General features: G+C 52.7%; 5 protein-coding genes across 9 annotated transcripts; 2 read left to right on the top strand and 3 right to left on the bottom strand.

Annotated features, from left to right (window-relative positions):
* Nucleotides 1-7,613: 7,613 nt before the first annotated feature.
* SNUPN (snurportin 1) lies at nt 7,614-26,922 on the bottom strand. 4 transcript variants are annotated; one of them, XM_082617740.1, is made up of 9 exons: nt 26,774-26,922; nt 23,657-23,819; nt 21,560-21,707; nt 16,648-16,752; nt 16,313-16,409; nt 15,101-15,198; nt 11,955-12,032; nt 10,119-10,199; nt 7,614-8,645 (listed from the first exon to the last, which is right to left on the bottom strand). In XM_082617740.1, exons 2-9 carry the CDS (start codon nt 23,812-23,814, stop codon nt 8,322-8,324), a joined length of 1,089 nt encoding a protein of 362 aa, XP_082473866.1. In that variant the 5' UTR covers nt 23,815-23,819; nt 26,774-26,922; the 3' UTR covers nt 7,614-8,321. The 4 variants fall into 4 exon arrangements, with proteins under 4 accessions (XP_082473866.1, XP_082473867.1, XP_082473865.1 ...); XM_082617741.1 differs by lacking the exon at nt 26,774-26,922 and adding an exon at nt 26,192-26,285; XM_082617739.1 differs by lacking the exon at nt 26,774-26,922 and adding an exon at nt 26,057-26,145.
* Nucleotides 26,923-46,545: 19,623 nt separating this feature from the next.
* IMP3 (IMP U3 small nucleolar ribonucleoprotein 3) lies at nt 46,546-47,830 on the bottom strand. The gene has a single exon (XM_082619649.1). The coding sequence runs from the start codon at nt 47,633-47,635 to the stop codon at nt 47,081-47,083; it is 555 nt and encodes a 184-aa protein (XP_082475775.1). The 5' UTR covers nt 47,636-47,830; the 3' UTR covers nt 46,546-47,080.
* A 7,404-nt stretch (nt 47,831-55,234) lies between these two features.
* Nucleotides 55,235-69,034, top strand: SNX33 (sorting nexin 33). Of its 2 annotated transcripts, XM_082619648.1 has the most exons (3): nt 55,235-55,421; nt 56,011-57,859; nt 63,980-69,034. In XM_082619648.1, the coding sequence occupies exons 2-3, from the start codon at nt 56,389-56,391 to the stop codon at nt 64,231-64,233; spliced, it is 1,725 nt and encodes a 574-aa protein (XP_082475774.1). In that variant the 5' UTR covers nt 55,235-55,421; nt 56,011-56,388; the 3' UTR covers nt 64,234-69,034. The 2 variants fall into 2 exon arrangements, with proteins under 2 accessions (XP_082475774.1, XP_082475773.1); XM_082619647.1 differs by having other exon boundaries at nt 55,235-57,859.
* Nucleotides 69,035-79,743: 10,709 nt separating this feature from the next.
* Nucleotides 79,744-116,136, bottom strand: CSPG4 (chondroitin sulfate proteoglycan 4). Its single transcript, XM_082618092.1, has 10 exons — nt 115,694-116,136; nt 96,369-96,532; nt 91,341-94,868; nt 89,476-89,958; nt 88,967-89,143; nt 87,124-87,322; nt 86,910-87,044; nt 86,644-86,810; nt 82,812-82,995; nt 79,744-82,486 (listed from the first exon to the last, which is right to left on the bottom strand). Exons 1-10 carry the CDS (start codon nt 115,779-115,781, stop codon nt 80,658-80,660), a joined length of 6,954 nt encoding a protein of 2,317 aa, XP_082474218.1. The 5' UTR covers nt 115,782-116,136; the 3' UTR covers nt 79,744-80,657.
* Nucleotides 116,137-126,659: 10,523 nt separating this feature from the next.
* CIMAP1C (ciliary microtubule associated protein 1C) lies at nt 126,660-129,802 on the top strand (the record flags this gene model as incomplete). Its single annotated transcript, XM_082618289.1, has 4 exons — nt 126,660-126,780; nt 127,590-127,700; nt 128,596-128,709; nt 129,321-129,802. The coding sequence occupies 4 exons, from the start codon at nt 126,660-126,662 to the stop codon at nt 129,800-129,802; spliced, it is 828 nt and encodes a 275-aa protein (XP_082474415.1).
* Between the last annotated feature and the right edge of the window lie 10,170 nt (nt 129,803-139,972).

Genomic DNA, 139,972 nt, shown 5'->3' on the forward strand with positions numbered 1-139,972 from the left:
TGGCACGTGGGCTTAGTTGCTCCGGGGCATGTGGGACCTTCCTGGACCAGGGCTCGAACCTGTGTCCCCTGCATTGGCAGGGGTATTCTTAACCACTGCGCCACTAGGAAAGTCCCTTTAAGGTTTTTTTTAAACTTTTTATTGACATTGTCAACTACAAACTGGCACTTGCCATTGGCACTTGCCATCGACCTCCACAAGGATTAAATCATGTGCTGCTGCAGCTGCTGACTGTCAACACCCCCGAAAGGAGTTCAGGTGGAGAGCAGAAATGAGGCGCTCTGTGCTCTGGGAAAAACTGGGAGAACAGGTCTTCAGATAGTTAGATATTTTCAGGAGCCGATTTTATGAGCCCAATTCTTGTATCTCCTCATATCTAGAAAAGCACTAAAATCCTTCATGGTGACGTCTGCTCCTTGTGACTAGCAGTAACCTGTACGAGACTAGCAGAAATCTTCTGTAAAAAATATGTGCTTGATTGCATGTACTCCCCCTTCACCAAAATCACATATATACTGACCTTCCCCCCTGCCTCTCTGAAGCAGTTTCTCAGAGCTATCTGGGATGCTGTCTAGCTAGGAGAGAGAACTCAGCGGAGTTTTCAGAGGCACAGCTGTGTGTGTGGGCGTGTGGGTGTGTAAGGGAACAGTTTTCTGGAACTGTTGCCTATCACAGTCCAAACAGGACAATGTTTGGAAGTTTTTGAGCAGAGGCGTGGGGAACAAAACCAAGTCCAAGGCGGCTGCCTGGATTTGCTCTGAGTGGCAAAACTTAGGAGAATCAGAGTACAAAGTCTTGCCTTTAACTGCAGGGTTGAACTAACAAAATCAAGAATGATACTGTCATCCTGCTCAATCAGACCTTAGAGGCTGTAAAACAATCTGTAATACAAAAGATTGGAAACAGTATAATGGCCCATCATTAAGAAACTCAGTAAATAAATCATGGTACACACATACACTGAACTAATAAGTTCCACTTATTGTATCCTTACCAGGTGCCAGACACCATTCTAAATGAGTTTCACTCATCTAATCTCTCCATCACAGTATGAGCTAGCTGAAGTTTTGATCTTCAAAACATATATATAAGGTAGATCCATATGTATTGACATAGCCCTGGACTTTTGAGTGCTTGGCTCCAGGACCTCAGAAGGAAGGCTAGGGTAGGGTTGGGGGAGTATAGGTGACAGACAATCACATTTTTATTAAATTAACATGAACTGAAATCTGAAAGTGGAAAATAAGTTACAAAGAGGGACCCTTTGGGGGAGGGGTGTTATGGGTTGTACTTTTGTTTTTTGCTTTTAAAGCATAGGTTTCAGGTCTCTGTCTAGAAAGCTTATCCTCCCCTTCCTCCCACCTCCTTCAACAGACAAATCTGACTCATCCTTAAGGTCTCAGCTCAAAAGTCACTTCCTCAGCAAGATCTTCTTTGACTACTCCCTGAACTGCTCCTTGTTACTCTCTCTCCTAGCACCATCTTGTTTTTTTAAAAGAGAGTTGATCACAATTTGTAATTGTGTATGTGTTTCCATGTCATTGGCCTAGTGTCTGCCTGCTTAGCCAGGAAGGCGGGAACCACATCTGTAGGCCCCTGTACCCTCAGTGCCTAGAGCCTAGAACCTAGTACACAGGTCCTTCATAAATATGTATTGAATGACTGAATTAAGAAGATAACCAGACTTTCCTGGCGGCGCAGAGGTTAAGAATCCGCCTGCCAATGCAGGGGACATGGGTTCGAGCCCTGGTCAAGGAAGATCCCACATGCCACAGAGCAACGAAGCCTGCATGCCACAACTACTGAAGCCTGCGCGCCTAGAGCCCGCGCTCCACAACAAGAGAAGCTACCGCAATGAGAAGCTGGCACACTACAACGAAGAGTAGCCCCCGCTCGCCGCAACTAGAGAAAGCCCACGGGCAGCAACAAAGACTCAACACAGCCAAAAATAAAATAAATAAAAATAAATTAATTTTAAAAAAATTCTCTTAAAAAAAAAAGACAACCACCTTGGGACTTCCCTGGTGGTCCAGTGGTTAAGACTCCCCGCTCCCAACGCAGGGGGCCTGGGTTTCATCCCCAACCCGGTGCAGCCAAATAAATAAATAAATATTACAAAAAAAAGACAGCCACCTTAACTCTGAGTCCTCTGTCTTACCATTGTCGTCTGCCTTTTTTTTTTCTTTTTGGCTGCATTGGGTCTTCGTTCCTGGGAGCGGGCTTTCTCTAGTTGCAGCAAGCAGGGGCTACTCTTCATTGAGGCGCGAGGGCTTCTCATCGCGTTGGCTTCTCGTTGCAGAGCACGGACTCTAGGCGCGCAGGCTTCAGTAGTTGTGGCTCGTGGGCTCTAGAGCGCAGGCTCAGTAGTTGTGGCACACAGCCTGGCACACGGGCTTAGTTGCTCTGGGGCATGTGGGATCTTCCTGGACCAGGGATCAAACCCATTTCCCCTGCATTGGCAGGCGGATTCTCAACCACTGCGCTAGCAGGGCAGTCCCTCTCCTGCCTTTTTTTATATTTGTTTGGATCTAGGAATAGAGATACTTCCAAAGCTGTGATTAGAATTTTGTAAACTTTCCCCCAGAACACCTTTACTTCTGAAATCTAAAGCTTCTCTCAGAAATTGCTCCAAAATACCTACTGCCTATGAAAGAGACATGTCTAAAAGACAGATACAGAATAAGTAAGGTCATGGTACTAACCGATGTCTAGGGTGAAAATTTTTTCTTGTTTACTCATAGGCCAAAGCTATAATCACTAGGATAGCTGAAGTAAGCTATGTAAGGAAGGTGAAAAATCTTGTCCCTTGTAGATAACATTTCCCCCATTACCCAATACTTTAGGGCCTGGTATTTACCTACTGCTATTCTCTGCTTTTTCTATTCTTTTCTTTTTCTCTAAACTAAAATATGATCTGGCTTCTTCCTCACACAAACAATTTTCTCATCTGACACCCCTACTTACTACTCCCAGATCACAGGTTAATCAGTCACTATTCTGTGTTACTTCAATACTTGATTCCTGTTGTCTAGAGTTTACCTAACACTCTGAATTGTAATTATTTGCTTATTTGTCTGTCTCTCCCACTAGACCATGAGTTCCTTGAGGGCAGAGGCCATGTCTTATTCATCGCTCTGTCTTCAGAACCTAGCACAATATATAGTTCAGAGTAGCTGGTGCTCAATCAATGTTTGCTGAAAGAATGCACCCATCCTTTTCCAGCAAACAAGGTACAATTCTTGCCAAAGAGTACCAAACAGGTTTGGTTACCTTGGATACTTAATTGCTCATGGGAAAACATTCAATACAGGAGAAAGGTACCAACTGAGTTACTTTACTCTCACTCTCCTTGACTTACCTGTGTTAATGGGGAGGCCAGAGCAGAATGGATAAATTAAGTCCACAGATTAATCTGGTTCTTCTTTGATGTAAATATTGGGTATAATAATAGAATCCTAACATAACATGGGACTCAAAAATCAGCTCATTTTACCAAAGCAACCAGTCATACTCTGGCTAAAACCTCAAGGCTTTTGTCAACTTTTCCTGCCCTACATATCTGAAGGCGTAAAACAAAAGACCGCATTTGCTTAAAAAATACATACTATGTGTTTTTTACTCATTTCTTTATTAGAAAGGAAGTCTATAGCTAGGAAGATCATTTCTTTCCCTCTTCCAGTATATGTAGTGAGAAGGTTTTTGGCTATCCTTTTAATCACATTCACAGAATTAAATATAGTTCTTGTTCTTAGAAGTCTGAAACGTATCCAAACAACTTTTAGCAGCATGCCACACACCTCCACTCAGTCTTCTCTCCAGGGTCATTAACCTGGGCAGCAGAGAGTGGAGGGGCTCCCCTCCAGACTGCATTCTCATTCCAGTTCATTATTTCATTCACTCAGCAAACATTTATTGGTACAACAAGTAGCAGGCATGATGCCAGGCACCAGCGACCTAAAGATAAATAAGACAAGGTCCCTGACCTCAAAGTGCTTACAATCTAATAGAGGAAGTGTACAATAAAGAATTTAACCTTGGGGCTTCCCTGGTGGCACAGTGGTTGAGAGTCCGCCTGCCGATGCAGGGGACACGGGTTCGTGCCGGGGTCCGGGAAGATCCCACATTCCGCGGAGCGGCAAGGCCCATGAGCCATGACCGCTGAGCTTGCGCGTCCAGAGCCTGTGCTCCGCAACAGGAGAGGCCACAACAGTCAGAGGCCTGCGTACCGCAAAAAAAAAAAAAAAAAAAAGAATTTAACCTTGCCCAAAGAGAGGCTGACCTTTGCCCTTGGTTCCTGGTAAGGAACCTCTAAGCCCTTGGAATGTCCTGCCTAGTAAAGGTGTCTTTGTTTGCATGGGGGTCTTTTGCCACACTAGATAATCCAGTAATGTGACTAGGAGGGAGGGGGACTTTGGACCACATGTTATCAGCTAGACCCCAGGAAGGGCTGGAGATTGAGGTTGGCCAACCAGGTCTGTGTGACCAAGTCCAATAAAAAACTTTGGACACCAAGGCTCAGGTGAGATTCTCTGGTTGGCAATACTCCATGAGTTTTGTCACACAGTAGGAAGTTTAAAGCTGTCCATGACTCCACTGGGAGAAGACAACTGGAAGATCCATGTTTGAAACTTTCCTGGACTCTGCTCCATGCTTTTCTTCCCTTGGCCGACTTAAATCTGTTTCATTTCACTGTGATAAACTGTAACTGTGAGTAAAACAGCTTTCAGTGAATGTGTGAGTCCTTCTGGTGAATTATCAAACCAAAGAGCAGTCTTGGGGACTCTACATAACTTTGGGAAACAGATGTGTAGTGGGATGGGGAGGGCACAAAGATGAGAATGGCTAATTCTACCTGCAGAGGTAAAGTTTCAAACAGGTATCTGTTTATTCAACAGATGGGTAGGTATATTAACCAGGTGGATGAAATCAGAGTGAGAAGGGATGGTTTTGGGGGGAAAAAATATGAAACACGTGTGTTTGTACTGCGAACTATAAAGCAGCATCACTAGAAAGGAGGCAGAAAAGGAAGCAAGGTATTTTATGAGACTAGACAGATACACTAAGGCCAGGTCATGTAGAAACTTGCATAGCAGGCCAAGAAGCTTCACATGTACCCTGTAGGCGAAGGGAAGTCCTTGAAGTAACATGATCAGATGTGCATTTTTAGAAAGGATCACTCTGCCAATTGTGACAGGGATGGATTTGAGCTGTGGGGGAGGGGGGAAGACTGGTGGCAGGGAAACTGGTGGCAGAGTAAGAGACTCTGGCAGTGCCGCAGAAAAGAAATGATGAAGACTTGAATTAAGGCCTAACTACTTACCAGTCAGCCTCCCAGTCACTTCAAACTCAACATGTCCCAAACTGAACTCATCTTTTCCCCCAGTCCCCCTCAATTATGTTCTTCCTGGGATTCTTGTCCTTGTTAATAGCATTTAGTCACCCAAGTTAGGAACCTAGGAATCATTCTGATGATTCCTGTCCATTTCTTACCTTTCACAGCTAGTGAGTCACCATGTCCTTACATCCCACCTCTTTCTTCTCCATTTCCTCTACAATCTAAGTTATGAGTTAACATTAAAATAACCAATATCCGGGCTTCCCTGGTGGCGCAGTGGTTGAGAGTCCACCTGCCGATGCAGGGGACATGGGTTCGTGCCCCAGTCCGGGAAGATCCCACATGCCGTGGAGCGGCTGGGCCCATGAGCCATGGCCACTGAGCCTGCGTGTCTGGAGCCTGTGCTCCGCGATGGGAGAGGCCACAACGGTGAGAGGCCCACGTGCCGCAAAAAACAAAACAAAAAAACAATATCCAATCCCAGAAACCTATAACGCAACCATCTTTGAAACAGGTGGCAGGAGGTGATTTTATAATTTGCAGAGAAATATGACCAAGAGACATATTCTATTCAGTGATGATAAATAATACTGGCTCCTCAGTTAAAAATATAAGGGCACTCCCCTGAGATACATCCTTCAAGCTACCACTCAGCAGTATCAAGTTGTGCGTGGTGATAAGTTTGGCTAATATGTTCTTTGGTTCATGCATCTGTCCCCAGAGAGCATTCTTTGGGTAAGTAGTCCTTCCAGACCGATTATTTCTGGGCAGAGCCCAGACAAGTTTCTACTGATACTAGCATGCACAGCTCCTGAAATGGTACAGTTGGCTGCTGAGAGAAGACTAGAGCATTCAGAAGAGACTAAACCTCTAAGCAGCCTACAACAAGCTTTTTGGCAAGAGGAACACAATGTTCCTATTGCAGAGTTGACCTAAATTCAGGAAAGAGCTTATTGGTATAGGCACGCTTAAATCTGCAGCCAGCTGGGTCATCATTGGGTAGGGGAGGAAGGGGTTTCTTCCTTCACCAATTTTACGGAGTCAGCCCGAGCAGCTTTTTAAGAGCCCAACACTGAGGCTAGTTCCAGTGGTGTTCTGATTTGTGTAATGAGGCTCTGCTTAACCACAACTTCTGCCCGGATCTGTTCCCAGAACTAATCAACACAAAGAAACAACTGCGTGTCAGACAAGATCTGACCTGGATCCCTCTGAAATTCTGTCCACAGGATACTAGTACTGCTGGAGTGGAACAGCGAAGTCCTTTTGTCTTGTAAGAGAAGTCCTAGAAAAGTGGAAAGTAGTATGGGGAGCAGATTGAGGCCACGGGAAATGGGACATTTCCTGAACACAGAGCAGAAACTGGCTGGTGTTAGACGCCATCTTCCACTCCCACAGCTGCCAAAGAGCTCTAGTTCACACATCTGAATGGATCCTGCCTGCTCAAAGCACTTCATCAGCTCCCTTTCATCCACACGTAAAACCCCAAACCTCTGCATAACACACAGGCCATTTATGATCAGCCCCATCTCTTTCCAGCCTCCTTTCCCATAGCTTTCCAGCCCTACTTGACAACTGAGCCATGCTGAACCGACTTCAGGTCCCAGAGCAAGTCCTGCCCAGCTCTGGAGGGGTGCATCTGCATACCCTCCTGCCTCGTTGAGAAACTCCTGCCCTCCTTGTCTGCAGAGCACATTTCTGTCCCTCCTCTGAGCCTCAGCCCAGCTCTGACCTCCTCTGTGAAACCTCCCTCTGCTCTTCCCGGCATCCCCCCACACCCCATGCTCTATGCACCTTTCTGCACTAAAGCAATCATCCCACCATCTGGACCCACTCTAGATGCTGGTGGGTTTATTTTCTCACTGGATCGTGAGCTCAAGGGCAGCTCCTCAAGGGCAGGGATGAAGTATGGTCCCTCACCATAACCCACTCTACATAAGCACAAGGCTTATCTTCTGGAAGGTGCTCAAATGTTGGCAGAAGTAGTGAATGAACTCCATTTGAATTTTATCTCTGGCTGTGTCTAAACCAAAGAAGATCACACTTGTCTTCTCAGAAGAGGGAACATATTCAAATACCAAGAACTGCAGTTCCTGGTAAGACCTTTGAGAAAATGACGTTATCCACAGCAGCAACTGGAAACTCAGCAGAATGCTTAAGTGCTAAAAACAAGAGTGAAATGGGCCAAGACTTGAACAGTCATGGTTTAGGGGGCCTGAAGGGGTAGAGGTGGGTGAGGTTCCTGACTGTCTGAAGTTTAAGAATCACACACGCACAAAAATAAAATAAATAAAGTTTAAGAATCACAAACAACTTCTTTCGTAAGAATTACATACATTTGTAAGGTCGGATCTTAACAAACGGCATCGCGAAACAGAGGAAAGCTTCAAGTGAGCTTTATTAGGGGGCGCTCCCCGGCGAGGTTCACTGGTCCAAGAGAAAGCGGCCAGAGAAGTCACACCCGGGCGAGGGGTGGGCAAGATTTTATAGGGGAAGAAGGGAAAGGGGTGTGGTGAATCTGGGAGGGCGCAGGGTACTCCTTATTTGGTGGTCTCTTCAGGTGGCAATATACATCAGTCTTGGGACTGCTAGTCCCACCCCTCGAAAGGCGGGAAGGCTGGGCCGGGTGGAAGGTCCCCAGGTCAGTTCCTGGAACTGGGTGGTCCGGAAAGTTTCGGTCTGATGCAACCTGTGAATCTGACTGCGTTCCCCTGCCTTGGGCCAGTTGGCCTTACAATATTTACATTGTGGATCTGAAATACATTTTCACAGGAGTTGCTGCTCAAATCCAAAGACTACCCAATCTGGAAACCTCCCCCAACTGTTAGAGCCAGCACACTTCAGATAGGAGATAAGCTGTTTCCAGCTGGAGTGGCTTTGGAAAGTCTGCTGTAAAATGAAGTCATCTTGTTCTCGTCACTGTCCTCCTCCCCAGCCTTCCTTCTGGGACCAACCCCCATCCTGTGACTCCCAAAGGAGGCTGCCCTCTCTAGTTATCCATGAGGCTCTCTGGGTGCTTGGGGCTATGGGAAGGGTTCTTCAGCTTGGGGGTAGACAGGTGCTCCAACTCATAGTATCCACTCTCAGAGGGCTTGTGTGTGAGCATCTTCTTTATTACCTCCTCCTGGCTCCTCTTGTACTCAATAATCTGCTGGAGCTGGTACCCAGCATATTCTGGCTTGGCAGTCAGCGGGCCAGCTGGCACAGCTATGCCAAGAACATCTGACACCATGTAGGGGCGCAGCCAGCCCACCAGAGGAGTGCTTCCAGGGCTATAGTGTGTCTGCTTGTGGTAGAAGAGAAGCCCATCTACCTACAAGAAAGAAAACCAGGGATCAGAATGACTTCTGGGGCCACACGTTTGTAGGAGACCTATATGCACTGGGGTAGCTCTTGTGGTCCAGCTCTTTTTTTCTGGGTCATTGCCAGAAGAAAAAGAGTCTTTGTTTCTCACACATGAATTTCTCTAAATGAAGAAATGGCCTAGAAAACTAAATTTTAGAAAATAAAAACATAAAAAGTACTTTCCCATTTACAGGATGCTTTCCTACCTACTATTTCACCCTCTTACCCACCATGGAAGTGTCTGGGAGATGGGGCTGCTCAGACTCAGGGAGTTCTGGAGCCTCCCTCAAACACACAGTGAGTACGAAGCAGAAATTCAGCTTGAACCCAGGTCTTCTCTCCTCATATCCCATGCACTTTCTACCACCCGGAGGTCTCTGTAGTGGGGGATGTGCTCCACACAGGGAACAAAGCAGGGGGACTGGACAAGCCCCTCCAAGATGCTGGACTGCTGAGTGCAGGGGAAACAGCCTGTCAAGAAGCTCTGCTCCCCAGCCATCGCTGGCTGCCGAAACCGCCCCCTAAATTGTCTGTGAGCTATGTTCTGGGAAACTCAGTTTTTCTCAACGGGAAGACCTCCCACAGTCCCATATGTTCTTTTCTGTGATTCAGTGACTCATCTCTAAAAAGCATTTATTGTCACTGGGGCATAAGGGTTATAAACAAAGATGGTGTTCTTACCACCTTCTGAACTGACTCCCAGAAATGAAGGCAACTCAGCCTTTGCCATTTCATCATTTGGGAAGCTGTGATCCTTTTAGCAAAATTATATCCAGTTCAAGCAAATACTTGCAGGTGACCAGGCAGAATTTTAAAGGGTATCATGGGCAAAGGAAGTCTGCTTGTAGGGTAACTGCAGGTTCTGAGGATGACAAAAGACTGCCCAGGACTGAGGAGATTCTGGGGACATGAGACTTTCAGCACTAAAACCAGGGAAGTCCTGGGCAACCTTGGACAAGTTGGTCGCCCCACTGCCATGCCACTGCTCAGCAAGCACTGCCATCCCTGGGGACCATTTGCTCTTCAGAGGAAGGAAGGATTAGGAATTCACAGTCCTGCAGTCTGTCAGTCACAGAAGCCCCAGCTGTGGCAGTCAAACAAGGGGCCTCGTTCTCTGGCTTGTAGCAGAAAGAGGCACACAAGAAGGATCTAGGAATGGAAGCCTCACCCCTCTCTGGGCCTCAGTTTCTCCATCTGTAAAATGAGGGAGTTAGATGAGCTGTCCTTTCAAGGGCTCTTCCAGCTGTGGCATTCTGACTTATCTGGCAGGGTGGCACGGAGGCTATGAAGGGCCACGAGCACATCCTTTCCCAAGAGTCACCTTTTAGCCCTTTTCTGATGCTTTGACACAGCAAAGTCAGAGGCTCTCTTAAGACTGTATAACCAAGTTTCCTTGTGTCTTACAATCAGATTAGAGCGATAAAGACAATGGTTTTGTTACCTCAAAAGGGAAATCCATAGACAGCACCTTACACAGGCTCTCAGCAGTACAAGGGAAATTCTTTAGCCCCACAAATTTAAACTAAAACATAAATTAGAACAAAGAATTAGTACATGTTACAAACAATATTGGTTCCAGCAACTGAAGAGCTATATCAAAGAAGTTTTTTTTTTTTTTTGCAGTATGCGAGCCTCTCGCGGGTGTGGCCTCTCCCGTTGCGGAGCCTGTGCTCCGGACACGCAGGCTCAGTGGCCATGGCTCATGGGCCCAGCCGCTCCGTGGCATGTGGGATCCCCCTGGACCGGGGCACGGACCCGTGTCCCCCACATCGGCAGGTGGACTCTCAACCACTGCGCCACCAGGGAAGCCCAGAAGAAAAGTTTTCAGTCTCATCTTCCCCTACCCACTCCCCTCTACTTATCCTCTGAATTACTAGGTCAGGAGTTCTCAACCTTGCTTTATACAGGAGAACCATCTGGGAAACTCTTAAAAATTACTCATGCCCAAGCACCACCCCGAGATTCTGACTGAACTGCTCTGGGGTGGGATCCAGTCTTTTTTTTTTTAAGCTCTCCAGTTGATTCATGTAGTCAGGACTGAGAACCACTGCCCTGTGCTAGGTTTAGGGATTCTATGTTATTCTCCCAGCTCTATGACAGTTGCCCCTAATGAAGGACTTGTGAAGCCCGTTTCACACCAGCAAAAGTTTTTACACTGAAGCAGTATACCAAAGTGATTAGGACTATGACAACCTCTGAGTCAGATTGCCTAGGTTTGAATCCCAGCTCTGTCAATCATTTAATCTCCATATGCCTCCATTTTCCCATCTGTAAAAAGGGATAATAAAATATCTACTTCATAGGATTGTTATGCAGACACAATGAGATAGTACATGTAGCGTACAGAGAACAGCATCTCAGAGGAAGTAGCACCCATGTTCCCTCTCCTCAGTGCATGTTCTTCTAGGACCTTATTGATAACATCACTGGAAGTACTGGTCCCATTTACTGTCCTGTAACTGGTTATCCAGTTGCTTTTAAAAATGCTGTAAGCAACCCAAGCAAATGCCAGTCTACAGGGCTTAACTAATAAAATGCAATGAAAATAACTGTCCCATATTTAATCATTGAGCAAATAGCGAAGACATTTGGGCTATCATCCTGGACTGTGGGAGCTTGGGGAAGGCAGTCCCTTCTCTGAGCCTATATACTCATCTATAAAAAGAGGGGACTGACTAGATGAGGTCACTCTTAGCTCAGATACAAAGGCAGAGGTTCTCAAAGTGTGGTCCATGGACCAGCAGTATCAGTTTCACTGGAGAACTTGTTAGAAATGCAAATTCTCAGGCTTTACCCCAGACCTACTGAATCAGAAATTCTGGGGGTGAGGCCCAGGAGCCTACATTTTACCAAGCCTCCAGAGGCTGCTGATGCATGCTACAGTTGGATAATTCTAAATAGTGTTATTAATAAAAGCAGTTATTAGCATTTTATATCAACCACTGTTTACTGAGTGCTCACCGTAAGTATTATGCTAGAAAGACTTGTATATTTATATAATTTGGTTCTTAGAACAACCCTGTAAAGTAGGTATTATTAACCCTATTAAACAGATGAAGAAATTAAGGCCAAGTAAAGATATTAACTTAAGCTGGTAATTGTTAAAGCGAAAACTGGAATCTGGATAACTGTTAAGTCCATACTTTTCCCACTACGCCATGCTGCCTCAAAAAGAAAAAAAAAAAGATAATTTCATTCATAATGATTATATTTAGATAACAGACGAATCCAAACCAATCCCCATAAAGAACTCTGCAATCCTAACACCAGGCCTTACAGGATTGAGCTTGGTTTTCTCTCCCAGTCCTTCTTCTTCTGGTAACTTTGAATGCATCCAGTAGAATCGGAAATCAGTCTGCCAGAGAAGAGAAAGAGAAAGATTAAAAACTGCTCACCTCAAACTCTAATACGAACAAAAACACCCCATTCTAAAAAGCTACCTGATGGTCAAAAGGTACAAACTTCCAGTTATAAGATAAATAAGTACTAGGGGTGGAAAGTACAACACAATGACAATAGTTAACTCTGTTGTCTGGTCTATACATGACAGCTGTTGAGAGTAGATCCTAAGAATTCTCATGGCAAGGGAAAAAAAATATTTATTTTTTTCTTTTCTTTTATTTTTGGTATCTATATGAGATGATGGGTGTTAACTAAACTTACTCAAGTAACTATTGCAAAATATATGTAAGTCAAATCATTGTGCTATACACCTTAAACTTACACAGTGTTGCATGTCAGTTAAATTTCAATGAAACTGGGAAAAAAATAGCCACCTGATTTATGAAGACCTAAGCCCTTCTCTCACCCTCATTTCCCTTAAAACACTGCCGTAAGGTCAGGAAGATGTTCACAAAATCTTTAAATATTTTTTCCTTAAAATCCAATAGAATTATTAATAGTAGTAATGCCAACATTTATCACTGAAGGCCTACTATGTCTCAGGCTCCATGCTAAGGACCTTACATACATAATCGTATTAATCCTCAACCATCCTCTGAGAATTGTATTATTATTATCTCCATTTTACTGGTGAGGACTCTGAGGCTCAGAGAAATTACATCACTCACCCAGGTGCACACAGAAATACTATGGGACCAGGACTCACCAACTCCAAAGCACATTATGTTAACCTGTTTTATTTTACCTGAGGATTAGAAACTACTTTATAGCTGTAACTTCATATAAACTACTTTATTCCAAATTACTATTGATCTAAATTACTGATACATATGCTTCTGTTGTTATTTAGGGACTTTTCTTTCTTTAATTTCCAAAACCAAAAATAAAAAACCCACAATCTTTTCTTTATATTGTCAAAATATAGGTAGCTTTAGCTATCAAATTTGTAGGTTGTAAATGCATGTTATGAAACATCCTTCAACAGAATTAAAGGAAAATATGTTCCTGATTGAATTTTTATTTAAAAAATTTTTTTAATTAATTAATTAATTTTTGGCCACATTGGGTCTTCATTGCTGCGCAGTCTTTCTCTTTTTTTTTAAAGATAAATTTATTTATTTATTTATTTATGGTTGCGCTGGGTCTTCGTTGCTGCCCGTGGGTTTTTGCTAGTTACAGCGAGCGGGGGCTACTCTTTGCTGTGGTGCATGGGCTTCTCATTGCAGTGGCTTCTCTTGTTGCAGAGCACAGGCTCTAGGCGTGTGGGCTTCAGTAGTTTTGGCTCCCAGGCTCAGTAGTTGTGGCTCGTGGGCTCTAGAGCACAGGCTCAGTAGTTGTGGTGCACGGGCTTAGTTGCTCCGCGGCATGTGGGATCTTCCCGGACCAGGGCTTGAAGCTGTGTCCCCTGCACTGGCGGGCAGATTCTTAACACTGCGCCACCAGGGAAGTCCCTCGATTGGATTTTTGAGTTCTGAGTTTTAGGCTTGGCTCTGCATTTGGGCAAGACACTTAACATCTGTGGCTCTCAGCTTTCATATCTAAATGATGAGGAGTAATAACGATAGTACATACTTACTTTTTAGAGTTGTTGTAAGGGATTCAATGAGATCATGCTCACAAAGTGCTTAGCAATGCAGGTCTTGGCTATTTTTTGGTTGTTGTTTTTGTTTTTTTATCTTTTGGCCACGCCGTGCGGCATGTGTGAACTTAGTTCCCTGACTGGGGATTGAACCCATGCCCCCTGCATTGGAAGTGCAGAGTCTTAAATTGGACCGCCAGGGAAGTCCCTTGGCTATTATTTTTTGAATGAGATGCATGCTAGAATTCTGAAGTACCAGCACCCAGCATAATTTGGAAACCTAGCTTGGGGTAATGGCTACAGAAAGAAGCAGCCTGTGGTGATAACCTGTGATTCGGACACTTGGGCCTGCATGAGGATCGCCTGGAGGTTTATTAAAACAAAAGTCCCATCCCCAGAGTTTCTGATTCAGTAGGTCTAAGAATATGCATTACTAACAACTTTCTGAGGCCACACATTCAACATTCTGAGAACCACTATGATAAACTAATTGACAGGGAGTATAAAAAACCCACCACTTTAAAACTGGGACAACGATGGGGAGCATAGGAGCAGAGATGGATCCTGTGGGGTGACCTAGCCTCTCTCTGATGACTGCGTCTGTCACTCGAAAGAATCACCAATCTGAGAAAAATGTTGTGGGAAGGTGAAACCTAAGGGGAGAATATTGGGTGGTGGGGCCTCTCCTCATTTGGAAAGTCTCCTTCCAGAGCCAGCCCCTCAGAGATTCGAGGCCTTACGGTCATACCAAGGAGGCCCTGACATTTTCAGGGTCAAGATGTGGCTGGTGAAGGAGTGGAGGTGACAGAAGTCTATTTGATGGTGCTTAACATTCCACCTTGTCTTCCTTGTGCCCCCTGCACAAGGCAGCATCCCCTTCACCTGCAAACTTCCCTGCCAGCAAGCCTCCCACACTCTGGAGAGAGGGGAGGGGGCGGTTACAGCTTCTACAAAGTCCCAGCCTACCCTACACTCTGTTTCTCCTTCCTCCCCTCAAGAATTGCTATGCGGGCTTCCCTGGTGGCGCAGTGGTTGGGAGTCCGCCTGCCGATGCAGAGAACGCGGGTTCATGCCCCGGTCCGGGAGGATCCCACATGCCGCGGAGCGGCTGGGCCCGTGAGCCATGGCCGCTGAGCCTGCGCGTCCGGAGCCTGTGCTCCTCAACGGGAGAGGCCACGACAGTGAGAGGCCCGCGTATCACAAAAAAAAAAAAAAAAAAAAAAAAGAATTGCTATGCTTCCCTTAGTTCCTCCTACCTCTTTTTATAAATGAAGCTAATTTAAACACACCCAAAGATGCAAGGAACATTAGACAATGTTCTTGATATACCACATCCTGTACACACCAAGAAGTTGGTCACGTACTAAACACACATGCTGAGCCACTTTCCTGGGTGGAGAGGAGAAAATAGGAGAAGACATCAGGGGAGTATCAGTCCTTACCTGGCAGTCATAAAAAGGGTGTCCCCGCCAGCACATCACGTCCAGAACGTAGTAGGTCTGGTTCACCTCACTGTAAATGCAGTCTAGAATGGTGTAGTCTGGAGACACAAAGTAGAAAGTTAGTACAGGGTACCCCTTCCCATCAGGGTTCCCTCCACCACAATCTGGGGAGCCCCATCTTAGGGGCTTGGGAACTGAATCCAACAATCCTCAGTGCTCACAGCAAGCACCAGCACTACAGGACAAAGTTCTTCACAGCCTTTTCTGGCTACCTGGCACAGTCTAGGGGTGACCTGAGGTATGACAGCACAAGAAGGATCAAGGCAATGCCAAGGGTGAACTCTGAACCTTAAGAAAAACTGGGACATTTACTCACCTTAGAGAAGCTCAAGTTTGAAGGGAAGTAATCTTCCATTTTAGTTTACAATTACTTTTTGAGTTCCTAACACAGGCACTGTGTTCTGTGGGGAATATTAACTATAAGTAATCCCTGCCTTTAAGGAAGTTACAATCCAGTTAAGGAGATAAGATGATTACAGAGGAAAGAACCAAGACCTGAATTATACAGCACAAACTAAGAAAAACGAGAGTTCCAGGAAATGCTTCATGGAAGAGATGGGATATGAACGATCTTTTGGGATCAGAGGACTATAAAATAACAGGGTAGAGGGGAGGTGGAAGCGCATATCAGGCTCGAGTAAAAAAAGCCAATAGAGGGCTTAGAACAGAGGACAGGAATAACCACCAGCAGAGCCTGGGCAGGCAGAGGTGAAAGAACAGTTGTGCCAGCTCTGCCAACTCCTCACTGAATGACCCCGGGCAAACCTTCGTGACCTCAGTCTCCTTGGCTGGGCCCAGGTGGGAGGAATAAGCTAAGATTAGGACACTGAGAAAGGAGAAAAGGGAATTCGGCAGGAAGCCCCAGCAATAGCTTACTGTACATTACACTTGGCCTTCTGGGGGTCCTTTCCCCAGAAAACTGCACCTGTCATCTTGTGATGGAAGTCCATGGGAAAGGTGCATTGACTTTAATTTAGGGGGTTATTGCCCAGCAGTCCTCACAAGTTGCAACTATTCTGCTACTGAGGAGCCCTGACCTTGAGGGAGAGCCCAGTGGGCAGGATATTTATTACCTGTGTGCAGTTTCAAAGGTAAGCAACTAACCAAGCACTGATTATAAAAGTTAATAAACAGACAATTGTATGTAGGTACCTTTTGTTGTTGCTGAGTTTCGCTTGTTGCCTCCTGGCAGAAGGGAAGAAAACCTGTTGACGCAGTAGCCACTCTTGGTGTAGGCACTGGTAGAACCCTGCGTGGACAATTACCATTCTTGTCAGGCATCAAGGTCTCCTCACCCTCTTGCTTCCACATTCTGCAGGGGTGCCATCAGCCCAAAGATGGCCCTCATCAAAACCCTCCTGCAGGAAAGCGTTTCAATCCCATGGCAGGGACAGCTGCTGTGGCAGATAAGGAACACAGAGTGTGCAGAGAACCCCTCCCGCTACAGGCCAGGCATGCTGGCGCCGGGGGCAGGAGCAGCTACTCACCCTGGAGGCCACAATAAGGGCTCTTTTTCCAACAGGGCACACGACCACAATCCATTCCTGACCCAAATCTGAAGGGACGTCAATTAACCACTCTGAGAGCATTAACTGGGAACACAAAAAATGGTGTTAAAAGTCAACAGGGCTGTGCTGCTCCCATGTTTACAATGACAAAGAATTCACGTCCTGTATATATAATAAAAATACATGTAAAAGCATGAGAACAGAAAAGGGTGACAGTGGGACCTCGACCCCACTAGCTCCTAGTAGTCAGCTCGTCTCCTGCTCACTGTGAACTTCAGCTTCTCACCTTCATTATCTGCATCCATACTCATTCTTACTACTTCACCTCCTGTATGGGGGGATAGGACCCTCTATCTTTCCTTACTTTGTCCACCCACCTACCATTATCACAACCACTATGTTCCAGGGGCTATACCTCAGAGATGAATCAAGTCCCTGACCTTGAGATGCTCTAAACTAGATCATTTCCCAAACTAGTGACCCAAATACTATACTAAAGGATGTTAGGAAATCTATCTTAAATTAAAAAAAAAAAAGGGCTGTGGTGAAATGAATTTGAAAAAATTTACTCTTCCATTCATCACTAGTCCCTCCCATCTATACAAGACTTTGGCCTATCAATTAATACTTCCCACTGAATCTCTCATCTCTCCCATCTCTCCTTCCCCTTAGGCCACAAAATACTCAACCCCTAATCCTCAAAACCAAGGCAAAAATGAAAACCTTTTATCACTCTACATTTCTATTAAGATATTCCACGTTCTCTCTTTTTTTAACTACTTTGTATTTCTTGCTGCTGCCTTCCCACCCACTCTGACACCCACAGTCCAGATTTGCTACCTCACAGCCCCACTTGACCTCCTTGCAGCCAAGTACCTCTATTCCCTCACCTCCCCCTCCTTCCTCTACTCCTGGTGTAATGCTGCCAGTCACATCCTCCTCCTTGACACATGCTTCCTTGGTCCCATGACAGTACTTTTCTGTTTTTCATCCAAACATTCCTCCACATACTCCCCCAAAACATGTAGATAACCTTTAGGGGGCTGTTTTAGGTCCCCCTTTTCTTTTCTCTTAGATGCTGTCCCCCCGTGGGGGTGGAACTCATCTACTTCACTTGTCATTTCTAAGATGATGCCTCGTAATTCTCTCTGTTTTTTTTTTTTTTTGGTTGCGTTGGGTCCTTGTTGCTTTGTGCGGGCTTTCTCTAGTTGTGGCGAGTGGGGGCTGCTCTTCATTGCGGTGCACGGGCTTCTCATTGCAGTGGCTTCTCTTGTTGCGGAGCACAGGCTCTAGGCGCACGGGCTTCAGTAGTTGTGGCACACGGGCTCAGTAGTTGTGGCTCGCGGGCTCTAGAACGCAAGCTCAGTAGTTGTGGCGCATGGGCTTAGTTGCTCCACGGCATGTGGGATCTTCCTTGACCAGGGCTCGAACCCGTGTCCCCTGCATTGGCAGGCAGGTTCTTAGCCACTGCGCCACCAGGGAAGTCCCCTAATTCTCTTCTTTTTCATCTCCAGACTTCTTTCCTTTCCTCCAAACCTATATTTCCAGCTGTCCATTTGCTATCTATTTCTCTGTACCTTAAACTTAGCATAGCCGAAACAGAATTCACTGGCTTCTGTTGCCCAAGTACTTCCCATTCCTGAAACACCCACCCTTCCCCTTCCGCATTCTGTGCCCTGTTAATATCATCACCTTCCTCTCTGTTATTCAATCTTAAATCCAAGGCATGATCAACACTCCCTTAAAGGATAATAGTAATACAACACCAAAAGCACAAATGACGAAACAAAAGATGGATAAATTAGACTACAGCAAAACGCAAGACTTCGGTGCTGCCAAAAACATCATCGAGAAAGTGAAACGACAACCCACAGAATGAGAAATATCTCATAAGGAACGTGTATCTAGAATATATAAAGAACTCTTATAACTCAATAATAAAAGACAAAGAGCCCAATGTTTAAACGGGCAAAGGATTTGAATAGACATTTCTCCAAAGATATACGAATGGTTAATAAACACATGAAAAGAAGCTCAATATCATTAGTTACTAGGGAAACGCAAATCAAAACCATGAAACACCACTTCACACCCACTAGGATGGTTATATTCAAAAGGACGGACAATAGCGAGTATTGGCAAAGATGTGGAGAAATGAACCCTCAAACATTGCTGGCGGGAGTGTAAAACGGTGTAGTCACTCTGAAAAATAGTCTGATAGTTCCAGAGTTATCATATGGCCTGGTACTCCACTCCCAGGTATACCCAAGAGAAATGAAAACATATGTCCATGCAAAAACATGTAAATAAATGTTCATGGCAGCAATATTCATAATAGCCCCAAAGTGGAAACTACTCAAAAGGCCATCAACTGATGAATGGATAAACAAAATGTGGTGTATCTATACAACAGAATATTATTTGAGAAGAAATGAAAAGGAATGAAGTTCTAACACATGCTACAACATAAATGAATCTTGAAAACCTTCTGCTAAGTGAAAGAAGCCAGAAGCAAAAGGATGTATCTCATATGATTCCATTTATACGAAGTGTCCAAAATAGGCAAATCCATAGAGACAGAAAGTCGATCAGTGATTACTAGGGCCTGGAGGGAACAGGAAATGGGGAGTGACTGCTAATGGGTGTGAAAATATTCTAGAATTAGATAGTGGTGATGGTTGCACAGCTCTGTGAATTACTAAAAAAATACTGAATTGTACACTGTAAATGGGTGAATTGTATGTTATGTGAATTATATCTCAATATGGCTGTTTAAAAAAATAACAGTAGCAGCTAATACTGTGGGGCATTCATTATGGGCTCTGGGCTAGGTATTTAAGGTATACTATTTCATTTAATCCTTCTAACAATCCTATGAGATAGGTACTATTACGATGTCCCGTTTTACGGATAAGAAACTAGAGACTTAGACTGGTTAAGTAACTTGCCCATGGTCAACACAGAGCCTGACTTTGAGGTCAGTCTATGCGACCTGAGCTTAAACCCTTATCCACTTCTCATACTGCCTCTCCTAGCCATAAATTCTGTTCATTCCACCTGGCAACATCTCTCATACTCATGACCTCCTTTCCTTCCCACTTCTACTGCCCTTAGCACTCATCAGATCTTTTAGCAAACCTAAGCCCCCTACCACAGTCTCTCTCTTCCAGGCCTTTCTACACTGATGTGGTAGTCATCACATGAAGTCCCACCTCTGCCCCTGGCTCAAAAAGTCTCAGTGGTTCCTCACAATCTAGACCCAGAGTCTAAAACCTTGTACGTATTTCCGCTATACTCCTCCCCCTACCCTATGCTGCTCCATCCTCACGCACCCTCTGCACACCCCTCCTGAACACATCATATATTCTTCTCAAACCTCTGGGCTCTTGCTCAGCCTGATCCTGCTGCCTGGAATGCCCTGAAATGCTCTGTACCTCCGCCTGTCCTACCCATGTTTCCAAACTGCCTCCTCTTTGATTAACCTTTTCCTGATTTCACAACCCTGCTTCCTTCTCTGTTGGAAGTTAATTTCACTTTCTTATTGCAAAAACCATAATCTACACTTATTAGAGGAGTGCATGGGCTATTTCTGGCCCATGTCTATCTTCCCCTGAAAATAGCCTAGCTTAACATAGAACAGGGCCTTCAACAATGCTTGCTCGGGGGGCGGGGACTTTTCTGGTGATCCAGTGGCTAAGACTCCGCACTCCCAATGCAGGGGGTCCAGGGTTCGATCCCTGGTCAGGGAACTAAAGATCCCACACGCAGCAACAAAGATCCTGTGTACCGCAACTGAGACCCGGCGCAAAGAGATAGTTAGATAAATAAATAAATAATTTTTAAAAAACCAACATTCTGTTTTAAACAAAAACAAAACAAAACAATGCTTGCTCAGGACTTCCCTAGTGGTGCAGTAGTTAAGACTCTGTGCTTCCACTGCAGAGGGCATTGGTTCGATCCCTGGTCAGGGAACTAAGATACCGCATGCTGCACAGCATGGCCAAAAAATTAAAAAAAAAAACAACGTTTGCTCAACAGAACTAAATTGTACTTTGTCATAGAAGATGTCTGTGTTATATTTGAGGCAGAGAAAGAGGATGGGAGTGTGTGCACCCAGGAACCATATTCTTAAGGTGGGAGAGGATTCTGAAGTGACAAGACACTTGGGTTATAGAGAGAAGTATACAATAGCAGGGTAGACCCCTAGCCCCACTCAGATACATGCCCTGCCTTCTGGAGAATAACTGGATTGCCTAGAGCACTGGAGAGTCTCCATGCCTGCTTCACCTATGGCGCCACAAGCCACACTGGTTTCCTCTCTGGAATCAACAGGGCACTTAGTCAAGTTTGTTATAGTGATCTGTTGTTTCATGGCCTCAACCTCACCTAGGCCAACTGGCTGGCCTGGGGTGGCTGGGCAGGCTCCCGGTATTCAAGGACCTCCAAGCTCCTACCACCTGAGTGTGAAGACCCAAGGCTGGCACGTTAGTCCACCACTTGGGAAAGACTACCAGCTTGGGAGGTGGGGTGGGGGACAGTGCTGGGCTGGGCAGGCCTGATCCAAAACAGCTGTATAATGACTAGTAAAGAATGGCGTCCACTAGCAAAGCAGTAGCTCAGGGGCTTTTTGCAGCAGGCCGGAAGCCTTTGCTAACAGCATGGGGTAATGATTGCCAAACCCACTACCCAGACTCTACCAGTGACCCCTGTCAGCACACAAAACTGTAAGTCATCTCTTTTCATCTCATAACTTTTATGTACATCAGCACTTTCGTTGCAGATCCTATTCCTTCTTCCTGCCTCATCCTCCTCTTTAGGGCAAGTAAAGAGCTTTGACTGCACAGTAAAGGGAGCAGGACCAGCTGCGCCTAATCTTCTCTGGAGCACTCACTTGATTAGCATAGCGTTTTGGTAACTTCTTGCCAGTGTCAACGTCCATTTCCTCATCATCTTTCTTTTCTTCTTCTTCCTCACTCTCCATCCCTGTCCAGTCATCTTCAGCCAGTCTTCTGGCATGGTTCACATAATCCAGCCGCTTTCTGAGGAAAGAAAAGGCATAAGGACAGGTCTTTACGTCTTATAGGAAGACACCCTGCAATGTGACAGATGTAATTCAAAGTCTCCAAATTCAAGAGCAACTTGGGAATTGTGGTGGGGTAAGAGATGACAAAATTTCCTTTGTAAGCCTTAACTAGTGACCACCTCCTCACAGATCCTAAATAGGAAACCCCCTCTGAACACACTCGGCTTTCCTCAGTTTCCTAAGAATAGGCAAGGTACAGTATTTAAAGGAATTCTCAGGGTTCACTAGTGGCTGATCCTACTCCCAAGCACCCCACCCTAGACTCCCATCTCCACCCCAGGTGAGAGCTGACACTTCCCTGCCTGGCAGATATACCGTCTAAAGGCTCCCAGGGATTGCAGAGAGGAAACACCGAGATGCAGTGAGAAGTTTGAGAAAGGACAGCTTCTGGGACTTTCTGAGGAACAGCCAGACCTTTCTGCAGTTCCTAACTTTCAAAAAAGGCCACTTAGAAAAAACTAAGGAAATCTGAGTAAAGAAGTATGCATTTTAGTTAATAATATTGTATCAATATTTGTTCATTAGTTGTAACAAGTGTACTATAATATAAGATGTTGGGAATTCCCTAGTGGTCCAGTGGTTAGGACTCGGCACTTTCACTGCCGTGGGCCCAGGTTCAATCCCTGGTTGGGGAACTAAGATCCTGCAAGCTGCTCAGTGTGGCAAAAAAAAAAAAAAAAAAAAAGAGAGAGAGAGGAACTTGACATTTGAGAGGGAGATTTTTCACCACATACTCTTTTTTAAAAACATACATACATACATACGTTTGTTTGTTTGTTTGTTTTTGTTTGTTTATGGCTGCATTGGGTCTTCGTTGCTGCATGCGGGCTTTCTCTGGTTGTGGCAAGCGGGGGCTACTCTTCGTTGTGGTGCGTGGGCTTCTCATCGTGGTGGCTTTTCTTGTTGCGGAACACAGGCTCTAGGCACAAGGGCTTCAGTAGCTGTGGCGCACAGGCTTAGCTGCTCCGCGGCATGTGGGATCTTCCCGGATCAGGGCTCAAACCCATGTCCCCTGCATTGGCAGGCGTATTCTTAACCACTGCACCACCAGGGAAGTCCCTTCTCCATATACTCTTTTATGTATTGTGAATTTTGAACCATATGAACATATTACCTATTCCAAATTAATCACAATTTTTAAAAACTGGGGGTTGGGGGAATGGGTGACCTGAGAATGTAATCTGCAAGCAACCCAGAGGCCACAGGGAACCATCTCTGCTAAACACATCTAGTGATGAAGCAGTGGGCAAAATGCAGCTGTCGATACTTCCTCCTAATCCTTAATTCCTTAACCAGAAGAGGCCTGTGTTGCACTGAGAATAAAAGGATAGGCCCTGCCTTCAGAGCAGCCCATCCTCAAACACTCCTATCCTGCAATCAATCTCTCTTTCCCTGTTTGCTCATCTTGGTATTGAGACCGAAGTGTATGGAAGACATTTCCTCAGATTCCCTGTGGAATTATTTGTCTTGAATTCCCAAGGGCTCCACAGAAACATCTGGGCTGAAGGAAGACAGGAAGCCCACACCAAAGCCAGGAGTCAGACTGCAGGAGAAGCCACACAGGGAATGTGGGAGGAGTGGAAGTATGGGAGTGGCTTTCCCAAGTCCCTAAACTACAAAGCTCAGTACTGCTGCCAGGAAAAAAGAAAAGAAAATTTTAACCAGAGAGTTGAGCTTTTGCTTTCAAACTTCAGTCTCTCCCTCCTCCCTCATTTTTCCGAAGCTCTGGGTGTAAAGGATGTCTACCTCTGCCAGGATTTACCCCTTCCAACCTTGTGGGCAAGAAGAACAACCTACAAAGGGTCCACTTTGAAAGTGGCTCTGTAGAGACAAGCCTGGAGCCTCCTAAATGGTTCACAGCTCCCAGCCTACAGAGAGAAGCCAAGGAGTTAAAGTGTTCCTTACGATTTCTGCAGTTCCAGTAACCGGCGGCGCCGCTCACTCTGCTCCAAGGAACTGTACTTGGACTTGTACTGGGACAGGCGGGGGTGTGGGGCAGCTGTGCTGTTCAGATCTTGAGACACAGAAAAGCTACTAGCCAGGGCCTGACTCAGCTCTTCCATCTTCCCTACAAAGGAAAACATCAGAAAATTGTTCAATCGTTTCGTATCACCCTTCGGGTACAGGCAGTTATGGTGTAACATGATGGCTACATTCCTAAAAAACCTCACTTAATCCAAAATCACAATTATTTCTATGGGAAAAAAAAGAAGTTAAAGGGTAAGTGAGTTACATATGAGCAGTAATGTTTTTCTCAAATATTTTAATAATGAGCATTTTGATAGCTCTGAGTGTATAAACTTCAACATCAATCAAATTCACCTTGTGATTAAATTTAACTTTTGCTCTTTGTCATCATTCACCAGGGACCCTGTCATTAATTCCTTCTTACGATCATTGACATGCAGTGATGTGATCAAGTATCTAATTTTTTCCTGAATAGTTCTAAAAAGCTGTTTGTTACTCAATAACTAATGTAATTTTCTTTTTTAACATTTTTTTTTTTAATGTAGGGCTTCCCTGGTGGCACAGTGGTTAAGAATCCATCTGCCAATGCAGGGGACACGGGTTTGAGCCCTGGTCCGGGAAGATCCCATGTGCCACGGAGCAACTAAGCCCGTGCACCACAACTACTGAGCCTGCGCTCTAGAGCCCACGAGCCACAACTACTGAAGCCCGTGCGCCTGGAGCCTGTGCTCCGCAACAAGAGAAGCCACTGCAATGAGGAGCCCATGCACCACAAGGAAAAGTAGCCCCCCCTCACCCCAACTAGAGAAAGCCCGCACACAGCAACGAAGACCCAAGGCAGCCAAAAATAAACAAATAAATAAATTTAAATAAATAAATAAATATGTAATTTTCTGATGCAAGTTTTATCTGATTGGCTGTTTAGTTCTCCAATAAATGCCAACTCATATCAAGAAAATTTAGTTCCAGGAGAAGTACTGGTTCTGGAGCCCAGGGAGGAAGACAAGAGGAGCCAAAAACCCAAACCTGGCAGTTACTTTCTTGTTTTGTAGTTTGTTTTGTTTATTTGCTTGTTTGGGGTGGGCAGAAGGAAGGTTTCAGGGCTACCTATGCAGGACTCATTTCGAAAAGAGCTAAAATATGGAAGGCTGCCTCCCAGTTAACACCAGCTGCTCTAGAAGATGTGAAGGACAGACATGTAGTACATTTGGGAGACGGAGAGTAAATCATATTGGAGACAGACTACCAAGGGCCACCCTAAAGAATGGGAGTGGAGAGAAAGATGTGAATTCACACTTCACTCACCCTTCCATGAATGAAGGTATGAGGTAGCACAGGAGCTTACCCAAAGATTAAATGTGCACCTCAAGGAATTCCCTGGCAGTCCACTGATTAGGACTCTGTACTTTCACTGCCAAGGGCCCAGGTTCAATCCCTGGTGGGGGAACTAAGATCCCACAAACCGCCTCGGCCGGAAGAAAAAAAAAAAAAAAAAAAAAAGTGTGCCTCAGACTGCAAGAAAAGAGGAACATTTGGGAGAAATTTTACTCACACACCTGGGCTGGCCCAACCCTTCAAGTTCTAGTATAAAACAGAGGGCACCACCAGTGCTTAAACTCCACCCCAGTCCCGGTCCCAATGTTCTGAGCCTCAAAACCAACAGGTTCATTGCAGAGCCTCCGCAGTTAAAAATACAACTCTATGGGCCTCCACTTGGTAAAGAGTTATTTTCCATTGCACATTTGAATTCAGATTTTCTTTCTTAATTTACAGCATTAGATTTTTTTTTTTTTTTTAATGCCCGCACCATGCGGCTTTCGGGATATTAGTTCCCAGACCAGGGATCAAGCCCCCAAGTGAAAGCGCCGAGTCCTAACCACTGGACCCCCAGGGAATTCCCTAGATTTCTTTCTTCTAACTTGAAAGGAACTTTTTTGTGTGTATGATTAAAAACGCATGACATAAAATTTACCACTTAACCATTTTTAAATGTACAGTCCAGTTGTTAATTACATTCACATTGTTGTGCAAGCAATTTCCAGAACTCTATTATTCTTGCAAAATGGAACCTTTATACCCATTAAACACGAGAAAAACAGAAACAAAAACAAAAAACCCACCTTTTTAAAACTTAAGATTAACATATTATGTGTGGATTTGAGGCGTGTCTTAACATGTATGTTATGCAACCGGGGTGGCCACTCATAGTTGAGGCTGGGTGATGAGTACTTAGGATCCTAAATGGTATGCTATTTTCTGTATTTTTCTATACTTCTGTGTAAGTCTGAACACTTCCATAATAAAATTTTTTAAAAATTCATTATGTCTTCGGCTTACCAAAGTAATGACCCAATCTAAAATACATTTATTAGGCCTCATCGTGCTTTATCTCGGTGTGGGCTCATGCTCTGCCAAGAAGCATAAAATCCTTCTTAAAATTGATGCCTTGGATACTGGGGCGGCTGACTGTACCTCCCTTTATGGCTGTCCTTGGCTGGCTCCTGCTCTTTCAACCCATTCTTCGGAGGATGATGACTCCAAGGGTTCTGACCTGGCGGTCTCAAACTCCACCAGTATCCAATTTCCGACCCACCCAGGCCCCTCCCCCGAGCTCCAGACCCCAATTGTTCCCCGCTACTGCCTCTTCCTCCTCTCCCTCCTCCTCCCACTCCGGGTGCGCCCCGCCTCGAATCCTCCAGCCAGGATCTAGGCCTCCTCGGCGTCTCCGACCGGGCTTCAGTTCGGCCGGGGGAACTGAACTCCACTCGGCCGCCCTCTCCGCCACAGGCGCGCACAGCTTTTCTCTATGGATGGGGTCATCCAGGCCTTGCATGATTCGCCCCTCCCCCACAAAGAAAATCCCTGAGGGTCCTGGCCCGACAGCCTGGAACTGAAGAGTGGAAGCGCGCCCAAAGAGAGGCCCCGGCCTCGCTGTGCCCCTCTAGGTCATGTCTCGGGAAACCGGGAGTGTGCAGCCGGCCACAAAGAGTTACAGCCGGGCGCCCAGCGGCAGTTCGGGAGCCGGCTGGGCCCAGAATAGAACTGAGGACTCACCAGGCCGAGGTGACAATTCCACGCGCAGCCGCCAACGCCGCCGCCGGGGGCCGACCAGTCAGCTGCCTTTAGAGAGCCGGCCCCACCCACTTGGCCGCAGCAGTGCTGACGGGCTCACCCACCTAGCGCGGGGAGTTTCCGGCTCCTCCGGAAGTGGGGAACGCCGGGAGTTCTTCCGCGGATTTGTCACGGGCCTGTGGTTACTTCCGCCCTCAACTACCGGGGTTTTTCCAGTCAGCCCGGGCGGGGGTCCTCATTCTGCTTTTGTGTTGCTACCCTCCTTCAAGGTGACTTGGCTGGGCCGAAGCCTCACTCCTGGGCAGAAGCTTCTCCGGGTTACTTTCGCCAATAGCTGGAACCCCGGTCTCGTGGCCGGGCGTTCAAGGCCGTCCAGGCCCTGGATCCTGCCGCCTCCCCCAGATACGCACAGTCCTTAGGAGTGCACCAACAGTCGGCTCCCTCTCCCGTGCCCATGCTTTATACGGGAAAGCGTTGCCTGAATGACTCCCTCCCCCGCCTCCCCACACACACCCCTAAGTCTCAAGACAATTAGTTGTCCCCTACCCATTCGCCCCTTAGAACACTGGAAAGAAACCTTGATTACAGCCATTTGCTCGCTTTAGGAGTTTCTCTTTCCTTCTCGGCTGTGGGCTTGGCAATGATAGGGACCTGGTTTGATTCCTGCATCCGGCACAAGGCACGGCTCTGGTGAAGGAATGACTGAATTGGTGCAAAGGGTGGAGGGAAGCAGCTGAGATTTAGGAACTTAATAAAACTGGAGAGCAGCCTTTGTGGGCTAAGATTGAAGAGATGCAAAATAAAAATGTGAATAGCCATTTATTGAATACTTACATGGAGGCAGACCCCATGCTTTGCATGAATTATCTTATTTAATCTTAAAATAACACAAGGAAGTAGAGACTAAATCTCAGAGAGGTTAAGCAACTTGGCCAAAGTTACACGGCTTTTGAGCCAAATATTTAAGTTTGCTGCATGTTTGACTTACAGAGAAGTTGGATATAACTATACCACACTACAGAAACAACGTACACAAAGTTGGCACATTTTAAGTCCAATGTGTGGACTTGTTGCATATTTTATGTACATGACTCCGTCCATTTGGAGGTCAGATTGACAGGGAGGGTAGAGGGTGCTTGGGGCTCCGGAAGACCAATTTTTCTTTTCTTTTTTTTTACTTCAGAATTTACATAGGTGAGCTCTAACTTTCAATGGTCAGGCTGTGCACTAGGTTATTTGGTGCATCGACAAATAAAAGCTGATTTATGAGACTGACAAAGAAGACCAGGGCCTGACTTCACTAGGAAACTTTGCCACCAGGATATTAAGTATTTTGTGTCTCAGAACCACCATTCTCTACCCACGACCACAGAAGTCACAGAAAAGAACAAAGGCCCTAAGTTGGAGGAAAGTAGACTGAGATGGACAAATTCATGCACTGAGGTCCAGGAGAAAGGCTCCAGTCCCTCATTCACACCAGCTGAATAACTTCCCATATCACTAAAAAACCAACTAAATGGCACTCAGCCCAGGGGCTCATTTGGGGCCAGTTAGTGTTCCATAAAGGGCTGCTCTACCTGGAACAGTGATTCTCCAACTGTAGCCATTGGCACTCCACCTTCACAACCTTGGCCACATACACATACACCTATATTTGATGTCTTTAAACCAATATACTTTTTTAAAAAGCCTAATACATTTATTTGAAAGAGGAACACCATAACATTACCTTAAATCACTTCCCACTTTAATAGAAAACATCTATGAACTCTATAGTGAAAGTAGTGTAATGTTATAATCTAGCTAGATACTGATGTCTGTAGAAAACTGTAAGCCTGTGGACTTTGTAAAAATCAGAAATTGGCAAGTGTTGGAAAAGTGATAAGGAGTAACACTAACAGAATTTTTCTTTTATGTAATCAGAAAAATTCACAGAGAACAGAAGATCCACTTTCTCATGCTATGATTTAATGTTATTTAAGGTGGAATTTGGGGACTTCCCTGGCGGTCCACTGGTTAAGACTCTGGTTTAATCCCTGCTTGGGGAACAAAGATCTTGCATGCTGTGCTGCACGGCCAAAAAAAAAAAATTAATAAGTAAGGTGGAATTTGTGTACCCCCCAAAATCTTGTAAGAACCTACAGGCAGGGGAATCTCTATCTAGGAAACAGGACATTGAGGGCAGGAAGGTGTCCACCCTTCTCTCAAGAGGAGGCTGTTGCCAGAAGCCCTGAGTGTCACTCTCAGTCAATTAACAAATGTGTGTTTAGGGCCTCCCTGGTGGCGCAGTGGTTGAGAGTCCGCCTGCCGATGCAGGGGATACGGGTTTGTGCCCCGGTCCGGGAGGATCCCATATGCCGCGGAGCGGCTGGGCCCTTGGGCCATGGCCGCTGGGCCTGCGCGTCCAGAGCCTGTGCTCCTCAACGGGAGAGGCCACAGCAGTGAGAGGCCCGCATACCACACACACAAAAAAAAAAAACAAATGTGTGTTTAATGCCTGCCGTTGGTCAGGTACTGTGCCAGGCCCAGGAGATAACAAAATGACCAAGACTGAGTTGGTCCCTGCCCTTCAGGAGCTTTCAGCCCAACTGTGGTAGGAAAGACAAAAGATAGATGCCGTAGCTGAGTGCAGACCAGTACCAGGGAGCTCAGGTGGCTGGGCAGAGAATGAGTCAGCTGGAGCTGCTGAAGTTACAGTGTTGGGGAACTCCTCTCCCAGGAGGTGACATTTGAATCTAGACCTAAATGATGAGAAGGAGCCAGTTACAAGGACGGGGGGACCAACCATTTCTAGTGGGTGCAAAGAGAGGCTTTGTGTGAGTGGTAGACAGAAGGCCAGGAGGAGGGGGAACAGAGAGAGATGGGGTCACTGAGGCAGGTGGGATACAGAGGCCTGTAGGCCAAAATGAGTAGTTTGTATTTTACCTCCATTGCAGATGAAGGTGTTTTTTTTGTTTGTTTTTTGTTTGTTTGTTTGTTTTTGCGGTACGTGGGCCTCTCACTGTTGTGGCCTCTCCCGTTGCGGAGCACAGGCTCCGGACGCACAGGCTCAGTGGCCATGGCTCACGGGCCCAGCCGCTCTGCGGCATGTGGGATCTTCCTGGACCGGGGCACGAACCCGTGTCCCCCGCATCGGCAGGTGGACTCGCAACCACTGCGCCACCAGGGAAGCCCCCAGATGAAGGTTTTTAAACAGTTGTGACATAACTGAATTTGAGCTGTAGTGAGAGCACACTGGCTACTGGGTAGAGAACTGAATTTAGCCAAGCAAGCATGGAGGTCAGGAGGCCAGTAAGCAGCACTTGCACTCAAGTTGTGGCAGTGGACGTGGTAGGAAGGGCTGGATTTGGGATACAGTCTGGAAAGAAAACCAAGAGGACTTATTGTTCTTAAAAGGCGGAAGTCAGCAAGAATTATACACATGTGCAAGTCTAACCCCCAGCGAAGACTTTCCCCTTGAGGTTATTGGAACTGAAAAGGGAATAACTTTCTCCCATGTAATTTGATATTATTTAAGGCCTAGAGGGGGAAACTGAGATTATGGTGGTGAAATAACTCACCCAGGCCACCATCTAAGTCATCTTGAGGACCAGTGCTTCTCACTCCCCACTTGGAGACACCTGTAGGAGAGGGCTTCTTCAGCCATTTGTGGCAGGAAGGAGAAGCTGACCTGAGAGGGTGACAAAGTCGTGTATCAGTGGGACTCACATGTGCCAGGAGGCAGAAACTGCAGTCAAAGGAGACTCTAAAGCTCTGGGAGGTGGCAAACCTCTTCTCCATCACTACAAGGTCCCTGGGGCTCAGCTCTGGGTTGCAGGAAGCACATCAGAGTGATTAGGGTTTTAGGCTCTGGAGCTAGGTGGCTTGGGTCTAAATCCTGACTCAGCTACATGCTGGCTCTGTGGCCTGGGTGGAGTTATTTCACCTCCATATGCCTCAGTTTCCCCCTCTGTAAAATGTGGCTAATAATAGTATCTACCTCATAAGATTGTTATAGTTAGTTAAGGGAATCAATCCACGTCGGATGATTAGAATAATACCTGGCACAGACCAAGTCCTCAAAAATGTTGTTTTGTGGGCTTCCCTGGTGGCGCAGTGGTTGAGAGTCCGCCTGCCGATGCAGGCGACACGGGTTCATGCCCCGGTCCGGGAAGATCCCACATGCCGCAGAGCGGCTGGGCCCGTGAGCCATGGCCACTGAGCCTGTGCGTCCGGAGCCTGTGCTCCGCAACGGGAGAGGCCACAACAGTGAGAGGCCTGCATACCGCAAAAAAAAAAAAAAAAAAAAAATGTTGTTTTGTTAGTATTTAATCTCTTATTACAAGACAACTTTTCCTGGACTTCCCTGGTGGTCCGGTGGTTAAGACTCCGCGCTTCCACTGTGGAGGGCACAAGTTCCATCCCTGATCAGGGAAGTTCCACATGCCACGTGGTGCAGCCAAAAAACAAACAAACATAAAACCAAGATAACCTTTCCCTTACTGATTTACTTACATCATAAATAAATCAATAAATCAACCTCTAGGTGAGCCCAAGAGAATCTCTTCCCTGCAGATAAAACTGCTTGCCCAGATTAAAGGGCCTGAAGCAGCTCATCCAGGTTGTGTACATCCAGAAGGTGATGGGGCCAGGATTTTAATCCAGGCCCTACTGATTCCAAAGTCCTAATCTTTATCCTGTTGGACATTGCCTGTTCTATATTTTAAGAGGTCTAGTTTCACTTCTGATTTTCAGCTGGTGAGCTGAATCGGTGACCTGGCTTATCTCTACCTTGCCCCTTTGTGCTGGGAAGAGGCACCGCCCCAGATGGGGGTGGGAGGAGGGCTATCCTCTGGAAACTTCCCGGGGGCCAGGTAGTTGGAGCTCATTCTCATAAGTCAAGACAAAACTTGCACAGCTTCCATCCTGAGTCAGGGGTGGGGATGCTGGGCCAGGCAAATCACCTCTAATTTCTTCTCTGTCTCTTTGTAAGTGCAGACTGCACTTTTTTATTTCCTGTCCTCCAAATCAGAAACTTTCAGGGCAGAAATTAGAGGCCATCTGATTCAGCCTCCTCTTATTACAGAGAGGAGATGGAGTGAGGCCCAGAGCAGGAGAGGGATGTGCCCCAAGTCACAGGGCCAGTCATGTGCAGAGCTAAGACTCCACTTCACTTTCTTTTCGCCCACCCTTCCCTGCAGCTGGTCCAACCGCTGCCCCTCAGCTGTTGGCAGATGATCTAGCATTTCAGTGGTGGTTGCTCTGTGCCAAGGCCTGGGCTATAGGCACAAGGCTCATGCTTCTCATAGTGTGACACCCCGACCAGCAGCAACAACATCACCTGGGACCTTGTTCGAAATGCAAATTCTGGGTTCGAAATGCAAATTCTGGAATTCCCTTGCAGTCCAGTGGTTAAGACTCCAAGCTTTCACTGCCGATGATCCCACAAGGTGCGCAGCGTGGCCAAAAAAAAAGCAAATTCTCAGGCCCACTCCAGACCTCTTGAATCAGAAACTCAGAGGGGATGGGCAGCATCTGTTTTCACAACCTCTCCTGGTGATTCTGATGTCTGCTCAAGTTTGAGAATCACTGCTCTAAGCCATAGGTGTGTGGAACTTGGAGACAGAGGGACCTAGGTTCAAACTGCCTCCATCACTTACTAACTCTGTGACTTGGGCAAGTTATTGTCCCTGAACTTCAGTTTCCTCATCTATAAAATGGCCATAATAATAGTACCCACAGAGGTTATTATGAGGACTCCATGAGATAGCACGAAGCATGGTGTGTAGAAGCACCCAGTCAGGGACAACCTATCTCGGGTTTAGTGCTTTCAGCCAGCAACTGTAGCCAGCTAATAATGAATAACACTATTGTTTCCTTTGTGTTTATTTTTACCTGTTTGCTCCAAATGCAACTGCTTTTCCATTTACGGTAGTGATACAAAAAGTTTTGTGGAAAGAGAAAATGAAAAAATCCACATTCTTCAATTCAGCCCTAGCTACAGATTAAAGCAGAGCCAGAGCTGTGAGCTTCAGCTAGCAGCTCCAATGAAAAACCTTCAGCGGGACTTCCCTGGTGGTCCAGTGGTTAAGACACTGTGCTTCCACTGCAGGGGGCATGGGTTCGATCCCTGGTCGGGGAACTAAGATCCCACGTGCCACACAGTGTGGCCAAAAAATAGAAAAAGAAAAAAAGAAAGGGAAAGAAAAGAAAAACCTTGAGAGAACAAGCAGTATAAACACAGATACACCCAGGAGGCAGGGCCCTGACCTCAGATAAGGATGAAAACCCACAAAATGCCCAAGTCCAATTGAAGCACAATGTTCAAAATGCCTGAAACTATCAACTCCTCAAAACTATCAACTTCATCAAAATCAAGGCAAGTTTGGACTTCCTTGGTGGCACAGTGGTTAAGAATCTGCCTGCCAATGCTGGGGACATGGGTTCAAGCCCTGGTCCGGGAAGATCCCCCATGCTGTGGAGCAACTAAGCCCGTGTGCCACAGCTACTGAGACTGTGCTCTAAAGCCCGCAGGTCACAACTACTGAGCCCGTGTGCCACAACTACTGAAGCCCACGCACCTAGAGCCCATGCTCTGCAACAAGAGAAGCCACTGCAATGAGAAACCTGCTCACCACAACGAAGAGTAACCCTCGCTTGCTGCAACTAGAGAAAGCCTGCATGCAGCAACGAAGACCCAACGCAGACAAAAATAAATAAATTAAATAAATAAATTTATTTTAAAAATAAAATAAAGGCAAGTTTGAGAAACTGCTAAAGCTAAGAAAAGCCTAAGGAGACATGGCAGCTAAATATAATGTATCCTGGATAGGATCCCAGAACAGAAAAAAGGTATTGGGTAAAAAATGAGGAAATCTGAATAAATAAAGTATGGACTTTAGTTTATAATAGTGTATCACTACTGGTTCATTAACTGTGACAAATGTACCATACTGACCCAAGATGATAATAATAAAGGAAACTGGATGTGGGATACATGGGAACACTGTACTATCATCCCAGTTTTTCTGTAAATCTAAAACTATTCTCAAATAAAAGTTATATTAAGAAATAACTAGCACTTCCCTGGTGGTGCAGTGGTTAAGAATCCACCTGCCAATGCAGGGGACACGGGTTCGAGCCCTGGTCCGGGAAGATCCCACATACCACGGAGCAACTAAGCCCGTGCGCCACACCTACTGAGCCTGTGCTCTAGAGCCCATAGGCCACAGCTACTGAAGCCCGCGAGCCACAACTACTGAAGCCTGCACACCTAGAGCCTGTGCTCTGAAACAAGAGAAGCCACTGCAGTGAGAAGCCCGTGCACTGTAATGAGGTGTAGCTTCCGCTAGCTGCAACTAGAGAAAGCCTGCATGCAGCAACAAAGACTCAATGCAGCCAAAAATAAATAAATAAATAAATAAATAAAAATTTATAAAAAATTAAAAAAAATAAAAGGACTTGGATAGACTTTTAAATTTTTTTATTTTAATTTTTTATTTAGATAGACATTTAAAACTTTATTTATTTATTTATTTGGCTGCGTCAGGTCCTTGTTGTGGCAGGCAGGATGTTTAGTTTCGGCATGTGGGATCCTGACCAGGGCTGAACCCCAGCTCTCTGCACTGGGAGCACAGAGTCTTAGCCATTGGACCACCAGGGAAGTCCCTTGAATAGACATTTCTCCAAAGAAGATATACAAATGGCCAATAGCTCATAAAAAGATGCTCATCACTAATCATTAGGGAAAAACAAATCAAAACTACAGTAAGATACCACTTCACACCCATCAGGATGGCTATTACTAAAAAACAAACAAACAAAACAAAACTCAGTATTGGTGAGGATGTGGAGAAACTGGAACCCATATGCATTGCTGGTGGGAATATAAAATGGTGTAGCCACTATGGAAAACAGTATAGTGGTTCCTCAAAAAATTAAGCATAAAATTACCATGTGATCCAAAAATTCCACTTCTGGGCATATACCCCAAGTAATTCAAAGCAGAGACTCAAAAAGATATTTGTACACACAGGTTCATAGCAACATTATTCACAATAGGTGAAAGATAAAAGCAATTCAAGTGTCCATAGAGAGATAAATGGATAAACAAAATGTGGTGTATGCATACTACATACTATGGAATAGTATTCAGCCTTAAAAAGGAAGAAAATTCTGAGACATCCTACAATATGGATTGAGAACGTTTGGCTAAATAAGCCAGTCACAAAAGACAAATACTGTATGATTCCACTTATATGAGGTAATTTGTTATACTGTGATTTCTAATAAGAAATATGCATTTGGTTTTATTCCTGTTTCTGGCACAGAGCTCCTAAAACCCTCGGGATTTCCTATATGAGTAGAGTGATAAAGATGTCTTTTGCTATTTGTAGCAAGCTGCCTTTCAGCCACACCTGAATTTAAGTTAGTGAGGTAATTTTTAGAAAGCCCCTAAGGATGGGCTGGTTGCCAGGGGAACCAATGTGAGATTGGAGGGTTTTATTTTTTATTTTTTATTTTTTTGGCAGCACGTGAGATCTTAGTCTCTGACCAGGGATCAAACCCACGCCCCCTGCATTTGAAGGGGAGTCAACCACTGGACCGCCAGGGAAGTCCCAGAGGGTTTTAACTTTTAGTCTCATGCTCTCCCCTCACCTCCAGGGAGGGGAGAGGAGCTGGAGTTTGACTCAGTCATAATCCTCAATTATGCCTATGTAATGAAGCCTCCATAAAAATCTTAAAACTACCAACCAGGTTTGGAAAGCACCTGAGCTACTGAAAATGTGGAGGTGCTAAGAGGGTGGCATACCTAAAGAGGGCATGGAAGCTCAGTGCCCCTGCCCCCATACCTTGCCCTATGCTTCTCTTCTGTTTGGCTGTTCCTGAGTTATATCCTTATATTTATTTATTTTAAAAATTCTATTTATTGATTGATTGATTTTTGGCTGCATTTGGTCTTCGTTGCTGTACGCGGGCTTTCTCTAGTTGCGGCAGGGGCTACTCATCCTTGTGGCCCGTGGGCTTCTTATTGTTGTAGCTTCTCTTGTTGCGGAGCACGGGATCTAGGTGCGCAGGCTTCAGTAGTTGCAGCATGCCGGCTCAGTAGTTGTGGCTCACGGGCTCTAGAGCGCAGGCTCAGTATTTGTGGCACACGGGCTTAGTTGCTCCGCGGCATGTGGGATCTTCCCAGGCCAGGGATTGAACCTGTGTCCCCTGCATTGGCAGGCGGATTCTTAACCACTGTGCCACCAGGGAAGTCCCATATCCTTTTATAATAAACTTGCAATCTAATAAGTAGTCCGTTTTCCTGAGTTCTGTGAGTGGCTCTAGCAAATTAGCCAGGAAGGGGGGGTCATGGGAACCTCTGATTTATAGCCAGCCCATCCAAAAGCATGCATAATAACCTAGATTTTTAATTGGCATCTGAAATTATGATGGGGCGGAGTAAAGGGACAAAGTAGATAATTAAATAGTTAACTCCACTAGGGATTTTAAGTAAAGAAAAAAGCTTGGGAGACCCCTGGAAGTTAATGATCATTCAAAAAAGCAGGTTTGCTTAACCACAAAACCAAGTAGGCTTGCTTAGCAACAAACCATGCAACAGAAGCATGAGACATGCCCCCAAACAATAAAACAGTGGTGGCATGAGACCCATATCCTGCCAAGTGAGTTCAGTAAGTTAATGACCCCTAAGACATGCTCTCTGCACACATATAAAACAATAATTTATGGAAAGGTGACATTTCAAAGTGAAAGACCCTCATAGTACTGAGACTTGAAATAATTTTTCCATAGTGCCATGACAGTCCTAGCCTGACCATGTAGGGTCAAGAAAACTCCCCTGCCCAACCTGGAGGAGGAGCTGATGATGGAAGTTTGATGTCTACTCACAAATGAGGAAGAAAATGGTCTTTTCCCCCTCCCCACTTTTCCTTTGATTATAAAACTGTAGCTCACTACGTTCTCAGGGCATGGCACCCACCCACCCGCTTGTAAGCTTCACAAGCATCCTATTCTAATAAATCACTTCTTATCCATCACTTTGTCTCTTGCTGAATTCTTTCTGCGCTGAGACATAAAGGACCGGAGCTCTTCGGAGCCCCCCAAAACAACATTTAGCGGTTTCAGTTGGGGAGGGGAGATGCAGTCCTGTGGGACTGAACCCTAAACCTGTGGGATCTGACGTTATCTCTAGATAGATAGTGTCAGAACTGAATTGAATTGTAGACACCCAGTTGTGTTGCAGAACCGCTTGATGTGTGAAAACCGCCACACACATTTGGTGACCGGAAGTGTCAGAAGTGAAGTAAGTATTCTGTGAGTAGCGTTGTAGTAGAGTAGAGAAGAGACACAGAAGAGTTTTTCTTTACATACCTAGAGTAGTAATGTTCATAGTAGATGTTCACCCTTCAAGCAGAAGGGTGATTGCCAGGGGCTGCGGGGAGGGGAAATGGAGAGTTATTGTGTAATGGGTACAGAGTTTCAGTTGGGGATAATGAAAAAGTTCCGGAGATGGATGGTGGTGACGGTTACACAACAGTGTGAGTGTCCTTAATGCCACTGAACTGTACACTTAAACGGTTAAAATGGTAAAATTTTATGTATGTGTTACCTCAGTAAAAAAAGAAATGGAAAATGCTTGAAATGTATTTTTCTTTGATTATAATAAAAAAAAATCAATGTTACCTTGAAGTTGCTTTCTTATTCGATATATGCTCATTCATTTTCCTATTTTCATGAAAATGGCCTGGCTAGTTTGTCAGGAAGTTCTCTGGAGACATTTTAACATTAAAAGCTTATTGAAATTAACACAACATTGTAAATCAACTATATTTGAATTTAGAAAAAAGCTTATAGTTATCTCCTGTGGAACGTATCCTTCATTTAGAGCAGGTATTAGTAGGTGTTTGTTAATGGGGAAATATTGATATGTTAACCCACGTTGACTGAAATAAAAATGTACAACGTGAGAGCTGAGTTTGTTTTATTTGGGGATTTAGGACTGTAGCCAAGCAGACAGCCTCTCAGATAACTCCAAGGAATTGCTCCTAAAAGGTAGTGGCAGGGGTGGGCAGCACATATGTGATTTTGGAGAAGGGGTACATGCAATTAAGCACACATCTTGGTAGAAGGCTACTGCTACTCACAAGGAACAAATACCTTAGTTAATGCTTTTAGTGTTTTTCTAAATGAGGGAAGGTGCAAGAAATTAGTTTCATAAAATTTTCTCCTGAAAATATCTAACTATCTGAAGGCCTGTTCTGCCAGTTTTCCCAGAGCACGGAGTGCCTCATGCCTCATCTTCACTCTGAACTCCTTTTAGGGTGTGTTGAAGGTCAGCGACTGCAGTGACTAATGACTCAATCCTTGTAGAGCCAGATGGTGAGCGACATTCTTTAGTTGACATCCACCTGCTACGACTTCACTGCTTTTATTCTGTAATTTCACTGGTGTAGAATATATCTTCGATTCACTTTTAAGTCCAAAGGCATCAAGGTGATTTGTCTTGCCTTCTCTCTTAGACCTGAATGTGTGATTCTAGAAGATTAACATCCTTAAAGCTTTTCCCTGGGCAGTTTCCTTTTAAAATAAACTTAAGTTGAAAGAAAAGAAAGATAACATAAAGAAAATAATTGAGAAAATAATAGTTGTGAGAGTTAGCCAAATGCAAAGTTGGGGGGGGGGTTCAGTCCACATAAGATTGTCCTCATTTCTGACAGCACTTGCAAAGTCACAGGGTTCCCCAAACCACCCTCAGCTTTGATAACTCACTAGAAAGACTCACTGAAAGTTGTTATTCTCAGTTATGGGAAAGGGAAAAGATATGATTAAAGTCACCCAAGGGAAGAAGCCCAGACTGAAGAGCTTCCATTGTCCTCTCCCTGTGGGGTCAGGACAGCATTCCTCTGCCAGCGTCCATGGATGACAATATGCATGGAGTGCTGCCACCGAGAGAAGATCACTGGGCCAGAGTCTTTATTGGGGCTCCATTACACAGAAATGGTTAAGTGTCCACCTGGGGGCAGTTTTCAGCCCCCTCAAGAAGCCCAGCTGCTGCCCCAAAGTTCCCACCCTGCATCACAATGTGATTGTGGCTCAGATCCCTACCCTTAGTCACATTGTCGTTATCTGACTGCTCCAAGGACCTCAGGCAAACAAAGACACTCCTAACAGACATGACATTCCAAAGGTTTAGGGATTACCTCCCAGAAGAAAGGGCGATGACCTTTTGGGGCAAAGTTAAATTCTTTACTATACTGTAATACTAGTGGGAAGTGGCTATGGCAAATGGTGTGATAATGGTTCAGAATGACCAGACCTTGGGAAACACAGCATGAGGCCTGGCTGGGCTGGCCGAGCCCAGAGCTGAACCCAGAGATGTAAGTAGCCAGCTTACTGTAGCCTCTGTCCTCTCAGGATAGGGACCATGCCTCCTTTGTGCTCATTTCTCCCTTGCTTTGAGAGCACCATGCCTATCACCAGGGCTGGAGCTAAGGAGAGGCAAATGGAGTGAAACAGGAGGGAAGGGGGCAGGGCACAACCTTTGAAAGAATGACATAGCCCGAGGACATGACATAAACTGATTAGAACCAAATGGGTCCAAGATGGCAGACAAGTCGACCTGCACTAGACCTTGAGCCTCAGTATATGCTCACTGTAACACATCAGCAAGCTAAATGGCACCCCACAGGTGCTGTGACATTTCCAAGACCCACCATAAGGATCAAAAAGTGGCAGTGGCCCAATTCCTGGAAATCCCCGCCCCTTCCTGAGATAGTTGGAATACTCCTCCCACTCATTAGCCTATGAAATTACCCACGCCTATGAAAGTGGCGGGGGAGTGGGGTGGTGGTGGTGGTGGGATGAATTGGGAGATTGGGATTGACATGTACACACTAATATGTATAAAATGGATAACTAATAAGAACCTGCTGTATAAAAAAATAAAATTAAATTAAAAAAAAAAAAAGAAATTACCCACCCCTATAAAAACTGACAACCCATACCTTGGTGCCTTTTCTCACCTTCTGAGATGGCCCACACTCTGTCTGTGGAGTGTGTTTCTCTCTAAATAAATCCACTTCTTACCTACCACTTTGTCTCTCACTGAATTCTTTCTGCGATGAGACATCAAGAGCCTGAGCTTCATTAAGTCCTGAAACCAGGTGTGTGATCTCAGTTGGAAGACTGTGGGTTTTGGCCGGCTTCTAGTCCCGGTCCCTTGGGTTCAAGTTCCAATCAGAATTTTGTCTGGGATTGAGTCCCAGCACATGGGTTCAAGTCCCAATCTGAAGTGTACAGTTTTAGGACCTAGGGTGCAAAATTTAAGGAGGTGCTCATTCTTGGGGTCTGACAAGTGCCCTAGGTGCCTCCCTTGCCTCACCTTGATCCCAGCCTAGCTGGTCACAACAAAGAGGCTGAATTTGAAGCAGTTATTAATTACCTACTGTATGCAGGGCTTCATTCTGAGGGCCATGGTGGTGACATAGCTAGTTTTCCATTGTGCCTGAGCCACTCTCTTGGGTAGTCATACCCACCACAGGCAACTTGAGAGTAATATTAAAATGTCATGCAGGTTAATTGCTGCTGCTGAAGGATGAGACAAATGCATCCCAGCCAAGTTGCCACAGTTACCCCAGCCAAGGCATCCTAGACCAGCTGACAGCCAGCCAGCCTACACCCAGACTTAAGGGCAAGCACAGTCAAGGTCAGCAGAGTCATTAATCCAGCACACATTCAATCACAAACTCTAAGTGAGCCCAGCAAAGATCTGAAGTGCCCAGCTGACCTGCAAATTCATGAGCTAAATAAACGCTTATTGTTTTAGCTCTTGAGTTTTGGGTTGGGTTTGTTACACACCATTATTTATTTATTTATTTATTTATTTATTTTTTGTGGTACGCAGGCCTCTCACTATTGTGGCCTCTCCCGTTGCGGAGCACAGGCACTGGACGTGCAGGCTCAGCGGCCATGGCTCACGGGCCCAGCCGCTCTGCGGCATGTGGGATCTTCTCGGACTGGGGCACGAACCCGTGTCCCCTGCATCGGCAGGCGAACCCTCAACCACTGCGCCACCAGGGAAGCCCGTGTTACACACCATTATTGAGGCAATAGATAACTGATACAGAAATTGGTAAGACCAGAGGTGCGTGTGATTAAGTTGGCACGGAATTGGGCACTGCCAAAAGCTCTGACCTAATTCCTTATAGACTGAGGCCTGAGCTCTCCTCTTCCCTTCTGTTGGCTACTCCTCTGGGTTGCTCAGCCCCAAACCCTCAGCTGCTGGTGACTACTGTGGTCAGAGACATTTTTACCTTGACATAGTTCACATGCAAAATCCCGTGGAGGTCAGGGAGGGAGGCAGCAGGCCTCAGGGGGTGGCAGCCTGGGACCTGCTTTCACCCACAGTGCTCCCAGATCTGCTTGGTCCTATAATTGTGATTCTCCAGATACAGCCGGAGTCTCTTGGACACCACTTGACAATGAGGCCTGCCCAGGAGTCCATCTGGGCATACAAGCTCATTAGAGGGCTTTGTGATATCTTCACATTATCTCCATTTCACAGATAAGGAAACAGGCTCTGAGGTGAGAGGTAGCTTATTTGTAATCAAATAGTTAATAAGGGACTTCCTTGGTGGTCCAGTGGCTAAGACTCTGCACTCCCAATGTAGGGGGCCTGGGTTTGATACCTGGTCAGGGAACTAGATCCCACATGCCGCAACTAGAGATCTTTCATGCTGCAACTAAAGACACCGTATGCCACAATTAAAAGATCCCATATGCTGCAACTAAAACCTGGCACAGCCAAATAAATAAATAAATATTAAAAAAAATAATCAAAGATGGAGCCAATGTTCTGACTCAATAGCTGGAAACAGCAATTTCTTTTTTTTTTTTAAATTTAACTTAATTTACTTTTGGCTGCATTGGGTCTTCATTGCTGCACTCGGGGTTTCTCTAGTTGTGGCAAGTGGGGGCTACTCTTTGTTGTGGCGCACAGGCTTCTCATTGTGGTGGCTTCTCTTGTTGTGGAGCTCGGGCTCTGGGTGCACGGGCTTCAGTAGTTGCAGCACGTGGGCTCAGTAGTTGTGGGGTATGGGCTTAGTTGCTTCGCAGCATGTGGGATCTTCCTGGACCAGGGCTTGAACCTGTGTCCCCTGCATTGGCAGGCAGATTCTTAACCATTGTGCCACCAGGGAAGTCCAGCAATTTCTTAAATATTCCAAGTTAAAGTATCACTGTAATTTGGAAAATGTTGAGGTGTCATCAAACTTCAATAAAAGGCTTTGGCTCATCAGTGGCTCATCAGTGGATTGTGAAATAATTTAGTAGGTTGGGACCCGCAATAAAAAATTAATTAATAATAATAATAAAAGGAATAGGAAAGATCAGAGGGCATCACAGAGTTTCATAAAACGTTTGTTTCTGTTATCTATATACTTAATCCCTCTAGGAAGCTGGCCTAAGTTGTGATGGCACACCAGGCTCCCAGAGGCTGAGGAAAGCTGACCTTTCTTTTTTTCTTCCTCATGATGAGAAACTTTGAGGATCTACTTTTTTTTTTTTTTTAAGGATCTACTTTTAAAATTACTTATTTATTTATTTATTTTATTTGGCTGTACCACATGGCTTGTGGGATCTTAGCTCCCCAACCAGGGATGGAAGCTGTGTCCTGGCAGTGAAAGCGCTGAGTCCTAACCACTGGACTGCCAGGGAATTCCCAAGTTGACCTTTCTTTGACTTGGATTTGGGGGAGAAATGATTCTCAGCTCAGTAGGCTCTTTGTCCAAGCCTCTTTCTGAGGGCAGCCAGGTTAGTGTCACTCCTCTCTTTTAATGAGACCATTTCAGTTGCTCTTTGATTAAGGACACTGCTTTCTGTGTGTGTGTGTGTGTGTGTGTGTGTGTGTGTGTGTGTGTGTGTGTGTGTGTGATACGCGGGCCTCTCACTGTTGTGGCCTCTCCCGTTGCGGAGCACAGGCTCCAGACGTGCAGGCCCAGTGGCCATGGCTCATGGGCCCAGCCGCTCCGCGGCATGTGGGATCTTCCCAGACCGGGGCACGAACCCGTGTCCCCTGCATCAGCAGGCGGACTCTCAACCACTGCGCCACCAGGGAGTCCCCAAGGACACTGCTTTTTAAAGCTAAATGTTTCTTTTCCCAGAACCTGCCACAGCTATATAAACTTCAGACTGAGATCACACAAAACGGTAATATTTATCTTAGTGTAATACACAGTCTTCATAGAAGAGTTGGAAAATACTGAAAAGCACAAAGAAAAAGATTAAAATCACCAGTAATACTACTACCCAGAGAGACAATATTATATCCATTATTTTGTCTATGCTTATATTTGTCTTCAGAACAATGGGGATTCTATTGGTACTGTTTTATGTTTTATTTAACTGTTAACTTTTTGAGTCCTTAACTATCTTGCTACAATAATTTTTAATAGTTGAGCTTCATCATAAGGCAATCTAGTAATTTAATCAGTCCCTTGTGGATACATTTTCAATTATTCTCTGTTATATTCTATTATAAACACAGTGATGAAGATCCTTGTAGTTAATTTTTTGCAAATATCCATAATTTATTTAAGCTGAATTCTTGCAAGTGGCAGTTCTAGGTCAAAGGGTATATAATGTATGTTTCTAAGGTTCTTGATACATGTTGTAAAACTGCTCTCCTGAAAGGTACCAATTTGCCCTGCTGCCCACCGTGTTTACATTTTTTTAGTCCATTAGGCTTTTTTGTTGTAAAATGTTTAGCTCCCTGTACTTCTTCTGGGGCCTGGGGAGAGATAGCAGGTGGGGAGCTCAGCTTTGGGGTTTTACCACGTGCAAGGAGCTTCTCTAAGGGCTTTGTAGGAATTATGCCATTTACTTCTCTCTATAATTTTTAATTGATTAATTAATTTATTTTTGGCTGCGTTGGGTCTTTTGTTGCTGTGTGCACGCTTTCTCTAGTTGCAGCAAGCGGGGGCTACTCTTCGTTGCAGTGCACGGGCTTCTCATTGCGGTGGCTTCTCTTGCTGCAGAGCACAGCCTCTAGGCGCGCAGGCTTCAGTAGTTGTGGCATGTGGGCTCAGTAGTTGTGGCACACGGGCTTGGTGGCTCCACGGCATGTGGGATCTTCCTGGACCAGGTACTGAACGGATTTTTAACCACTGTACCACAAGGGAGTCCCTCTCTATAATTTTTAATGTCAGTACTATTATTACCCACCCCTCTTTTTTTCACTTTTTAAAAACTGTGGTAAATATATATATATATAAAACATAAAATTTGTCACTTTAGCCATTTTAAGTGTACAATTCAGTGGTATTAATTATATTCACAATGTTGTGCAATCACCACCACTATTTCCAAATTTTTTTCATTGCCCCAAATAGAAACTCTGGACCCATTAAACAATAATCTTGCATTCTTTCCTCCCACCCTGTATTACCATATATTTGTGACAAGGAAAATGGAGGCACAGAGAGGCTAAGTAAAATAATCAATGTTACACAGCTAGTTAGGCACAGAAGCCCCAATCCAGACCTGGCAGTCTGGCTTTAGCCTCCTTCTGAATCGCTTGTCTTGCAGTTTTATTTTTTATTCTTTTTGGTTGCCCTGTGCGGCATGCGGGATCTTAGTTCCCCAACCAGGGATTGAACCTGTGCCCCCTGCATTGGGAGCATAGAGTCTTAACCACTGGACCACCAGGGAAGTCCTTTTTTTTTTTTTTGCGGTATGTGGGCCTCTCACTGTTGTGGCCTCTCCCGTTGCAGAGCACAGGCTCCAGACGCGCAGGCCCAGCAGCCATGGCTCATGGGCCCAGCCGCTTTGCGGCATGTGGGATCCTCCCGGACCGGGGCACGAACCCGTGTCCCCTGCATCGGCAGGCGGACTCTCAACCACTGTGCCACCAGGGAAGCCCCCCCATTTTTTTTTTTTAATAAAAAAAGAATTTTTTTTGGCCACGCCACGCGGCATGTGGGATCTTAGTTCCCTGACCAGGGATCAAACCCACACCCCCTGCATTGGAAGTGCAGAGTCTTAACCACTGGACCGTCAGGAATGTCCCCAATTTTTTTTTTTTAAAGCCCAAAGTTTCTGGTTATAGGTTCTGGTAAGTCATTTCTTTATCATTTTCCCCCAAAGGAGAAAAGGAATAGCTTTTCTGAAGAATCTTGAATTTTAATCCTAAATTCCTAAACCCAGTTTCCTTCAAGGGAACTTTGAAGTTGTATCTGCTTGGGTAAGGGCAGGATTCAACTACACCAAAGGGACCAGTTTACCTGTCTTGCCCTGTGGGGCCTGGTGAGAGCTGGAGGGCCGCAGGGGGTTCCTGCTTTCTAGAGCCACCAAACTCTCCCCTGATGAGATCCCTAATCCTAGGATCCCTGAGGACACTCCTCAAATGGGAAAAGATTATGCCCAGCCACCAGAGCTGATGAATGGGATTCTCTCTCCTTCCTTTCCTAAAGGAATTGGCACTGAAAAAAAACATGGCCTTTGGAGTTGCATGAGCCTGGACTTGAACCACAGTCTTGGACAAGTTCTTGCCCCAAATCTGTTTGCCAAACTGAAAAGGTCAGGGTTGTTGGGAAGAGCAAATGGCAGCCTAGCACAGGCAGGGCCTCGATGAATGTTAGCCAAGGCTTAGCAGCTCAGTGCCTGCTCCTTGTTCAAACCTTTACACAGCACCCTGTTGGGGACCAACAACGTTGGCTAGTGCTGCTGCTCCTCTGCTGGCTTGGAAACTCAGATTCAGGGACTCTCTCTAAATCCTGATGTATCCCTTGGGCTGGCTGTGCCAATGTTCACACGACTCTTAAAGGAGCATTCCAGCTCCACCACTTCTTGGCTATACATCTGGGGCAGTTTGACCCATCTCTGCCTCTGTTCCCTCATCTGAAAAGTAGAGAATTAGGTTCCCCACGTCATTGGATTGTTGGATTAAATGGATTAAGATATGTAATGCATTTAGTGCCTGACATACAGTAGAAGCATTTGCTATTACTGTCATCCCCAGTGTCACCTTCCCTTGTTTCTTCACCAAATGCTGCCTTACACCTGGGGAAATGGAGAAGGCACACATAAAAGCAATCCATTGGTCTTGGCATTCTATTATTCTCCTTGTAGAAGTCTTGGATAAATGAGGTAGTCTCCCTACTCTCCCTTCCAGTGAGGGGGGTGGATGAGAGCAGATCTTCTTGCTTCACATTCCTCTACTGTCATCAGGCTAGGCTCCCTGACTCCCAACCCATCCTTTGCTTCTTTCAGTAAAACCCATTCCAATTGGGGAATTAGAATTAATCTCTGTCTAAATTAAAGGCTGGGCAGGGAGCCACGGCAGGCTGTGATGGGCAGAGGCTGTGCAGGTGCTGCTCCGGGAAGGCAGCCCTGGGGCCTCCTGAGGGCTCCACTCATAAGTTTCCAGGAACCTCCTGGGCCACTTCTAACCGCTAGATGGCCAAGCTACAGGGTGATTATTTCCTTAGGCAAGCAAACACTTCAGCTCTCTAATATGGTATTTCCTGGGGCTGGAATATCAACAGGAAGTCCTGTGGGAAAGAGCTCTGCCAAAACACTCATTCCGAGGAAGGGATTGGTAAACTGACAAAATTGCCCAGCCCTGTACAACATTCTGCAACCTCCACACGCAGGCTCTGCTGCAGGCTTCACCCACAGGCAGATCGCTGCTGTCTCTAGTCTTCTCTGGATTCCTGAGCCAGGGAGACTTATAGATGTGACCCTATGTGAGAAACCCAGACAGAAATTTGCACTTAAAGAGCAGTTAGGCCATTTATTGGCATTAGGAGAGCATTCCTTTAAACAAGAGAAAGGACTCTGAACACTAAAATCTCATCCATTTTATGAAAACTTGAGACCAAAGTCTCCAACATCTGTACACAGCTTAATCACGAACAAGCGCAAGAATTCGGGTTAAATATAAATTAAACTAAACTGTCCTGCTACAAAGAAATGAAAGGAAAGCTGGGGACGGGGGTAGCCCCCCCCCCCCGCCAAAAGTCATTACTTTCACACTACAATGTTTCAGGTACAAGAATGTAACAATTCCCCAGGGCAGCGCAAAACTGCTTCCCATTGTCTCTTAAGGCAGTCATTTAATTACCAATTGTCCAAAGGCTAAGAAAATTTTGTGGAAAAAGGGCGTACCCTTTGGCTCTGTGAGGGCCTGTAGCTGAGAGGCCAAGTTCTTGGCTGACACACTCTTGGGGAGGGCGCCTTCATAGAATCTCAGGCATCAGGTCTCAGCTTCCCCATCAATAAAATGCAGTCCTGGTGAGGGAAGACCCGCTAGGCTTCCAGATCGAAGTCATCACGCTCCTCATTGTATTCCAGCACGTGCCGCTTGATCTTGGACGAGTCAACCCAGGTGACGAAGTCCTCCATGCTGCGTGTGACAAGGAAGGCGGGGTCGGTGACCACGTCGGGGCCCACGCGCACGTGACCCTGCTCCACAAATGCCACGGCGGCCTGGAGGTGCTGCGCCATGCGCAGCTTAAGGAGCACGGTGGGCAGGCGGCGGCGGCAGAAGGACGAGGCCGTGACGAAATCGCAGAGCTCCAGAGACCCGCGCGTGGGGATTAGGCCGAGAGCATACAGTTTGTCCAGCAGCGCGGCCGAGGAGCGCACGCGAAACGGGTCGCGCTCCGGCAGGTCCCGCAGGCGCCGCGCCAGCTCGCGCACAGCACGGCTCAGCTGGTTGTAGCGCGTGTAGTCCTCGCGCCGTTGCAGCCGATAACGCCGCAACACGCGCAGCTCGTGCAAGTTGTGATCGGTGACCTCCCAGTTCAGGAAGTCCACCTGCTTCAGCAGCTTCTGCTCGTGAAACTTAAGCTTCCGCACCATGACCGCGGCTTGGATACGGCAGGACCCGAGGCTCAGCGCGCGTTCCGGCGCCCGCGCGACTTCCGCCTCAGCACTGTTAGAGCGGGCCTGGGGACCCTGGGCCAATAAAAGAAAGGCTCAGTGCCACGCCCTCTGTTTCCACTGGTCAGGGTGGGGCCCCGCCCCGCGCCGGTATCTCGCGATTCTTCTCTTCTTCGCGTTCTCTGAGGGAGGCGGGGAAAAAGCGCTGGGAGACACCGGGGACTAGAGCCCAAAGACGAGTCTGCGCAGTTTTAAGTTGCCTAGACTTAATCACCTAGTGCCGTAATTATTGCCTCTCATTTAGATTTCTGCCATTCAGGGCCTCTCTGAAACTGGCTTAAGAGGCCAGTTCCGGGAAAGGGGGGTGACTGTCGCGCTAGTTTGGTTGAATTTACTGTGCTGACCGTGGGGGGTGGGGGGTCCTCCCACCTCGTGGTGGGCTTCCCCGAGCCGGCCGGGGCTGATCGGGTATGCCCACCGCCCACTAGCGCCAGGTCCATTAGCAGACGGGCGGAACGGGTTCTCCTTGTCAAGTGGGGCTAGGCGCCACCGAACCTATGAAATACCGATTCCCAGGCTGCTTCCTACACCCACAGAATCAGGATGTACACCGGAGTCACCTGGAAATCTGTATTGTTAACAAGAATGCCAGGTGATTCATAAAACCCAGTAAGTTTGAAACGCTTGGATAGTACAAGTGCTGACCCTTTAATCCGGGCTCAAACGAATTAGCTTGACAGGGTGCATTTCTGGTGCCGAGTATTTAGTTAACAAACAACACTTTTTCTGCTAGTTATATCTGTTTTAGCTTAGTGTAGGGCTACAGGACTAACTTCTTTATTTGCTCAAGACTTTGACGCCACCTAGCTTCTTCGCCTATCATTTTATTTTATTTTTGTACGCTTCTCATTGTTTTTTTAAAAAATATAATATTTGATATATGGAAAATACTATATGTAAGATACAAAGTATAATGAATACTTGTGGACCCAAGAGCCAGTTTAAGAAAGCATCACCAGGACCATTTCATCTACATATTCCAGCCACTCCCCCAGTGAGAGGTAAAGGTATCTACTCTCCTGAATTTAGTGTTTATTTTTACCTTTCGTTTAAAAAGAAAAAAATTTTTTAATTTAAAAAAATTTAAAAAGGAAAAGTTTTATCATTGTAAATGCATCCCTAAATACTGAGAACCTTGTTACTCAAAGTGTAGTCCATGGATCAGCAGAGAGCTGTTGGAAATGCAGAATTTCAGGCCCCATTTCTGACCTACAGAATCAGAATCTGCATTTAACCAGACCCCCAGGTAATTTGTATGCACACTGACATTTGAGAAGTGTTGCTTAGAAGACATCACATCATGTGGAGTTTTTAATCTGTAGCTGCAGTTTTTTTTTAAACTGTTGCATTATATTCTATTGTTTGGTTCTATCTAATTTATTAATCCATCTCCTGTTGGATTTTTTGGAGGGAATATTTTTAGCAGTGCTACTATTTAAATTCTTATAGGTTTCCTGTTGCACATATGTAGTAGCTTCTGTTGAATAGTATACATCTTGAAGTTGAATTGCTCAGTTGTAAAGTATGCATGTAAAGTATGCATGAACATGTAAAGTGCATGTTGAGCTTTACTAGATATTGCCAAATTGTTTTCCAAAGGGGCTGTACCAATTTATATTCCTTTGACAGTGCATGGGAGTTCCCTTTGCTCCTCATTCTTGACAACACTTGGTTGTTAGATTTTTTAAATATTTGCCAATCTGATGAGTGTGTGATGGTATTTAACTGTGATTTTAATTTGCATTTCCTGATGAATAACGGTTTCATATGTGTTTCCTCCTCTACGGAATGTCTCTTTGTGTCTTTTGTGTATTTTTCTATTGGATTATGGGGTAAGTAGAATAATGGTCCCCCAAAGATGTTCACCCAGAACCTGTAAATGTTACATGAAAAAAGGGATTTTGCAGATGTGATTAAATTAAGTATCTTGAGACCATGACATTGTCCTGGATTAACTGAGTGAGTCTCATGTAATCACAAGTGTCCTTATAAGTGAAAAAGGGAGGCAGAAGAGTCAGAGAGATGTGATGATACATACAGAAGTCTGAGGTGTGATTGCTGGCTTTGAAGTTGAATGGGGGCCATGAGCAAAAGAGTGTGGGCAACCTCTAGAAGCTGGAAAAGGCAAGGAAATGGAATTTTACTTAGAGCCTCCAGAAGGAACACAGCCCTTGCTGACACCTTGATTTGAGCCCAGTGAGATCCAGTTTGGATTTCTGGTCTCCAGTACTGTAAGATAATAAATTTGTGTTGTTTTAAGCCACTAAGTTTGTGGTAATTTGTTACAGCTGCAGTAGGAAACTAATACAGATTGTTTGCTTTTTTCTAATTGATTTGAATGTGTACTTTGTATGTTCTGGATATTAATCCTTAATCAGCTATCTATGGTGCAAATACCTTTTCCTAGTTTGCACTTTATCCCCACCCTTCATATTCCCCCAGCCTCACTCCCTTCTATCTTCAGCCCTTGCTCAATGTGTCTGCAGGAGGACTCTTGGTTAACTTCCTTCTCCCCAGACAATAAACATAATAAATAAGTAAACTATATATGTTAGCAGGTGATAAGTGTCATGAGACAAAACTGAGCAGGATATAGGAGAGCTTGGAATGAGGATGGGCTGTAATTTTAAGTAGGGCATGTCAGGGTAGGTTTTACTGAGAAGGTGATATTTCATAGGGGGTTAGCCATGTGGATATCTAGGGGAAGAACATTTCAGGAAGAGGAAACAGTGAGTGCAAATGCCTTAAGACAGGAATGTGCCTGGCATATCAGAAGAAGAATAACGAAGCCATCTTGGTTGGAGCAGAGTGTTCTAGGGGGTGAGGAAAGGGGGCTCAGATAACAGAGGCTCCATAGGCTCTTTTAAGGACTTTGGTTTTTAGGTTAAGTGAGATGAGGACACTGAAGGGTCTTGAGCCAAGAATTGACATCTAACATGTTTTTTTTTTGTTTTGGTTTGGTTTTTTTTTTGCGGTACGCGGGCCTCTCACTGTTGTGGCCTCTCCCATTGCGGAGCACAGGCTCCGGACGCGCAGGCTCAGTGGCCATGGCTCACGGGCCCAGCTGCTCCGCGGCATGTGGGATCTTCCCGGACTGGGGCACGAACCCGTGTCCCCTGCATTGGCAGGCGGACTCTCAACCACTGCGCCACCAGGGAAGCCCTAACATGTTTTAAAAGGATCACTCCGACTGCTGTGTTGAGAGTAGACATATTCTCAGGAGGCAGGGCTGGAAACATAGAGGCCATTAGGAAGCTGCTGTGGTGGTGCACTCAAGAAAGGTGGTAGCTGGGACCAGGAAAGCAGTTGTGAGATGCCAGTGAGATAGGAGTCTCAGAATAAGGAGAGGGTCAAAGGATGGCTCCACTTTTGGACCTAAGCAAGTGGAAGAAAGTACTCATTACCTGAGATGGGGAAGGCTGCTAAATAGGACAGATTTGGGGGGCAAGATTAGAAATTCAATCTTGGACATGTTGGGTTGAAGATGTCTATTAGACATTCAAAGGGGGATGTCAAGGAGAAAGATATGTGAGTCTGGTATTTTATTTTTTATTCTTTATTTTTGGCCAAACCTTGTGGCATGCAGGATCTTAGTTCCCCGACCAGGGACTGAACCCGTGCCCCCTGCAATGTAAGTGCGGAGTCCTAACCACTGGACCACCAGGGAATTCCCTGAGTCTGGTATTTTAGAGAAAGGCCTGGGCTGGTGATTTAAAATTTTGGGTATTATTGGTAGAGAGATGGTGTTGGATGCCATGAGCCTGGGTGAGATCGTCAAAGAAGTGAATATAGAGAGAAAAAGACAAGAGGACCACTCAATTAGTAGTCACTCTAGTGTTAAGAATTATTGGAGAGGGGCTGCCCTGGTAGTGCAGTGGTTAAGAAGCCACCTGCCAATGCAGGGGACAGGGGTTCGAGGCCTGGTCTGGGATGATCCCACATGCCGCGGAGCAACTAAGCGCATGCGCCGCAACTACTGAGCCTGCGCTCTAGAGCCCGTGAGCCACAATTACTGAAGTCTGCGTGCCTAGAGCCCGTGCTCCGCAACAAGAGAAGCCACCGCAATGAGAAGTCCGTGCACTGCAACGAAGAGTAGCCCCCCGCTCGCCACAATTAGAGAAAGCCTGCGTGCAGCAACGAAGACCCAAAAAGCATCCAATAAATAAATCTTAAAAAAAGAAAACAATTATTGGCGAGAAGTGAATGAACCAGTGTAGTAGAAGGGAAACCGGGAGAGTATGGTCTCCCCAGTGCAAGTGAAGACAGTGTATCCAGGGGGAAGTAGTGATCAACCTGGTCAAATGCTACTGAGAGGCTAAGAGGGCTGAGAATAGCCATTAGGTCACTGATGACTTTGATAAGCATCGTTTCAGTGGAGTGTGAGGGTGAAAGAATGGCTAGAGGGGTTTAAGAAGAGAAAGGGAGGAAAGACGTTGCAGGCAGCTAGTAGAGATGTCTATTTTGAGGAATTTGCTGCAAAGATGAGCACAGAAATGGGGAAATAGCTGGTGGGGAAAGTGGAGTTGAGAATCTATGTTCTAAAGATGTGGGTTGACTTTTCCCTCAATACCTACATCTTGTTGGTTGTCATTCCAGTCTGTTCTACCCCCATAGAATCTCAAATTTACTTCTCCCCGGCCCATTACCCCTGCCCTACCTCAGGCCCTCATCATCTCTTGTCTGCATCACTATAGTAATAGTCCAGTGTGTCCACCACGCTGCCACCAGTGGAGTCAGCCTGGAAACCACTGGCCACAGTTCTCCCTTGCTGATTCCTTTCCTAAAGGAGGAAAGTTAGCTATCTGGATGGGGGATGGATGCTGTTTCCTGTGCCCAAATCAGCGTCCCATCAGGAAAGAGAGAACACACTCCAATTAGAGTAATGTGAGGAGAATTTAATAAAGGGACTTTTTCCAAAGGCATGGGCAGGGTATAGGGAACCACAAAGGTTAGTGCAGGTGCCTAAGATTAGTAACTGTGGGCCCTGTTACCCAGAGGTTTGAAGAGGGTTGGAAATAGAAGATATAGGTTCTGGAAATCTCTTTGAAGCTGCAGAATGAGTTTCCCCCAAGAACCTGGAAATAAGGTGGCCACTGTGAGATAGAAACCACCCTCCCTCCGCCCCTGAACAGATATGAGAGTAAATCCAAGGTGTAAATGTGCATAAATATGTGACTGAAGCATTTGGGAACCAACTAAAGACCATCAGGGTGGTGGCTGGGGGCCCCTCAGTGTGGTGGGGCTACACTAGGCCCCTAGCTGGGTGAGCAGAGATCCCATCAATTGTATTAAGTGAGCTAATAAAGGTAAAGTGTTTACAGGAGTCTAGCACTCAGCAAGCACTAAGGAAGTAGCTGCTACTCTTAAATCCAGCTTGGAGAGAGGCTCTGCGAACAGAAGATCAAAGAAAAGGGCCCCCCCCCAAAGCAGCTGGGGAAACATATTCAGGCTCTGGTCCTGAAGATACTAGGCTGAACTGAGTCCTTAGAATCAAGACTGCCCCTATGGCGGGGGACAAGATCTCAAGGCTTCTTGGCTGAGAGACTTAAACCATCCTTTCTTCCCCTCCTGGGGTTTCCAGGTTCACTGCGCTAAACTTCTGGTAACTGGGCTTCCTAAGAAGCAGCCCAAACTGCCTTGATCTATTTTTTTTTTTTTTTTCTTTTTTGCGGTATGCGGGCCTCTCACTGTTGTGGCCTCTCCCGTTGCGGAGCACAGGCTCCGGACGCGCAGGCTCAGCGGCCATGGCTCACGGGCCCAGCCGCTCCGCGGCATGCGGGATCCTCCCAGACCGGGGCACGAACCCGTATCCCCTGCATCGGCAGGCGGACGGACTCTCAACGACTGCGCCACCAGGGAGGCCCTGCCTTGATCTATTGATACAAATATTTGGGTCTGCCTGACAGTCGAATTTCTCTTTGTAAGTTAATACCTGGGCTTCTGGGGTTTGGACATAAGCCTGTATCCCGGCCAAATGCCAGCTCTCCATAGGGAATTGGATCTACTCACCACACCAGTGAAATTGGTTTTTGGAGCCAGAGGCCTGCAAATTACACCCCTCAAAACAGCCTACCTTGTGCCAGTTAATCTGCAACAAGTGGGAGGAATGAGAATGAGGGGGAAGGAAGTTCTAGTTAGAGTGGTAGACAAGGCTCCAGGGCTTAGCCAGGAAGGGGAGTAGGGCCCAAAGCCTTTGCTTCACCTTAGGTACCTCCTCCTCCAGAAAGCCTTCCTTGATCCTTGCTCAACCCAGGCTGGAATAGGTGCCCTCCCATTCACATTTCATGGCACTGGTCTCACTGGGCAGGGAACATCTCTTTACTTGTCCTGACACATCTGAGCTTCTGGTAGGTAAGGACAATGCCTTATTCGTCTTTGTAAACCAAGGGGCCTGGTACAGAATACTCAGTTAATGTTTCCTTGAGTGCAAGATTGAATGAATGAGAGACAGAATGAATGAATGAAGGACAAGAGGGTGGACTTGTCATTTGACAAGAGGGTGTCAAACTCTCTGACTGCCTTGTTGTACTGTAATCTCCAGTGCCCAGCACAGTGCCTGGCAGAATCAATGCCCAGGGTCAAGTCCCCTTTACCTCTTTCCAGAACCCTACCCCGACCACTCCTCTCTCCTGGGTGCTGCTGGCAAAGACAGGACATCCAGTCTCCGCCGGCCGCCGCACGAAGCAACACGGAACCCGATCCTGCCTGGTCTTGTTACCGTCGCTACAGATGTAGAGTCTTGTCTTCCCCCGCCCCGAAGGAAGCCGCCCAGGACAGGGGTGCTCTTGGCCTTGTCTGGCTAGGGTACTAGGACCCACAGCAGCCCGTATCCAAACTATCCAGACCTTCTCAGGCTTCTTCCATGAGGGCGCCGCTGGCTCTGGGGCCCCCTCCAGAGAGCAATCCCCGGGCGGCGCCACGGCCCCGTCCCCCCCGCCCCGAGCTGGGGTGGGGGGCAGGGGAACGAGAGGGGGGCGTCTGCGGGTCTCCACGCACTTCCTCAACCCTCTCTCCGAGGTCCCGGCTCTGACCCCCTCCTTGTAGCACCGCACTTCACAAACTTTAGGAGTTTGCCTCACTTGCGTCGCGGAAAAGGCAGGAGGGTGACGGAGCCCAGGAGGCGAGGCGGCGGCCGCAAAGCTCCGTCGCGCGGCGCTTAAGCCCCTCGGGGTGAGAGGTGTCTCCCAGCCAGGGCGGACGGGTTGGCCCTATTCCCCGACCGTCTCCTTTCTCTCTCGCATCCAGATCTCGGCGCAAGTGAGTGAGAGCGACTGCCAGAAGGAAAAGCGAGGAGTAGGCGGGAGCCCGGCTCCTGCGCCCCAGGCCAGTGGGAGGGCGGAGCCGGGCAGTCCGCGGCCAGCCAGGACGCACGGAAGTGCTGTGGAGTTCGCCCAATTCTCCAGCCTGCTTTTCCTTTTCCCTCCCTCTCCCCACCCCTCACCTCCCCCCCGCCCCACTCACCTCCCCCCCGTCGGCTATTCCCTCCTTCCTCGGGACGCCACCTCCCGGAATCGCCTTTTTTGTTGTTGTTTTGGAGCTGGCTTCTCACTGGCGGCGCAGAGGGGCTGCGAACGCTGGAGAGGAAGGCGGGCTGGGGGCGCAGCCCGCCGCCCACCGGCGGGACCCCGCGGGGCAGAGCGGAGGACGGACAGTCGGCCGGGCCATCTGCTCTCCAGAGCTCACTCTCCAAACTCCTGTTGAGTGTGTGCGTGCACGCGAAGGGTGGGGGTCCACGTCCCGCGTGCGGGGACCGTTTACCGCGGGGTTACCTTTGGCCGGGGGTCCTTGGACTCAGATCTGGGTCAGCTTCAGGCTCAGAAACTGCTGAGGAATTAGGCAAACAAAAGAGGTCACTCAGCTAGTGGCCAGAAGTCGCCCGAGCGCCTCGTCGCGTCCCCTCCTTTCCCCGGGGCGGGGGCCGGTCACTTGGGGGCGGGGAGAGGGCGCCCCAGCCGGCTGGGGGCTGGGGGCCGGGCCGGGCCGCCGGGGTCGAAGCGTTGGCGGCCTGTTGTGTAAGCCTCAGTCCTTGTTTTCCCGGCCTGGCTCGTTGTGAAGCCGGACACATCCACCCTTGGATTCGATTCAGGAGGCTGCTGCTTTTCTCCTTGCCCCTCTTGGATTTTCTGGATTTTTGAAAACCCAGTGGCCCAGGAAGAGGAGGAGGAAGGAGGAAGGAGCAGATCTACAGAGGAATGTGAGAGCCTCCCAAGGCCTGTGGAGCCAGAAGGAGCTGGGAGCCAGAGCTGCCGGGGTTTCTGGGATGGTGGTTTCTGAGTGATTCTCTTCTATTTTAGAACATCGTTCCAGTGGAGAGTGTCGAATTCTTGCCCTCTCAGAGCTGACTTCTCCGAGTCACTTGACTCTTCTTCTGGAAGTGGGAGGAGGAGAGACTCTCCCTTTTAGGGGCTGAGGAAGGAAGGGAGGAAGACCATGGACATGAGCTCTCCCTGCTCACAGGCGTGTGCAGGGAGACCTGTTTCTGGGCCGTGGACATTGCTTTGAAGAGAGGGAGGCTGGACACCATCTGTGGGTGCTGAGACCCCGCCGTAGGGGCTGAGAGACTGAGGGCTGTGGCAGACCTTGAGCTGCTAGTGCATTCTTGGACAACCTAGCAAGTGTCCCCAGTTCTGGGCAGGACTCTGTCCTCATCTTTCTCTACCACTGGCCCAGACATGGCACTAAAAGGCCGAGCCCTCTATGACTTCCGCAGCGAGAACAAGGAGGAAATCAGCATCCAGCAGGATGAGGACCTGGTTGTTTTCAGCGAGACCTCGCTGGATGGATGGCTGCAGGGCCAGAACAGCCGTGGTGAGACAGGGCTCTTCCCTGCCTCTTACGTGGAGATCATCCGCTCTGGCACCAGCTCCAACCATGCCGACTACTCCAGCAGTCCTGCAGGCTCTCTGGGGACTCGGGTGAGCTTATACGACAGCTCCAGCGTGGCAGACCCTTCCTGGAGTGGTGGGGGCAGTGGCTTCCTCTCAAACCAGGGTAGTTTCGAGGAGGACGATGATGATGACTGGGATGACTGGGATGATGGATGCACAGTGGTGGAGGAGCCACGGGCTGGTGGGCTGGGCACCAACGGGCACCCCCCACTCAATTTCTCCTACCCTGGTGCCTACCCCAGCCAACACATGGCCTTCCGGCCTAAGCCACCCCTGGAGCGGCAGGACAGCCTGGCATCTGCCAAGCGAGGCAGCGTGGTGGGACGCAACCTCAACCGCTTCTCGTGCTTTGTGCGCTCTGGCGTGGAGGCCTTCATCCTGGGTGATGTGCCCATGATGGCCAAGATCGCTGAGACATACTCCATTGAAATGGGCCCTCGCGGCCCCCAGTGGAAGGCCAACCCCCACCCATTTGCCTGCTCCGTGGAGGACCCCACCAAACAGACCAAATTCAAGGGCATCAAAAGCTACATCTCCTACAAGCTCACACCCACACACGCTGGCTCACCTGTCTACAGGCGCTACAAACACTTCGACTGGCTCTACAACCGCCTGCTGCACAAGTTCACTGTCATCTCGGTGCCCCACCTGCCAGAGAAGCAGGCCACAGGCCGCTTCGAGGAGGACTTCATTGAGAAGCGGAAGCGGCGGCTCATCCTCTGGATGGACCACATGACTAGCCACCCCGTGCTGTCCCAGTACGAGGGCTTCCAACATTTCCTTAGCTGCCTGGATGACAAGCAGTGGAAGATGGGCAAACGCCGGGCCGAGAAGGACGAGATGGTGGGCGCCAGCTTCCTGCTCACCTTCCAGATCCCCACGGAGCACCAGGACCTGCAGGATGTGGAGGACCGTGTGGACACCTTCAAAGCCTTCAGCAAGAAGATGGACGACAGTGTCCTGCAGCTCAGCACCATAGCATCGGAGCTGGTGCGCAAGCATGTGGGGGGCTTCCGCAAGGAATTCCAGAAGCTGGGCAATGCCTTCCAGGCCATCAGTCATGCCTTCCAGATGGACCCCCCCTTCAGCTCCGAAGCCCTCAACAGCGCCATTTCTCACACGGGCCGTACCTATGAAGCCGTGGGTGAGATGTTTGCCGAGCAGCCCAAGAACGATCTCTTCCAGATGCTCGACACGCTATCTCTCTACCAGGGCCTGCTCTCCAACTTCCCCGACATCATCCACCTGCAGAAAGGTAAGAGCCAGTGTGGGCTGGAGACCCTTACAGCATCTGCACTCTGCTGGGCACTGGGGGTATGAGGATGGCCTAGACTGAGCAGAACAGGGCAGCTAGTCTTTCTGTCTCTGTCTCATTCATATGTTCAACAAGTGTGTCCAGCACCTACCAGGTGGCAGGTGCTATTCTAGGTGCAGGGATATTATTATGGGCAGGTCTGATCCCTGTCCTCATGGAGTTCACTGCTTACCTTCTTGTTGTCTGTTCGTTCGTTCATTCATTCATTCATTTTCTCTGTTTCTGTTTCATTTACCCATCATGCTTTGAGCCCTTCAAGATATCAGGCTGGGGTCTGGGAACACGGAGCTGACTGAGGCCCAGGACTTTCCCTTGAGGAGCCCACAGGCTCATGGGGGACACGGACACAGACCCAGATAACAAGAGCACAGAGTGTAGCCTGTCTTCCCACTTGTCACAAGCTTGCCTCCCTGCCTTTGCAGCTGCAGAGCCCGTTCTCACCGCTGCATATCCTATCAGTGAGCTCCCTCACTATCTGTGTTCGGGAGGGTGGCTGTCCCTATTTTGCAGATGAAAAAGCTGCGTCCACAGAATGGTGGCTGCACAAGGAGTCCATGGCCCAGCTGGGACTGTCCCTTCCTCCTGCACCTCCCCAAGGACACATCCATATTGGCCACCTCCCAAGCCCAGCCATGTGTTCAGTTCTCACGGCCCCCTCCCTACGGGAGGGACAGGATGGGTCCTTGTTACTGTGGGGCTGTCAAGGAACTTCCAGGGAAGTGACTCATAGCCGGGTCGCCTAGGGGGACCCGGGCTGGGCTGGGGGAGGAAGTGGGGGTCCAGGGCACTACCCCCATGGTCCGTCCAATTCCCCCTTCCCTGCCTGGCTTCTCTTCTTGCCTGAGCAGTGAGTCAGGAGCTGACCCGGCAGGTGGCTGAGTCTTGGGGACTACAGGCAGGTCAGGAGAGAGGTGTGGTCCTCCCCAGGGCTGCTTGGTAACTAAGGAAGAACGTCTGCAGGGCGTGGGGCTGGCTCCCAGGCCCCTAGGCCCTGAGGTCAGGCCTGGCTTGGTGGGGAGTTTTCCTCTGGGTGAGGCCAGAGGCAGGCATCTGGACTGAGCCTGGGGGACAGCAAACACCACCACACTACCTGGTCCCCAGGAGAGTCTGGAGTAAACCCGCCTTGTTCTCCTTTACCAGGAGGTTAACTTCTAGAACTTCTCCAGCTCCCAGCCTCCTTTCTCCCCTCACTTTCTCTTCCTCCTTCTCCTCTCTGCTCTTTTTTTCTCTTCTCCACATTCCTCTCTTCCTCCTTCCCTTCTTTCATCTTCAGGAGACATGAGGCCTGAGTTCTGGTCTTGACTCTGCCCCCAGTTTGCTATGTGTCCCTGGGAAGCGCTTTCCCCTCTCTGGGAGTTAGTTTCCCGATCTGTAAGACAAGGGAGGGTGGACACAGTGAGCTCTTAGGCCTTCAAAGGGGTGGGTAGGGGAGAGACTCCTGGGGAGGGTCTGGTCGAGGACAGAGTGATGCCTTAGATCTGGCTCTGAGCTCTGGGCAGGGATTGGGCAGGGCTGGTGGCTGGGGCCCACTGGGGCAGGTGTCACCCTGTGCGGAAGTGGAGCCACGCTCACTGCAGTGCTACGGCCTGGGAAAGCTGGTTCAACCAGCTCCTTGGATGGCATGTTCCCGTGTGGGCAGCAGGATGGGGGGAAGCAGGGACATAGTGATTAAACAGCTGCCCCCATGCAGTGTCCGGGGACCCTCACCCAGGGCAGAGCAGGGGGCAGGAAGGCAACCCCATACACATACTCCCAGGCTCCCACTGAAGCAGGAGGGAGTAAAGCCAGACTGGCCTTTCTCACCCTGGGGCAGGGAAGACAGAGCTGAGAGAGGCCGCTTCTGAGTTTCCACTGGAGGTGTTTCTAAGGTGAGGGGCCTGGGGTGATGTGTTCAACCTCAGGCAGAGACTGCCCCACCTTCCCGGACCTGGAGGACCCCTCCCCATTCAGCCAAGTTCTTTTGGGCTTACTCTTCCCCCTTCTGGGCTCTGCACTGCCACTCCTAGGCCCGTGGTGGGGCAAGTTAGGGAGGGGGCCTTGGAATCTGGCTGAGACAGAATTGGGGGAACCACAGCCTGATGGGGTGAGGGGGGATCCCATGTTGGCCCTGTGGATGGAGCCCTTTCACAGAGGAAGGAGCAGGAAAATTGGGCCCTGGGTCCCCAGGATTCTGTCCAGCCTGTTCATACATCTGAAAGATGGCAAGCATGTGGGAGAGGCCTTGGAAGGAAGGAGATGGGAGGCCTAGGAGGGGTCAGGAGACCAGGATTTGGACAAATGTTGCCTCTGAGGTGACCCTGAAAGAGTTTCCTCGCCTAAGAAAACTTAGGAAAATGGGCCATGGAACCTGGTTGGCACTGAGGTGCCAGCCTGTCTGCCCACTGGCCCAGCCCCTGGAGCTCAGTTTAGGGGTCTCCTAAGAGAAGGGCAACCATGTAATTTACCATCCAAACCAGGGCAATCTTGGGGGTGAAAGAGAGCCTTAGTAATAGTTACCCTGGGACAACAAGGGGCAACAGTGACTGTCCAGGGCCATTGCCTGGGAGCCAGCCAGGGCAGGGCTCGGTCCTAAGACTCATCACAAGCCACGGAGACTGGTGTGGTTCCCTCCATTTTCAGATGAGGGGCAGTGAGGAGGAATGATAATCAGAGCAGGAATTGGAGCCCAGGTGTCTCTGACTCTACAGGCAGGCTGTTTCTACTGTGCCAGACAGATAGGGGAGGGAGCTCCCTAAGGGATGGGTGCCTGGGGTAGACAAGCCAGAAGGGGAGGGAGCAGGGAGGGGGTTGGGTGTTCTAGAACCAACTGAGCTGGCATCCTTGGCAGGCTGGAGGCAGGCCCTGGACCACAGAGCATGCGTGGAGGGGCCATGGAGCTCTCGGGTTGGCCAAGGCAAAGTGGCCCTTTTGCAGGACCAAGTTCTTGCCTGGGGGAATAGGTGGGTCCAGCCTCTATGCTCTGGGCCATCATCTAGCTCTCCCTCTCCCTCCCCTCCTAGGCTCGGATGAACAAAGAATTGTATCACCAGGAGCCACCACCAGCTGGGTTTCGGCTGGGACTGAAAAGCAGTTTGCACATAGTTGCGAGGGGAGCTTTTACTCAGTCAGGTGCCATCCTAAGTACTTTAAACATATTAGTTCAATTAAACTCAGCTATAACTATAGGGGTGGGTACTATTATCATCCCATTTTACTGATGTGGAAACTCTAAAGCGCTATTCCGCTGTGAGCAATTGTCAGCAGCATCACATCTAGTCCAGTCTGTTCAATTTGACAGTGGGGAGACCTGTAGCCCTTGTTGGAGGTGACCCAGTGGGACTAGGACTCAGACCTCCTGCCCTCAACCTAGGGTGGGTGATAACTACCTCCAAGAGGTAGGGACAAGATAGATTAAGGTGGCAGTTTAGGGGATATGCCTGGGACCCTGGGGCCCTGAAGCTCCAACCTTCCTTTCCTTGTTCCTGGGACCCAGCCTACAGGACAACTGCTGGGTTAGGAGGTGCCCCTGAGTCCTCAGCTCTCAGGTTGAGTCCTAGGTGGAATGTGTGGGGTGACGGGGACAGGCCTGAGCCCTGAGTCCCAGTCTGTCTCTGGGATGCATTAGTGTTAGCTGGTCCCAGTCCCACATCGGAGTCACAGGGTGGAGGGGTGACAGAGAGCAGGGTAGGACCTCCCCCTTCCCGCACAGCCTTTGCCTCGCATCTCTGGCTCCCTGCCTGTCTGCAGATACCTAGCAATTGCAATAGATTCATTCCTATTATCTGGGCCTCAGTTTCCTTCCTCTAAGGCCATGGGCAAGAAAAGCTTTCTTAAATGCAAGTCCACCCCCAACGCACCCAGACTTTCTCAGGAAGGTGGAATCCAGGCTAGTAGGTGCCCTTTGCTGAAGCCTGGCTCTAGCTTCTTTGTCCTGCTCTTTTCTACTTTGCTTCTTATGGTTCTTTTTACCCCTTGGGACCTTCTCAAATTCCTGAGTCCATTGTCTGGATGCCCCACACATATGCCTGGGGGACCTGGCCTGGGCTCCTTGTAGTAGAAGTGGTATCTACCCCTAGCTGTGCAGGGATACCGCTGGGCCAGGCATCCCCCACTTTTGGAGCAGGAAAGAGGCTGCGAGCCCCTCGGCAAGTACCCTCCTGCCAGGCCCTGAGTTTCCTCTGCACAGTGTGGGGGTGGAGAGTGAGGGGTGGATGTGGGTGTTGGACAGCTAGTCTCTAGGGCCACTCCAGCTCCGAAGCCTCTCATGGGGTCCTCATCTTGGGCCTTCGGGTGATCCCTCTCCTGCTGCCCAGACCTGGGCAGTCAGTATGGAACAGGAGGCGAGAAGTGGTTCAAGGAAGGTGGCAAAAGGACTGAGTGGGCTGGGAGCTGGGGACTGCAGAGTTCTTTTCGGTGCTGTGTGAGCAGCCCTGGAAATGCTCCAAATTTGAGTTTGTCCACCTGAAATGCCACTCTTTGCCAATTAGCCACACACTTGCCATCTAATATAGGTACTACTCCTTCTAAAGGCATTCAGAGTTATTTCCAGCATGTAGTAGATGCTCCATAAATGCATCCTGAATGCATTTGAACAACTTGGAGTAAAAGGAATACGTTTCAAAGGTCCACGGGAGACCTCCTTAAGGGAGAGGTGGGAAACATGAAAAACGAGTGTCTTACTTGTGTGCAGTGGATGCTTTCGAAGCGCTCGGGGAGTGTGCTGTCCTCCGTGCCAACCCCTCCCACCTCCTTAATCTTCTTCACACAGTGGATTCCCTACAGCCCTGCAAGGAGTACCTGCCAGGCGCAGGCAGACTGCCTCACCACCTCAGCACCTGTCCCCACCGGCTTCAGCACAGAATCAGTCAAGTGCTGTTAATTCTGAACTGAAATTCTTTCACCAAGTGCTTGTTGATTCATTCACGTTTTTCCAAATTGGGTCCCTTCCCCAGGTTCATCCCCTGACCCCCCATCTGTCACCTGGTTATTATAATGGCTTCCTCTAGTCCCCTGGGGGCTGGGGTGAAGCGGGAGCAGGGCTTATATGTGGGGAGACACACAAAAAGGAAAACTCCAGGTGGCTTTTGAGGCTCTGTTTTAGAATCAGCTGGGTGATGGGGGTGGGGAGAGCCCTGGTGAGCTGAGATGGGGAGGTGGTCTGCCTGGGGGATGCTCCGTGTAGAAGCAGCACCCCATCAGAGCCTTGAATTATGCATAGGGATCCAGGGGGCAGAGATAGGAAGGTAGGAAAGAAAGCTGAATTTGATGAACGTGGGGTCAGCGTGGAATGGGTGCAGGGGTCAACTCCCAGAGGGCCTCACAGGCCAGGAGAATGGGGGACCTAGCTCTGCAGGCAGAAGGAAGCCAGGGGAGGCTTGGAGCTATGGGTGCCCAGCTTGGCTGCTCTTCAGGTGCTATGGAGAACCTCTCAGAGGCTGAGACTGAGATGGGGAGACCCATGAGGGGCCTATGGTAGCAGTCCAGTGAGGTTGAATCAGCTTAGCAGACACATATCAGGATCTGCTGTGGGCTAGGCTTTGTTCTGGATACTAGAGACATTGAGCTCACAGCCCAGAAGGAAGCGGTCAGAGAAACCACAGGGTGGTAAGAGCTGTGGCAGAGGGAAGCCCAGGGCACCTGAGAGCATTGAGAGGCACCTCATGTACTGGGGCTGCAAGGAAGGCTTCCTGGAGGAGGTGATGTTGGAGGTGAATGGGGCGCCAGCGTGAGGGGTGACGAGGCCTGTGGTGGGTGGGGATGGCCTGGTCCTAGAAATCAATCAGCAGGCAGGGCAGGGCTGTGACTGGTCAGGTGTGGGCTGCTGGCATCGCCACAGGTTTTCAGGGAAGATGGTGCATCTGGTTTAGGATGTGCTGAAGGTGAGGGTTTGGGGGACATCCTGGTTGAGACACCCAGGTGGCTGGACCATGGGTCTGGACTCCGTGGAGTCCAGGAGCGAGGCCTGAGTTGAGCCGATGAGGGTGTTGTCTGCCTGGACCCAGGTCTCACCGTGGGGTTAGGGAGCGAACTGGGGAGACCGGAGCCCTAACTTGTCCTTGTCCTCTGCTCTGCCCGTGCCAGGTGCCTTCGCCAAGGTGAAGGAGAGCCAGCGCATGAGTGACGAGGGCCGCATGGCGCAGGATGAGGCAGATGGCATTCGCAGGCGCTGCCGCGTGGTGGGCTTCGCCCTGCAGGCTGAGATGAACCACTTCCACCAGCGCCGCGAGCTCGACTTCAAGCACATGATGCAGAACTACCTGCGCCAGCAGATCCTCTTCTACCAGCGGGTAGGCCAGCAGCTGGAGAAGACGCTGCACATGTATGACAGCCTCTGACCACGTGTCCCTGGTCCTCTTCCTGCCCCTGGGGCCTGTTGGCTGCGGTGCATGCTGCCCTCCGGACCTTCCCACACCAGCAGTGCCTGGCTGGTCAGGGGTGGGCTTTGGAGGAGTCATGGATATCCCTGGGGAAGTCCCCCACCCCTTAGAGATAGGGGCACAGCAGGGGTGAGGATGGGGCCAGGAGCCCTCCAGGCCAAGGCCTGGGCTGCTGGTCAGTCACTTGAGGTCAGGCCAGGGTCTTAGCCTCCCCTAGAGCCTATAGCGCTCGCTCACCTGGCCACCATCCCCTCGTTCATTCAGCAGATGCGCAGGCCTGCTGCGGCTCCGGGTCAGACACTGGGCATCCAGGGCTGTGACACGCCTGCTCTTGGGGAGTCCCCAGCTGAGGTGGGGGTCAGACCCAGAAACAGGCAGGGGCAATACAGAAGGATTGATGGTAAATAGCTCGCAGAAGGGACCACTCGTTCTGCGAGTCAGGGATGACTCCATGGAGTAGTGTCTTGAAGAATGACAAGGACCTGCCAGACAGTAAGTGGGGACAGTAGATGGGGAGGGCATTCAGAGGAGAAGAACAGCATGGGCAAGGCTGTGGAGGCATGGAAAGACCCCGTCTTCTCTCCTTTACCTTTCCCAAGCAAGTTTGGTGCACCCCTCGGTGGTGTCCCTTGTGTGACGGTGGGGGGGGGATTGCCTTGCTCCCATGCCCCTGTCCCCGCCCCCCCCCCCGCAGGAGGGGCTGCAGGCCAGCTCCCTCCTGACTCCCCTTCACCAGCTGAGCCCCTTCACCCCTTGGATAGGGGACCATGCAGCATCTTTGCCCTGGGCTCAGGGTGCTAAGATAAGTCTCGGATCCCAGGACCCTGGTGGCACCTTCCTGGAGGGGACACCCAAAAGTTACTGGGTATTTGAGTTCACCAGCAATAGCTCCCACACTCCAAGCAGGCTTGGGCCTCAGGCTCCCAGGGGCCAGCTTACCCACCACCCCAGGGATCCTCGGCCCACCTGCCCACAGCCAGCCTCACTGTGATGCCAGTTCAGGTCCTGGTGGGATTGTGCTGTCTTCCATCTATGTTTACATCCTCGAGGGGGCTCCCCCCATACCCCCAGGCCAGCGCGTGGTCCAGCAGTGGGTTGGGGGAACTGACAGGTGCCGCTGCTGCACCCCCTCCAGGAGGTCATGGCTGTTCCTGGCTGCTGCTGCTTCAGTCTTCTTTCTTTCTTGTTTTCTTGATAAACCTTTTACAGTTAAGATAACAAAAATATGACTCCTTATTTGGATCCCAGGGTGTGTAAGGGTGGGGGAAAGGATACAGCCCTAATCGTCCCTGGGAGCGATTGGATTAGATTCTGAGGTCGTGATGGGCACAACATTTACCCCAGAACCTCAGAAGTTGGGGGGAGGACGGTGCTGGAGGCAGGGGCTAGTTGAGGACCTCTGGGTGACCCTGGACCCCAGCTGGATGCATACCCTTCCCAGACCTCACTCTCCTCATCTCTCAAATGGGTGGAGTCTTGCCAGGGGTTTGGCTTTGCTGCTCTGTGATCTAGGACTGAAGGTCACGTGAGGAAGGGACAGTCTAATCGATGGGGGGGGTTCCTCTCCCCAGGAGGGCATATCCCAGCCTTGCCCCCAGGAAAGCCCCAGTCCAGGGGAGGGGGTGGGTCTCAGAACCTGTGTCCTTCCCCAAGCCATCCAGTCCAGGCTGCCCAGCCCTGCAGTGGCTGCCCAGTTGGAAACTGAGGTGGACCCCCCAGCTATGCCCTTGGGGGTGTCCCAGGCAGGATGAACAGGAATCTGTTTGCACACGGGAAGGAGGAGGGCTGGGGGGCCGCGATTCTCTTGGGGCAATGGGGACTTGGTGGAGGGAGGGCTGCTGGGGTCTGGACATCAGGGGAGGCTTTGTCTGGGCTGGGGGCGGGGGAGCTCATGGCAGTGAGATAGAGTAAGGGGTGGCAGGTGCAGTGGGGAAGGGGCAGCAGAGGCTCCCTGTTCAGGGCAGAGCGTCCTCAGAGGAACTTTTGGAATGGGCCCCTGGCCTTGGGTCAAAATTAGGTCAGATTTGGGACTTTCTGTGGAATTTTCCCTTCTCTCCTTCCTGCCCTCCTTCCTTCATTTTCCAACCCATCCGAGGACCTTCCCACCCTTAAACTCTTCCCTGTTCCAGCCTCCAGGCGGCCTTCTGCAGTGAGCGCTCTGACCATGGGCAGGGCGGTGGGGGTCTCCTTCCCAGGCCCAGTCAGCGCTGGGGCGGTGGGAATGCTCTTCTCAACACACAGTGCCTGGAAAGTCCCCTGTTCACGCTTCTTGCCCTGGGAATAGTATTGCCCTCTTGTGTCTCTTTCTTGAGCGGAGGGCCACCTCCCATGCCTTCCATCCTCCAGGTGAGGGGTTGTTCTGACGCTTTTCTCAGGAGGGGCTTGCACCTAGGAAAAGCATCAGAACGTGAAGTCTTGGGATGGGCCAGGCCTCCTCCAGGCATCCTGAGGGCTCTAGGCAGGGACAGACTTCCATGTGATGGGAAGTGAGGATGTCCCAGCCCTCCTCTCTGGTTTCTTTCTATCTCTGTGTGGGTTTCAGTGTTGGGGGAATTTGAGATTTGTCTGGGCTGGCCGGAGCCTCTTTCGGCAGGGGACTGGGGACCGGTGTGTGTTGGGGGGTATCTTGGTGGTGGCTGGGCCTGTGGGCTGGCCTCAGTCTCATGCCAGGCAGATGTTCCAGACTGAGCTGAGCCCAGCTGCCTCCAGTTTCCTCCCTGAGGCGGGTGGAAAACAAGGCTTCTCTTTCTGCCCTGGGCAACTACCAGGACCTGTAGCTGGGGGGTGGGGGACCTCTGATCCCCAGTCTTGGCCCAGCCCAGGAAGGGAGTCTGCTTTGTGGCCACATATGGGGGTTGGGGATGGAGGCGGCCCTCAGATTCTGCATCCTATTGCTTCCTGGACACAGGAGTGCCATGAACCACCATGCCACAGCTGTGCCACGGCTGTAGCAGAGCCAGGCCTGGTCACAGACGCAGTTGTCCAACCCAAAGCAGACAGAGCCATACAACCTGCGTGCGGCACACGGGTCACACCTGGCTCCACACTCACACACACATATGGTCATGTGCTTGCACAACTGCACTCCCAGCCACAGTGCCACAGACTGTCACACATTGACAGCCACGTCCACACTCGTCCACGCCCACATGCATGTTGTCAGTCTCAGCCATGTCGTCACTCACAGCCATACCATAGTACTGTGCACGGTCATACACTCACATAGTGACACACACACTCAGACACACACGGCCATGAAGTCACACATGCACATAGCAGATGTGTCACAAATGTAGATGCTCTTGGACTCCACCTGCACCGCCTCCTGGGGGAGCCAGCCCTGATCATCCATCATCTGACACCACCAAGTTCAATTCCTCATTGCACAGACAGGAAACTTGAGGTCTAGTGAGTGGTGGCATTTGGCTGCATCACCCAGTGGGGCAGGGGTATCCTCTGGGTTCAGAGCCCAGTTCGCATCAGGCTCTGGCCTGGCCTTGCCCACCCCTGGGTCAGTTCCCAGGGCCAGGCTGCCTCTGAAGGCCCCTGGCTGAACGTACTCAACAAAGCTCCAGGCATCTCCCATCTTCGGAGCCAGAGCTGAGGCTGCAGCATCAGAGAGCAGGAGCCAGAATGTGGTGGGCAGGGCCCAGGCCTGGGCGGGAGGAACATTCCTGCACCATCTCCTCCCCAAGCCTCCGAAAGGCTGGGCCCGCCCTGCCTGCCTGCCCGCCCGCTGACTCAGGCCTCCAGGAGCCAGGCCAGCTTGGCTCCCTCACCCACCCCCAGCCCACCCCAACCTGCTTCCCCACCACTGCGGCTCTGGTACCTCCTTCCGCTGTTTGGGGCAAGAGGAGATGGTGAGCCCTGGCAAAAAGACCATGAGGAAACATAAAAATTCACCTCCCCCAGACATAGCTCAGAAGGGTTGATTGTGAAACCCCTGGGTTTCCACAAAGCTTTTTTCCTTTGGTTTTGTTTTGTTAGTAAAACCCGGATGCAGTCCAGTCTGTTTAAAAAGCAGTGTCTCACACAGCTGTGGCCTCCTTGGTCCTCATGGCAGCCCTGGTAGGCATCATTATTCCATTTCACAGACAGAGAGACTGAGGCTTGGCCAGAGGGAGGATGGGAACTGCCTAGGAACACACAGTGGGGCCGAGGTGGGGCTGGACTTGAACCCAGCTCTCTGGCTTCATTCCCTAAAGTCACCTTGATTAACTCACGTAGGTCTGGAGGAAGAAGGGGTAGCAGATCTTCGCTCCAGAGTTGTGAAAGAATGGGAGGCTGGCAAACCAACTGCTGAAATGTGCAGGGGCTTTGAGGGCCCGGTGAGTCCCGCCAGCTGCCCAGGGATGAAGAGGCTGAGGGCAGCATTGCACAGTGGCGTCTGCAGTGACTCAGGGTCTCCGATTATAAATGAACATGTGAGAGGAACGTCACTTCACTTTTCTGTAACTGACCTGAATTTCTCTTTTGCTTTCTCATTAACCCACCTGATAGAAAAGTAATCTGAAATCAATTTGGGGACCGCTCCTTTCCCCAGGGAGGCATGCAGGTTTTGGGGATGGCACATTTGAAGACCCTACGCAGGCCCCTGGCACTTTGAATGTTAGAAGCTGAATTCCCTCATCCTATCACTCATGTGAAGATTTGCCTGCATTCCACATTAAAGGTCATTCACATATACCTACTTGAGCTGGGTTCTGTTAATTACTTGACAGTGTCTTGTAGATATTTAATTAAATTTTCTTCATTTTGATTTTGTCTTTTCTTTCTTTTGCCTTTTGGTGTTCTGCTACTTTTTTACCCCTTGGCTGCAAACATTGTTGTGGGTCCTCGCAGGGCTCCTGGACCCTGGCACTGGGCCTGTGGTGCCCACCATGGTCCTAGGTTAGCATTGGACCCTTTGGTCATTTTCCCCTACCTCCTGCCTTCCCACCACCTGCTCCTTTGATCCCCACCCTTAAGCCTCCGTGGGTCTGGCCCTTTCTCAGTTTGGGGCACTCCAGATTCCCTCAGTTGCCCCTGTACCCTGTGTAACCCTGTGTCTCCTGAGGTCTGGTTCTACCTGGGAAGGGGTTCAAGTCTCCACTCCCCCTGGATCTCCAGCCTCTGGGGCTTCTACCTCCCCCAGTGCAAGTGGCACTGCGGTGGACACTGGATGGCCAGTATTGCACAACCACCCTGTATGCAAGAGATTATCAACATCATTTTACAGGCCAGGAAATGGGGCCCAGTGAGGGACGTGTAGAGTAGCCGAGCCGTTGTGAGTGGTACCCAGGCCTGGGCCACCCGTGTTGGGAGGCAAATGGCTGATGCCTGAGGTAGGAGCTGGAGGCTGGCTGGAGCCTGGAGGCACTTGGAGCCCCTTCCAGGCTGACCTTATTCCCTTTGCTGCCATTTTGGAAGCAGTGCTCTGGGTGAGGGTAGAATGAGGCTCCAGCAGACAGCCCTTGCTGCCCCCCAGACAGCAAAGCCCCTTTCCCTCCACTCCTCAGAGGCAGGACCCGAGTGGCTGAGCCTGAGTGCAAATCCTCTCTACACCTACTCGTTTTAGGGATGTTTCTTTTCTTTTTTTTTTTTTTTTTAGCGGTACGCGGGCCTCTCACTGTTGTGGCCTCTCCCGTTGCGGAGCACAGGCTCCGGACACGCAGGCTCAGCGGCCATGGCTCACGGGCCCAGCCGCTCCGCGGCATGTGGGATCTTCCCAGACCGGGGCACGAACCCATGTCCCCTGCATTGGCAGGCGGACTCTCAACCACTGCACCACCAGGGAAGCCCTAGGGATGTTTCTTAACTGTTCCATGCTTCCATTTCTCCATTTATAACAGGAGTTCCAGATGGCTGTTAGGAGGGTTATATGAGCACATAGCAAGTGCCCAGTAAGGAGTAGCTGGGATTATCAGCCTCTGAGCAGCACTAGAGAGAGGCAGGGCCAAGAATATTGTTACCCCACTAAATGAGTGAGAAAACTGATTGGATGAGCCCTCTAAGGCCACACGGTGGGTGGATGTCAGGGCTGGGCCTGAGTGCACAACAGCGACCGTGTGCTACTCTGTGCTGGGCATTGGGCTAAGTACCTCCCATGAGTTATCTCACTGGTCACTACGTTCTGGAAGGTGAGAGCTACTGCCAATATTTTACAGCACATGGAGACTCGGGTACCGAGTCACCTGTGTGAGATCGTGCAGCTGCTCAGTGGTAGGGCTGATTCTGCCTGGACACAGAGCTGTGCTTTTCCCACTGCACCAGGCCACCCTTCCAAGGCTGGCAGGCTGGGCAGGGTGGGGGCAACTGTCCTGCTGTAGAGCGACTGCAGGAGTGCCGGGCATTGAGGGGAGTGGGGCAGTGGGGGTAGCTGGTGGGTATTGGGTGGAGGTGGCCGCGTGCCTTCAAGGCAGCAGGTGGAAGGGCAGAGGGCTTGGCCCACAGAGAGCATCGAGCAAATATTTGAGTGCTAATTTTCTGTAGGGCCTCAGGCTGGGGTGTGTGAGCAGGATCTGGCTGCGGTGGAGGCGGCTGGACAGATGAGGCCAAGGGCAGGGAGCTGGGGTCAGAGGCAGGATTCTGGTGTCCAGGAAGAGAGTGAGTCAGGAGCCTCCTTGCTCAAGGGGCCGATATGGGGGATGGGAGTGAGAGCTGGGAGGGAAATGCTAGGACTTGGGATCCTGCGAGTGCCGAGGCTGAGCTGGAGAGGGTGTGGGCTCTGGTCCTGGGGCTTCCACCTGGGGCAGGGTGGGGCAGGCAGAGGTGGGGCGATGTGTCTGTGCCTGTGCCTGGTGTCCCGGAGTGTGTGCACCCTCCTGTGTGTTCGCTGGGAGCCTGCCGGTGTGCGCTCCTGTGCCTGTGTGTAGGTCCCCACCGCGGCACTCTTTGCCTGCAGTCATCTGGCTGCACATGATTTTCCCCGTGTTCCCGCCTGGAAAAGGCGACACCCCTGACCTCGAAGCTCTGGTCCTGCTTTGGAATCATGCTTAGCTCCTCTCTTTCTCTCGCTCCACAGCCAGCTGTGAGCAAAGCCTTGTTAGCTCCTCAAAAGAGATCCCACATCTGACCTGTCTCACCATCTCACCATGAGGCTCAAGGCACCGCCACGCCTGCCTGGACTACTGCAGTAGTCTCCAAGCTTTCTTCTGCTCTCTCCCATTCCCCGATGGTCTAACAGGAGCCAGAGTGATCTTTTAAGACCATATTCTAAATCAAATCATGTCTGTCCCGTGCTTTCAACCTCCAGGACACCCTGCCATTCTTAGGCCAGATTCCAAACTCCTACCTCAGCCCATGAGGCCCTCTGATCTCACTTTGGAACCCTGTTCCTTTAGGTCACAGAATTCCAGACCTACTGCTATTTCTTACATATGCCAAACTTGTTGCACCTCAGGGCCTTTGCCTTTGTTGGTTCCCTCTGTCTGGAATGTTCTTCCGCCAGATGTCTGTGTGGTTTGAACCTCAGTTAATTCAAGTCTTTGCTTAAAATGTCACCTCCTTGGAGAAGCCTTCCTTAACTTCTTAGTTCTCGTCTTCTGTCCCTTTACCCTGCCTTATTTTTCTTCATTTTACTTATTATCAATTGCCAATTATATATGTGTATGTATTTAACTTTTTATTTTGGAGAGTTTCAAACATATACAAAAATAGAGAAGCTAATATAACGGATCGCTGTGTGTCCATACCTCAACTTCAACACTTATCAACCCTGGGCCAATATCTTACTCCCCCGTAACCCTTGCTTCCAGGAAACTCTAGCATCACACAACCTCCTCTGCAAATACTTCAGTGCAAAAGTTAGATTTTAAATGTATCTGTTTGTTAGAAGGCAGCCTACCAGGGAGCTGGTGTTACTCTGTCTTGCCCGGTGCTCTATTCCCAGTGCCCAGCATGGTGCCTGGCTCATAGCCAGTGACCCGGGATGTCTACACGGCTGTGTCTCAGGTCTCTGGGGAGGGGGTGTGTGTGGGTTCCGGTTTGCACAGGTCGGCTGCTGTCAGGGAGTGAATCTGCACGTGCCTGTGTGCGTGGCTGCATGTGGCAGTCCCTTGAATATGTGTGTGTGTGTGCACACGTGTGTGTTGCCGTGGCAGCTGGTGGCTAAATGCATGCTTCCTCCCTGGAGTCATCTACCACACCGCCCAGGACCCAGTGACTTGCTCTGGGGAGTATTTCCCTCTTTCTCAGCAAGGCATGGGGTGTGAAAGGGTGGGAGGGGGATACGCATCAGACCCCCCACCCCTGCTCTGGAGGGCTGGGTTCCAGGCCCGGGGTGGCCCGGAGAGCCCCTCCCTGTTCTCCACACACAGCATAGCAGGAGGCTGTGCTGTTCCAGCCGGCAGAGCAGGCAGCCTCCTTCCTCCCTGGCACTGCAACCTGCCCTGTTGGGCTGGCATCAGCTGGGTGGGGTGTTGAGTAGGTATGTATGAGGGGTAGTGGTATCCCATCCTGGCCAACTCCTAAGGCTCCTCGGGTGACTCCTGGGTAGTTGGGCAACTGAGGCCACTCAAACTGGGGACAACTGGGTGCCGAGTTCTGGTCCAGGGCTCAGAGCGCCCCCATTCCCCACCCCAGGGGTTGACCCTGGGAGGTGGGCAGTGGGAAGAAGTGCTTCCAGCCTAGCACCAGTTTACTCCTGGGGGCTGCTTCCACTCAGACCCAGCTTCCACAGGAGTGTCCCTCAGTCTGGTCCCCAGAGCCCTGTCTGCTCCAGGGTCCATCGCCTCCTCGCTCAGGCTCTGCATCATCTTCCCTCCACAAGCTCTGCCTTAGCCTCAGCACTCCCTGTTCTTCAGGGCACAGCCTAGGCTCCTCTTCCAGGAGGCCCTGGAGCTCTGGACCCCCGTGAGTTCACCCCACCACCCTGCCCTCCTCCCCCTGGGGCAGGCAGGTTCCAGTGGGCCGCCTCCCTCTTGGGTCCCTGGAGCCAAGCCTCTTCCAAGGTAGCCTCCCTACAACCTCAGGGAGGTCCTCTGAATCAATGGGGTGGGGGTGAAGGGAGGAGGCCAGAGTGGGGCTGCTGGCTTCTCCTACCCAGAACTTGACCCCTTGCTGTACACCTCACTCTCCCTGCCCAAGCCAGCAAAGCAGAGTGTCTCCACGTCCCTCTTCACCACATGGGGGATGCTTGCATTTGGCCTTCCAGGAAGACTGAACATTTGTTCAGCACCTACTATGCGCCAGGCACCGTGATGCCTGTAATAAACTCTAAAAATAACAATAACCCCAACTTTGAACATTTGTGAAGCACCTACAATATACCAGACCCACGCTAGGCTGTTCAGTAACAACTGCTCTTATAACAGCAACTCGTACAATGGTCAGCGTTTACTGAGTGTTTACTATGTGCCTGGTGCTGTTCTAAGAGCTTTGCTACAGCAATGACCCTTTGAGAAGAAGACTTGGTCAGTTGCTCTGTTTTTTAAAAAATAAATTTGTTTATTTATTTATCTTTGGCTGCGTTGGGTCTTCATTGCTGCGTGCGGGCTTTCTCTAGTTGCGGCGAGCGGGGGCGACTCTTCCTTGCGGTGCGCGGACTTCTCATTGCGGTGGCTTCTCTTGTTGTGGAGCACAGGCTCTAGGCGCGCGGGCTTCAGTAGTTTTGGCATGCTGGCTCAGTAGTTGTGGCGCACGGGCTTAGTTGCTCTGCAGCATGTGGGATCTTCCTGGACCAGGGCTCGAATCCGTGTCGCCTGCATTGGCAGGCAGATTCTTAACCACTGCGCCACCAGGGAAGTCCAGTTGCTCTGTTTTGATAGGTCCTAACTCAGGCAGAGGAGTGGGCGCTGGCCTGGGCCTCTAGCTAGCCACATCCCATGGTTGCCGGTAGGGACAGGAAATGGGGTAGAAATGAAGAAGTGGGGCTCTAGGCAGAAAGCAGGCAGCCTGCTCCCCCAGGCTTGGCTCCATCCTCTCTAGGGTCAATTATCCCATCATGAGTTCGAACAGGTGGGTGGACTTGTACAAGTTAATTGGGCAGACGCACTCATGGCCTCTGCCCTCCCTCCTTCAGTTCATGTGTTCTGTCCCCAGACTCTGAGGTTCTCAGGGAAGATCATGGGGCGCAAGGGCTAAGGTGCTGAGACCTGGAAACTTCTTGGAGTCCCCAGGCCCTGCCCCAGCCACCTGTCCAGGTGCCACCCCCACAAGGCAACCTTTTAGCAGGGCTGACTCAGAAAGGGCCCTTCCGGCCTGAGTCACCACCTTCCAGGAGTGCCCAGTCTCTGCCAGCCTCACCTACCTTCCTGCTTGCTCAACAGCCCTTTATAACAGGCTCTGCCTTCCCCAACAAGACCTGGCAGGGTTGCCCCTGCCGCTCTCTGGTTCTTGGAGGTCTCTGTCCCAGCCAGTATGTCTGGTAGCCCTGGCCCACCTGCACTTGCCCCGATGCCTTTCTGGGTGCCAGGAATCCCACTGCTGAGAGATGCATCCTTGGCATCTGGAGGGGTTCTGAGCCTCCAGGAGGCCCAGCTCTGCCAGTAAATTGCTGTGTGATGGTGGCAAGTCACTCCTCTAAGGTTGGGACTCCGAGCTCCCAAGTTGAATGCAAGGGGGGTCCTGTGGGTAGGGGAGAGGGGGGCCACCCTTGGCTCTGCTCTATTCCTTGCCCATAGAGGCTGGGTTCACGTGGTTAAACCAGCTGGCACAGGGGGTTCTGAGAAGGGGCTGGAGGAGCAGGGAGAGGCTGAGTAAGAGGGGTTCTGGGTGGTCTCCCCACTCCTGCCCTATTTAATCCACTTTGACTCTATCTGTGGTGGGCTTCCACATGTGATGTGGTCAAAATGTTCTGCCCATGGGGTTCGGAGCAGATAGACCCCAGGTGTCTGGATGGGAGGGAGCCATGGGTGGGTGTGGAGAGACAGAGAAGTGAGGAGGGACAGAGTCAAACAGGATCCTTAGAAACGTAATGCCTGCCTGGGCCCTGGATGGGGGCCAGAGCAGCAGTACGGAGCCTCGCCTGCCCTCCTAGGGGATGAGGGAAGCCGGCAAAGGAAGTCTGGGTGGGACTGGTGGTTAGAGACCTTCTGGGCCTGCGGGAAGGAAGGGGCTACATTCTGGCAATAGATGTTTCCCAATCATCCCTCCATGCCTACTAGCACCGGGCCGGCTGGACACTGCCCCAAGGGAGCACACAGTATTGAACTATGTTTATTACCAGGTGCAGAGGGCTGAGGCCTTCGCCAGGCTTGGGGGCCTCAGCAACCTTGGAGGGGAGGGAAGTTGGGTGCCCCAAAGGCACTCCCAGTACCAGGGAGGCACATAGGCTGGGGGTCACAGCCAGCGTGTGTTTTGGGGGGCAGAAGGGACAGCTTGGCAGCCTCCATCCAGCCTCTCTTGCTCCCCACCCTCTGCAGGATAGAGAGCTCTGGGAGGCCCATCTTCCCTTCTTTATCAGGCCTGGGCCAGACAGCAGCTTCTCCACTCCTCTGCTGGCTGCTGCTGCTCAGCCCTGGGGGAGACCCAATGCACTGACTAGTGACCTTGGCTGGACACCTCCCTTAGTCCCTCCCTCTGCAGGCAGGGAGGGGCCAGGGAGGGAAGGACCAGCTGGATTGCAGAAGGCAGGGTGCAGGGAGCTGCTGCACTGTCCAGGGACCTGTCTTTGGGAGGTAAGGATGGGAGTGGACAACTCCCTGCAGACCCTGCCCACTGGATCGGACTGGCTGCCGGCCTCACCCTCCTCTGCTTCAAGGACTTAGACAACCCATCTAATCTGGGCTTCAGGACTGACACTTGAGCCCTCTGTGAACTTACAAGGCATCAGAAGGAAGCCTTGGGTTTAGCTCTAGGCTCTGGGCTACCAGAGCTGGTAGTTGCCGTGCTGGGGACCCGGGGAGCTCTTCCAGCTCCCAGCTGAGGCTGCGTTTGGGGAGAAAATTCCTTCTTGGCCACTGGTTGACTTAACCAAGGGCTGCTTCCGTCTTTAGGGGCTCTTAGGACATCTGAAATGTGAAGCACAACCCACCAGTTATCCTGGTGGCCACAGGGGGCTCTCTGAGGAGTTGGCATGTTTTATGAGGACAGCGGCTATCTCATTGCTGTACCTCATTGCACTGAGAATGGAAATGTGAGCAGGAGGTAGGTTGGTCATGCTTGACATTAGCCCCTGCTGCTTCTTCCACGGAAAGGCCCGACACTCTGTAAGGAGAGAAGGAAACGGCCAGAGCCAGCTGCCCTCCTACTCTGGGCTTCCCCGCACCAGCTAGCTCATGCCACTGGGTTAGGGCATACATAGTGTGGTAGTTACTCATTGGCATGTCTGGGGTTCTTCAGGAAGGGCCAGGTAAATTTCTATCTGCATCTCCCACAGCATTTTTGGCACCAAATGCCCTTGCCAAAAATGCCTGACTAATTCTAGCAGTAACTACCCAAGGATGGCATAAACTATGAGAGGACCTAGGATGGGACAGGGGCTGTAGAGAGAGGGGTCCAGCACGTCTGGCCTCCATCTTGGCTCCACTCACTTGCCGGGGCTCCCTCACTTGTGAACATCATCCGTGTACCCCATCTCTCCAGCGAGCACAGTGTGGCCTCCAAGTTCTGCAAACTCTGACTCCTCGGCCCCTGGCAGGATGAGCTCCCCACTGCTGCCAACCCCAGGTGCTGCAGCACCCCTCGGAGGATAGCCTGGATGCTACGTATACCCCTCACACATCCAGTGGCAACAGCATCAGGACCCGGTGACCAAAGGTGTGGTGCCCGGCCGGAGGAGCCCTCAGGAAGGGCGGCTGTGTTATGATGGTGGTTAGATTACTGACGGCGCTGCGTGAACTCCCCGTGTTCCTCTTGGATAAGAGGAGGGACAGCTGCTCACACAGGGCCCAATGCTTGCTCCATGCCAAACTGCCCTGTGTCATAACTTCCTGTCTGCACACCCATCCCTCCCACCAGACTGTGAGCCCCATGAGGGCAGGAACCATGCCCAACTCCAATAAAAGCCACTGACAGCAAAAAAACCCCAAACTCCCCCCAAAAAACAGGAGACCCAAAGAGAGAATTCTGGGGGGGCTGCCCAGGTACCTCTATCCATTTAAAATCTGGAATCTTCAGGGCCCAGAGGAAGATGCTAGCACCCCTGGCAGTTCCCACTGGTCAGGAGTGGTTGGTTGTGGGGGGAGGAGGAGGAGGAGGACCATTTCTCTTGCTTCCTATTGGAGGACAATGGTTCCAGCTCTATGGGTTCCACAGCTGACATAGCAACTCCACTTAAAGGGCCAGCTCATAGCATGAGGAGAGGGGCTCAAAAGGAACCCCATCTTTAGCACCCAAGAGGCTAAACCATTGAGGCTGGTGGGCAGGGTTTCCAAGCTGGGGACCTGGGGATCTGGGCTCCTCTGGCAACCCCTACTCTGTTCCCCACACCCCCTTCACCATCCTTCTTAATGTGGGGTCACTTCCCAGCTCTGCTGATGTCAACTTGGGTCTGGTGATGGGCAGGACATCCTGGCCCTTGGCTCAACGTGGCCAGCTCCTGGGACTGTGGGAGGGCCATAGGCAAGGAGCACTTAACTCTGAAGTTTGTATGTGCACCTGTGTGTGTGTGCATATGAATTACATAGGAGAGTATTTATCTCTGTGCTGTGTTTCTGAAGGTCTGAAAGTGCATAGCTGTGAGCACAAGTGCACATTGTGTTTGTGTGTGTGTGTGTGTGTAAGAGTGTCAGAGGTTCCTGGACATTCCTGAGCACTTGTGCACAGGTTGGCTCCTATCCTCAGTGCCTGGGAGGAACCAGCTCCTTAAAGGAACGAATGGTGAGTTATTTTGTAAGGTGGGTAGCAACCTCCTTAAGCCTGGGTTGTATATCTGAAACCTGCAAGGGATTTACCTAATAAATTGAGGTCCCACATTTAGAATGGGTTCCGAGGTTGGTGTCCCAGTGAAAGACACTCTCCCAGGTCCTGCCCAGTGTCCAGCCCAGGCTTGGGGGGCCGGATCAGTGTCAGCCTGTGCCAGCTCACTGGGAGCAGGCCAGGCCAGGCCATGTGAACAGAGAGGGTATCATCAGGCCTCTGGAGAAACCTGAGCTGAGGCCAGATCCTGCCTGGCAGGTCTGTCACCCTCTTCTCGGCTTACACTCCCAGGGAAACTGGTCGTCGCCCTGGGTGGAGACTGGCCCCAGATATCAGGGCCCTGAGGATGCAGCCTTGAGCTCCCGGGAGAAGCTGGGCAGAGTGTGGGGTGTGGCGTGGAGACGTGCTTGGCAGGGCCTCTGGATGAGGCTTGGCCTGGGGTGTGCTGGAGAGACCAGGCTTGAAAAGGAAGCTGGGGCCAGGATCATGAGCCCTGGGTATGGAGGGATCTCTGCAGAACCCCCCAATTACAGGTCCTGGCCACCTTCCACGAGGGGGAGGCTTTCAGTGTGGCAACAGGAGTTGGCTGGGCCTCAGGGGTCTGGCCTACTCTATGGTTGCCTTGCTGTGCAAGACTCTGGACAAGCCTCTTCTCCTCTTTCTCAGTCCCCTCTTGGTTCTCTGGGGGCCCTTCCAGCAGTGATCTACCAGGATTCTGGGTTTCCTCCCCGAAACTTCTGAGAGTGGGGGAGGCTCTAGGAGGCTGGATGCTGAAATGCAAAAGGCATTGTGGGGAGGGGTGGTCCAGGGGCAGCACCGTGGGGAGAGAGAATCTTCTCTCTTGCCCTAACTCTTGGTTCAGGTGTTACAGATGTTGAGCACAAGGAATAGGTGATGCTGCTCAGCTGCCGAAGCCTGGCCGGTGCTCTCCACCCCCAATGCAGCTGTGCTCAGGCCCCAGCAACTCCCTCCCACCTCCCCCCAGAGCTCAGACAGCTCTCCTGCTGTTTTTCTTCTGAGGACTTCAACCTGCTTCCAGGGCTTGGGGTATTCCCTGGGACCCAGAATCTGTCTCCATTGCCCACGACCCTGGGAAACCCTCTAGAGGGAAAGGACCAGAGAGTGGTGGCTCCTCAGCAACTCATCGAGGGCCTTCTGAGGATGCTGTGTCTCAGATCCATCGCTGACCACATGATGGACTCTTGGGCCATGTACAGGGACAGCTGACTTTTCAGAACCCTTGCTGCTTGCTCTGCCTTTGAGAAGCAGCACTCTTGGTCCTCTTGTTGGAAGGGTAAAGACCAGCAGAAATCTTCCTTGTGAAAATCTCCAGGGAGCTGAGGGAACGCACCTCCGGTGGTCCCCCTCTGCCCCCAGCCTTGGGATCCCCAAGTCCCCCTCTCTCCTCATCTTTGCTGCTCCAACCTCTTGAGAGATGAATGGAGAGGAACAGACCCTGGTGGCCTAGTGGTTAGGATTCCAGGCTTTCACTGCCGTGGCCCGGTTTCAATCCCTGGTCAGGGAACTGAGATCCTGCAAGCCGCGCAGTGTGGCCACAAGTGGGAATTCGGGCCCCATCTCTCCTGGTGGCTGAGGTCTGGCGGGATGGCCTACACTGGTGGAGTGCAGGCTAGTGTGGCCAAGGGCCCAGTGCATGGTCAGACAAACAACACACAGCTGTCCAGAACCTCTTATCCAGAAGCACCGTTTATCCAGGCCCCATGGAGCCGAGTGCCCCCAAGTACCCGCCCCAGTCCTCAGGGGAGCACAGGCACCGCAGGGGCCCATGGCCTGAGACCCTGCACGCTCCCCAGCCCAGCCCACTCTGGGGCCACAGACCCATGCTTGTCTAGCCATCAGCCCATCAAGGTGGGGCCCTGGGAATGAGCTGGCCTCAGACCCTCCTCTGTTTCTCACCCCAGGGGCTCCACCAGTCTGGGCTAGCTCAGCACCATGCTAAATAGCTTCCTTGCAATGCCCCTTAAATAAACCCATCCCAGAGCAACCCACCCACCTTACACCCTGGATACATTATTCCACTGGCTTATGCCTTCTAGAGAGTGGGAGGACTCTCTCCTCCTGCCCTCTGCTCCAGGAAATACCATCTCCCTAAAAAACCAAGGGAAAAAGTTTTCCTCTCAGCTCTGGGGCAGAGATGAGGGGAGGCCTGGCTTGGAGTGGAAAAGCCAAGAATCCCCATCTGTCCCTCCCTTCCCTTTCTTCTCCTTGCCTTCTTAGCAGCCTGGGTCAGGTGTGACTTACCCAAGGTCACAGACCCAGGACCCAGAGTCCTGACCATATAGGAAGTGGCTCTGGTTTTGACAGCCCACACTAGCTCCAGGGCAGGGGACTGACTCCAAGCCTGCCTCTGCCCTTGGCCCCTTGCAGTTCTCCTGGCTCAGAGCGAGCTGGGGAGGTTACAGCTCTTGACTCCACTTGGTCCTGGACCCCTGGGGCTTCCTCGCAGCACCCTCCACCCCTGGCGTCCCCAGGGCTCTCTGGCTCTGGGGATACTCAGACAGCACCAGGGCATGGGAGCAATGGGGCCGGGGCCTGAGGAAGCCTGTCCCTGGCCCCATCAGCATCTGGGCCCAGGCCAGGCCTCACACCCAGTACTGGCCGTTCTTGAGAGCAGGGTTGGATGTCCGGCAGAACTGCAGCAGCTCTGGGTCAGGCTGCCCCCCCGGCGGAGCCCCCTGGCCAGGCACCGCTGTGAGGGGGATGGCCTGGCCCGGCTCCACCTTGCGGAAGGTCTCTGTGTCGCCAGCCAGGCCATTTCGGGGCTTGGCAGTCAGCACCTGGACGCTGTGCTTGCCCGTCTTGTTGCGTTTGCGGAGGTAGAAGAGCAGAGGCACGATGAGTGCCAGAAGCAGGAGGACCAGGCAGACGGGGACGATGATGCTGAACATGTTGGCCTCGAGGAAGCCCAGGAAGTGCCCCCTGGCCACGGTGGGCGCGGGGCTGGAGGCCGCCAGGCCTGGCTCACCAGTGGGGGTGCTGCTCCCTGGCTCCCCTGCTTCTGTCCGAGCAGGCAGACTGAGCAGGGTCACTCTGTAGGGCCGGGCTGCGTTGTAAGGCTCCGTGGCAAAGTCCAGTGAGGCCACGGCAGGAGGGACACCCCTGGCCCACAGCTCCAGAGTGAGACTGTCGCCTGCAGGTCCAGGAGAGCTACCCTCCGGCCTGCCCACCTCCAGCCCCAGCCTCCCGTCCTCAAGGTCCTGCTGGGTGAACTGCTCCACAAGCTGGCCGCCCCTGGGCTCTGTCCTGGCCCGGGGCACGCGGACCACGCGGCCGTGCCGGGGTCCCGCCAGGAGCCGGAAACGCGGCACACTGCCCGTGCGGTTGGCCAGCTCGCCCGCATCTAAGACTGTGGGGTCCAGGCGTAGGGTGGCACCCTGGGGCCACGGCCCACCTGTCCACACATGCAGCAGAGCCCTCACGGTGACATTCACCGTGGCGGATGCGTTGACACCCCTGGCCAGTGCCAGGATGCTGAATTGGTCGTGAGAGGAGGAGAAGCTGGTGAAAGCAAAGACCACTTCGCCCTGGTCTACCTGGAACTGGCTGAAGGCTGTGGCAGGCTGCCCGCGCACCAGGAGATGCCCATGCCGGGGCCCCTGGGTGAGGCGGTAAGCTGCGTCTGCCTCCTCCCGATCGGAAACCACCCGGAGCTGCTGCCGGCTCAGGGAGGAGCGCCCTAAAGCTTGGGGCACCTCTAGGGGTGCCCGCAGCTGCACCTCAATGGCCGAGGGCAAGACGTCCACGGCCAGGGACATGGGCAGGGGCGGGCTGGCCCCATCAGACACACTCAGCTGGAAGGTGCCCACCACGCTGCTCCCATTGGCCACAAAGGCCAGCCGCCCTGCATCCACGTCGGCCTGGGTGAAGCAGGTCACAGGCCCCGGGCTGGCCCCTGCCAGGCTCAGGAAGCCGTTGTGGGGGGCCCGCTGCACCTTGTATTCGATCTCCCCCGGAGCCGAGTCTGGGTCCACCACGCTCAGCTGGGCCCGGGAGATGGGGCTGCGGGAGCCCCGGGTGAGCCGGAGCGGGATGGAGGTCTGCGGCTGAGGCGGCCGCTCATTCACATCCCGCACTGTGATGGCGAAAGCCTCTGAGGTTTGGGGTCCCACCACGGAGGCCCCTGCGGGCCCCTGGAGGTGGGCACGAAAGTGGAAGTCATCCTGCTGGGTGCCCCCGCCGCCATGGGTGTACACCAGCTGCCCTGCGGCCAGGTCAGACTGCAGGAAGTGGGGCCGCCCGGTGTGGAGGGGCTCCTCAGACACCAACAGCTGGCCCCGCTGGGGGAACCGTGTGATCTGGAAGAGCACATCATGCTCCGAGCGCTGGGGGGCCGGAATGCTGGCCAGGAAGTTGGAGGCATCGAGGGAGGCTGTGGTGATTTCGGCCCGCTGGCCTTCCGAGACCCAGAGACCTGGGGGTGGGACACAGGCTATGAAGGTCCCGTCCACTGAGGGGAGAGCCATGGGCCCTCAGACCAGGGTCCCCAAGGCCAGGTTTGTCCCTCCCCCCTCAGACCAGGTACCCCAGGTTGGGGCTCAGGATCCCAGGACGACCAGGATCGTGTCCCTCCTTCTGACCTCAAAGCCTCCCCACCTGCCCACCCTCCCTATAATTTACCAGGTCCTGGGAGTTGACATGAGCTGTTGACCTTGGCCTTGTGTCCCCTCCTATCTGGGTCTCTCCCAGTGTCCGCCCCCCGCCCCCCCCCAACGTTGCCATCCCACCATGTTGTTCACCTTTGTTCTTCCAGAGGCGGCTGGGGCGCTGGGGACAGGTAGCTTCAAAAGACACAGTCACAGCAAGGGTGGCGGCCACGTCGGGGGCAGGCGGTGAGGACAGCCGGAGCTCCAGGGCGTCATGGGCCTCCCAGAAGGGCTCGGGGGGCATCTCGTGCTCATACAGAACATTCCCAGCATATACCTGCGGGGAGAGCCCATTACTGGGAGGAGAGGCAGGTCCAGCCCATGGTGCCCAGGAGCACTGGGCGCTTGGGCCTCCCTGACAGCCCCTCGGAGCCCAGCCTCCCTGGAGGATCTCCCCACTGTGCCTTGCTCTATGTCTGTAGCCCATGCTCTCCCTCACCAACTCAGTGGGTCGCCAGAAAACAGTCACATGACAGTGAAGAGCCAGGCTCTAGAGTCAGATGCCTGTGTCAAATCCCAGCTCTGCCACCTTGGGCAAGTCACCTCAAACCTCTGAGCCCCTGGGAAAAGCAATGCTCTATCTGTGCTTCTCTCGACAACAGGTCTTTCCTCTTTTGCATGAAATCCCTTACCCTCTTCCTTACTGAAGACACTGCTTCTACCATCTCCTGTCTTTCTCCCATGGCATCAATTTCCCCCCAAACGGATTATTCCCATCATTACGCAACTATGCTATCCGCCCACCGTAAAGAAGAAACTTCTAGGGCTTCCCTGGTGGCGCAGTGGTTGAGAGTCTGCCTGCCGATGCAGGGGACACGGGTTCGTGCCCCGGTCCGGGAAGATCCCACATGCCGCGGAGCGGCTGGGCCCGTGAGCCATGGCCGCTGAGCCTGCGCATCCGGAGCCTGTGCTCCGCAACGGGAGAGGCCACAACAGTGAGAGGCCCGCGTGCCGCAAAAAAAAATAAAAGAAGAAACTTCTCTTGACTTCACTTTTTACACCAACATTTGCTGTCCCACCACCCACACTTTTGCTCTTCTTTGCAGCAAAAGTCCAAAAAGAATAGTCTATACTCTCCCCCATGCCGTCTCGAGTGCACTCCACCCAGGCTTCCACTCCTGTTGTCACCAAGGGCACAATGGCCTCTGTGTTGCTGGACCCAGTGGCTGGTTCTCAGAGGCACTGGACACAACTGAGCATTCCTTCCCCCAGCCCACCCGATGGCTTCCAGGAAGTTCTGCTCCCTTGGTTTTCCTCCAACCTCACTAGTCGCTTCTTCACAGATGCTCTGGCTGGTCCCTCCCCTTCTCTGCAATGTCTGTGACTTGGCCTTGAGACTCTATCTACAGGCACTGCCCATGTGCTCTTGGTGGGTCTCACGTCCTCAAATGCCAGCCATGAGATGACCCCCTTATTTGTATCTCCAGCCAGGGCTGTGGTCTCCTGAACTCCAGGCTCGTAGCCACCTGCTTCCTGGGCAGCTCCTCGAGGATGTCTGAGGGACATCTCAAACTCAGCATGTCCCAGACAATCCCTGACCTGCCCCACCTCTCCCAGCCTTCCCACCCCAGGGGGCACAGCTCTGTTCTTCCCGTGGCTCAGGCCCCACACCCTGGAGTCACCCCTGATTCCTCTCCTCCTCTCACACACCATCATCTCTGGCCTGGATTACCACAAGAGCCTCTTAACTGTGTCCTGGCTTTGGCCCCTGCTCCACTCCCCTCTACAGTTTGTCCTTAATGCAAAAGTCAGAGTGAGTCTTTAAAAACGTAGGTCAGGTTCTGTCTCTCTTGCTCAGACAGTGCAATGGCTCACCACCATTTGGCTTCAAAGACCCCATGTGACCCCCTTACCCATGACCTCACCTCCTCCAACTCCCCCCATGGCAACTCCACTCCAGCCACACCCACTGTTCTCTAGGGGCCGTCTGCTGTTAAACACCAAGGAACAGTCTCCACTGCCATCAAGAAATCCATTCCCTCCCCCTTCTAATCCCAATGTGTCCTCTTGGCTTATCTTCTGTTTTCCCCTTTTAGGAGACACAGGGAACTATTTTCCTTCTCTCAGAAAAACAAGACTTATGCAATAGTGAGATGGAAGCCGACTGGGGTCACAGTGTGCAGGAGATTCTAGGAGCAGCGGGGTTGTGGTGAAGTGGGGAGCCGAGCCCAGTCACAGGGGTAGCTGCTCTTCAGCTGACGGCTGGAAGAGGGAACACAGGTCTTTTAAGAAACGGAAACCAGGGTTTTGGTTTTTTTTGGTGTGTGTGAGATCCCCTAATTTTAAAATATTAAATGCACGTGCAGGCCAAATAAAACACATCTGTGGGCCAGCTGTGGCCCGCAAGGACTGCCAGCTGTAACCTCTGGCTCAGGCTGACGGGTGGGCAGGAAGGAAACGGAGACCCTCAGGAGTGGGGGTGAGAGCCTGGATGCCTGGGTACAGGAGCTACTTGTGGGTGGGAGGTGTCTGGCTGGGGATGAAGTAAGTCACAGGCAAGGTGGGGAGGGGTCCCTGACCTCTGGGAATCAGTAGTGTCCTTTGGTCAAAGAATCTTGGACTAGCAGTCCGAAGGCATAGCCCCGGTTTTGCTTCTTACTAGCCGTGGGCTCTAAATAGAGTCACCTGACCTTCGTGAGCCTCAGTTTCCTTATCTGTAAAATGGAGACACCTGGTCCCTGCCCTACCCAGCTCAGAGTATTGTGGCACAGTGGCACTGTCAGATACCACCCAGTCCTGCCCTGCCCACTTCTCCAAGGGTGTGTGTGTGTGTCTGCCACGAAGCCTCCTCCCAGCTTCCCTGGGTGGCGCTGCCAGCCTGGCCCCCTGGTGGCCATTCAATTCAGTCCTTCAGATTGCTGGGGTGTGAGGGAAGCACAGCAGGGTGGGGGAGGGGCCTGAAGGGCTCATCCTGTTCCCTCCCCCTTCCTGGGCATCCGATGACAAAACCTGCCACGGATTCAGGGTGCACAGCTGCTGCAGCCTGCTCAATATTTCATTATGGGGAGGGGCAGGAAGGGAGCCATGGCAGAAGCTGGGAGAACAGAGAACCCAGGCCTGGGGGATGGTGATGTCAGCGACCTGAGAAATCTTCCCACCCTCGTTAAAGTTACCTCCTTCCCCATGCCTGAAAGACCACCCCCGCCCCACTCCGCCTTCAGGGAGAACCAAGGCTGCCCTGGAATGCTTGGTACCTCCTGCACTTAGAAGGGGCCTTAATCTAAGTGATGGCTGCTGGCCCCACTGGTACAGTTAGCACAGAGAGCTCTGTGACCCCAGCAGAGGCAGCCTAGCGGTCTGCCTCTTCCCATGGCTGAGAGTTCTAGTTTCCACTGGTGGCCTCTGCTGTGCTCTGGGATAGCTGTGTCCTGAAGCCGCCATGATGGATGGATGGCAGCTTCACTCCCAACTTGACTTACTCAGCTGCTTCTGTCCACTCGTCTGCTTTCAGGACCCACTCTGCTTCTTGCTGGCTCTTGACCTGAGCCCCAGGCTCACACCTCTGCCCACAAGCCCAACAACTGCCTTTATCTCAAACTCTATTCCCTCCAGATCAAACACTGCCCCTCACCAGCCACTGGATTGTCTAGGGTCCCCTATGCAGTGTGCCTTTTCCAGCCCCCTAGGGTCCAACTGCAGTTCCTTCTGGAAGCCAAGCCCCAGAACCTGATCCCTGCCCTGGGACCCTATAGCCCTGACTTCCCGCATCCTTCTTCCTCCCCCTGGAACACTAAGCCCCATCTGCCCTACCAGCCTGGTAGCTCCTGGAGGGCGGGGCATGCAGAACCTGGACCATGGCAGGCCCAGGGAGTGGCTGCCAACGAGGCTGGAGCTGGTACCCGTGTCTACATGTGTGTCCAGGGGCAGAGTGGGCCACTTGAGGCTGGATGGAGTCTAAGCGGTGGCTGTAGAGAGTGGTCCTTACCTCTGCCTGAGTGAAGTTCCCCAGGGCCTCCCCGGTGCTGCCCTGCTGGGTGTGGAATAGCCGGCCAAGCCGGGGCCCCCGTACCACACGGTAGAACAGGTGGTGGGGGTCGATGCCTGTGCTGGAACTGGCTCTCAGGATCTGGCTGCTGAGTGGCTGGATGGACCCTGCGAGAGGTAAAAGGGGACTGTCAGCCTCTGACCAGGAGGCAGGGCAAGGCCTGTGACTGCTGGGGAGGCAGCCTGCCCCTGGCATGGCACACCCACCTGGGCAGATGGTCAGCGTCCGGCTGCCCTCCAGTGAGAGGAGCAGCTGCTTCTGGGCCGTCACCCGGAAGAAGTGTCCAGTGGAAGTATGCTCGCCATCAGACAGGATGAAGAGGAAGCCTCCGTCCGGGGCTCCTAGGACAAGCGTGGAGTTGGGTCTCGCTGGCCCACGCCGGCGCCCATCCTTGGGGCACCCCCACCTCTCGGCACCCACCTCTGTGTGAGAACAGCACGAGCCCGCCGTCGAGCTGGGCCTGGGTGAAGCTGTGGACCTCGGCGCCCGGCGCTGTCCGCAGCACCACCTGTCCATTGCTGGGCTCCTCAAGGGTGTAGACCAGGTCCTCGGGGCCTGAGTCGCTGTCTGTGCCCCTAAGGGCCTCCGGAGGGATGGGCACAGTGGCCCCCTCCCACATCTGGGGGTACAAGCGTGCAAAGGTTCTGCCCCCACCAAGCTTACCCACTTCTTTCCTCCCTGGCCCTGGGGCCACCATCAGGGCTCCAACCACACTGCCATCTGGGCTCCCCTGCACAAAGCGCCCTCCACCCCATTCAAATTCCCCTGTTGGCCCAGGGCTCCCACGCCCAGGCTCCCTGCTCTCTATCTGTTCTAGTCCTGCTTGTCCGTCAAGGCCAGTTCATGAACCCCAAGAAGACCCCAGCTCTCAGGCCCTCCCCAGAGATCCCCAACCCTGACCCAAAGTGCTGCTTAATGTGGCCCACTGGCAGGGCAGGGGTCTCCCTTCAGACCCTCCATGGTGAGTCTGGGCAGGGGCTGGTACACGATGGGAATCGTGATTTTTGTCTGCCCAGGATACTTAGAAATGGGCTCCCTTTCCTGGTGAGGGATGGGGTGGGAGGCTTGGTGAGCTGGAGAGGCCACTGTCTTGCAGCACTGAAGCAGCACTGGGATGGGGGCCCAGGTGTTTCCAGTGCAGTCATGAGCCCCCAGGCAGGTGGGTGAAGGCTTCCTGGGGGCAGGCAGCCCCACCCCACGCTCAGAGTGAAGGGGAGCCCCCCTCAAGCCTCCCACCTGCGAGCAGGGCAGGATCCTGTTCCTGTTCCAAGGGTCCTATTACAGGTCCTGCTGGGTCAGCAACTTATGAGCAGTACTGGGTAGGGGCTCCCATACCTGGAAAACTGAGCCCCCTGGGATTCCCCTAGCCCAAGGCTGAGCTCAGCCAGAGCTCTGGAAAGAAAGCGGCAAGGCACAGATGCCGGGCTTTAGCACAGGGCTCCTGGCACAAACACGGTGGACAGCACCACCTGGTGGCTGAAGTGCTACACAGCACCATCTGACTGTGGTTCCAGGGCAGCCCTTAGCCTGAAACCTAACCTCTGCTGGCCTCCCCACCACGGGGCTGCTCCCCACAGGCACATCCTACACCAGCAAAGATTCCCAGAGCCCCATGTCACAGACAGCCCAAGTCAGCCCTCTTTTGAAGCCTTCCATGGCTGCTGCTGACCCAGAGTCCACACTCTAGAAGTCAGCATTCAAGGCCCTGCCCATTTGCTACCCTGCTGTGTGGCCCTGGTCAAGCCACACCCTTTCTGTTCCACCAGTAACTTCTACTGTGACCCTGGAGAAGTTTTGTCACCTTTCTGGGCCTCAACTTCCACCTCTGCTGGATGGGGGCACCACTACTCTGCAGTAGTGTAAGAGGCAGGGGATTGGCGAGCCAAGCGGTGGCCTTCACTTGCTGGTGGTGGGAGTGGAGAGCAGTTGGGATCCACCCTTAGGGGTCTGAAAGAGCTTTCTTCAGGAGTCCTGGTCCTGAGCCATGGAAAAAGCTTCCTGCTGAGGGTGAGTCCAGGGAACAGCAGGACCAAGCATGTCCATTCACAAGGCTGTCTATTGCACTTATAAGTGTCCAGTAATAAAACCCCACACCTGTGTTCTATTTTCAGTGCAGTCGCTCTTCTCTCTTCCCAATAACCTAGTGAGGCATGTGGTAGGATCCCCATTTTACAGAGGAGGAAACTGAGGCTCACAGAGGGGGAGCTATGTGCTGGCCTCTCTCTGGGAGGGGAGGTGGGAGGTGGTCCTAGAATGCTCTCACCTGCAGGCCTGTGTTTGTGGTGAGGACGGGGGGTTGGTCGTTGACAGGCAGGATGGTGATGGTGAAGGTCACGGGCTGGCTCTGGCGGTCCATCTCTGAGGCATTAGCCACTAGGACGAAACTGTCTGCCAGCGTCTCGCTCCCGTCATGCACATAGAGAATCAGCTGCTGTTCCACCTGCAGGCAGGCCCAGGGCTAGGGGTCAGGCCCCAGCAGGCCTGAGACCCATGGTGGGTCTCAGGCCCAGCACGTTTCATGCCCTGCCTTTGGGTGCAGGAGGAGATTGACTCCTCCAGAGCTTCACTTTCTGCAGGTGGCAATGGGGACAATCATTTCTCCCAGAGCGAAGGAATGAAGGAGTGGAGGAAATGGGGACATTCATCTCTCTCTGCCAGGGAGGGAGGATGAGATGAGGGGCTCTGTAAATGTGGGCTCCTGCCTCCTATCTGTGCATACCTCCAGACTCTGCCCCCAGAGCTGGGCTGCACCCTGGGCCTCCCTGACCATACCTCTCTCCAGGAGAAGGTGCTGAGGGTCCTGTCTTGAGGTCCTTCCTCTCTCTGCAGGACCCCATGCTGGGGTGGCTCCAGCACCTGCAGGTCAAGGCCCGGCAGCGTGGGGAAGTAGGGCCCAGTGATGCGGAGCAGCGGAGGGGCCAGCGTGCGGGTGCCGCCCTCGGGGACGCTGAAGTTCAGCGCCTCTAGTGGGATGGCAGCGGGCAGCACCTCCAGCTCCACGTGGACGCCCTCGAGGGGAGCACCCAGGCCTGAGGACACATCCAGGGAGAAGACATCGCTCCAGGCCTCAGGGCGGGAGTGCAGGTACAGGACCCTGCCCGCATCCACCGCCTCCTGGGAGAAGCTGTGCACAGGGTCCAGGCTGGGCAGCTCGGCTGCTGTGGCGCTGTGGGACAACATCACCAGGTGGCCAGAGCTTGGTGGGGTCTTCACTGAGAACACAATGTCTGCTGGTGGCACTGCCTCCTGGGCTGCCTGGTTATGAGAGGGGTCACAGAAGGAGGCTGTTGAAGCCTCTGAGGTACACACTCCCTCGGCGATGTACGCAATCACACATCCTCAGATTCAGTGACACGGACATACAGTCTCACCACACACAAATGTGTGGACAGAGACACATATATGTCGCACACACGCACATACACGCGCACACGCACACACACGCACACACACACACTGACTGCCCCTGCCATGCTACTGCCACAAGAGGGCGCCCCATCCTTCTCAGCGACACAGACTTCTACAGTACAGGCCCCAGGCAGCTTGCAAACCCTAGTCCAGTCTAGGGCTTGGAGGGAAGTGCTCCCTCATCTGATGGTCCAGCCATAAAGGCTATACATCACCCCCAAACTCACATTCCTGTTCTGTCCCTCTGCTTGGGATACTGTCCCCCCGTTCTCTGCTGTTAAATCCCAGACTCTTCAAAGCCTGGCTCAAATGCTGCCTTCTCCCGGCAGAAGACTTCCCAACACCAGACATGTTTAGTCACAGTCTGCCCTAAAGTCCAGACAGCCAGAACCACAAGAGGCTCAGAAGTTGGCAGTGTAAGAGAATAAGGCCCAGAGAGGGCAAGCAACTGGTGTGAGGTTGCACAGCAAGGCAATGGGTCTGCTGGATGGCCTGCGGTTGCTCTGTGAGGTTCCTGGGTGGTCAGCAGCCCTCTCCAGACCTTGAGGCCTGGCCTGAGGTCTGGGGAAAGAACTGAGGACATGGGGAACTTCTCTGGTGGTCCAGTGGTTAAGAATCCACCTTCCAATGCAGAGGACGTGGGTTTGATCCCTGGTTGGGGAATTAAGATCCCACATGCCTCGGGGCAACTAAGCCCGCGAGCCGCAACAAAGGTCCTCCGTGCCTCAACTAAGACCTGATGCAGCCAAAAATAAAAATAAATAAATAAATATTAAAAAGAAAAAAAAAAAAGAACTGAGGACATGGGAGCTGGGCGGTGGGGGCAACCAAGCCTGTCTTCAAGGCCTATAGTCCTTAAAGTTTGTACCTGTTAAAACCCTCCAGAGAGCCTACTCTTGTTCGAATACAGATTCTCAGGCTCCATATCAGAGTCTATGGTCTGTGTGGGCCCAGGAATTTGAATGGTTGGTCACAGCATGTACATGTGTGCACATGACATGTGGGGGAACACGTAACCCATAGGCAGCTGTATGTACAATAAACTCCCCAGAAACCCTCAGGCACCCAACATGCACATGTACAGTTACATACCTAAGGCACATACACACACTGGCCCAGAAGCCACCACAGGCACATCCCAAACCATCCAAGCACGCATGGCATGAAGGCTGGAGGGAAAGATCCCCTTTACCTGGCCCATACCCCTGCTCACGCCCTCAGCCCTTTACCTCCAGCTGGTCTCGTCTGATCTCCGCTGCCTCCCCCTGGAAGACATAGATCTTCTTGTTCTGGACCAGGTGCAGTGGGGCCAGTGGCCCCTCTAGGGCAATGGTCACTTGTAGGGTGGCATCTGTGTGCACAGGCCCTGCCTCCACAGAGAAGCCCAGGGTATCACGGGGGCTGAGGCTGCCGTTGTGGCTGTAGAGAATGGCCCCATCCAGCAGGTCCTGCTGGGAGAAGGTTGTGACTGGCTGGCCGCCCCGGAGCAGCTGCCCCCAGCGTGGGCCGGCTGTGACATGGTAGTGGACCTCATCCCCACCGCGGATATCTAGGTTGGTGTCCAGGTGGAGCACAGCTGTGTCGATGGTGCCCTGGCCTCCTTGAGGGACCACAAGGCTGGAGCCGTTGGCCACACGGAGGTAGGGCTCCGAGGCCTGCACTTCGAGCAGCGCTGTGGCCTGGTGCTGCCCATCGGACACCTGCAGCTGGATCCAGCCGCGGTCGGCCCCCGAGTGCATGAACAGGACCCGCCTCTTCCTGAGGTCCTCCTGGGTGAAGCGGTAGATGGGCCGAGTGGGCTCATCTACAGCCACGATGCTGCCGAAGAGGAGGTCCTTGCGGGTCAGCACCAGCTGAGCATCAGCAAAGCCGGAGTCAGCATCGCTGAAGGCCATGTCGTCGGTGGTCAGCAGCCGCTGCCCACCGCGGGCCACGTGGAAGACGCGGCTGATGGTCTGCACAGGGGCGTGGTCATTCACGGGTTGGATGGCCACCCGGAAGACACCCCGTACCTCCTCCCAGGCCACATCACCACTGCCCTCGCCCTGGCGGGTAGCCACAAAGGGAATGTCATCTTCCGTGGTCTCAGAGTCGTCATGCTGGTAGACCAGCCGGCCGTGCAGCAGGTCCTCATTGGTGAAGGATGTCACCATGGTGACACTGTCCTGTGCCCCCTGCCACACCAATCTGCCGTGGCGGGGCCGCTCCATGACCTCATAGAGGTAGCTGGCACTGTTGAGACTCTTGACAAAGAGGTGATCAGCAGAGAGGATGCCCTGGCCGCCCTCAGGCACCGAGAGGAGGACGTTGGTGAGGACAGGGGCGTCCGGATCACCACCAATGTGGATGGGGAAGGTATAGAGTGGGGAGAAGTGTGGCGGGGCTGTGACCCGGAAACGGAAGGAGTCCTCGATTGCCTCTGAGGCACGTGCTGTGGCCCCATAAGTCAACCGGCCAGCCTGCAGGTCATCCTGGGTGAAGCTCTGACCGTCCGACAGCCGCATGCCCTGTAGCTGAAGATTACCCTTCCTGGGGGCCTGAACCACCTCATAGTGGAAGGTGGTGGGGCTCGGGCCTGCCTCCTCCAGGGTGGCTTCCAGGTGGGCTGTGGTGATGGCCTCCTGCTGGGTGTTCTGTGGGTGCAGAGGCTCCAGCCGCAGCAGCCACACGGTGGCTCTCTGGACTATCACTGGGAAGGACAGATTGCTCAGGGTCTCCTGGCCCACCTGCACCTCCAGGGCCACGTTCTCCACGGTGTCCTCGGCGTGGTGCTGCGGGTCGGTGCTCAGGTACCTCACGCGGCCCTGCTCCACGTCCCGCTGGTGGAAGGCCCGTGTGGCCTGCCACTCGGTGCCCTCTGCCCCGCCCGCCCCCTGCTTCTGCAGCTCCCCAAACTGCAGGGCCCCCGTGAGTCGGAACAGCACGTTCACATCCTGCCCCACAGCATTTGTCTCAACCGACAGGTTGGAGGGCAAGACAGGTGCAGTGGAGCCCTGGGCCAGGTGCAGCCCTGTGTTGTGGCGGACCTGAATGGTCGGCTGGATGGCCACCACCTTCAGCGTGACCGGGGGGCTGGCTTGCAGCCCGTCACTGACCCGGAACGTCAGGTCCGGGGCGGGCCCGCCGCGGTGGACGTACACTAGGCTGCCCGCATCCAGCTCCCGGCAGGAGAACTCGGTCGCTGGCTCCCCAGGCTGGTCTTGGCGCTCCACGGGGAGGCCGGCAGGGACACCAAGGAGCTGGAAGGTGAGGCCCTCGCAGGCGGAGTCTGGGTCATCGGCCCGGAAGACCTCCGGCCCCAGCAGCTTCTGAGTGTGTTTCAGGATCACCATGAGGCTGCCTTGCGGGAAGATGACGCGGGGCGGGTCGTTGACGGGGTTTATCTGAATGGGCAGGATGTACGTTTGGCCCCTCCGAAGGCAGGAGGGCACGGGCCCCCGAGCTGTCACCGACACCTCGAGCACCAGCTGGTCAGAGGTGTCCTCGGAGCCATCGTGGACGAAGCGGGCCTTGCGGTTCACCACGTCCAGGAGAGTGAACATTTTCCGTGCTTGGGCACCCGGGATGTCCAGCTCCAGCTCGCCGTGGCGGGCCCTGCGGCTCACGCTGAACAGCACCTGGGATTTGCGCAGCTCGGCCTCGCTCAGATCCAGCGTGGGCTGCACGTGCCGCCACTCCAGCCAGGCCGTGCCGCCCTCAGCCACCACCAGCGGGTGGATGGTCAGCAGCTGGGTGAAATTGGCGAAGATCGGAGGCAGCCCTGGTTCAGGGGTGCAGGGCTCAGGCAGCTCCACGGCCGGCCAAGCCTCGGGTGCCAGGGTGGAGAAAGCTTCGTATGGGCCGTAGGCATCCTCCTCGTCCTCGTCCTCCTCCAGCCTGCAGCCGGCCTCCATGCTGCGAGTCAGCAAGGCTTCCCGGAGTCCCCATCTCTGCCCATTGATGCTGAGATCCTCCAGGCAGCCCCGCAGGGAGACGTTGACAGCCAGGCCCAGGCGGTGTTCCCAGAGATGGCGAGAGCCCTCTGCATCCAGCCCCCCAAGGAGGAGACTGCCTCGTGGCTCTAGGTAGCTAAGGACCCCACGGTTGGAAGTACGTGTGGGGTACTGGTCCACGGAGATTTCCAGCCTGTGAGCATCCATGTGGACACTGACCTCGTGGGGCTGCCCATCAGCCACAGGCACGCTGTTGTGGAGCAATACGGTGCCCTGGCCCTTCTCCACCACGGCCCGCAGGTGGCCCTCAAATATGTCCACGTAGATGAAGTCCCCATGCCGCCCCCCTGCCTGGAAGGCCAGGGGCGCCTGCCAGCTCCGCGTGGTGAGTGTAAACTCCAGGGTGCCTTCATCCCGAGTGCCCCAGGAAGGGAAGGCAGCCAGTGAGTGGGGCCCAGAGAAGCCCATGGCCACGTCATCACCGGCAGAGAACTCCTCAGCACAGCCCTCAGGCACGTCTGGGGTCAGTGGCCGAAGGAGGCTGCGGCCATTGAGGGTAGCTGTGTGGAGGCAACCCCGCAGGGGTCGGCTGGCTCTGCTCAGGTAGGGCAGGCCAAGGCTCCCGGTGCCCCCCAGGAAGAGCCCGTAGGGGACCTCCAGGGGGGCCTGCTGGACTTGGGCGGAGGCATTCAGGAGCCCATCGACTGACAACAAGGCCCAGCTGTCTGACACGGTCAGCCCCACAGTGTGGGGAATGGAGTCGCTCAGCAGTGTCTCTGCCAGGGTCTGCATCCTCACCTCCTCCTGGCCCAGGATAAATCTGACCTGAGGAGAGACGGGGGAATAGGGGATGGGGGAGGCACACTGAATCCATCACTTCTGCAGTAAAAGCATAACTGGTCTCCCACACTTGGGGTCCCCAGAGCAGAGGGCCTAGGACAAAGGCTTCTCATGCCACTCCTCTCCCTTTCCTGCCATCTCTTTACGCATCCCCAAACACTCACCAAAGTGATCTCTGTGCCAGGCCTGGATGGGCTCAGGGGACCCCGATGTGAATCCGATGTGGTCCCTGCCCACACAGAACTGTCATACAGCAAGATGCTTTCCTAGAGATTCAGCCTAAATTCTTTTATGTCTCCCCTCTTTCCTTGGGTGAGAGGTGCTAGAAAAATCACCTTGGAATACAGAAGATTCTTCCCCTGGCATAACATGGGCACCTGGGAATCCCCTGAGGAGTCCCCCTAAGTAGACCAAAACACCATGGGGTCACTGAGGCAGCCAGGCTCACTGTTCAGAAATGGGGAGCCCAATCAGATGCTCTGTGTTTTGACCTGTCCAAGGGGAGGTCCTTGGGGAGAGAAGAGAGACATGGTTCTGTCCCCAGGACATTGACACCAGAGCCAGCTCTGGTGTGGTGTTCCCACAACCAGATGGTAAAATGGGTGGTGGCAGAGGATGGAGACTGAAAGAGCAGAGCACGAAGAACGTATGGCCTTGGGAGTCCACGTCTGGGGCACCTTTCTAGGGGGTGTGGCATCAATATACCTGGCAGGGAGGAAGAGCATCAGTGCTAGGTTGTACCAGGCCATGTTCAACAGTGACACCTCATGGCAGTGAGAAGCAATGGCAGCATCAGATGGACTGAAAGCAGCTGAGGGATTGAGAGGACCAGAGGCCTCTCTCCCCTGGGGTGTGGAAGCAGATGGTTCCCCCAGATTTGGACTAAGACCTCATGTTCTCAAACTCTTCATGGTTAGGGGGAAACCTCAAGAGAGAGCCAGAAGACTCTTTGCTAATAAAGCTTGTGGTGACTTGAAGGATGAAACAGAAAACTGAGGAAGCTGTGGCAGTATTGGTTGTTCCATCATCGACAGACCGTGGTGAATCAGGGTGATTGGTGCTATGCCAGAGGAGTGCACGGGGTGCTGGAACCCAGGAGAGGGGACCCAGTCCAGGTGAGGAAGGGATGCCCATGCTGAGACTTCAAGGAGAGGCTGGAGTTAGGCAGGTGCAGGGAATGAGTGAGGCTTGCACCAGGCAGAGGGAGTGTAGTGAGCAGAAGCGAGAGACCACGAGACGGCAGGCAACTGAAAGCAGCCAGGGTGATCAGGACACAAAGGACCGGCTAGGGGTCGTGGTGAGAAGTGTGGCTAGAGAGCAGGAGGGCAGAGCTGGTTCATGAGGAAGTCACACCTTCTGGGATGCTTCTGTCCATCTCACAGTGGGGAACTTGAGACCTCAAGGCGAAAGTGACTCCCACAGGGTCACACCACCGGTTGGGGGCCACTCAAAGCTAGAGGAGTCCAGCAGGGAGATGTCACTGACCTGCAGGCGTCCAGAGTGGAGCTGCAGGAGGAGGTAGTCAGCCGGGCCTGCCGCCAGGAGAAGCAGGGCTTCGGGCTGGGACGTAGAAAACTCCAGCTGTAGGTCTATGTCAGTCAGAGCCATGGCCACAGGCACCTCCAGGTGGTTCTCTCCGAAGAAGGAGGCTGTGTGACAGAGAGAGCTGTGGTGAAGCTTAGCCCCTTGCCTGGAGGAGAGGTGCTGCAGGGTGGACGGGTGGGCTGCAGGGAGGGCATGGCATGCTGGTGCTCCCTCACGGTTCTCCTATGTGGCGCTCTCCCGTGGCCTCAGCTGGTCCCAGCACCTGCTTGGTCCTGGCACCAGAAGACACGGCCTCACCTTGTGTCCAGCCCAGACCCTGGCTCTGAAGGAGGCCAGACCCAGCATTTCAAGCATCTCAGGTCTCTTCCTCAGAGGTTTCTGGGGCCAGAGGCCTCTGGCAGCTCTGGCTGTCTTCCCCTGGCCCTCAGAGGAATCTCCATCCTGGGTCTGGCTCAAAGGGAAATGGTCACTGGCCTGATCACCTGGCCCGATGGTCACAACCCCCAGGAATGAAGCTCTAGGAGAACCACCTCTACCCAAACTGATCTCTGCTCAAATTCCTTCTCCTAAGCGCCCATATGGTTTAGCCCCTGGGTTGGCTGGGACCACAGCTGGGCTCTGGTGGTGCTAAGTCAGGCAACCCACCCATCCCTGCATCTCTCTTGGGCCATGCTCCCAGCTGTCTTTGGGGGTCGGTGGGGGCAGCTTGTTGGCCTGAGTCCATCGAAGAGCAAAGGCTCTGAGGCTAGATGGAGACCACATGCAGTGCCGGACCCAAAAAGGGCCAGACTTCCTCCATCACCCTGTATTGCTTCCTGCTGCTTAGCTATTAAAGGTCCCTGGTGAGCGGTCAGATCCGGCCCCTTTATTTCCACCATGGCCAGGAAGCCAGGGATGACAAGAGCTGAGTTCTTCAAGCCTTGGTCTGAGGCTGAAGACAAGGCCTGAGAGGGGATGACGGCCTGATGGGCAGGCCAGAGGGCCTCCCAAGACAGGGGGTCATATTTGGGGTTTCCCAGGGTCAGTGGTCCCTGTGTAGGGACACCTCCTCTTTTTAAGTTGTCACCCCCTCCAGGCAGTTTCCCCAAATTAGCCTCCCTTGGCCTCTAACCTACTGCCACAATTTCTGGTCCATTCCTTTTGTGGAGATTAGTGCCATATATAATGTTGACTCTCCCCACTTGACATCCAGGGCTGGGGAGACAGGAATGGGTTACAGGGATGATCCACCCCCCTTGGGCTTCTCTTAAATCCGGTGAGAGTGAGTAAAGGCTGATGGCTTTGATAGGGATGATCTGGCACCAGCCATATACATGCTGGTCCCCGGGCAGCCTGAGCCAGCTGACATGCACCTGAAGAAGTAGCATCAGCCACTGGAGGAGTCCCAGACTTGTATGTCCTAAGGGCAGCCAACACAGCCTGGAGGGATGGAGGGATATCCAAGAAAGATGATGCTCTTCCCCCCAGACTGAGCTGAAATCCCTTCTACTTATCCCCTCTTGCCAGCACTTGCTGGCAACACCAGAGCCTTGTTTGGGAAGCTAAAGGAATCAAAGGAGAACTGCAAAACCATCCAGGCGGACACAGCCCAGCAGGCCCAGGACACCTCGGTGACCGTGAGGGACAGACCAAGGAACTGGCAGCTGGCAGGCACCTACAGGGGTGCCTTATCTGCAAGATCATCAATTCTTAAGAACAAAATGCAGCACACTAAACTGAGGGCAGCCACAGCCAAAGAGTGGCGGCAGGTGGCCCCGCAGGATGGAGCCACCACCGTGGCACGTAGGAACTCAGAACAGCTGGCAAGAGCTGATTGTTACATTTTCAGGAATTTTGCAAGCCAGGTGATGTTGCCCAGTGAGAACATTTATACCACGGAACGAGGCAAACACTACAAATCAGGGCTCCCTGTCTCCAGGAGAGCCTGTTGCTAAACATTTACCTGCCTACCACGCAGGAGTTGGGGGCCCATTGCTTCCCCTGTGTGGGAGTGAGCACAAGCCCTCACCCACACTCCCTTTTGCTAAAGGTGGATGTCAATCTGCCAGGGCACAGTCAAGCTGAGGAGAAGGCAGGAACTTAAGTAGCTGGCTGTCTCTAACCACTGAACCACCTGCCTCCAGCACCCTCCCAGCAGGGGAGAGTAGCAGCCTGTTAGGCCTGGTTCTCCAGGCCAGAGTGGGAGGGTGACAGGAAGCAGAGGTTCTTTCCAGAGAGCTGGGGTCTGAATGGGCCCATTGAGGGGCTGAGCCCTGCTGTTTCCTGCGGGGCCAGGCGGGAAAGGGCTCACACAAGCTGCCTTGTGCTGTTGGGACCGCACAGGGCAGGCAGCCCCCTCGCCCCAACGGAGGCCTCTGAGGCCTTGCTGGCCAGGATTTTGGAAACTCTGACAGTGCCACTCCCCCCACCTCCTGGTCTCCTTCTGCTGCCTCTCTTACTGTCTCTGATGGGCTGCAGTTGTAAGAACCCAGAGTCCCCGTTCTGGGCTGGGGGCAGGGGGACAGTTGGAGAGGGGCTTCGAATGGAGAGGGGATGCAGGATAAAGAAGTCATGAGCTTGGAGTCAATCCCGGAGGGCTTCCTGGGGGAGGTGAGGGTTGTGTAGAGGAGCAGAGAGGGAGGGAAATGGGCAGAGGGAAGCAAGGACAGGAGACTGGCAGGGATATACAGGCTCTGGAAATGTGGAAGACAGAGGAGTAGAGAGAAAAGAAGCATGGGCCACACCAGGCTCAGCAGACGGAGAGGGGTGCCAGGGCAGGGGGGGGAGGAGAGGAGGCATCATTACTGCCTGGAGAACTGTCCTTGACTCTCCTGGGCCAAGAAGACCCACGATTCACCAAAACACCAGTTGAGGCCTGCAGCAGCTATGTGGGCTGCCCTCTGGGCCAGAAGAAGGGGCCCAACTCAGGCCTCAGTGTCACCATTCTGTAAAATGGGCACTCCTTCCCACTCTTTTCTCCTCCTGTCTGTGGGGATTAGTCCTGGAGGTCCCTTTCTGGTCTGGGTCTGCTCTCAAACGTGAGTGTGCAGAGGGTTAATGGTGTGGGCTGCTTGGGTGGCTCCAGGCCTTTGGCATGCGGGGAGCAGGATGCCCCCAAGGGTCTGGGGGACAAGTAGGAGGGGCAGGAGGAGTGCCACAGGTATGGGTTTCTCTGCCTGGAAGAGGATACACAGGTGAATGTCCAGGGGGGTGTAGATGTGTACTTGCATGTGTGTGCAAGTGTGTGGGTGGCTGCTGGGAGTGTATTTTGGGTTTGCGTAAGGCTGTGTGTTTGTGCATGTGTATGCGTGTGGGCTGGGAGCTGCCAGGACAGAGCAGTGATTGTGCCCAGGCCTGTCCTGCCCCTCGGTGCCCGCCCGCCATGACTTTGGCTGTGCCTGACTCCATGAAAGGGGCAGTGTGTTCCTGGAGGGTTGCAGCCCCTCCCACCCGGCACCCATCCACCCGAGAGGTTTGCTGAAGGTGGAGAATCCCACAGCTTCCCACCCTTCCTGCCCACGAACAGGGCGCTGCTGTCTGGGCCCAGGGTGGGCGCTCCATCCCTCTTCCTGAGAGGAGGGCTGGGGGCACAGAAAGAGTCTGTATCCGTCCCCACTGCGGCCCTTTCTCACACTGGGGGATGAAGCCTAGGCCAAGGTCCCCCAACAAGCCACCCTCTGGCACAGCATGGGTTATGCTGGTATCTCCTGGCTCCCTGGGCCACTCCTAGGATGTTTATGAATGGGGACCTGGTCCCTGTCCCTGGGGGACCCCAAACATGAGGCTTACTTCCATCATGGCGCTCAACCCTCTGCCTATCAGCAGGATTTTGGCCTCTCAGTCTCTCTCAGGCTCCCCACTCCCTCCCAGGCTGGCCAGGGGCAGGGTCTCAAGCATGAGTGCCTTTCCAGTCTTGGGGTTGCTGCAGACCCTGCTCCTTCTGGGTCCTCAGATCCCCTGGGGCTGGCCAGTCTGTCTCTCTCCCCGTCTCTGTCCCACATCTACCTTGTCTCTGCCTCTGCTTTTCCTCTTCTCTCTGTCTCTTGGTCTTTGGTCCCCCTCTTTCCTCTGTCCCATCCCGGCTGTAACTGGGAGTGCCACCCTTGCCCCAGAACAGTCCAGAGAGCCAGACTTGTCTCCCCAGCCCTGGGACCCTCACTCCTTGGTGATGGGTTCCACAACATCAGAGTTCTCTGTGGCCCTTGCCTGCAGTAGGGTACTTGGCTTCCACTTACCAGACAGACAAACTGAGGCTCCAGGGGAGAAGCAATCTGACAGAGAGAAGCAGAAAGCCTGCAGCTCCTGGCCTTGCCACCTGTTGGAGCCCTGCCTGCCTGGGCACCCCACCCCAGGCAGTCAATCTCTGTGCACTCCCTCCCACCACATTCCTGGTTGCCTGGGAGCATCCAGGCAGCCCCAGAGCTGGCATGCGTCATGGGCAGCTGCAGCATTCCTGGGTGTCTGCTGCTGCCTGACTTTATAAGGGAGAAAGTTTGGGAGCCCAGAGCTGCCGGCAGGATGGCCAGTGGAAAGTGCCCAGCCCCACAGTCAAGGGTGGGTGGTGGGAGACCTGGATATGAGGATGTGGGGAAGGTACATCCAGTGGTACCGAGGCGGAGCAGGAGGTGAGAGACGGATGGGGATGAGACTTGGGAACCATTATTCATTCATTCATTCACGCACAAATATAATAATGTAGCGACGGGGATGGAAGAGGAGAACTAACCTGGGAGATACAGAAAGCCTGAGAAAGACAGTAAAAGTGAGAATGAGAAATAAAGACTCCCTCCTCCACAAAGACTGAACTCAGGGATCCAGACGGAGGCCTGAGGAAGGAGATGGGGGAGGAAAAACCAAGAGAGACAGAAGAGGCAGGATGTCGGCAGTGAGCCTGCTGCTGTGCACAGGATCGAGGAGAGTGAGGAGGGGGCACCCCACCAGCCAGCTGTGGAGGGAGGGGACAAAGCTGGGCTTCTCCACTGTAGCCTCTTGGGGTTTGGCACCAGGGGTGAAAGATCCTGGTTCCAGATCCCGGCCCTGGGTAGGCAGCAGTGAGGCTGGGAGAGTCCCCCTGAGGGAGTCTGACCGGGGGCTGCAGGGTGGGATGTTCCGGGAGGGCCAAGGCAGGGATGAAGGGCTCTCTGTCTCCCCTCGTGTGTGTGTGTGTGTGTGTGTGTGTGTGTGTGTGTGTGTGTGAGAGAGAGAGAGAGAGTGTGAGTGGCCCACCTGCGGGCTGAATGCTGGCCCTGTGTGAGAGCAGGGATGGGCCTGGGGCTCCGCCCCATCACCCAGGCCCTCTGGACCTAAGGCCTGATCCCCTCCTCTCACGCCTCCAAGGGACTTGCTTTTTCTTTACCAGCACTCTGCCGCCAAGCCAGGGGACCCCTGAGGAGGGTGGGGTGCAAAGTTCCCTCTGATTTAGAACCAGAGCTTCAGCTCCCAGGACTGCCGGTGAGGCTGACTGCTCCCGCCCATTTCAGGGCTGGGAAAGCAAATATTCTGAGATGAGAACTCAGCCCCACAGAGCACTGCAGACCCCTGAACGGCCACAGTGGGCTGCGTGTGGGCCTGAGTGTGAATGAGTGCGGGGCAGCGCCATGCGTCACAGCGGGTCGAGGTGAGCATGGGCAGGTGAGGATCTGGTGCGGTGGGCCCAGGCTGGCTCTGGGTACTGGACCATGACTCCCTGGCCACGCCTGCCGCCCTGGGCGCTGGGGCAAGGGAGAAGTGGTCACTGCATCTATTCAGGTGTCTGCCCCTCCCTCAGCATGTTCCATAGCCCCCCAAGGCTCAGTCCTCTCAAACCGAGCTATGACCTTCCACCAAGCCTGTTACCACTGAAGGTAACGGGGGAAAGTTACGGGGATGACTTCAGGTCAGACCAAAGGGGCAACATAACCTGCCCTTGGTGGTTGACACAGGGGTCATAGAGCCAAGGCTAGATGGCTCACTACCTGCCAGGGCTGGCTGCCTGTGAGAGGCTCACACACCTGCAGACCCACTGTGCTCACTGCGCTGGCTCTCCTACCCACTGATTCCAGACCGGGGAATAACCCAGAGGCCTACCGACCACCTGCTCCTCTCCTGCCCTGTGAGCCACAGCCATAGGAACAATGGTAGGTTAGTTCAAAATCACATGAGACTTAAAGAAGCAACCTTCCTCTTGGGAGACAAAAGCTGTCTCAACAGAGAGCAGGAACTCCAGGCCCTGTCTGACCACCTCCCCATCTCAACACTACGAAGACCTCGCTGGGGTCAAGATAGTCCCATCCCTCCTCACTCCAAGAACTCTTGAGCCCTGAGACTCACTCTCGGGGTACTTGACCTCTTTGGTTGCCTTTCTGGTTCCTTGCAAGGCCAAGGAGGCCAGGGCAGGACAACAGTTTCCTTAGCTATTGGCTGAGCCCTGACTCTGGTCACTGGTCTCAGCTACCGGTCCTCTAACCAAGCATCCAGAGGCCACCCATGCTGAGTGGCATACACTGGGGAACATTTCCAATTCAGGGATCCCCTCTGGAAGGTGAGTACCCCTGGAGAGGAAGCAGGGAACGGGTGGGGTGGGAGATGCTGAGCTTGGTCCACAGACATCGACAGGGGCAGGGTTGGCGTCCTGGGATCCCAGCCACATGTTCCAACCCTGGGGCCACGTGCGGCACAGAGGAAGTGGGAGGGAAAATGAGAGGTTTTGCTGGAAGAAGCAGCCCAGAGTCCACCCAGGCTGGAGGGCAGGGGCGTGGAGGAAGCGGGGCCCTCAATGGAGTCTTTGTGGAGGCCCTGCTGCTCCCCAGGGTGGGGCTGCTGTGGCATGGAGCAATTCCGAGCGGCTTTTCCTTGCCTTATAATTTTCCTCCTTATAGGGCAGCTGAGTGGATTTCTATGCCCTTTTCCACATCCCATTCCTTCTGGCTTTCTTGGCCCCAGAAGTAGGGTGGGATCCTCATCTCAGTGGGCCCAGGCTGAGGTAGGGGTCCTGGAAGGGAAGAAACAGAGTGAAGGACCCTCGCCTGGCATGGGTCTGCAGTCCCCCACTGCAACAGGGTCCTTGTGAAGCTGCTCCCATTTTACTGGTGAGGAAACTGAGGGTCAGAGACAGCAGTCATCTGTGTTAGGGCCTAAAGAAGAGCAGCTGCAAGGCTGGGATTCGAGCCCCTGTGGCTGTGGCTCCAGAGCTGAGTGCTGTGGGTTCAGGGAGGGGTGTGTGCACACAGAAGCAGGGAGGGGGGGGTGGGTTTGGTTGCTGCCTGTGAATCGGAAGTGGAGCATCTGCGGCTGGCCCCAGTGGGAGGAGGGTGTGAGAGCTGGCCTCCTGCCTGGGAAGACACACTTTTTTCCCTTCCTTTCCGGTCCTCGGTCCTCAGTCCTCAGGGGCTCCCTCTCTCAGGGTCCGGGGTGGTGGTGGGAGGGAGTGAGGAAGGGAGGGGAAAGCATCTGCTTTCGATGGGTGGTTTGGCAGCTGGCCTTTCCCAGTGTGGCTGGATGGGGTCTGGTCTGGGGCCGGCCGGATCAGGGAGGGACCTTCTTCAAGGCTGGCTGCAGATGGCACATTCCAGAAACCCCTGATAGTGCTACCCATGCCCACGGGGGTCCTGGAGGGGAGAGACGAGAGTGGAGAGGCAGGGGGTGTGGGCTTTGCCCAGGGTGAGAAGCCTGCTCTCTGATGGGCCAGCCCCTCTCTTGGGCAGAAGCCAGAGGAGGGACGCCTGTTGCTCATCTCCAAGTCTCCCCATCGCTCTGGGATGAGAAACCTCTAAGGGCAGGGCTGCTGGGGAGGTGTCTCAGGGCTTCCCCCAGCCTGGCAGGCTGGCCTTGGAGACAGTGAGTGTGCGAGCTGGGATGGGGAATAGTGGAAGCAATGACTGTGGGTTTGGACAGAAGCCTGGACGAATTTGGCACAGACTGTGCTCAACAGGCTGTGTGCCTTGGAGAAGCCACAGCCATCTGTGCCTCAGTTCCCCCATCTGAAATATAGGAAAGAGGGGTGGGATGACCCCGCAGACAGAAGTCCCACATCCAGGAGACTGGGGAAAGCAGAGGCTTGGGTCAGGGATCATCCCCCCAACACACACACAAATACACACACACCTGTCCCCTGGCCAGCCCAGCCCAGCAGAAAGGGGCTGGTGGGGAGGTGTGATCACTACAGTGGGTACAGCACAGCCACCTCTGGCCTGAAGGGCCACGGGCCTGGCTAGACTGGAGGCTCTTGAGGACAGGTCCCAAGGCCTGTATCTCCGGGCCAGCGCATCTGCCATCTAGGAGGCCCATACACAGGTACCAACAGATGAAACATGAGCACCTAAGGGAATGCAAGGATCAAATGGTGGTGACATTTGCCCCATACAAGGGATTTTCTAACAGCATTGCTGTCTGACAGCAGCCAGGCAGAGAAGCAAGTTCCTGGCACTGGTGTTGTGCCAGCAGGAGTGTGTGGCCTAGGAGGGTGGACCAGGAAACCACAGTGTCCTTGCTGGTGGTCTGCAGGTTCTGCCAGAGATCCCCAGACCCCCGGCCCCCGCTCCACTGCTGGGCAGGCCTGACTCCTCTTGGAATGGTTCCTTGCCTAGTACCCCCATCTGACAACTCCGCAGACCCCTTCAGTCCGTCAGCACCCACTGAGCTGTGCCCCACCTCTGCCACCCTCTCTCCAGCCCACCTCTTCTCCCCTGACCTCAGGCACTGCCTCTTTGCTGCTGTACCTATATCTCTGTCTCAAGCACCGAGTCTCCAGGGCTCTGGGCCTGCCTGCCAATGCCCCCTAGACGTCTACACCGGGAACATCTATAGGAACCCCCAAATCCCAGCCCACCTGCTCAAGCCAGACTCAGTATCATCTCTCCTCCAACCTGCTCACCACCCGGTGAAGGCCCCACACGTACCCACCGTTGGGCAGAAACCTGAAAGTTGCTTTGACCCTCTCCCTGTTCCTGACCATGAATCAATGTTCCCTCCATTCAGCTCCATTACTTGTCCTTCAAGTCTGTCTCCCCCTCTTGCCTCTCTGTGCCATCCCACAAGACACATGGTCACCATCCCTTGCGGCCTCCCTTTGCTAATTGCAGCCACAGTGAACCTAAACGGCGGGGCTCCATCCTCCTCCCTTGCCTGGATGCCTTCGATGGCTCCCCAGTGCCCCATCATCAAGCCCCAGCCCTCTGGGGTGGCACTGAAGGTGCTGGGTGAGCTTGCCCCTGCCCCGCCAGGCTTTCCTGTTCACTCCTTTGAACACCCCACGTGCCAGCCTCACAGACCTTGGGCTGTTTTCCATCCACACCTAACAGGTCCCCATTGTGGCCTTCGCTCAGGCTGGGCCTTCTGCCCAGCAAGCTCTTCGTTCCTTTTTGCCTGTGAAATGCCCTCATGCCCCTTCAGGGAAGAAGTCCTCCCCCACCCTTCCCCATAGCTCCTTCTCTGCATTTGGGGTGCAAAGAGACTCAACCGTGGCTTGGGGAGCTGTGTGACTGTCACCTCTCTCTGTTAACAGTGTGAGCCTTAAAGGGACAAGACTGGTGACAGAGATGGCAAGATAGGAGGGAGGGGCCCAACAGGGCAGGAGGGGTGTCACGTTCCCTGGCTGACCCAGCAGCGAGGGGCTGCACCTGGGAGCTTGCCCCAGCTCTGCCCCCCACTTGTCTTACCTCCAGGCTTCTTTCAGTCCTCCTCTGCCCTCCAGGGCCCCGGGGGGGTGGGGTGAGGCTGGACACAATGGCTGGGGCAGAGTGGGGCACTGCCCCAACGAGGGAGCCCTTTTCTGGGCCTGTGGTGACAGTCTGGTGCTTGTTTTTAAAGAAAATAGAATCAGAACACCTATTTATAGCTGGAGGCCATAGCCACAGACAGGAGATGGATGGGGTTTGAGGCTGCGCAGGCTCCCGCTCAGGCAGGCGCTGGGGGTGGAGCCATTCCCAGGCCCCCTGCCCCCCTTTCTCAGCCCCCAAGGAAGTGCCTGTGGGATCCTGACATTCCCTGGGACAGGATGTAGCCTGCACTTTGGGGCAGGGGAAGGAGGGGACTTGGGTGAGGAGGATGGAAATTTTCTCTCAGAATCGGTCCCTGGGGCCCAGAGTTCTTTGTGGGAATGGGTGGAGGTGAGGGTGTGTTACATGTCTGCAAGGCACAGGAGGCAGAGAAGGACCTCTGGGGGTACGGGTGCCGCCTGCCAGCGGACTGGTAAAGGAAAGAGAACAGGGCAGCCAGAGAGAGACGCAGGGATGGGGAGAGAGATGGAGAGACAGCCTTGGGGAGGACCCAGAGACAGACAGGGGTCCGGGGAGAGAGATCTGCAGCCCAGCGGACGCCCTGAATAGAGAGGAGATAGAGGAAGCAAGGGGAGATCTGAAGTGGGGCGTTCCGTCCTACAGAAAGTCTTCACAGTGCTCTGGGCAGACTGGTCAGTCTGAGTTGGATCCAGGTGAGAAAGGGCAAGAATTAGGCATCTCTGTGGCCTGTACCAAAGAAGGCCAGGCCTTGCCTACTCCTCCCACCCCCAGGACCTGGAGACCCTCTGTTCCCGTCAATCTAATGCTGGGAGGCCCGGGTCCGTTTGGAGGCAAAGCAAAGCTGTGGGGGCAGAGCCGATGCACACGGGCTTCGTCGCCAAGATCGTGGAAGGACTGTCCTGGCAGAGGGGGCAGGGCAGTTCCAGGACTGCTGGGGACAGGTCTGGGCTCTGACTTGCTAGGAGGTGAATTCCCCGGGCCTGGAGGAGTTGCAGGCTGAGGCTATGGCCTGGGCTCACACCTGCTGCCAGCCTCTATTCAGACCCCTCCCCTCCCTTGGTTGTGTCGTTGGGGGCTGTGGGGTGGCTACAGCCTGGGGCATGTGTCATGGAGCTACAGCCACAACCGGTGACTCAGACAGTTAAAAAAAGGAGCAGCTTTGAGCAGTGACTCAACTTTCTCTGGAGGGGCTGGGTGGGTCTGGCTGGTACAAGATGGGGAGACTGGGTTTATTTTTGGTAGGGTGGGGCTGGGGGTGGGGGTGGAAGAGGGGAACTGGGGGTGGAGAAGAGCTGCTGCTCTCATCCCAGGAGAGCCCCAGGGCTCCGTGCCAACTTAGGAAAACGGTTTCTTGATGCCAGAGAGCTCTGGCAGGCTGGGCCACCTCTCAGCCCTGTTCTGAGCCTAGCCTGCCTTGCTGTGTGGACCTAGATAAGCAGCCAGCTCTCTCTGGATAGAAGCAGAGATCTTTGTCCTTTTCCCAAGAGGCTTGAGCTCAGAATTTTTTTTTTTTTTTTTTTTCGGTACGCGGGCCTCTCACTGCTGTGGCCTCTCCCGTTGCGGAGCACAGGCTCCGCGGCCACGGCTCACCGGCCTAGCCGCTCCGCGGCATGTGGGATCTTCCCGGAGCGGGGCACGAACCCGTGTTCCCTGCATCGGCAGGCGGACTCTCAACCACTGAGCCACCAGGGAAGCCCGAGCTCAGAATTTTAGAGCTGACCTTGGAGAATGAAGATCCTACCCAGGGGCCCAGAGACGGACAGAGGTCTGCCCAAGGCCACACAGCAGGGCCAGGTATCCCAAGGGCTGCCATTACACATTTGGCTCAGGTCCCTACAATATCTCTTCTATCCCAGGGCTGTCAGCAGTTGGAAGGAGGGGTTCCCATTTGAGTACCTGCCCCTGGAGAGGCTCAGATGGGCTCCAGATGAGTGTCTGGAAGCACATGGGCACCCGATGTCCAGAGATGGAGCCTCAGCCGGGGGCAGGAGCCTGGATTCTATTAGCACACATCTGGGGAGCTGACCAGTCTTTGCCCAATAGTCTGTTCAGAAGGTTACCTCTCTGGGGGTGAAAGCAGAGGATGCCCCCACACTGGGATCTTGACTTGGGGGCCCAGGCTTTTTATCCAGAGTGTCCCTCCAGTTGGCACTCCCCGAGGCTGCTCACCCCACTCTGTAGCCATTTCCTGAGACTCACTTCCCTTCACCTCCACCAACTCTGATCTTACGCATACATGGACTCAGGCATCACCAACACCCCTGATGGGTCCAAGCAGCCCAGGATAGAGAGAATCCCTCAGTCCTTCATTCTGGATCCTGCTCCTCATGATGCAGCCACTACTGCTTAATGAGTGGTGGTAATAGTCCCATGGGAGCTTCATGGGAGCCATCTCACATCACTGGGCCCTGGCCTCCAGCCCCTACCTCCAGAGGGGCCCCTGAAGGGTGGGCAGAGAGCAGGGAAAAGACAGGCTTCTAGGCTCCCCATCTTATAAAAGGTGTCGAGGCCTGCTCCTTCTCTCTGTCCCCACCCATCTGCTCTTGGGACAGGGTCTGAGTTTCATTTGGTCATTCATTCAACAGGTTGATTGTGCTACGTCCTGGCTCAACCATCTCCATCCAAGGGACCATTAGGCTTTGGGGTGGGGCTGCAAGGGGCTGTCCTGCTTCTCCTCACACAGGAGAGGTGTGTGGACCTCAGCCTAGTAAGTCAGTCAGATGCAGGACCTACCCCCACCCCCCTTTCTAAAGGGTCCTGGGCTGGCGGGCAGAGGCTGGCTTGACAGGTCCCCTGGGAGCCTGCCTCCCCCTTTCCGTGTCACTTCGTCCCCACACAGACCCTCTCCAATCCCCTGCTTTGGAAACTTTCTCAAAGATTCCTAAGCAGGAACCACCCCCCACCCGTCCCCCGCCACCATTGCTGGGCCTGCCCCACTCCAGAAGAAGATGGGAAAAACAGAATAACAGCAACCTCAGGACCAGGCACCTACTGAGCATTTACTCCAGGCAAAGGGCTTTAATCCCCAACACACATAGGAGGTAGGAATTATTTATCCCATTTCAGAGAGGAGAAAACTGAGGCTCAGAAAGGCCAGGTCACCGGTATCGAGTTGTAGGGCTGGAATTAAATTCTAAGCTCTCTAACACCATGTTCTTTTTTTTTTTTTTTTTTTTTTTTTTTTTTGCTGTACGCGGGCCTCTCACTGTTGTGGCCTCTCCCGTTGCGGAGCACAGGCTCCGGACGCACAGGCTCAGCGGCCATGGCTCACGGGCCCAGCCGCTCCGCGGCATATGGGATCCTCCCAGACCGGGGCACGAACCCGTATCCCCTGCATCGGCAGGCGGACTCTCAACCACTGCGCCACCAGGGAGGCCCCTAACACCATGTTCTTTACCACGATGAGCCTGGCCTCCTGTCTCCCCCAGCCCTGTTCCAGGAGCTGAGGACTCAGAGGAGGGAGAGGTGGGGCCTGAGTCAGGACTGAGGGGCGGGAGGGAAGCTTACTCTTAGCTGCTCCAAGACGCCCAAAAAGGATGATTCGTTCCTGCCCTCACCACGGTGAGAAGTGTGTGTGTGTGTGTGTGTGTGTGTGTGTGTCTGGGCCGGAGGCCTGCCTGGCTGGCCTCCAGCTGTAGGAGAGCTGGACTTGCCCCAGTCACTGCACACAAGGGAAGGGGCAGGGAGGGCTGGTGTCGTGGGAATCAGCATCCTGGGCCCACTGATATTTATAGCTGCCCCCTCCTGAAATGTCGGGGCGGGGGCTGCTCTTAGGTGGGAACGGAAGTTGGTCTCCTCTCCTCCACCCCCTCTCCATCTTCCCAGAGAGAAGGATGGCACAGGCTAGAGGCCCTGGCCTGGTGGTGGAACTGGGGGCTGTGTGTCCTGAGTTGGGGGTTTCCCCCAGGCTTCTCGCTCTGGGGGTGGACACTCTCTTTGCTAGGCCCTGAGCCAGGCTTCTGAGAACACTATGTGTGTGTGTGTGTGTGTGTGTGTGTGTTTGCAAGTGTGTGTCTGCACACACATGTACATACACCTACTGGGTGTCATGCTGATGGAGGTCACAGAACAGGGGCAGGGGCCAGATGAAGGTAGGGGGAGAAAGGTTTGTAATCTCACAGAGATGGAGGGCAGGGCCCCAGAAGGGGGGCAGACCAGGCTGTAGGCCTGAATAATCAATGGTTGGAAAAGCCTCCCAGGGGTGGTGATGCTGGAGTTGGACCTTGAAGGATGGAGAGAAAAAAAGAAGAGCAGTTGCAAGCAACAGCTTGGGCAAGGGTGGAAAGGTGCCAGGGATTATGGATTATTATCTGATGCTCTAGTTCATCAGCCAGCCTGTGGGACACAGCATCACTTTGAATGTGGAGGCTGATCTACTGGGGGGAGAGAGGGCCCAGCCACAGTCATGGTGTCTTTGGGCCTGCAGGCAGGTGGCACCATGAGGCTGCTGTCTACCTGGATACTCAGGAGTGTCCCATTTGGTTCCGAGAGGGACAGGAATGGGATGCTGGGGCAGGAGAGGCCAGGTCCCCAGGGCTGGCCGGGAGGAAGCTGGGACTACATTCTGCTCCCTGCCTTCAGGCCCCCAGACTTTGCTCCACTGGTGGAAGGATATCTTCCAGGGGCCATTGATATCAATCTTGATCTGGATTCTTTGAAAGCCAGGAAGTCCTTTCTTGTATGTGACCTGACTCTCCCCTGCTCTCAGTATGTTTTAACTCAAAGCAATTAATTGGTTTTCAAGCCTTTTTTTTTAAGCCACAGAACACTTTATCAAAACTGTATCTTACGTAAACACATGTTCACGAGACTGCTCTGCATGAATCAGGGTGGTGCAAGCATCCCGTATTCCCAGGTATGGGAATGGAAAGCCCCGGAGCACCTTGGACACAGTCTGAAAACCCCTGGTTGGCTCAGTGATCTCTATGCCCCTTGTGGGCCCAGTCCTGGGTGCAGCAAGATAGTGGAGACCTCAGAGAAAAGTAGATGGGAGGTCTGCCCTCGGGGAGCTGCTGGTCCTGTGGGGAAGGCCACACCCAAACCAGGGTACAAGGACAAACAGCAGAGAGGTCTACCCCCTACCCTGCTAAGCATTTGCTGTGTGACTCCGAGAAAATAGCTGCCCCTCTCTGGGTCCTGGTTTCCCTATGAACCATGGGGGGCTGGCCTGGGTTGGGGAGTCTCTGCAGTGAGGTCTGGGAGGGGAGGCTGCCTTACTGACACACCGTGACACTTAAGCTGCAAGAGAGACACACACTGAAATGGTTTCGTATGAGCAGTGGCGGGAGGCCTGGCTAATGCGCGTCAGAGCTGGCAGGGCTGGCACTTCTGCAGGCGGGGAGCGGCCAGGGCGTGGGCAGGAGCTGAGTGGGAGGAAGGAGTGGTCAACAGGAGAGGCACTGTCCAGAACATGAGTGAGCCATGCCACCAAGCCACCTTGACGGCAGCCCCAGAGCCACCACCCTACATCTGAGACAGATGGGGCTTCATTTGCCACCCCAGCTGTCGGTGGAGGAGTGGTAGGCTTCCTTGAAGAAGATCTGCTTATGCTGTGAGGAAGTGGGGAGGGTTTGGAAAGGTAGGGGGCACTTGCTGGAGGGGTCTGCAGAGATGGGAACAGAGATCTGGGGTCCTCAGGGACCTGTCTCTCTCCTGAAGGCCTGTCTCTCTCCTCTGCTGGGGGGCCCGAGTCCACTGGTCGGTGGCTGCCTACCTGGCCTGATCTGGGAAAGGCGGCTGTTGTTGGGGTGAGTGAGAACACCATGGCTTGTGTACCCAAAGAGGGACCTGAGGCCAGTCCTTCTCGTTCTCAGAGCCTCAGTTTCCTCATCTGTAAAATGGGGAATGTTTCTTGACTTATAGGGCTGCTGTGAAGCTGCAGGACAACATGGTTAGTGCCCCCCCCCCACCACGGGGTGTCTCGGGAGGTAGGAGCTCTGTTATAAGAGAGCTCCATCCTGTCCCCTGTTTGGAGTTACGGACCCTCCTGAGAAGCAGAGAGCCAGGAGCCCCTACCCCAGGGAGAATCCAAGTACAAAACTGTTCATACAAATTCGGTTCATTCAAAAATTACTCATACACACTCAGTAATAATGGTAATACAATACTTTTGAAACACACCCTAAGCCTGCACCTGGAGGAGGAGTCTTAACTCTGAAAGGCTCTACAGAACTGGACCCACGCTGAGTCAGGGGCATGTTGGAGGCAAAAGGGGAGCTGGATGGGGCCAGGAGTCGGCGGCAAGGCAGTAAAGGAGCGGAGGGACCTGGAAGGGAGCAGGCTCAAGTCCCAGACCTAAAGGCCCCCTTGTTTATTTGCTCTTGGCACTGAATAGGAGCCCCAGCGCAGCTCAGCACCCCCTGCCCCCATCTTGTCCTCACCTCCTTCCCTGAAGGCCCCACCCAGCCCAGGTCTGTGAGCACCGCTGGTTGTGTGCACGGTTGCGCGGGCTCACATCTGTGTGCGCCAGTGAGTGTGTAGTCAGGGCTATTTCCAACTCCCCCTCCCCTGCCCGCCCCATCCTGGGCAGCACGCCCAGTTCCTCACACCCCACTCCCCTCCGGCCCTTCATCAGCCGCCTGGCCCACCTGGCGCGGCCCCCTCCTCGGGCCCCCCACGCGGGCAGCACTGAAAGACTCTTGTTGTCCTGGCTGGGCAGGCGGGTGAATGTTGGGAGCGGGGGCTCAGTTATACTTGGTCTGGAACAGCTTTTTCAGAGTCCGGTGGGGGGTGCTGGGCCTAGGGCCCTGGCCCCTGCCCTGCTCTGGAGGGCTGGGGCAGTGTACGTACACACAGACACACAGACACACACAAGGCTGAGAGGCTGTCTCCAGCACTATTCGTTCCCCCAGACCATCCTTAGAGGCAACGGAATCTACCCTGGTTCAATTCCTTGCACCTGAGGCTCCCCTGTCCCCACCCCAGCCCTGCTCTCTAAGACATCCCCATCAGTTCAGAGCCCTCACCCAGATGACACAGGAACCCTCTCTGCCAGCTACTCCCGCCTGAGTCCCATGTGAGCCCCTCACCTTCTGCCTTTAAAAGTCAGCTATGCCAGGCAGGGAAGAGGTACGGGAACCACTGGCAGTGCACGCTCTGTGCTCACTCTGACCTCCCAGTTTTGCTTGTGCTGTACCCCCTGGCTGGAAGCACATCAGCTCAAACCCAATCTCCCCAATGCCTGTGGCTCTGCTGGGCTTCACAGGGCTTAGAAGGGGCTGGACATCACACTTATCATCCACAGTGGCACAGGGGTCAAGTCTAGCTGCCCACGCAGGAGGGGAGCTCCAACAAAGTGGGACTAGGGGCTCTTGTCGGGCAGCTGGGCTTCCCTGTGGGTTACAGCACTTTGCTTCCTCCCTGGGTCCTCAGTTTCCCTGTCTGTACAATTGGAAGGTTGGCCCAGATGGTCTCCAAAGGTGCTTGACTCTCAGGTCCCATGACCTGGATGCCCTGGAATGTTGATGAGTGCAGGGAAAGCATCCCAGTGTGCCTCACTCTGGTACCTGAGACTTGGGGGCCTTTGGGGCTAAGGGTGTCCAGGAGGGGTGGGAGTGATACCTTCCTCAGTAGGGGCTGTCCCTATTGCAGAGACCAGGATGGGGGACAGAGGGGACATGGCATGGGGACAGAGGTGGGCTCTTGGAGGGGAGCTCTGCCTGTGAGGGGGACAGGATACTAGCTTGCCCACCCCCTCACCACTTCCAAATGCCTCCTAAGGGCCGGGGTCGGCTTGATGTTATAAAACCCCACTGGCACCATGTCACTCTCCTCTCTAAAAGCTTCGCTGGCTCCCCACTGCCAATAGGGTATAGGCTGTGGACTGCATTTTGCCATCTCAGGTTTCTGTGCCCCAGCCCAATGGCTCTTCCTGGCTTGTGCTCAAAATATATATACCTTCCAGCCAGGCTGCTGGAACTCCTTATCTCAACCTCCCTCTGCTCATACCCCCTCAGAGCCTTTGCTCATTGAGCCCTCGCCTGGAGTTCTGACCCGCTTCCCATCCCCCAAGGCTTGGCTCAAGGATCACCCTCTGCCCCGCCCCAGCTTGCCTCTGAATTTCTCTTCACCATTCTCCTCATCTGGATCTTTGCAGACACGATAGGAATTGCTGTTTGAGTTTTAATTTGCTTTTCTGCCTCCTGAATGAGTCCAAGTCCAGCCTATGCATTTCTGTGCACTCCTGACTGCCCAGCACAATGTCTGCACACTGTTGATGCTGAGAAGGTATTTGAGAATGGCTCTCAGGTGAAGTCCAAGGAGGTGGGTACCGGAGTCCCTCCCTTGGCTGGAGGCTGGGCAAGCAGACCTCTCTAGTCAGCTCAGATGCCCCCTTCCTATCTCTCTAGAGGCCCAGCCCACAACCCAGGCCCTGAGACCTTGAAGGATGGGGTCCCTGGGGACAGGAACAGGGAGCCTGGGATCCAGCTCTGACTCACCCTACTGGGGGGTCCTCCCCTGACTCATATCCCTTTTGGGTGCCTTGTGATTACTGTCCATTCTAACTGGCTTCCCCATCTAATGGGGAGAGGGGTGTGGCCTAGGTCCCTGGAAGGGAGACTCAGGCCCTTCTTCTGCTCAAAGTTGTTCTTGGGAATGGTCCCGAAAGATGTAGGCTGAAGCACTGATTCATACATACATGGGTAGTAATGACTGATGGGCCCTGAGGCCACAATTCTTATGGCATAACTAGACCATGCCTTAACTAAGGGAAGAATGCCATAATGGTGGGATTTCTGGCATTGCAATAGAGACGGACACATCCTAGCACCTCTCAGACGGCAGTCTCTGCTGGAGGCAAGCACCAATGCCTGGGACAGGGAGGTGTGGCAGGGGGGTGCCCAGAGCTGTCTGAGGGGCACAGGATATCTGAGGGACACCAGCCCTGCCTCTAGGAGGCTGAAGAGTGGGTGGTCCTGTCTGCCACTAACTAGGCCTTCTCAGTGAGAAGAGAGGAGAGAGAAGACAGGAGCGGGAGGAGGAGGCCAGGAGGAAGGTGGTGGTGAAGAGGCCAGACAGAAAATGCACCCGGGAACAAGGGGAACAGGAGCAGAGCTGGGGCGCAGCTGCAGGAGGCCCCAGGAGGCTGGGGTGCTTGCGGGGCCCCACACAGGGTGGGGCAGGGTGGCTTCCTCCCCATTTCACGCCTTGCAGCACTCCCCCTTCCTTGCCTGGGTGTCTGAGGTGGGGGACTCGCTTCTCACTGTCACTATGGGTCCTTTGGGCACCAACCCAGTCATAGAAAGCCTGCTGGGCACAGGGACCCCAGGCGGCACTGGGGTGTCTCCACTGGGTCTAGAGAACAATCCTGCACAGAGCCACACCCTAGGGAAGTGACCCTGGGGCCAACCTCAGATAACCAGAGCCCACATGACCCCCTAGATGGAGAGCCATGGCTGGGGGTCCTGCATCCCCTGGGGGTGGGGTGGTACTGCCAGAGACCCCAGCCTGGGGTGGCAGAAGTGCAGTCCCCTCGTTTCCCAGTCTGGGTCCTCCTGTCCCTTTCCTCTACGTAAGAAACCCTCCACAGCTCTTGCCAGTCTAGGTCGGCGTCTCAGGCCCCTCACTCACCTGTGGATGCTGGTCCCACCAACGTAGCGAAGGTCAGAGCCAGGGTCAGGGCGGGGGCTGAGAGCAGGAGCCGCGGGCCGGAGCGCATCGCGGCGGGCTGGGCAGCGGGACTGGCGAGGAGCGGAGTTCGGAGCCGGGAGCTTGGACGCCAGAGTCGAGAGAACTGGCGTGGGCTGGGGCTCCGGGCGTCCCGCCGCCTACTTAACACGGGGGCGGGGCAGGCGCCGACCGGCGCGCGCTCCGGTTTCAGGCCGGGGTTGTCCTGTCTGCCCCCCACCCCTAGTCTTCTTAAAGGGCCCGTGCTGGGCTGCTCCTCCCCGTCAGTGGTCAGGGGACCCTTATAGCTCGATCAGTCCCAGGCTCCACCTTAGAGATTTGGGACAAAATCCCAGAGGAGCCCAGACGTCCTGGGCTCTGGCGCAAGGGCTCCCGGAGAGCTCCTCTGGGAGGAGATGTGAGCTGAGCTAGTCCCTTCACTTCTCTGCCCTCTGCTCTCGCCTGGGTTGTGGCAAGGGCGTCCTCACGCCAGGCCTAGGAGGAAGGACAGATGCCCTCCGCCCCACAGACTGCTTTTGGGCTGCTTTGCCTCTGAAGTCTCTTCAGGACGCCATTTGGACAGAGAAGCACCAGCCTGAGGTTCTACACCGCTCTGTGCCCACTGGCATTGCAACCTTGACAGGGCCTCAGTTTCCCAGTCTCTAAAGGAGAGATGTTCTAGAGTCTCCCACAAGGCAGGAGGGATTCTTAACTCCCTGGTGTCATTTAGTTGCCTCTAACTAATCCTGCAATGTGGGTGACAACACTCCTGCCCACGCTTTATGGAGGAGGAAGCTGGCTCAGAGCTGGAAGTGGTTCTTACAAGGCCCCCAGATGGAGAGTAGGTCCCTGGCCACATGGGACCAGAACCCCAGGCCGCCTGACTCCTGAATCTGGCTGTTTCAACTTCCTGGGCTGCCTCCTGGAAATCTGACCCTGGATTTAGCACCTACCTAACAGCTTCAGGCTGGGGTCCTGCTCCTCTTGGTTCCCTCCCAGGCAACAATATCAGCCTTGTCCCAAGCAGGAGAAAGGGCAATATTATCGCAGAGCATCCAGCACCTAGAGGCTCTGCCTGCGCTCTGCCTAGCCCCAGCATCAGCGGTGCCTGGCTTCGGTTTCTCTGTCCAGTGAATGGGTGGAAGAGTACCCCCGGAGTGTTTCCCCCTCCTTTCCTCCATCAGAATCTCTCTGTCACACCTGCCTGCTTCAGCCCAGCCCCAACCCCATCCCACCACTTGCTGTCTCCCCAGCCCCTGCCCTTGCCTGATGACAGTCCTACCATGGGTACAGCCCTTCAGAGTTTGCAACAAAATTTTGCCCCGTTTTGCAATAGAAGAAACTGAGGCTGAAGAAGATTAAGGGACTTGAGCAAGTCTACACAGCTGCAAAGAGGTGGAGCCAGGTCTTTGACCCCAAGCCCAGGGCTCTTACCACCACAGCACAGTGGTAACCGGGGCTCTGGGTTCAAATCCCAGCTCTCCTGCTTAGCTGTCCCAACTTTGAGCAAGTCACTTCACTTCTCTGTAGTTCAGTTTCCTCATCTGTAAAATTGGCTTTGTGAGGATTAAATGCTTTTTAAAAAATTATTTATTTATTTTTGGCCGCATTGGGTCTTCGTTGCTGTGCGTGGGCTTTCTCTAGTTGCGGCAAGCGGGGGCTACTCTTTCGTTGCAGTGCGCGGGCTTCTCACTGCGGTGGCTTTTCTTTGTTGCGGAGCATGGGCTCTAGGCATGAGGACTTTGGTAGTTGTGGCACATGGACTCAGTAGTTGTGGCTTGCAGGCTCTAGAGTGCAGGCTCAGTAGTTGTGGTGCATGGGCTTCGTTGCTCCGCGACATGTGGGATCTTCCCGGACCAGGGCTCGAACCCGTGTCTCCTACATTGGCAGGCGGATTCGTAACCACTGCGCCACCAGGGAAGTCCCGGGATTAAATCCTTTAATGTACCTCAAGTGCCTAGCCCGAGGTATACAGCAGGTGCTCAACATATGCTTGTCTTTTTTCCTCCTTGCCCTGTAGTCCTGCTGCATATCCTCCATGTGTCTCAAAGTTTGCATTTAGCTTCCAGAGGCAGCTGCACACAGTAGGTACTCAATAAATGCATGCTGGGGTTGAGTAAGAAGCCAGTTGCTGCTGTTCTGTAGGGATTTTGGCAAACGCAACAACTCCCATCCAGTTCACCCTAGGAAGCCTGGGTTGGGGCTGTGGTCAGCTGGCCTCGGTGGCAATAAAGCCATTGATTCCGCATTTGTCCCTTGTTTTTCCTTCTCCCCAAGTCAGCAAGGCACCTGGTCCTTGTTAAGGGCTAATTACTGGCAAAGTGTGGGCCCAGAGTTGCAGAGGCTGCTGAGAAGACAACATTTGGAGGAAAAGACTTTTGCTTCTTTATGAATCAAAAATGTGGGTGGAGCTTTCTACCCACCCCATCTGCCCATCCTTCGCCCTCCCCATCTTCTCCCATGTCCTCCCCTGATCCCCACCCACACAGATTTACCCACCGCTACCAGGAGTCATTGGTCTGTCTGTGGAGCCTGCAGACGGAATTCCCGCCCACAGCTGAGATTCAAGTCAGGATTAGCTTGCAGCCTCCCCCTGCCTGGTTGCTAGCTGGGGAGAGAAACACAGGCCTGGATAAATAATGGCAACCAGCACGGCAGTAATAGCCCACACCGGCTTCTCTGCTGGGGCTTCTCAGTTTACAAAACATTGACCTGTTTTTTTGACAACCCTGGGGAGTGTGTGTGTTGGGGGACAGTGTTCCCTTTTCACTGATGAGAAAACTGAGGCTCTAGTGGAAAAGGGATGCTGGGGCACCAGCGCACATAGGCCTGGCCTTTGTTCAGCCTATAGCCTAGAACTTGACCCCCGACTGGTGCTGAGCAGCCTCATGCCAGGAAAACTGGCAGAAAGTTGAGGCCTCCTGTTGCCTGGGAACTGATCCCTGACTTCCTCTTACTGTCTCAGAGCAAAGGCTGTTAGACCAGGCAGTGCCTGCTCCTCAACTGTCCTCTCCCCAGCCTCCTCAGCATGACCCCCCCCTGAAGCCCCCACCAAATCCCCATCCTGAGTAGAGCCCACCAGGGCCTCCCTAGCATCCTCAGGCCTTCCTCTGCCTTCTGACTTTTGCCCTGACTTTCTCTGACTTGGGTTGGCCGGGTGTCGCTGGTGACCATCCCCGACTGCCCTTGCCTCTGTGGCCGTATCTCACCTTCCTCCAGGAAGCCCTCACAGCCTTCCTTCTCACCACTGACCTCCGTTTCCATAGACTCCCTCGAGTAATGATCTCTGTATTCTCCCAGTGCCCCCCAGGGCACACGTAGTTGAGTCAATGCCTCCTGGCCCCTTGGACAGATTTCCTCCCAGCAAATCACCGGACAGGGTACCCGGGATAGGGGAGAGGAAGACTCAGAACACACTTGAAGAAGGATGCCCACGCCCCAGGGATGAAGGAGGATTCAAATTTTTCTGAAGCTACAGTGACCTGTGGTGTGTGCTGCCTCAGTTTCCCCAAGTGATCGGCCTCTGGGAGAACAGACAACAGAGAGCATCACCCGCTTCTCTGCTGGCAGAGTTCAGCCAGGCGTGCTGGCCAGGCCCTCCGGTCATTCTTATCCTCATGCCTCTTGGACGAAGAGCGCCTGCTCTGGCAGCGGCTGTGGCTCAGTCCTGTCCTTGGCCAGGGCCCGGCATCTGAATGCCTCTGTGTTTTGCACCCTGACCGCCTGGGCCCCACCCAGGGAGCTTGTGGCCAAAGCCAGCTTGCTGGCAAATGGCCGGTGCTTGTGTCCTAGATGGGACAGTGCCTCAGCTCGCGCTGTCTAGATCCTAACCTCAGGGAAGTGGCCTTCTGCCATGAAGCATATAGAACTCAGACCACTACTGTGCAAGGGGACATGGGCTTTTTGGCCCCGATTCCATGGCCCTGTAGTCACATGGCCAGGAGCTCCCCAGTGGTGGGCCCCAGTCCAAGGCCTATGCTAGGAGTGGTCTTGCTCCCACTCGTGGCTGGCAGCATCCGTGGGGCTCCTCCAAGTGCAGGCAGCCAGGATCAGGGGGGATGGGGGCAGCTCTTCCCAACAATTGCACAATTCAGGAGCTGAAATGTTATGTTTGCTGCCCTTGGGAGCCGGCTGTGGGCTGTGGACGGGTGGCCGGTGGCAGGGCTTTCCCTGGCCAGGGGAAAGCTGTCTTGGGGAGACAGGGGCTGGGGGTGGTAGAGGACCCTCTCAGAGCCTCTGTTCCCGGGAGCAGGAAGTCGTCTTCCACACCACGTCCACAAAGACCTGCGGCTTCAGCGGCTATGACCAGCTGGCCGCAGCTGACTCCTCCTGGGGTTGTGCTATTTCTAAATATTGGTTCATGCTGTTACCCACTGCTCCGCTCCACCAATGGATATTCAGCTGGCTGCAGAGAGAGCCTCTGGGAGGGGGAATGAATAGTCCTCGTTTGGAGGGCAGATTTGTGAACATACTTGCTCAGAGTCTAGCATGGGACAGGTACTTTGGGGGCTGGGGTGGGGCTCCCAAAAGGAGGGTTAGAAATACCTGCTCAGAACTGGGAATGAGGCTTCAGTGGGCATTAGGAGACATGGGTCTGAACTGGCGACTGGACAGGGCAGTGAAAAGAATGTGGGGTTAGGAGCCAGAAGTCTGGTTCTGCCAAGCCTTTTCTGTGTGGCTTCAGGCAAGTCTCTTCACCTCTAGGCAACTTTCCCCTCATTTGTAAACAGTAGAACCGCCATGGTGCTTGGATGATGCCTTCCAACAGAGGTGCTGGGGCTTTATAAACTATGAAGGGCAGTGCCTGGTGGTTATGACGAGGTCACCTGTTGATGCCAGGGTTGTGTTCTCTGCACGTCTTCCAGGAATCCTTTGAAGGGGAGGCAAGATTGATAACCAAGAGGCAGCTGGAGCAAGCTGGCAGGGCTGTCTTCAGCCATTTCACCCAAGAACATACAGCTTGAATTTCAGCTCCTATTGGCCCCACTGGCTAGGTGTCCTTGTATAAAGAAAAACCTGTGGTAGCCAGCCTCCAAGGTGGCCCTCAATGGTCCTCACCTTTGGGCATTCACAACCTTGTGGAGTCACCGCCTACACATTGAATAGGGCTGACCCAAATGGCCAATAGGGCATTGCAGAAATGAAGGAGTATGACTTCCAAGGTCAGGTCACAAGAGACATGGCGGCCTCTGCCTTTTTCTCTTCTGATTGCTTGCTCTGGGGGAAGCCAGTCACCATGGCCTGAGGACAGTTAAGCAGCCTGCGGAAGGCCCCTGTGGAGAGGAACTGAGACCTTTTGTCAATGGTCAGCACCAGCCCACCATTCACATGAGTGAGCCATCTAGGAAGTGGATGTGCCAGTCCCAGTCACACTTTCAGATGACTGCAACTCCTACTGACATCTTGACTGCTACTTCTGGAGAGACCTGGAGCCAGATCCATCCAGCTAAGCCACTTCTAAACTCCTGGCCCCTAAACTCTTGAAACTGTGTGTGATGATAAATGTGTATTGCTATTTTAAGCTCTTAGGCTTTGAGGATAATTTGTTGCACAGAAAGAAATAACTGAAACAGACCTCCACGAATGTAAATTGCAAGACAGTCAGCCAGACTGGGTCTGTGTCTGGGTTCAGAAAGTAAGACTCTGTTCCCATGAGGAGGAATGATGTTTCCTTGGTCAATCAATGGATCAACTCATTTATTCATTCCACAAACCTTTCTTAAGCACTTACCATATGTCAGGGCACTATGCTGGGGGCTGGAGACACAAGGGTAAGTGACAGAGCCCTGTATTTGGGAGCTCACAGGCTCCCCAAATGACTTGGTGATTGTTGGATGTGGGGAGTAAGGACAAGGGAGGTGTCCAGAACAAGCCCAGATTTCTGGCTTGGACACATGGGTAGGTGGTGACATCATTCACTGAGATAAATGGGGGACAGGGAGCATCTCATGAGAAAAACTCTGGGCTTATTGACTTTTAGATGTTTGTGAGAATCTCAAGTGACACTGTGCAGGCTGTCGGATATGGGAGTCTAAACTCCTAAGAAGATCTGAGCCAGAGACATATATATTCGGGAATTGTTGGGGTACAGATAATGGGATTGAAGCAACAAGAGGGGATGAGACTTCCCAGTAAGAGGAAGGTGGTAAAATGGGAGAGGAAGGCCCAGGACTGAACTTTTTTTTTTAATTTAATAATTATTTATTATTTATGGTTATAGGAAACAAATTTTAAACAAATTTGCATACATGTTTTGTTGCTGTGATATATGAGAGAGTGATCAGTAAAAGACTGCAGGACTGAACTTTGAGACACCAACATTTTTTTTCTTAAAAAAATTTTATTTTAACATAATTTCAGACTTAGAGAAAAGTAGCAAGGCCATTACAAATATTTTTCACATACTCTTCACCTAGATTTCCCAACGCGTCCATTACAAATATTTTTCATATACTCTTCACCTAGATTTCCCAAACGATGATGTTTTATCACCTTTAAATTCTTTTCTATGTATATACATATATTTTGCCTGTGAGAATTTTTTGAGAGTAAGTTGCAGATATAATGCTCCTTTATCCTTAAATACTTCAATATGTATTTCCTGAGAGCAAGGACCTTCTCTTTCAGAACCCAGATCAGGAAACTAACATTGGTACAATACATTTAACTAGCTACAGGCTTTTTTCTGGCTTTGCCAATTTCCCCAGTAATATCCTTGATAGCAAAAGAAACTCCTGGCTCCTACATTGCATTTGAATAGAAACTACATTGAGTTTCTATTAATCTGGAAAAGCTCTTCAGTGTTTCTTTGTCTTTCATGATATTGCCATTTTGGGCAAGTATAGACCTATTTTATTTTGGAGCATGAATCTTGATTTGAGTTTATCTGGTTTCTTTGCAATTAGATTCAGGTTATGTACCCTCGGTGGGAACACCCCAGAAGTGATCCTGTGTCCTTCTCAGTGCAGCCTCTCAGGAGGTACACAGCATCTATCTGTCCCATTGTTGATGATTTCTTTTCTTTTTATTCTCTCTTTATTTTAAACCAATGTCGCTCTCTTTTTTTAATGTACAAAGAACTCTTTTTAAAAAATTAATTAATTAATTAATTAATTTTTGGCTGTGTTGGGTCTTTGTTGCTGTGTGCGGGCTTTTTCTAGTTGCATCGAGTGGAGGCTACTCTTCATTGTGGTGTGCAGGCTTCTCATTGTGGTGGCTTCTCTTGTGGAGCATGGGCTCTAGGCGTGCGGGCTTCAGTAGTTGTGGCATGTGGGCTCAGTAGTTGTGGCTCACGGGCTCTGGAGTGCAGGCTCAGTAGCTGTGGCGCATGGGCTTAGTTGCTCCACGGCATGTAGGATCTTCGTGGACCAGGGCTTGAACCCGTGTTCCCTGAATTGGCAGGTGGATTCTTAACCCCTGTGCCACCAGGGAAGTCCCAATAATGTTAACTTACATCCCTTGGTTGGGGTGGTGCCTGCCAAGATTCTCCCTGTAAAGTTACTGTTTTTCCCTTTGCAATTAATGAGCATATGCCAACACTGAAAGGTCAGGCTGAGGAAGAAGAGCCAGAAAGAAAGCTTGTGAAGGGGCAATGGGAACATGAGAGGAAGACCAGAACATCTTGGAACCAAGAAGAGGTCCTGCAAGAAGGAGGCAGTGGCCGGTCATTGTGGCCCAGTGCTGCTGAGAGGCTGGTCCAGTGAGGGTGAGAGGTGGCTATTGGCTTCAGCTTCCACATGCAGGTCACAGTTTAGGTGGAGTGATGGGCTTGAAGCCAGGCTGCAGGGAGTCAGAATGTGAAAGGGAGGCGAGAATGAGACTGTAGGAAAAATGTCTCTTTGGGGAAGTTTGTCTGTGGTCTGGGGAGAGGTGTGCGTGGCCAGGAAGATGGTTTTTATTTTTTAAATTTAAAAAACATTTTAATTATTTTTTTCGATAGCAGTAATTTAAAAAAAATTTTAATTGAAGTATAGTTGATTTACTATGTTGTACCAATCTCTGCTGTACAGCAAAGTGACTCAGTTATACATATATAGACATTCTTTTTTTAAATATTCTTTTCCACTATGATTTATCACAGGATATTGAATATAGTTCCCTGTGTTAGATGGTTCTTAGTAGATGGAAGGGATGCAGAGAATGTAGAACATCATAGGAAGGAGCCAGATGAGGCTCCTTTAAAGAAAGGAGAAGGTGATAATGGACAATGAAATGTTCTTGAGACACAGAGGAGATGGGAGGAGGCCTTGGTGGGTCCTCCTAAGCCCCAGGAGGGAAGTGGAAGCAGGTGACAGCAGATGGAAACTGCTGGTTCTGACAGTGCAGTACGGAGGGCTTGAGTCCAAGGCCGGTCTGATGTCCTCTGTTCTCTCTGTGAGCAGGAGGCAGAGCAGGGGCTGCAGGGAGGGCCAGGCACCCAGAGGGGAATAAGCCATGTCTGAATGATCTCTGGGGAGAGGGAGAGAGCAAGCTGACCAGCGCGGAGATGGGCAACTGGGCGGCCCAACTGGTCTACCCTCAGCAGCTTTTAGCTGCCTGGTACAGGAGGGCAAGGCAGACACGGTGACTCAGGGCTGGGATTTACCAGCAAAGAAGTGGGACAAGGAGGGCAGCCTGAAGGATGCGGAGGAGGTGCAGGGTCACCGATGGGACCTCAGTGATAGCAGGCAATCTGTACAGGACCAGAAATGGAAGGACAGGGAATGGTGCTCCTGGGAGGAGGGTGAGAAGCCCAGGATGTGCTGGGGAGGGTGGCTGAGAGGGAGTGGAGCACAGGCATTTGGAGATGAGGAGGTCTGGGACCTGGGAGGCCAAGGGATGGTGGGTGGTCCCTGGGGAGGCCTAAGTCACTGGGGTAATAGCAGGAGTTGGGGGCTGGGGAAGAAGACCATGAGCCAGGGCCACCAGGTCAACACGTCAAGACAGATGGCACCCCTGAGAGATGAAGCGGGGCACCCTGGATGCTGGAGTCTTGGGGAGATGTGCTCTTGTCAGGGAGGGGACACTGCCTGGGTGGATACCAAGGAAACCAGGGACTTGCTCCACCTTGGGCTCTGAGGGACAGAGCAGCAGCTTTGAAGCTAGCCAAAGGCTGTTTCCAGGGGTGAGCTAAGTCTCTGTTAAAGTTGGAGGGAAGGGAGCCTTTGGAGCAGAAGTGGGGTGGCTTGTGACATTCCGGGGTATAGAGTGGCTCGGTTTCCCTAAGAGAGCCAGGCACAAGGATGGCAAACAGGAACAGTGTTTGTGTGGGTGTCAGGAAGGCTCCCCGGGTCTGAAATACTTGTAGATCACCACCTTCCCCCCAGCCCAGGAAGGTGAAGAGCCCAGCCCCACATCTGGCCCCTATCAGCATGAGGGGACCATCAGGGCTTGGGGCCAGCAGGCCTGCAGCTTCCTCCAGGAAAAGCTGACAGTGATGGAGGTGAGGAAGAGGCACTGCCTGTGGCCTGAGGCCAACTGAGGCTGGGCCAATCCCAGCCTTGCCCAGCCCTCCCTCTGCGGAAATCAGAGGTTTGGCTGCCCCGCGGGTTATGAGAGAGGCACAGGAAAGATCTGGTGCCGCTGGTGGAGGGGGGAGCCCTGCCTTCTGTTCCAAGCCCTTCAGCCCCACCAGGGGATTCTGGAGCACCCAGAACACCTGGCTGCTCTGCTCTGAGTCCTCACTGTGCCTGTTGGTTGGAATGAGTTCAGAGCATGGTTTGGTTTCCATTAGATCAGAGGCTATGTTCTAAAGAGAGCTCTGGGGTTTGTGTTCTGGTTCTGTCTCTGCTACTAATGTAATGGGAAACTTTGGGCAAGTTTTTGCCCCCTTCTGGTCTTCAGCTTCCTTATCTGTGTACGGGGGCTGTGACAGACCCTCTCTCTAAAGCCAGCAGTCATCTGTTCCCCGAGATGGAAACCCCTCTAGATCAAACCCTTAGTCTGAGCTATGAACTGCTAGGTGCAAGCAGGCCCCAGGGCCCCTGAGCCTCTGGGTTTTTTCAGGGTGAAGGAGTGTCTAGCATTTCCTCAGCCCTGGGGCTCATCCATCAATCATATGGTAGCTGGGTATATTCCGTATCCCTCTATGTTTTCTCTCACACTTCCGCCACCACAGGGGGTGCTCTTGACCACAGGCACAGGAAGTAGCTTCTTGAGGCCTAAGCACCACCCTCCCTCCTCTTTTATTTGCTCCCCATTGCTTGCCTGAACTGCCAGCAGCAGGCAAGTATTCCTCGAGCTAGACGTGGATCCCTAAAGACACTGTGGGATAGGAGTCTGGGAAGCTATCAGACAGTCACACCTTAGTTTGAAATAATTGGCTTGATACTTTCCCAAGAAAAAACAGACTGTGATAGAAGGGAGGGCATGTCCAGAACCTGGGAGATAGGTGGGAGGGACAGGGAATAGAGGGCCATCCCAGGGGGCTGTGCAGGTGGCAAGAACCCTTCACCCATGACCCGTCCACTCTTTCAGAAACCTCAGGGCACCCACCAGGATTGAAGAGCTGGATCTGTCACTCCACTTCTCCATTTTTCTTTCCTGCCCCAAGGTTCTGGGGACCCTCAGGCTACTTAGCCAAGTTGGGAGCAGGGACAGGGGGGCCGAGTTCTCAGGGTTCCACAGCTGAGCTGCCAGCGTAGAATTTCTATGCTACAGTTCAGGCACCACGGCAACTGGAGGAAATAAACAGTCTAAGTTCTGCAGTGATGTCATCCCCAGCTCCAGCCTGTCGAGCCCTGCAGCTGGCTGTACCCCAGACGGCCTCAGCTGCATGAGCAGGAGGACTGTCTTGCTTCCCAGCCTCCACACAGCCTCTGGCATCAGGGAGAGAGAGTGGAAAGAGGGGCTTGGGCAGGGCCCCCTGGAACAGGCCCCACCCAGGCCCAGCTCCTTGCCCGCTGCTTAGGGTCTCTCAGCAGCTGCTACTGCCCTCTGCTTGGCCCCAGACATGAAACTGCCCAAGGGGGTCAGGAACCCTGTGTTCTATGGGCAGCAGCCAGAGAAGAAGGTGCAGGTGCCCTCAGGGCAGGAGGTAAAGCAGACCCCTGTTGTCCTGGCAACAATTAAAGGTGAGACCTGGGCTTGGGCTCATTCATCTCTCTGCAGAGCTGCTGAAGGTGTCCTAGCCTTCCAGTCCTGCCTCCCGCAAAGCCCTTTCAGACTCTCCTCAAAGCCACAGAAGATCAGCACTTCCAAGCTAAACTTTGCAGGCGGTATTAGCTGCTGGGAATTTTTTTTGGGAAGGGGGAGGAAGGGGTTTGAAGTGAGGCCAGTTTTGGAAAAAGGCTAGGGATTCTGTGGCATCTTTAGCCCAGCTCTAGCTTTCCTCACTTCCCTTGAATCTTACTCTCAACTGAAAGCAGACAAACTAATTCTCACTACATTGTTAATGACTGATTGTTGCTCTATGCCCACATAGGTGGTTTAGTATGTGATTAAACATTTCGGCTCTGTTGGCTGGTGTCTCAGAATTTTCACAATAACGGCTTGTGTGACTTTGGGTAAATTGATATTTCTAAGCCTCAATTTTCTCATCTGTAAGATGGGAAAAACAAGGGCATCTGTCTTACAGAATTGTCGAGAGGCTTAACTGAAATAACCCACAGAAAATGCTTAGCATAGTACTCGGCACAGAATAAGGTCTCAGTTACTTGTAACTATTACTTTTCTGATTATGCATTGCCTGTCCAAGGGAAATCACATTTTATCTGGGAACACTGCCTTTCCCCAAAGGAAGCACCTCGATGGTGGTCTTTGTCTCAGGGTGACATCAGTGAGAGCAAAGACCCCAGAGTTCTTAAGGCACACTGTATTCGGGGCTTCCCCTGCCTCTGATCTGGCGGGTCCAGGCTGAGGGCCACACTGTTGGTGCTCACAGGTCCGGGGCCTGCTAAATACCTCCGGCCATCCTGCACGGGCTACATAGACCACGACGTCTCCATGTTCCAGGAGCCAGCCTACACCCTGCACACCCTGCACTCGGAGAAGCGTGAGTGCTCCCCACACCCATCATCCCCGTGGGTGTAGGATTATTATTGTTGGATGTTTGGGGCTGTGGTGAGAGGTGAGGAGTCATTATCTGTAGCCAGAGGCCTGGGAACCCAGGCCTGTCCCGAGTGGGACACCCACGTGGCCTGCTGGGTCCAGAAGGAAGCCAGCAGGGGTGCGAGGTGACCCATCCCTCTGAAGGCAGCTCTGGGCATTTCCCAACTGGACCTCCTGCGGGAGCTTCGAAGGGACCTGTTGCATCCAGCTGGCAGGGTCTCCTTTCTGTGTGGTCTTTGGCTGGGGCCCTTCCGCTCTGGCTGCCATGGGTTCACTTGCCATAGCAGCTGGGCAGGAATAGCTGGTGAGTGGAGGGAAAGTGGTGGTGGGGGGTGGCCTCAAAGCTTCCCAGGTGGCTTAGAACCCCCTGGAAGGTGGGGAGCAGAGGGCCACCGAAGAGCAGGGGATGACAGCCAAGGCCAGTGAGAGGAGAAGGTGGGCAAGGGCGTGTATCTGGGGGTCTGAGATCTCGGCCCCTCCCAGAGGTTACACACCCTCCTTAGTAGGGGAACCCCCTTTCCAGGGCTGGGTCCCTTCTTCATACTAACAGTAGCCACTATGCCTATTATTATCCCCTTGGCACCAATCCCTGGCGGGGTGGGGGCTGACCAAACTGCTGCACAGCTGGTATTTTATCTGTTCCTCTGAACAAGTTCATGTGTTAAAAGCCCCATTTTACGGATGAGGAAATCAAGGCTCCCGAAACACTCAAGAGCCCGAGGAACTGGAAAGGAGCCTTCGATCCTTTTTGGGGGAGGGGGATCTTGCCTGGAGGCAGGCCAGACTCACCCTGGGGCGGCCTCTGGGGCTGACCGGGCCTTTCCTTGGCTGCTTTGCAGGGATCATGGACATATGCAGCCCTGGGCCTTGCTATTTCTTGGATCCTAAAATAACTCGGTTTGGAATGTCCAGCTGCCCTCAGGTTCCCATGGCCGAGCGCATCTCTAACCTGCGTAAGATGGGCCGGGAGAGGGAGGTCGGGGTGGGAGGTTGGGGGATGGGGGTCCATGCTTGGGACAGGAGCAGGGGCAAAGGGGTGATGACTCCCTTCGCCAGGTGTGTCTGCAGATTCTGGCCTCTCCCTGCAATGTCATATCAAGACACTGATGTCACAGTGTCTGTGTCACACAGTACTTAATGTCTTGAGGCCAATGTTATGCACGTATGTTGCAGGGTGATGTTATGATAAAAATATCACAGGGCTCATGTCGGACAGCACTATTGTCATGCTAATGAGTTCACGGACTGTAGTGATTTCAGGATGTTTCCTTGTCACAGGGACAATGACAGCCCAAGGGTGATGTTCTGATGACACTTGGGGTTTTTATGTTATGAAAACAGTGTCACAATCCTGATATCAGGATGGTCGAAGTCCCTCCCCACCTCCATCCTGTAGTCCCACGCAGGGGTGGTGATATTCCTGCCGGACGTTAAGGTGGTTATAGAGAAGTCATACCAGGCTAACCAAGACCTCAGCTCCCTCCCTCGACCCGTTAGTTGGACACCAGGAGATGGGGCCTGGCTCCTGCCCTGAGACCCCTCCCCTTCATTCATCCACTTTCAGGCCTGAGCCCCACCCTGGCCTCCTGCCATTACCACCTGGAGAAGACCCACCCACCTGGGGAGCGCAGGGCTCCCAAGTACACCTTTGGCTACCGGTGCCCATACAGAGTGATGGACCCCAACCCGGGCCCCAACCAGTACCAGCTGCCACGCCTGCTGGGGCCCAACCTGCCCACCAACAGAGCTGCTCCTTGCTACAGCCTGAGCCCCTTGGACAAGAACTGGTTCTACAAGAAGGATGTGGCGGGAGGCCCTGGACCTGCCATGCACGCCCGGCCTGAGCCGTCTGTCTACCAGAACCGCAGCCCCATGTACAGCATGGCCAGGCGCTTTGCCTACCCGGTGGACCACACACCTCGGCCCGGCCCCGGCTCCTATGACATCCAGCAGGTCACGGTGCACAAGGCCCGCACGCCCGCTTTCACCATGGGCATCAAGCACTCGCCCCACCTGTGCCCACTGGTTGTCGACATTCGCGACTGAGGCCCCTCCTGGCACACTCACCCCCACCCCCCGGCCCCAGAAGTTATTTTTCTATACCAAATCGAGCAATTTACAAAGGTTTTAAGTAGCAGAGCTGATGCCTGCTGTGTCCAGCACATAGAAGGCATTAGATAAATATTTTCATTTATTCCTTTGTTTCTTTTTTTTTTTTTGCAGTACGCAGGCCTCTCACCGCTGTGGCCTCCCCCCATTGTGGAGCACAGGCTCCGGACACGCAGGCCCAGCGGCCATGGCTCACGGGCCCAGCCGCTCCGCGGCATGTGGGATCTTCCTGGACCAGGGCACGAACCCGCGTCCCCTGCATCGGCAGGAGGCTTCTCAACCACTGCGCCACCAGGGAAGCCCTATTCCTTTGTTTTGCAAACACTCACAGTGGCTTTCTTTGGGCCCTGATGAGGGGCTGGGGATACTGGCAGTGTAGTAGGAGTCCCTGTCTGGGAGATATTCTGCTGTGGCTCACCAGGTGTCCTCCAAGGAGCCCTGGGCAGAGACGCCGGGGAGCTGAGTTCTAGGCCTACCTCTGCCACTAATGTGCTGTGTGGACTTGTGCAGCTCCCTCACCTCTCTGGGCCTCTGTGAGGGGGGACGGTGGACCTGGAGGATGTCCAAGTTCCCTCCAGCTTCTGAACTGTTTGATTCTGATCCCTGACGGTGGTCAGCCCCCAAGAGAGGAGCAGGGCAAGTGGGGCAGGAGGGAGGAGACACTCTGGCTGGGCTGGGGGGACAGGGCAGTTTTCCTGTGGGAGTAACCCAAGAGGACAAGCAGAGACAGTGTGTAGGAGGGAGGGTATTCTTGGTGGAGGTAAAGATGAGAGGGAAGGCATGCAGGTGGGACCAAAGTGTGCAGGGGCAGGGAACTGGGGGAGGCTCAGAGGGCGGGCGCCTGGGCTGTAGGAGGCTGGCCCATAATGGGACCAGATGGTGGGCAGCTTGGAGGGGACTCAGGATTCGTCCTCAGTGTGATGGGGCTAGATAAGACGTGGTCTTTTCAGAATTCCTTGGGCAGTGAGAGAAAGTTGGACAAGATGGGCAGAGCCTGGAAGCTAGGGATCAGCCTAGGGAATAGGCAAAGCGCAGGGGGGCTGCTGGGAGGAGGGTCTGCATGTCACATGCTGTCTTTGGAGATTTGCCTGCGTGTCCCCAGCCTCAACCTCCTAGCTGTCAGGGGCCCCGTGGAGGAGGAGAGGAGGAGCCATGAACCAGCCAGGAGGGGGCAGTATTGCCTCACTCATGAGTCCAAGCGGTGCCCCCCCCCCCCCCGGCCCCTACCTCTTCCGGCTTCTCCGCTTTTGGACAGACTGGTGCCAGCTCTCCTGCCGGTTTCTGGGGAGGCTGGGGTCTCAGGGTCTGGTAGTCGTCTTTCCTTAATTCTTGGTATCCAGATCCCCTGTTCCGACTTGTCCCCAGCCCTAGGACCAGCCCCTCTCCTAGCTCCCCCGGTCACAGGAGATGTGGGGAGGACTTCCACACCTGCTCTGCAGCCTCCAGAAGTGGGGAAGGGAGGGCAGGAACTGTGGAGGGAGAGGGGCTTAGGGAAGGAGGAGAGGAGGCTGAATGTCCCCCAGGCCTGATGGCTCAAGCAAAGGCATGTCCTTCTGCAGCCACTGTCCCCAAAGTAGAGGGAGGCAGGAGGAAAGGGCCACTAGGAACCAGTGTCTGGTGGCTCATCCTTGCGAATCTGAGCAATATTCAGGTTTTAAATGAAAATGAAAATGGTACTGAAGAACTAATTTCGGATAGAAAGGAGCAGAGAATATCTTTGGAATATCAAAAGAGACAAACAACTGACTATTTTAAAAAGGGGCTTGTAGAAAACCCCACTGGGGTCATACCAGACTCTGGGCCTGAAATTTCCTCCCCCTCCCGCCCCAGAGCCCCCATGCCTGGTATATTGTGTCTGTCCTGTCCTCCCCACTCGTCCACAGGGCTGGTCTGGGTACGCTCGAGAGACAGAAAGTGAGCTTGGGGACCCATCTGTCTTGCAGCAGATTGGAAAGATGTCATTTTGCCGACAATGCCATTTATCACGGCGGCTGCAAAAATTAGTGATGCTTGGGCTGAAAGTGTTGTGTAGGGGTGGGGGTTGGCAGGTGGCAGTGGCTGATGCTCTCTTGTGTCACCAGGTCAGGGAAGCTACAGGCCAACCTCTGAGTAGGGGTTTTCTGATCTAGCGTTCAGCCCATCCCAAGGCCCTCCATTAAAAAGAGAAGAAAACTGAGGCCCAGAGGCAGGGAAACAGCGTTGGCTCTATGACAAATTAATGGCCTGTCTCTAAATAAAAGTCTAGTCTCAGTCTGTGATCAGGGTCAGGGCTCAGTGTGTGACAGGGTCAAGGTTCAATGTGTGACAGGGTCAGGGCTCAGAGTGTGACCAGGTTGGGCAGTGTGATTAGAGTGAGGGCTCAGTCTGGGGTGAGACCCTTGACTTACTTTAGGACTAAATCCTAGTTTTTGCCTCCATGGCTCAGTCTGCGACAGACCTTCAGCCTGGCCCCAGCTGCCACCAGTTATGGGCAGGGGCTGGGTGTTAGCCCTAGAGCTAGAACTAACCCTTGGTTTGAGGTCCCAAGGGAAGGAGAGGAGGTTGGAGGATTCAGTATGAATCTTTGGGGGATGAAGACGTTTGGAAGAGAGATGGCCCCGCTAAGAAAGGGATGTGGCCTCCAGAGGAGATAAATGGGGCCTCCCTTGTACCTCAGCCCACGAAGTGACAGGGTCATTTAGCTTGAGACAGACCTTTGGACGAAGCAGTCCCCATCTCTTGGCCTTGCCTCTCCTGTGGTAGTGACCATGTAGATGACTTGGAGAAGGTTAGTGGGCATGGCCTCTCAGGCCTGGCCAGGTGATGACCCTGCCCCTTCTGAACAACTCGGGGGCCACGCTTGACCTGGCAGGAAGCCCTGGTCTGATTCTTGTAGGACTTCAGCCTGTGCCCTCAGGTACTTAGGTCCCAGAGCCTGGCACATGATCACACAGACACAATCATTCATTCGTTCAACAAACATTTGCTAAGCTCCCGCCCTATGCCAGGCTCTGGCTGTGCCCTCCAGGAATTCAGAGCGTGGCTTGGTGGGAGGATGAGAAGCAGCGCTCTCCAAGCGGGGGCAGACATAGGAGGGTGGGTGAGGGTCAGTGCATGGCAGGGCACCTACCAGCTCTTCCGCCCTCCTTTCCCAGGGCCAGGGGGAGGCCTGGCCTCCGTGGGTCACCCCTGCCAGGGCTTGGTGGTAAAACTGAAGTCACACAACCCTCCTGGACACTGGCCGGGGTGGGGGATAGGTCGCCGTCATTCTGTTGTTGCTGGAGGGACTCTGAGGGCCAGTTGTCACTCTGGTTCCCAGGGCTTGCGGGGGTGATGGCCCTGGACCAGGGGCAAAAGAGGGACCCTGCCTGCGGGGACACACTGCCACACCACACACAGGCTCACAGGTAGGGGTTGTGCACAAACACATGTTCTTTACCCACATACGCATGGAGACAGGACACAGACGCTCTTGACAGCACTGCTCACACGTGCACGCGCAAGCACGCGCATCCTACTCCATACACACACCCTGACAGCAAACCCACTCAAACACGGGCCTTAAATTATATTCCCACGGAAAGGCATAGACACAGACATACGCATGCGACACGCACATTTACTACCACACACACCCCTCTCTCCAGGCGCCTCCTTATCTCACATACGTACTCATGTCCACCCAGGCTCCCTTGCACAGCCCACTGCCCTGGAGATTCAGAGTAGATAAACAGTGAGAACCCTCCCCTCCTACCCACCGCACAGAGGGAGTGGGGGTGGTGCTGCGGGAAGGGAGCTCAGCAGGGTCTCGGTGCTCAGGATGGAGCTGGGGCATGATTCCTCGTCCCGGGGGAGAGGAACTGCTGGCTGGCTCTCAACCCTCCAGGCTGGGGTCCTACCTCTGGATGGGGCGCATGTGGTTGTGAGCCCTCGCTGACCAAGCCAGACCCCTTCTCCCTGCCCCCAGCACTCAGAGACCCCACTCCAGGGGCTGCCCAGGGACAGGAGGACTAGAATAGGAGCTCCTGCCACCCGGCTCTCCTGGGATTCCTGGTGGGGTCAGAAGCTGCCTTGCCAGGCTCCCTGTAGGGGAAGAGTCTGCCGCCGATCTGTTCCTTCTGGCTTCTCCTTTCTCCTCTCTGAGTCCACGTTCTCCCATCTGACTCTTCTCCCCTCTAAGTCTTTCTGCCTCCCTCTGGTTCTCGTCTCTCTCTCCCTCTTTCTCCCCATGTCCCTCTGCCCAGTTTATCCTCTACAATAAAGATCGACATTTTTCAATTACCCCCCTAAATAACAGAATGGCTCTTGGAGGCCTGGACAAGAGGAGGATTGTGTGTGTGCGTGTGCGTGTGGCCCATGGGTGGGGCTGGGGACACCCATGGCCCCACTGTCCTTTGTTTGCTTTTTCTCTTCTGGACCCTTCCTTTTTTCCTGGGAGAGTGGAAGAGCGTTCCTTTCAGGGGAGGAAGGGAGACAAAAGAGAGAAATAAAAAACTGTCATGGTTTTCTTGTAAACACAGTGTACGGTGCAGAGCGGGGGCTCAGCAGGAAACAGGGGCTGAGGGAGAGGCAGGGACAGGGAAAAGTGGGGCTGAGAGACGCGGGGAGAAAAGGTGAGCAGGTGGGCAGGAGCCAGTACCTCAGGGCCTGGGTGGGTGTGGGCTGCCAAGGCGGGGTGGGGTGGAAAGGGAAGGGGTTGATCCGGGATGGTGGAAGGGACTGGAAGAGGCTAGACCCTTATACTGAGTGCCAGACAGGGCCAGGAGGGAGAGGGCCTCCAGGCAGCCATTATTCTCTGAACATCCACCCCATGCTAGCTCTGGGGACACCAAGGGGAGTAAGATAGACACGTGTCTGCTCTCGTGGAGTGTAAAATATACCGGAAACAAAGCAGTGGCTTCGTGTGTTCAGCACTTGCCATGTGCCAGACGCCTACATAAGCCAAGGATCAGAGAGGGTGGGGGACCTGCCTAGTGATGCACAGGTAGGGGTGGGGGCACCAGGATTCCAGCCCAAGTCTACCTGACTCCAGTCCTCCCTTCACACAGCCTCTGCTAGGGGGCTGGGTGTTGGGGGCTGGGAAAAAGGGTTAGAGATTTGGCTCTGCCATGTCTGATGTGTGACCTTGAACAAGGCCTCCCCTCTTCTGGTCTCAGTTTCCTCATCTGAAAAGTAGAGAATGCTGGCTGCTCTTCAGGGCTGTGGGGAGAAGCAAATGTCTGGATGTGGGTGATCACTCAGCTCTGGTTCCCTGGAGAGCCAGCTGATGGTGTAGGGGAGCAAAGAACATCTGGTGCTGGGCGAGGGACTGGCCAGCAGCAGCTGCGGGGAGGCTGGCTTCCAGATGCACTCTCTTCTCCCACCTAGTGGTAAAACTTAGGTATTGCATGGGATGGGTCTAGATGGGCTTGCATAAAGGTCAGAGCTGGAAGATGCCTGTAGGGTGTGTGGTCCGGTCCTCTCTGGCCCTGTTTTGCAGATGCCTAGAGAGGGGAGGGACTTGACCCCGGTCACTCAGGGAAGCAGCTCGGGCTGGGGCTGGGCTTGGGTTCCAGGGCAGGGCGCTTCCCCTCAGCCCTGTGGTGTTCAGGAAGTCCCCAAGTGGTCTCAGAGCAAGAGAGGTAGAGCTCTGCGTCCTCTGCTTGAAGTCACCTCTTCCAGGGACCCTTCCAGGATTTCCTCCAGCAGGAAATGGCCTCAGTCCTGCCCTGCAGCCCCACATACATCCTCTCCCTTTCCTCCTGCTCCAGCTGCCCTAAACTACCCTATCCCATCCCCTAGCAAATCAGGGAGTGGAGCCCTTTGAGACATCAAGAATGCAGAAGGACAATCTCCACCACCTAGTGAGCACTGCCAGGGTCCCGGCTCTGTCCTGGGACTTCACCTGTATTATATCACTTGAACCTCATAATGACCCCAGGAGGTCAGGGTTATTTTTGAGCCCCATTTTTCAGGTGAGGAAACAGGCACAGAGAAGTGGTGACTTTCAGATCCAAAGTGACAGAGGAGAAATTCAAACCCAGGTCCATCAGTTCTCTGGAGAGGAGGAGCCCTTATCTGGAGATGAAAACTATCCACATGACTGTGTGACAATCAGCCGTGACCAGACATGGACATGACTAGTGCAGGGTCTTGTGGATTCAGGTCTCAGCCACACCACTGTTCTGCTGTGTGACTTTGGGCAAGGCCCATCCCTCTCTGGACTTCTGGTTCCTCATCTGTGAAGTACGTGTGTGTGTGTGTGTGTGTGTATGTGTGTGTGTGTGTGCTGGATTCCCTCAGTGATTCATTCTGGAATTTGGCATTCTAGCCTTGGGCTCTGGGATGGATCTGTTTTGAAGGGCACTGGGAAGGGATGAGCAAGTGGCAGGTCTGGGAGGTTGCAGCTCTGGCCCAGGAATTGGGATTCTTGGGTGCACCTCCTGTTTGGGTGTCAGCGTGTGGGGCTGGGGGGATTGTGGGAAGGCGTGGGCTGTAAGGGAAGGAGAAGGGATGAGATCGAGGACAGGTATGGGGCGAGGGGCTGGCCCTTGGGCCTGGGAAACTTCCCCTCTGCTGCCTGACACAGAGGGGAGTTTTTCTTGTCAGGAAACATCCTCATCAATCAGCAGAAATGGGGGGTGGTGGGGGCTGAGAGGCGGCCACTCCCTGCAGACCAGGCTTGAGGCAGACTCATAAATCCCACTGGAGGCTGGGCTGTAAATTCCTGGGATTCACACCCGGCCACTTGGAGGACAGAGGCATTGGGGCTGTGGGACAGGCTGCTCCTCCTTGGGCAGCACAGGTGGAATAGCTCATTCACTGGCCTGGGGGGCTCAGAGAGCCTCCCCTCCAGCCTCTATGGGAGATGCGGCTGCCGACTCTACATGACACATCAGGCCCAGCCTGAGCCCTCTCTGTCCAGAACCCGGCTACCTCTGCCTTCAGTCTCAGCCATTCCTGTGCTCCTGCCTGATCTGGCCTGAATCACACCAAGGGGTCACATGTGTGGACACTTTCTGTGTCCTCTGAGTTCTCATGGGGGCCTGTGCCAGGAGGGACCACCCCACTTACTGCATAGCAGCTTCTCCTGCCGCTCCTCATGATGGTCTGTCTTGGTGATGATGAGGATGACGTGGGAACTGGGGCCCAGTCTGTGTATTTCTCATTCTCGGAGGTCTGGGGTCCTAAATCCACTGCCTCTCAGAGAGGGAAGAGCCTCAGAGATGTTCTGGCCCAGGGCCACAGTCATTTGTCAACTTCCACCAGGACTTTGTCATACTCAGATGCTAGCCTTTCCTCTCATTTACTTAATGTTTTTCTTTAAATTGGCTCACTTTTAAAATTTAAATGTGTTGAGGCTTCCCTGGTGGTGCAGTGGTTGAGAATCTGCCTGCTAATGCAGGGGACATGGGTTCGAGCCCTGGTCTGGGAGGATTCCACATGCCGTGGAGCGGCTGGGCCCCTGAGCCACAACTACTGAGCCTGCGCGTCTGGAGCCTGTGCTCCACAACAAGAGAGGCCGTGAGAGTGAGAGGCCCACGCACCGCGATGAAGAGTGGCCCCCGCTTGCCACAACTAGAGGAAGCCCTCGCACAGAAACGAAGACCCAACACAACAAAAATAAATAAATAAATCAATAAACTCCTACCCCCAACATTTTCTTAAAAAAAAAAATTTAAATGTGTTAAGCCTTGTCTAAAGCAATGTTTGTGAAGTCAGGGGTCTGATGTGCTAGTTAAATACACACAAACACACACACACATACATGAGAGTATATACATGAAAATAAATACATAGTTAAAATAGCAGATGCCCATCTCTGCGTATTATCTAAAATAGTCTTATATCTCACCAACGATGCATGCACCATTCTTTGAGAACAGTAGCTGTAGTCTTTTTCCCCTATTTTACAGACAAGAAAACCAAGAGCCAGAGAGGTATGGGCACTTGCCCAAGGTCACACAGCACTGGGATTATCAGCCAGACAAGCTGACTCTCGCCTAGTTCTTATTTTACAGGAGCATGCTCATTGTTTGTGATGGGACTGGTCAGGGTGCGTAAGCTTTCCTTTCTCCAGAAGCACATTTGGATTTCCAGAAGACTTTTGGAGACCAGGTCCTAACACAGAGGAATACACTGAAAGGTGGGCTTCCTGGCAGCAGGAGGGCAGGCAGGTGGGCATTCTGGGTCCCCTGGTGGGACCAGGCACTGGCCTTCCTCTCTGTCTGCCTTTCTTCTTGGTGCCCAGGGCTCCTGCAGTGTCTTACGACTGGTGGGGAGGTGGGGAAAGGGATCCCAGGGGAGGGAAAGAGCAGGGCTCAGGCAGCAGCTCTTCCCAGGGGAGCTGCTTACTGAGACGATAATGAGTGGTAGCAGCTCCCAGGCTGGCAAGGAAGGTGGCCTCGTTAGCGAGCGCCTTCCCCTCCACCACCTCCCCCTTCCTAACTTCGGGCTTCTGCCACCGGTACTGCCACTGCTGACACCATCATCACCCCGGAGATGCGGCACCATGGCTCTTGCTGGGGACAAGGCTGCCGGCTCCCGGGGAGCAAGGAAGGAGATGTGAGTGCAAGGCAGCCAGGGTGTATAGGTGTGTGTACACTGCACACACACGGCCCATGTGCCCCCCACACATGCTCATGCACCAGTGCATGCATACTCTTAGATGTGCACACATAGGTTTATGCACACACACACACACACACAGAACACAGAGACATATATGTTTACATTCAAACAGACTTGCATGGTAATGAGGTCTACCCAGACTCACAGTACAAGCACAGAGACTCAGTAGAGACCTGTCCACACACAGAGTGAACCTGAATGTGAAGAAATACAATGCACACGTGTGCATGCCCACTCAGGGTGTAGACACACGGCCACACCAAGAGACTCGTATGCGTATCCACACCAACATCCTGACGTGTGTCTCCACATTCAGGAGCGCATATGGAGTTGTACACAGTCTTGTACATGTTGATGAGCCAGCAGATGGGACATGCAGAAACATGCAATAGCACACCGACCCTGTGTGCACCTTTGTGTGCAGGGACAGCTACGTGCACACATACATGTTACAGAGTGCACAAGTGGTATGTTTTTCTTGGAATCTAACAAGGCCTGAAGTGCTGGGACTGGTTAATTCCCTGGGGGAAGTGAGCAGACAGGAGCTGAGGACACATTTAATTAATTCTTATCATTCCTGACAGAGGGAGAGAGCGATGGATGGGGAGAGAGAGAGAGAGCAAAAGGAGCAGCTGGAGGGGTGCAGGTGAAGTGGGGGTGGGAGCAGGTGTGAGAGGCCCTCAGGGCCCAGGGCATTAGCCCTTTCAGCTCAGGGCAGGCCCAGGACCCCATCACTCAGCCCCAGTCACCAAACCAGATGGGTCCTTTAAAGTCAAGTGGTTGGGCTGATGTAGAAATCTTGCAGGTCCTGGGATGGGAAACTCAGCCCATCTTTCACTTGCTTCCAGTGAGTGGAAATCTGCCCCCCTGAACCTCTCACCTCAGCCCCACTCTGCTCTGTGGGTCTCTCAGCTCAGGGGCCATGGAGGCTCCCCTTTCACAGGGCCAGTGTGGGGGAGACACGATTGCCCAAGGAAGCCCCTCCTGGACATCAGTACATCTGCTTCCCCCCACCCCGATCTCAGACCCAAGACGAAGCTGGGGAGACAGGGTGGACAAAGACAGGGGCTCTGAGGAAGAGAAAGGGTGTGTGTGTGGGGTGTGGGTGGGAGGAAGACAGAGACACAGGGACCAGAGTTGAAAGAGATGGGAACACTAAGGAGAGACAGAGACAGATGTGAGAGACACTGAGACTGAGCTGGTGAGAGCCAGCCAGGTGCAGAGACACAGAGAGGAATCTAGAGAGAGAGTCAGAGCCAGAGGAGACAGACCTCAAGTAAAGGAGGCAAAGAAGGATTGGGAGAGCGGGAGAGACAGCCCAGCTCCGCCACTTTCCTTGGTGACGAGGGAGCCACTCCACCTGGGGACATGGGGGTGTAACCCTGACCTAGAGGAGATGCTGTGTGACCTTGCCCAGGCCACCCTACCTCTCTGAGCCTTGGCTGCTGGTCTGTAAAGTGGGGGAGGGGAGCCAGCCTCTGAGTGGGCCTTGGGGCCCCGCGAGGAGGTTGGCCTGGC

Source organism: Mesoplodon mirus (assembly GCF_964341445.2).
Source record: "Mesoplodon mirus genome assembly, chromosome: 4".
Lineage (NCBI taxonomy): Eukaryota > Metazoa > Chordata > Mammalia > Artiodactyla > Ziphiidae > Mesoplodon > Mesoplodon mirus.

Excerpts from the sequence above, each read along its gene's own strand:
- IMP3 (XM_082619649.1), bottom strand. The coding sequence starts at position 47,635 with ATGGTGCGGAAGCTTAAGTTTCACGAGCAGAAGCTGCTGAAGCAGGTG.
- SNUPN (XM_082617739.1), bottom strand. The coding sequence starts at position 26,084 with ATGTATTTTAGATTGGGTCATTACTTTG. Across the intron at positions 15,199-16,312 it reads AAACTCAGCAACAACAAAAG|ACTACACCATTCTAGACTGC; the intron begins GTACCTACATAC and ends TTGTGTCTCCAG. Across the intron at positions 8,646-10,118 it reads CTATGGATTTCCCTTTTGAG|GTAGATGGGCTTCTCTTCTA; the intron begins GTAACAAAACCA and ends TCTTTCTTGTAG.
- CSPG4 (XM_082618092.1), bottom strand. The coding sequence starts at position 115,781 with ATGCGCTCCGGCCCGCGGCTCCTGCTCTCAGCCCCCGCCCTGACCCTG. Across the intron at positions 89,959-91,340 it reads TCAGACGAGACCAGCTGGAG|GCAGCCCAGGAGGCAGTGCC; the intron begins GTAAAGGGCTGA and ends TCTCATAACCAG. Across the intron at positions 86,811-86,909 it reads GACGCTGACCATCTGCCCAG|GGTCCATCCAGCCACTCAGC; the intron begins GTGGGTGTGCCA and ends TACCTCTCGCAG.
- SNX33 (XM_082619647.1), top strand. The coding sequence starts at position 56,389 with ATGGCACTAAAAGGCCGAGCCCTCTATGACTTCCGCAGCGAGAACAAG. Across the intron at positions 57,860-63,979 it reads CATCATCCACCTGCAGAAAG|GTGCCTTCGCCAAGGTGAAG; the intron begins GTAAGAGCCAGT and ends TGCCCGTGCCAG.